Below are 123,005 nucleotides of genomic sequence, written 5' to 3'. Positions count from 1 at the left end.
ATATTTTCCTTAATCTATGTCAAGATGTCTCAAACAAGTAGTTACAGTGGAAGGAGGAAAGCTATGACTCAACAACTTGAAAAGTCGAACTTACAGTATATCGAATGGAAGGAAGACAATTGTAAAGTTATTTTTCAAACAAGAGCTAAAGTGATGTCTGCAATTTCTGCCCTTAGAATTGACAAAGCATTTGGCTATAACTTAATTAGCACTTATATGGTTGAGAAATTGAACTTGCCTTGTGTTGAACATATTGAACCCTACATGTTGAAAGGGGTAAAAGTAGATAAAAGAGTGTTCTTGCCATTCTCTATTGGAAGGTATGAGGATGTGATTTGGTGTGATGTCATTCCGATGAATAGTTTTCATATCTTGTTGGGATGGCCATGGTATGTCTATAGAAGTGCTTCATATAGTATTGAAAAAAATAGATACTCTTTTGAGATTAATGGGAAGAAACTCATTCTTGGGCCTTTGACTCCCTCACAAATTTGTGAAGATGAAAAGATTGTTAAAGAGAATATGAAAAAATATGAGAGAGAAAAGAATGAGAGGAGTAAGGGAGTGCATGTTGACATTCCAAGAGAGGAAAAAGGAGAGGTTGTCTTGAGTGAAAAGAGTGGGATGTCAAGTGAGGTAAAGAGTGATATTGAAAGAAAAGAAAAGAGAGAAGGTAATGAGATGAACAAAGTCTGTGAGGTAGAGAGAGAAAAGCAAGAGGGATTGAGTGAAAGCAAAGAAAAACTCTTTAGTGAGAGAAAAGAGGCTAAGGGTGAGGAAAACGTTAGTCTTGTGATAAAAGCCAAAGAGAGTGTAAGCAAGAAAAAAGTTTCTTTACTTCCTAACCCATTAACTCTTTCTTATTTTAGTTCTTGTGATTTTGTGCAATCACGTGTTGAAATACCTTTTGAAAGTGGTGGTGAGGCGCAGGAGATGGTGGCAAAAGATCCAATTGGATTCCAACATGAATTTGGCGATATCTATTCTTGTTGGATGGTGAAAGATAAAAGCTTGGTTAAATTCTTTGTTATTGAACCTTTTGACTATTTTCATTCTTATTTACAGTGTTATGACATGGAATTTCCTAAAAGCATTGCTAAGTTGGAACCATTGCATAAAAGAATACAAGGTGATGATGTTCCATTGGTAAATAAGTCCAAGTATGGTATGTATAATTGGTTTATTTGCAATCTTGGTCTTTCTAGAACACCTAAGGTATTTTTGGAGGTAATGAATTATACTCTTATTTATTATGTTGGTGACTTTATAATTTTTGTGGATGATGATATTTTGATGCACATCAAGTCATTAACTGTAATATCTAAGTTAAAGTGCAAGAGTAATTTGCTTCCTTTTGAAATTGTGTATGACATAGATGATTATGTATTCCAACTTGGTGGAAAGAGGCATGGAATTTATGAGAAGAGGCTTGTGAATGAGTTAAATATTTCTTCTTCTCTTATTCAAGTGGATAATAAGTTTTCATGTGATAAATTGCCAGAATGTGATTTTTGTGTGTGATGGGGAGTCATTCTTCAAGTCATGTTCATTGTGAGCTTGTAAAAGTATTTGTTACTAGTAAAGATGATATGCATAATTGTTGTAACACTTGTGATCAAATACTCTTTCATGTAGAGGAATCCATGAGATTTGTAATTGTAGATAACTGGCTATATCATGAAAGTATCTTCTTTGATACATGTGGTAGAGATACTTATATTAAATGGATGCGTGGTCAATCTTTTATAATTTCTTTCTCATGTATACCTATGGACTACCTTACCAACAAGATCGAATTGCAAGTTCCATTGCATGGCACATCTACAAGAGGTTTTTATTGTATTGATCTAGGTAGGCATAAATTTTATTGGGATGATGATATCCATATGCTTTATTTACACCTATTAGGATTAATTGGGTTAAATGGACACATGTGGTCTCTATCTTATTTTATTCCTACTAGTTTTTCAAATTAGTGGATGACATTTATAAGGGCGTGTTTTCTTTTTCTTGCAAGATCGAAATTCGAGGACGAATTTTCTTCAAGAAGAGGGGAATGATAGCATCCTAGGAAGCTCAACTCTATTCAAGGACAAGGATGAAGCTTTAGAATCTTAAAAGATGGCCTTTAACAATATGTCAAGCTAAAGAGTTGCAAAATAAGGCCATTAGACTTCAAGTGCAATTAAAGAAGCTTTTAATTGTGGAGGACGAGCTCAAGATCAAAGGAGATAAATTATACACGTTTTACAATTATTTGGTGGCCCAAATTGAAGTCCAAGAGGAGGAAGATTGAGTTCCGAACTCGGCCCTTGAAATCTAGCGAAAGGGCACCCAGAAGAGCCCAAAATGAGCTTAAAAGAGGTCCAAATGGGGGTGTTTGAAATGGAGCCCAATTGGAGTCCAAACCAATGACCCAAACTAGTAGTTTTAAGGTCCAAATCTGCCCCAAAGGGATTTGGCCGTCTCCTACCTAATTTTGTGACTTTTCTTATTTCTTAGTAACTACCCTACCTAATTTTGATGACTTTGTTACCCCTTAGCAGCCCCCTACCTAATTGTAATGACTTTTTATGCCTTAGTACTTCTATAAATAGGGAGTTCTTCTCATTCATTGAGACACTTCATTATTGATTAAGTATATCATACTTTGAGAGTTCTTTTGAACCTTTGTTACTTGTGCTTTGAGATTTATCTTTCAACCTTTACTAGTTCATAGTTCAAGGTAGTAAGATTACTTCTCTATTATGATATCTTTGATTTCTTTGTGGTATTCTTAGAAGGCGATTAATACTAGTTATTAATTGTTGTCTCAAGTTACTCGTAAAGCGGTCAAGATCCGAATCTATTGTTTTGATTTGCTTTTAAGTAAAGGCGTTTGATTTCTTCAATAAATCAAGACGTTGTTGCTTTGATCTTGTCAAGGCTATAGAACTTGCGTTCGTGGAAGTTCTTGGAATTCTTTCCTTGAATTTTCCCATATCCTTTATTTTCTGTCATTTAGTTCTAGTTGCTCAATTCCTTATTGTTATTGTTTCCGCATTTACTTTTCAAATTCTTACTCTAGTTTGGATTCCCGACCTTGTCGTTATCAAGTGGTATCAGAGCGGTTCTATCAAGGTTTCGTTCTTGATAATTTTGGGGATTTCTTGAATACTAAGAGCAAAAAAAAAATAAGTTAAAAAGAAAAACAAAAAAAAAGCGAAAATTAATTTTTTAAAAAAAATTGCTTGCTCTCCAGGAACTTTCTTTTGTATCTAATTTGTTTCCAAAAACTATCAAAGGAAACAAGAAGAGGGGATCCCAGATTTCAAAGATAAAACAAAAATTTAATTTCTCTTACTCTTTCTAATCTAAATATATAATCAATTCCTTTTTGTTCGTGTCTAGTTTCAACCGAGCCTAATAATTTTAGAATTTGGTTCTTCTTTCATTTGTTCCCCAAAAATCTATATTTTACTACTAAGAACTTTATATGAGTTGGGTTTAACCATAAATCTACAAAGTATTTTGTTCAAAGGTTATTTTGAGAGGAAAAAAAGGCAAGAGAGGTGAGAGCATTATAGAGAAAAAGCCAAATTTGAGACATACATATTTTTCTTAATCTATGTCAAGATGTCTCAAACAAGTAGTTACAGTGGAAGGAGGAAAGCTATGACTCAACAACTTGAAAAGTCGAACTTACAGTATATCGAATGGAAGGAAGACAATTGTAAAGTTATTTTTCAAACAAGAGCTAAAGTGATGTCTGCAATTTCTGCCCTTAGAATTGACAAAGCATTTGGCTATAACTTAATTAGCACTTATATGGTTGAGAAATTGAACTTGCCTTGTGTTGAACATATTGAACCCTACATGTTGAAAGGGGTAAAAGTAGATAAAAGAGTGTTCTTGCCATTCTCTATTGGAAGGTATGAGGATGTGATTTGGTGTGATGTCATTCCGATGAATAGTTTTCATATCTTGTTGGGATGGCCATGGTATGTCTATAGAAGTGCTTCATATAGTATTGAAAAAAATAGATACTCTTTTGAGATTAATGGGAAGAAACTCATTCTTGGGCCTTTGACTCCCTCACAAATTTGTGAAGATGAAAAGATTGTTAAAGAGAATATGAAAAAATATGAGAGAGAAAAGAATGAGAGGAGTAAGGGAGTGCATGTTGACATTCCAAGAGAGGAAAAAGGAGAGGTTGTCTTGAGTGAAAAGAGTGGGATGTCAAGTGAGGTAAAGAGTGATATTGAAAGAAAAGAAAAGAGAGAAGGTAATGAGATGAACAAAGTCTGTGAGGTAGAGAGAGAAAAGCAAGAGGGATTGAGTGAAAGCAAAGAAAAACTCTTTAGTGAGAGAAAAGAGGCTAAGGGTGAGGAAAACGTTAGTCTTGTGATAAAAGCCAAAGAGAGTGTAAGCAAGAAAAAAGTTTCTTTACTTCCTAACCCATTAACTCTTTCTTATTTTAGTTCTTGTGATTTTGTGCAATCACGTGTTGAAATACCTTTTGAAAGTGGTGGTGAGGCGCAGGAGATGGTGGCAAAAGATCCAATTGGATTCCAACATGAATTTGGCGATATCTATTCTTGTTGGATGGTGAAAGATAAAAGCTTGGTTAAATTCTTTGTTATTGAACCTTTTGACTATTTTCATTCTTATTTACAGTGTTATGACATGGAATTTCCTAAAAGCATTGCTAAGTTGGAACCATTGCATAAAAGAATACAAGGTGATGATGTTCCATTGGTAAATAAGTCCAAGTATGGTATGTATAATTGGTTTATTTGTAATCTTGGTCTTTCTAGAACACCTAAGGTATTTTTGGAGGTAATGAATTATACTCTTATTTATTATGTTGGTGACTTTATAATTTTTGTGGATGATGATATTTTGATGCACATCAAGTCATTAACTGTAATATCTAAGTTAAAGTGCAAGAGTAATTTGCTTCCTTTTGAAATTGTGTATGACATAGATGATTATGTATTCCAACTTGGTGGAAAGAGGCATGAAATTTATGAGAAGAGGCTTGTGAATGAGTAAAATATTTCTTCTTCTCTTATTCAAGTGGATAATAAGTTTTCATGTGATAAATTGCCAGAATGTGATTTTTGTGTGTGATGGGGAGTCATTCTTCAAGTCATGTTCATTGTGAGCTTGTAAAAGTATTTGTTACTAGTAAAGATGATATGCATAATTGTTGTAACACTTGTGATCAAATACTCTTTCATGTAGAGGAATCCATGAGATTTGTAATTGTAGATAACTGGCTATATCATGAAAGTATCTTCTTTGATACATGTGGTAGAGATACTTATATTAAATGGATGCGTGGTCAATCTTTTATAATTTCTTTCTCATGTATACCTATGGACTACCTTACCAACAAGATCGAATTGCAAGTTCCATTGCATGGCACATCTACAAGAGGTTTTTATTGTATTGATCTAGGTAGGCATAAATTTTGTTGGGATGATGATATCCATATGCTTTATTTACACCTATTAGGATTAATTGGGTTAAATGGACACATGTGGTCTCTATCTTATTTTATTCCTACTAGTTTTTCAAATTAGTGGATGACATTTATAAGGGCGTGTTTTCTTTTTCTTGCAAGATCGAAATTCGAGGACGAATTTTCTTCAAGAAGAGGGGAATGATAGCATCCTAGGAAGCTCAACTCTATTCAAGGACAAGGATGAAGCTTTAGAATCTTAAAAGATGGCCTTTAACAATATGTCAAGCTAAAGAGTTGCAAAATAAGGCCATTAGACTTCAAGTGCAATTAAAGAAGCTTTTAATTGTGGAGGACGAGCTCAAGACCAAAGGAGATAAATTATACAAGTTTTACAATTATTTGGTGGCCCAAATTGAAGTCCAAGAGGAGGAAGATTGAGTCCCGAACTCGGCCCTTGAAATCTAGCGAAAGGGCACCCAGAAGAGCCCAAAATGAGCTTAAAAGAGGTCCAAATGGGGATGTTTGAAATGGAGCCCAATTGGAGTCCAAACCAATGACCCAAACTAGTAGTTTTAAGGTCCAAATCTGCCCCAAAGGGATTTGGCCGTCTCCTACCTAATTTTGTGACTTTTCTTATTTCTTAGTAACTACCCTACCTAATTTTGATGACTTTGTTACCCCTTAGCAGCCCCCTACCTAATTGTAATGACTTTTTATGCCTTAGTACTCCTATAAATAGGGAGTTCTTCTCATTCATTGAGACACTTCATTATTGATTAAGTATATCATACTTTGAGAGTTCTTTTGAACCTTTGTTACTTGTGCTTTGAGATTTATCTTTCAACCTTTACTAGTTCATAGTTCAAGGTAGTAAGATTACTTCTCTATTATGATATCTTTAATTTCTTTGTGGTATTCTTAGAAGGCGATTAATACTAGTTATTAATTGTTGTCTCAAGTTACTCATAAAGCGGTCAAGATCCGAATCTATTGTTTTGATTTGCTTTTAAGTAAAGGCATTTGATTTCTTCAATAAATCAAGACGTTGTTGCTTTGATCTTGTCAAGGCTATAGAACTTGCGTTCGTGGAAGTTCTTGGAATTCTTTCCTTGAATTTTCCCATATCCTTTATTTTCTGTCATTTAGTTCTAGTTGCTCAATTCCTTATTGTTATTGCTTCCGCATTTACTTTTCAAATTCTTACTCTAGTTTGGATTCCCGACCTTGTCGTTATCAAGTGGTATCAGAGCGGTTCTATCAAGGTTTCGTTCTTGATAATTCTGGGGATTTCTTGAATACTAAGAGCAAAAAAAATAAGTTAAAAAGAAAAACAAAAAAAAACGAAAATCAATTTTTTTAAAAAAATTGCTTGCTCTCCAGGAACTTTCTTTTGTATCTAATTTGTTTCCAAAAACTATCAAAGGAAACAAGAAGAGGGGATCCCAGATTTCAAAGATAAGACAAAAATTTAATTTCTCTTACTCTTTCTAATCTAAATATATAATCAATTCCTTTTTGTTCGTGTCTAGTTGCAACCGAGCCTAATAATTTTAGAATTTGGTTCTTCTTTCATTTGTTCCCCAAAAATCTATATTTTACTACTAAGAACTTTATATGAGTTGGGTTTAACCATAAATCTACAAAGTATTTTGTTCAAAGGTTATTTTGAGAGGAAAAAAAGGCAAGAGAGGTGAGAGCATTATAGAGAAAAAGCCAAATTTGAGACATACATATTTCCCTTAATCTATGTCAAGATGTCTCAAACAAGTAGTTACAGTGGAAGGAGGAAAGCTATGACTCAACAACTTGAAAAGTCGAACTTACAGTATATCGAATGGAAGGAAGACAATTGTAAAGTTATTTTTCAAACAAGAGCTAAAGTGATGTCTGCAATTTCTGCCCTTAGAATTGACAAAGCATTTGGCTATAACTTAATTAGCACTTATATGGTTGAGAAATTGAACTTGCCTTGTGTTGAACATATTGAACCCTACATGTTGAAAGGGGTAAAAGTAGATAAAAGAGTGTTCTTGCCATTCTCTATTGGAAGGTATGAGGATGTGATTTGGTGTGATGTCATTCCGATGAATAGTTTTCATATCTTGTTGGGATGGCCATGGTATGTCTATAGAAGTGCTTCATATAGTATTGAAAAAAATAGATACTCTTTTGAGATTAATGGGAAGAAACTCATTCTTGGGCCTTTGACTCCCTCACAAATTTGTGAAGATGAAAAGATTGTTAAAGAGAATATGAAAAAATATGAGAGAGAAAAGAATGAGAGGAGTAAGGGAGTGCATGTTGACATTCCAAGAGAGGAAAAAGGAGAGGTTGTCTTGAGTGAAAAGAGTGGGATGTCAAGTGAGGTAAAGAGTGATATTGAAAGAAAAGAAAAGAGAGAAGGTAATGAGATGAACAAAGTCTGTGAGGTAGAGAGAGAAAAGCAAGAGGGATTGAGTGAAAGCAAAGAAAAACTCTTTAGTGAGAGAAAAGAGGCTAAGGGTGAGGAAAACGTTAGTCTTGTGATAAAAGCCAAAGAGAGTGTAAGCAAGAAAAAAGTTTCTTTACTTCCTAACCCATTAACTCTTTCTTATTTTAGTTCTTGTGATTTTGTGCAATCACGTGTTGAAATACCTTTTGAAAGTGGTGGTGAGGCGCAGGAGATGGTGGCAAAAGATCCAATTGGATTCCAACATGAATTTGGCGATATCTATTCTTGTTGGATGGTGAAAGATAAAAGCTTGGTTAAATTCTTTGTTATTGAACCTTTTGACTATTTTCATTCTTATTTACAGTGTTATGACATGGAATTTCCTAAAAGCATTGCTAAGTTGGAACCATTGCATAAAAGAATACAAGGTGATGATGTTCCATTGGTAAATAAGTCCAAGTATGGTATGTATAATTGGTTTATTTGCAATCTTGGTCTTTCTAGAACACCTAAGGTATTTTTGGAGGTAATGAATTATACTCTTATTTATTATGTTGGTGACTTTATAATTTTTGTGGATGATGATATTTTGATGCACATCAAGTCATTAACTGTAATATCTAAGTTAAAGTGCAAGAGTAATTTGCTTCCTTTTGAAATTGTGTATGACATAGATGATTATGTATTCCAACTTGGTGGAAAGAGGCATGGAATTTATGAGAAGAGGCTTGTGAATGAGTTAAATATTTCTTCTTCTCTTATTCAAGTGGATAATAAGTTTTCATGTGATAAATTGCCAGAATGTGATTTTTGTGTGTGATGGGGAGTCATTCTTCAAGTCATGTTCATTGTGAGCTTGTAAAAGTATTTGTTACTAGTAAAGATGATATGCATAATTGTTGTAACACTTGTGATCAAATACTCTTTCATGTAGAGGAATCCATGAGATTTGTAATTGTAGATAACTGGCTATATCATGAAAGTATCTTCTTTGATACATGTGGTAGAGATACTTATATTAAATGGATGCGTGGTCAATCTTTTATAATTTCTTTCTCATGTATACCTATGGACTACCTTACCAACAAGATCGAATTGCAAGTTCCATTGCATGGCACATCTACAAGAGGTTTTTATTGTATTGATCTAGGTAGGCATAAATTTTATTGGGATGATGATATCCATATGCTTTATTTACACCTATTAGGATTAATTGGGTTAAATGGACACATGTGGTCTCTATCTTATTTTATTCCTACTAGTTTTTCAAATTAGTGGATGACATTTATAAGGGCGTGTTTTCTTTTTCTTGCAAGATCGAAATTCGAGGACGAATTTTCTTCAAGAAGAGGGGAATGATAGCATCCTAGGAAGCTCAACTCTATTCAAGGACAAGGATGAAGCTTTAGAATCTTAAAAGATGGCCTTTAACAATATGTCAAGCTAAAGAGTTGCAAAATAAGGCCATTAGACTTCAAGTGCAATTAAAGAAGCTTTTAATTGTGGAGGACGAGCTCAAGATCAAAGGAGATAAATTATACACGTTTTACAATTATTTGGTGGCCCAAATTGAAGTCCAAGAGGAGGAAGATTGAGTTCCGAACTCGGCCCTTGAAATCTAGCGAAAGGGCACCCAGAAGAGCCCAAAATGAGCTTAAAAGAGGTCCAAATGGGGGTGTTTGAAATGGAGCCCAATTGGAGTCCAAACCAATGACCCAAACTAGTAGTTTTAAGGTCCAAATCTGCCCCAAAGGGATTTGGCCGTCTCCTACCTAATTTTGTGACTTTTCTTATTTCTTAGTAACTACCCTACCTAATTTTGATGACTTTGTTACCCCTTAGCAGCCCCCTACCTAATTGTAATGACTTTTTATGCCTTAGTACTTCTATAAATAGGGAGTTCTTCTCATTCATTGAGACACTTCATTATTGATTAAGTATATCATACTTTGAGAGTTCTTTTGAACCTTTGTTACTTGTGCTTTGAGATTTATCTTTCAACCTTTACTAGTTCATAGTTCAAGGTAGTAAGATTACTTCTCTATTATGATATCTTTGATTTCTTTGTGGTATTCTTAGAAGGCGATTAATACTAGTTATTAATTGTTGTCTCAAGTTACTCGTAAAGCGGTCAAGATCCGAATCTATTGTTTTGATTTGCTTTTAAGTAAAGGCGTTTGATTTCTTCAACAAATCAAGACGTTGTTGCTTTGATCTTGTCAAGGCTATAGAACTTGCGTTCGTGGAAGTTCTTGGAATTCTTTCCTTGAATTTTCCCATATCCTTTATTTTCTGTCATTTAGTTCTAGTTGCTCAATTCCTTATTGTTATTGTTTCCGCATTTACTTTTCAAATTCTTACTCTAGTTTGGATTCCCGACCTTGTCGTTATCAAGTGGTATCAGAGCGGTTCTATCAAGGTTTCGTTCTTGATAATTTTGGGGATTTCTTGAATACTAAGAGCAAAAAAAAAATAAGTTAAAAAGAAAAACAAAAAAAAACGAAAATCAATTTTTTAAAAAAAATTGCTTGCTCTCCAGGAACTTTCTTTTGTATCTAATTTGTTTCCAAAAACTATCAAAGGAAACAAGAAGAGGGGATCCCAGATTTCAAAGATAAAACAAAAATTTAATTTCTCTTACTCTTTCTAATCTAAATATATAATCAATTCCTTTTTGTTCGTGTCTAGTTTCAACCGAGCCTAATAATTTTAGAATTTGGTTCTTCTTTCATTTGTTCCCCAAAAATCTATATTTTACTACTAAGAACTTTATATGAGTTGGGTTTAACCATAAATCTACAAAGTATTTTGTTCAAAGGTTATTTTGAGAGGAAAAAAAGGCAAGAGAGGTGAGAGCATTATAGAGAAAAAGCCAAATTTGAGACATACATATTTTTCTTAATCTATGTCAAGATGTCTCAAACAAGTAGTTACAGTGGAAGGAGGAAAGCTATGACTCAACAACTTGAAAAGTCGAACTTACAGTATATCGAATGGAAGGAAGACAATTGTAAAGTTATTTTTCAAACAAGAGCTAAAGTGATGTCTGCAATTTCTGCCCTTAGAATTGACAAAGCATTTGGCTATAACTTAATTAGCACTTATATGGTTGAGAAATTGAACTTGCCTTGTGTTGAACATATTGAACCCTACATGTTGAAAGGGGTAAAAGTAGATAAAAGAGTGTTCTTGCCATTCTCTATTGGAAGGTATGAGGATGTGATTTGGTGTGATGTCATTCCGATGAATAGTTTTCATATCTTGTTGGGATGGCCATGGTATGTCTATAGAAGTGCTTCATATAGTATTGAAAAAAATAGATACTCTTTTGAGATTAATGGGAAGAAACTCATTCTTGGGCCTTTGACTCCCTCACAAATTTGTGAAGATGAAAAGATTGTTAAAGAGAATATGAAAAAATATGAGAGAGAAAAGAATGAGAGGAGTAAGGGAGTGCATGTTGACATTCCAAGAGAGGAAAAAGGAGAGGTTGTCTTGAGTGAAAAGAGTGGGATGTCAAGTGAGGTAAAGAGTGATATTGAAAGAAAAGAAAAGAGAGAAGGTAATGAGATGAACAAAGTCTGTGAGGTAGAGAGAGAAAAGCAAGAGGGATTGAGTGAAAGCAAAGAAAAACTCTTTAGTGAGAGAAAAGAGGCTAAGGGTGAGGAAAACGTTAGTCTTGTGATAAAAGCCAAAGAGAGTGTAAGCAAGAAAAAAGTTTCTTTACTTCCTAACCCATTAACTCTTTCTTATTTTAGTTCTTGTGATTTTGTGCAATCACGTGTTGAAATACCTTTTGAAAGTGGTGGTGAGGCGCAGGAGATGGTGGCAAAAGATCCAATTGGATTCCAACATGAATTTGGCGATATCTATTCTTGTTGGATGGTGAAAGATAAAAGCTTGGTTAAATTCTTTGTTATTGAACCTTTTGACTATTTTCATTCTTATTTACAGTGTTATGACATGGAATTTCCTAAAAGCATTGCTAAGTTGGAACCATTGCATAAAAGAATACAAGGTGATGATGTTCCATTGGTAAATAAGTCCAAGTATGGTATGTATAATTGGTTTATTTGCAATCTTGGTCTTTCTAGAACACCTAAGGTATTTTTGGAGGTAATGAATTATACTCTTATTTATTATGTTGGTGACTTTATAATTTTTGTGGATGATGATATTTTGATGCACATCAAGTCATTAACTGTAATATCTAAGTTAAAGTGCAAGAGTAATTTGCTTCCTTTTGAAATTGTGTATGACATAGATGATTATGTATTCCAACTTGGTGGAAAGAGGCATGAAATTTATGAGAAGAGGCTTGTGAATGAGTTAAATATTTCTTCTCTTATTCAAGTGGATAATAAGTTTTCATGTGATAAATTGCCAGAATGTGATTTTTGTGTGTGATGGGGAGTCATTCTTCAAGTCATGTTCATTGTGAGCTTGTAAAAGTATTTGTTACTAGTAAAGATGATATGCATAATTGTTGTAACACTTGTGATCAAATACTCTTTCATGTAGAGGAATCCATGAGATTTGTAATTGTAGATAACTGGCTATATCATGAAAGTATCTTCTTTGATACATGTGGTAGAGATACTTATATTAAATGGATGCGTGGTCAATCTTTTATAATTTCTTTCTCATGTATACCTATGGACTACCTTACCAACAAGATCGAATTGCAAGTTCCATTGCATGGCACATCTACAAGAGGTTTTTATTGTATTGATCTAGGTAGGCATAAATTTTGTTGGGATGATGATATCCATATGCTTTATTTACACCTATTAGGATTAATTGGGTTAAATGGACACATGTGGTCACTATCTTATTTTATTCCTACTAGTTTTTCAAATTAGTGGATGACATTTATAAGGGCGTGTTTTCTTTTTCTTGCAGGATCGAAATTCGAGGACGAATTTTCTTCAAGAAGAGGGGAATGATAGCATCCTAGGAAGCTCAACTCTATTCAAGGACAAGGATGAAGCTTTGGAATCTTAAAAGATGGCCTTTAACAATATGTCAAGCTAAAGAGTTGCAAAATAAGGCCATTAGACTTCAAGTGCAATTAAAGAAGCTTTTAATTGTGGAGGACGAGCTCAAGACCAAAGGAGATAAATTATACAAGTTTTACAATTATTTGGTGGCCCAAATTGAAGTCCAAGAGGAGGAAGATTGAGTCCCGAACTCGGCCCTTGAAATCTAGCGAAAGGGCACCCAGAAGAGCCCAAAATGAGCTTAAAAGAGGTCCAAATGGGGGTGTTTGAAATGGAGCCCAATTGGAGTCCAAACCAATGACCCAAACTAGTAGTTTTAAGGTCCAAATCTGCCCCAAAGGGATTTGGCCGTCTCCTACCTAATTTTGTGACTTTTCTTATTTCTTAGTAACTACCCTACCTAATTTTGATGACTTTGTTACCCTTTAGCAGCCCCTACCTAATTGTAATGACTTTTTATGCCTTAGTACTCCTATAAATAGGGAGTTCTTCTCATTCATTGAGACACTTCATTATTGATTAAGTATATCATACTTTGAGAGTTCTTTTGAACCTTTGTTACTTGTGCTTTGAGATTTATCTTTCAACCTTTACTAGTTCATAGTTCAAGGTAGTAAGATTACTTCTCTATTATGATATCTTTGATTTCTTTGTGGTATTCTTAGAAGGCGATTAATACTAGTTATTAATTGTTGTCTCAAGTTACTCGTAAAGCGGTCAAGATCCGAATCTATTGTTTTGATTTGCTTTTAAGTAAAGGCATTTGATTTCTTCAATAAATCAAGACGTTGTTGCTTTGATCTTGTCAAGGCTATAGAACTTGCGTTCGTGGAAGTTCTTGGAATTCTTTCCTTGAATTTTCCCATATCCTTTATTTTCTGTCATTTAGTTCTAGTTGCTCAATTCCTTATTGTTATTGCTTCCGCATTTACTTTTCAAATTCTTACTCTAGTTTGGATTCCCGACCTTGTCGTTATCAAGTGGTATCAGAGCGGTTCTATCAAGGTTTCGTTCTTGATAATTCTGGGGATTTCTTGAATACTAAGAGCAAAAAAAATAAGTTAAAAAGAAAAACAAAAAAAAACGAAAATCAATTTTTTAAAAAAAATTGCTTGCTCTCCAGGAACTTTCTTTTGTATCTAATTTGTTTCCAAAAACTATCAAAGGAAACAAGAAGAGGGGATCCCAGATTTCAAAGATAAGACAAAAATTTAATTTCTCTTACTCTTTCTAATCTAAATATATAATCAATTCCTTTTTGTTCGTGTCTAGTTGCAACCGAGCCTAATAATTTTAGAATTTGGTTCTTCTTTCATTTGTTCCCCAAAAATCTATATTTTACTACTAAGAACTTTATATGAGTTGGGTTTAACCATAAATCTACAAAGTATTTTGTTCAAAGGTTATTTTGAGAGGAAAAAAAGGCAAGAGAGGTGAGAGCATTATAGAGAAAAAGCCAAATTTGAGACATACATATTTCCCTTAATCTATGTCAAGATGTCTCAAACAAGTAGTTACAGTGGAAGGAGGAAAGCTATGACTCAACAACTTGAAAAGTCGAACTTACAGTATATCGAATGGAAGGAAGACAATTGTAAAGTTATTTTTCAAACAAGAGCTAAAGTGATGTCTGCAATTTCTGCCCTTAGAATTGACAAAGCATTTGGCTATAACTTAATTAGCACTTATATGGTTGAGAAATTGAACTTGCCTTGTGTTGAACATATTGAACCCTACATGTTGAAAGGGGTAAAAGTAGATAAAAGAGTGTTCTTGCCATTCTCTATTGGAAGGTATGAGGATGTGATTTGGTGTGATGTCATTCCGATGAATAGTTTTCATATCTTGTTGGGATGGCCATGGTATGTCTATAGAAGTGCTTCATATAGTATTGAAAAAAATAGATACTCTTTTGAGATTAATGGGAAGAAACTCATTCTTGGGCCTTTGACTCCCTCACAAATTTGTGAAGATGAAAAGATTGTTAAAGAGAATATGAAAAAATATGAGAGAGAAAAGAATGAGAGGAGTAAGGGAGTGCATGTTGACATTCCAAGAGAGGAAAAAGGAGAGGTTGTCTTGAGTGAAAAGAGTGGGATGTCAAGTGAGGTAAAGAGTGATATTGAAAGAAAAGAAAAGAGAGAAGGTAATGAGATGAACAAAGTCTGTGAGGTAGAGAGAGAAAAGCAAGAGGGATTGAGTGAAAGCAAAGAAAAACTCTTTAGTGAGAGAAAAGAGGCTAAGGGTGAGGAAAACGTTAGTCTTGTGATAAAAGCCAAAGAGAGTGTAAGCAAGAAAAAAGTTTCTTTACTTCCTAACCCATTAACTCTTTCTTATTTTAGTTCTTGTGATTTTGTGCAATCACGTGTTGAAATACCTTTTGAAAGTGGTGGTGAGGCGCAGGAGATGGTGGCAAAAGATCCAATTGGATTCCAACATGAATTTGGCGATATCTATTCTTGTTGGATGGTGAAAGATAAAAGCTTGGTTAAATTCTTTGTTATTGAACCTTTTGACTATTTTCATTCTTATTTACAGTGTTATGACATGGAATTTCCTAAAAGCATTGCTAAGTTGGAACCATTGCATAAAAGAATACAAGGTGATGATGTTCCATTGGTAAATAAGTCCAAGTATGGTATGTATAATTGGTTTATTTGCAATCTTGGTCTTTCTAGAACACCTAAGGTATTTTTGGAGGTAATGAATTATACTCTTATTTATTATGTTGGTGACTTTATAATTTTTGTGGATGATGATATTTTGATGCACATCAAGTCATTAACTGTAATATCTAAGTTAAAGTGCAAGAGTAATTTGCTTCCTTTTGAAATTGTGTATGACATAGATGATTATGTATTCCAACTTGGTGGAAAGAGGCATGAAATTTATGAGAAGAGGCTTGTGAATGAGTTAAATATTTCTTCTCTTATTCAAGTGGATAATAAGTTTTCATGTGATAAATTGCCAGAATGTGATTTTTGTGTGTGATGGGGAGTCATTCTTCAAGTCATGTTCATTGTGAGCTTGTAAAAGTATTTGTTACTAGTAAAGATGATATGCATAATTGTTGTAACACTTGTGATCAAATACTCTTTCATGTAGAGGAATCCATGAGATTTGTAATTGTAGATAACTGGCTATATCATGAAAGTATCTTCTTTGATACATGTGGTAGAGATACTTATATTAAATGGATGCGTGGTCAATCTTTTATAATTTCTTTCTCATGTATACCTATGGACTACCTTACCAACAAGATCGAATTGCAAGTTCCATTGCATGGCACATCTACAAGAGGTTTTTATTGTATTGATCTAGGTAGGCATAAATTTTGTTGGGATGATGATATCCATATGCTTTATTTACACCTATTAGGATTAATTGGGTTAAATGGACACATGTGGTCACTATCTTATTTTATTCCTACTAGTTTTTCAAATTAGTGGATGACATTTATAAGGGCGTGTTTTCTTTTTCTTGCAGGATCGAAATTCGAGGACGAATTTTCTTCAAGAAGAGGGGAATGATAGCATCCTAGGAAGCTCAACTCTATTCAAGGACAAGGATGAAGCTTTGGAATCTAAAAAGATGGCCTTTAACAATATGTCAAGCTAAAGAGTTGCAAAATAAGGCCATTAGACTTCAAGTGCAATTAAAGAAGCTTTTAATTGTGGAGGACGAGCTCAAGACCAAAGGAGATAAATTATACAAGTTTTACAATTATTTGGTGGCCCAAATTGAAGTCCAAGAGGAGGAAGATTGAGTCCCGAACTCGGCCCTTGAAATCTAGCGAAAGGGCACCCAGAAGAGCCCAAAATGAGCTTAAAAGAGGTCCAAATGGGGGTGTTTGAAATGGAGCCCAATTGGAGTCCAAACCAATGACCCAAACTAGTAGTTTTAAGGTCCAAATCTGCCCCAAAGGGATTTGGCCGTCTCCTACCTAATTTTGTGACTTTTCTTATTTCTTAGTAACTACCCTACCTAATTTTGATGACTTTGTTACCCCTTAGCAGCCCCCTACCTAATTGTAATGACTTTTTATGCCTTAGTACTCCTATAAATAAGGAGTTCTTCTCATTCATTGAGACACTTCATTATTGATTAAGTATATCATACTTTGAGAGTTCTTTTGAACCTTTGTTACTTGTGCTTTGAGATTTATCTTTCAACCTTTACTAGTTCATAGTTCAAGGTAGTAAGATTACTTCTCTATTATGATATCTTTGATTTCTTTGTGGTATTCTTAGAAGGCGATTAATACTAGTTATTAATTGTTGTCTCAAGTTACTCGTAAAGCGGTCAAGATCCGAATCTATTATTTTGATTTGCTTTTAAGTAAAGGCGTTTGATTTCTTCAATAAATCAAGACGTTGTTGCTTTGATCTTGTCAAGGCTATAGAACTTGCGTTCGTAGAAGTTCTTGGAATTCTTTCCTTGAATTTTCCCATATCCTTTATTTTTTGTCATTTAGTTCTAGTTGCTCAATTCCTTATTGTTATTGCTTCCGCATTTACTTTTCAAATTCTTACTCTAGTTTGGATTTCCGACCTTGTCGTTATCAGACCCGACCGATCATTTTGAGAGTTGTAGCCTCGTTTCTCTATTTACTACTTATTTTGTACTTTATAGCTGTTATGTGACTTACCGGGGTAGTTGGTTTGGGTCCGGTGTGATTTCAGAATGAAATGAGACATGTAGTCTCAAGGTTGAAAGCTTAAGTTGAAATGATTGACCGGATATTGATCTATGAGTAAACGACTCCGGAACGGAGTTTTGATGTTTCTATTAACTCTGTTAGGTGATTTTGGACTTAGGAGCGTTTCCGGATTATGATTTGGAAGTCCGTAGTGGAATCAGGCTTGAAATTGCGAAAGTTAGAATTTTTGAAAAGTTTGACCGGGAGTGGACTTTTTGATATCGGGGTCAGATTCCGATTCCGAAAGTTGGAATAGGTCCGTAATGTCATTTGTGACTTGTGTGCAAAATTTGGGGTCAATCGTATGTGATTTGATAGGTTTCGGCATCGTTTGTAGAAATTGAAAGTTTAAAGTTCATTAGGCTTGAATCTTCGTGTGGTTCATGTTTTGATGTGGTTCGAAGTGGTTTGAGGGCTCGACTAAGTTCGTATCATGTTTTAGAACCCGTTGATATGTTTGGTTGAGGTCCTGGGGGCCTCGTGTTGATTTCGGATGGTTAACGGATCGATTTGAAGTTTGAGGGAAGTACTGAAGCTTACCAGCTTCTAGTGTAATCGCACATGCAGAGTGGGGATCGCAGGTGCGATCTCGCAGAAGCGAGAGGTGAACTGCAGAAGCGGCCAGGGAGGAGGTGTGCAGAGGTCGCAGGTGCGAGGTCATTTCCGCACCTGCGATGCCGCAAATGCGGTTGGGTATACGCAGAAGCGGAGTTGGGCTGGCCTGGGCATGGCGCAGGTGCGAGGAATTTACTGCATCTACGAGCCCGTAGGTGCGAGCGAGGCTCCGCAGATGCGGAATTGAGAGAGGGTCCTATTTCCGCAAAAGCGGATGGAAGGCCGCAGAAGCTGCTCCGCAGGTGCGGAACATGGAGTGCAGATGCGGGCCGGAGGAATTTAAGTGGCTTTCGCAGAAGCGGGGAATTGACCGCAGAAGCGGTTCCGCAGGTGCGGATATATGGCCGCAGGTGCGATAAGCCTGGGCAGAATATTAAAAACAAGGGTTCGCGATTTTGGCTTCATTTCAAACATTTCAAGCACGGTTTAGGCAATTTTTGAGAGGGTTTTCGAGGAAATTTTTGAGGTAAGTCCTATTTGCTTATTTTTTATCAATAATATTGCTTCCCCATTGATTGTTTTCACCTAGTTGGTGTGTATTTAAGGTGTAGATTGGGAGTTTGAAGCTAGGGATTTGGAGAGTTTGATTTGGGGATTTGGGTGACGATTTGGTGTCGGATTTTGATAAATTCGGTATGGATAGACTCGTGGTTGAGTGGGCTTTCGGGTTTGTGACTTTTACCAAATTTCGAGATGTGGGCCCGGGGCCCGGCTTTTGAGCCGATTTTTAATTTTGATTAATAACTTAGCATTTTCTTATGGAATTGATTTCTTTAGCTCATATTGATTTTATCGCATTGTTTATGTCTAGATTCGAGGCATCGAGAGACCGTTCGCGAGGCAAGGGTGTGTTGGAGTAGAGATTTGCTCGTATTGAGGTAAGTAACCGTTCTAAATTTGGTTATGAGGATACGAAACCCCGTATTACGTGTCATGTATTTGGTTTTGAGGTGACACACATGCTAGGTGACGGGCGTGTGGGCGTGCACCGTAGGAATTGTGACTTGATCAATTCTATGGATTTTTGTAGTTGAATAATTAGTTCTTATCAGTACTTTTTTTTTTTCACGTATTAGAAAAATCGAACTATAAATCACGTTTAAACCATGTGTTAACATTGTAGGGACCCATAGAGGTCGTGCACATGTTGAATTATCTGCTAAATTGCTGTTGTACTCAGTCACAGTTTATTTGCATATCATATCTCAGTCTCTATTGTTCCTTGTTGATACATTGCATCATTTCTGTTTGGGCTGATTTTTATGATTTCTGAGAGTCCGAGAGACTGGAGAGATTGATGACTGAGTGGGGTCGAGGGCCTGATTGTGAGATATTTATACTATGGCATTTGAGTTGTCCGTGCAGCACGTAAGTTGTCCGTGAGGATCCAGATATCATACTATAGCACGTGAGTTGTCCGTGAAACACGTGAATTGTCCGTGCGGATCCAGATATTTTATGGTTTTATTATAGTTTAGACAATATTAAAGTTACAGAAAAAATAAAGAAGTACATATAAACTTTATAAAAAAACAAAAAAAGAATGGTTGTCTACTCTTTAACAGTAAAATCATTTTAGAACTTTAATTAAACTACTTAAATTTTTATATTAGTAAATATAGTTTTTAACAACAGTATCAAAAGTAATATATTGTAAATACATGTATAACATCTTATTTATTGAAATTACCCCTTACTAATATAGATAATAATATTACTATTTGAAGTTACAGAGATTTTGTCAACGTAGTTAATTTTGTTTCCTTTAGACCAATTAGCCAAGCATAGAAACTATATCTGTTTATTTTTACTTATATAGAAGAGCCCTAAAGCAGCTCTGCGTCGACATCCCTGCTTGTCGACAGAGGTCAATTTAGAATTTACAGTGCTCCTATATTAGGTAAAATTCCTTTTGTGTCCCTTTATTGACTGATTTATCTTGTTCAAAGAAAGACTAAATAAGTAATTTCATGAGCGATCTGACGGCCATTGTTAATGCTTGCTTTAGAATGTTTTGCTCTGCTTTTCTCTCTCTTCGGTTGTTTAGTGTTATCTTAGCTTCTCCTCCAAATTTCTAGAGTTTGATAGGAAATTGGGGGTTTTGTTGAGTCTTATGTAGTTCCATATATGCTCCATCACGACAACCACATGGTTGAAAGGTTAGTTTTGCTGTTATTTGCTTCTCTTTTTTTCCGGAGGAGCCTTAGGGATTTCTTGTTTGCCGATTCAGTTTGTTGAGTTGGACGTCTGGATTAATTTTTCCTCTTTTGTTCTACTTGTTCTTGCTGGAAAATATGACTTATGATAAGACTCTTTGTTTGTGCTCAATTGAGTAATTTTCATGTCCACAATGTATTTGGTTTATTTTGTTATGGCATCTTAAGTATATTTTCGTAGTAGTGGAGTTTCGTGAGATGGTTGTAATATTGTCTCACACAATCGTAGCATCAATTTTATAGAATTTTTAAAAATCTCTTCTCTGTATTGTTTTATTTGGAGGTCTTGTGTTATTTTTCCTCTATCGTCTTTTATGTATTGTCCGGATTTGGTGCCTCAACAATGGATAGTTTTATTTCACTGTAGTCTTCGACATTAACTGCTTATTATCCATGTCACATTGGTTATTACGCTTAGCGATTTCTGGCATTGATAATATACTAATTTAAAATGTGTAAAGTATAATGAGTTAGCACATATCTATGATAGGTATCACACTTTAAGTGAGTTCTTGAAGTATACTGCTTTTGTAAGATTCAATCTTTCTTCTAGCTAAACATCGACTTGAAATATTTGCTCAAGTGAATTGTAATTTGTATCTATTCACTATAACTGATTAATATCCTATTGGCTGATTTGGTCTATTTTGGGATAAGAGGGGTCATTGTCATGGGGTGAAAGAAGAGATGCTTTTCTGCACTTATAGAAATTGAAAGTTTACAGGAACTGTCAGTACAAATAGAATCACTTCTGTTTGAATTCTCCATCTGTCACGTATATAAATGAATATTGTGAGCTATAGACTATTTCTGCTTAACTCACCAAAATGTGTTCAGTGTGACGAATAGATCACTATGTTGTTCTTCAATTCTTAGAGTTTTAAGAGAGCTGCCTCATTTTGATAAAAATATTAATAGTATAAACAATATACAAGAAATTCAGACTACTATGCCAAAACTCACTTGTACGTTACTCAAATTCGACTCCAGAAAAAATTGAGATTCTTTGCTATGAATATTGTTAACTTCCATTGTCTTGGTTTGCTTAAGAACCTTCAGCGAATACTGATAATGCAATAAATATTACTCCATACAGTAACTCGATCTTTGTCAAGATTTATTTCTGATGTTTTACCCATAGGCACAAGATATAAACATACATTTATAAATTCAACTTCAATAAAAGCACTCAGTCACTTAATACATGCATTTTTAGTACTCCATGTACTGTTGAAACGCTCTTCTAGCATGTAAAACTTCATTTTCTTCGTCATCCTTCATTTGGAGCTTGTAACAGTAATACTCATGGTATGACATAGTATTTCTAAACGAATTTGATCATTTATTATTAACTGATCATTTATTAAGCTGATGTGTATTGTTTATGTAATGACCCAATATTTGTTTTATATTTATTAATTATGAGCTTAGTGAATTAATTTATTTGTGGCTATTGGAAAAGTACTAAGCTACTGGAAGATGATTTAATATAACATACAAGATATTATATTAAATAGGTGCTTAGTGAGCCAATTACATATTACAAATTTGAAAGTAGAAGGAAGTGAATTTAGTTAGTATTTAAAAGGGAAGTGAATTTAGTTAGTATTTAAAAGGTTAATAAGTGGGCCAAGCCCGCCACTTACTCGTTGGTTAGAGATTATAATCGGTATCCCTAGTTTAGTAGAAAAGAAGTAATTGAGGTTTAGTTTTAAATATATATATATATATATATATATATATATATATATATATATACACACAAAAAAAATATACACTAGAGTATTTTTTCGTGCTTCGCGCGGTTTTAAAAAGAATTAAAGAAATAGTTAAATGGGAATTTCATAAATTTTTCTAATAGAAAATCAACTTTTTTACAAAATCAAAAAATTAAACGATGACATAGGAACTACTATAGCATACATACAGAAATATTTTTACAGAACAGGGGTTGTGGATGGAGAATGGTTGAAGGTAAAGGTGAAAGAGGGTGTTTTTGTGCTGATTTTCTCTTTTTTCATTGTCTCTCATTCTTCAATCTTCGTCTTCTTTATATAGGCAAGTCTCTTAGACGGATTTCAAAATAGATTTCAAACTTTGTCAAAAACCTTTCACTTCATGCCCTGTCGGGTACTGCATTGGGCCCTATCGTCACATGGCCTGTAAAGAAAAGATTCCTTCTTTTGTTTGCCATCCATTTTATGTCATTTTCTTCTTTTGCACTATTGTCATCCTTTTGCATTATTGTCCTTGAACGTATCCTATTACTATTAATCCCATATGCATTAAATTTTTTTTATAATTTCTCATTTGTCTTACTGATTCAGGATTAATTAAATTTATAGTTGCAAAAAAAAAATGGAAAGAAGAGATGAACAAAGTGATTTTTTTAAAAAAAAAAAAAATATTACGGGGTAATATCAGTTCATAATTTTGATAAAATATTAACAATACAATTTTGTAGATTAAGAGAGAGAGAGAGTACCGAGTAGGATTTTTACAACATAAGTTCAAACTCACTTAAATACAACAAGTTTTTATACCCCCCTTTAATTATTTTTTTATACCCCCCTTTATTTTCAATATATATAAGAATTAAAGAAATAGTTAAATGGGAATTTCATAAATTTTTCTAACAGAAAATCAACTTTTTTACAAAATCAAAAAAAATAAACGAAAAACTACAAATTTGAGCATTATATTCAATACCATCTTATGAGTAATTCTCTGACGTATTTAAGTAATGTGAGGATTGCGTTTTGCGACACTGATGCTTACTTGGATGATTTACCCTTCTTAAGAAATGTTGGTAAGGGGATAATATTTCAATCATACCTTACTATAGATGAGAACACCTTCAAATAACAAAAAGAAAATGATCAATATTTTCATCTAAAACATTAAGTTCTAGTTGTCATTTGTACCCTATTTTAGAGTGCCACCTTTCGAGAAAGATGATGTAAAAATGCATGATTGTAACTTCTTTAGTCAATGGCGATTCAATTAAATTGTTTAAGAGTAGATTAAGGCCTCATCTGAAGATGGAAACTTTATCCCTGTATCAGGCTCTTAGTTGAGGCTAAGGGTGACAAGTGGGCCGATCTCGGGCCTAAACGGGTTAAGTGGGGCGGTCCAAACGGTCCCAGTCCCGGACCGGTCCCAAATTAAACGGGTCAAACGGTCCCGGCCCGCGGGCTAAGTGGGCCCAATAAATTTTTTAAAAAAATCAAACGGTCTTTTTGTAGGGCCCGGCCCGAGACCGGGACCGTTTGGTCCCAGGCTAAATGGTTCGGGCTCGCGGGCTAAATGGGCTAAGTGGGCCCAACAAATTTTTTAATAAATTAAATAGAAATTAGAGACAAAAGGATGTTAAAATTATATATAGTTCTATAAGATGTAGTGCTATATTAATACTTAAGTTGTAGCAACAACAACATATGTATACATATTAATGCTATATTAACATATGCTATATTCATATGTTGTTGTTGCTAAAACTTAAATATTAATATATATAGTACTACACCTTATAGAATAATTTTGAAAAAATGTGTTATAGTAAGATTTAATCGAATATAAATTTAAAGACAAAAATATTGTAAAGAGATATTCAAAGCAATGCGTTATAATTTTATTATAGTATTAAAAAAATATGGCAATATCTTTCTTAGTCTTCATCCCCCCTATGGAATGAGCACAACAAGGTGCTAATACCACCATTGAGAAAAAAAAGAAACTAATAAAGATGTGCCAAAATACAAGTTACATAATACATACTAATTTTTGTTCATACAAATTAAATGGTATCTCTTACAATAGTAGCAATTATAGAAGAAAATTAGAGAGAGATTGTGATAGATTGATGATTTTGTAAGAAAAATGAAAGAATGAGGGGGTATTTATAGTTAAAAACAATGAAAAAGTTTATTTATAAAAATTTCGAATTAAAACAAAGTTGGGGGGGGGGGAGGTTAAATGACTATTTTATAAATAGCCAACGAATATTTTTGACAGCCCAACGATTATATTTTAAATTTTAAATTTTAATTTTTTTTTTTTAAAAGTTGACCGTTGGGACTGTTTGGCCAGCGAAGGGACCGGACCGGTCCCTGGCGGGCCCAAAGCATAAGACCGGCCCACGAGACTGGCCTAGGCCCACTAAAACTGGTCCTAACGGTCCTAGCCCATTTGGCCCGCGGTCCCGGACCTGGACCGGCCCATTTGCTAGCCTTAGTTGAAGCCATGACATAACAAAAATAAGTATAATTAAGTGAATACCATATATCATGTCAGCTACAATAAAAAAAGTAATGATAAATAAGTAAAACATTTAAATATCTGCTGAATATATATAAGGCTCCAAACACAGAATGATGATGATGATAATAATAATAATAATAATAATAATAATAATAATAATAATAATAATAATAATAATAATAATAATAATAATAATAATAATAATAATAATAAATTTAAAAATTTACAATGATTTTTTTAAAAAATATTATAGAAGTTACTACTAACAACATAAGGGTGGACAATTTTCTGTAGCCATTATTTTTTTATATGATTAGCTCATGTAAAAGGCTTTTCGTATATTGTTTGACTTGGTTGTGACGATCTCACATGTCAAGTACTTACTAAGCATGATACATCTTATTTTATATTAATGTGTCAATAATGTTTGGAAACTGTTGCATTAAAAATATGTAATGTATTTAATAATAGAAAGAGAAATGACCAAACAATAAGGTAGAGAATTTATAAAGCTAATTTAAAATAATAATGAATATAAAATTATGAAAATTAGAAGGTAGAGAAAGTTTTCTATTTGCTTTCCACTAATTCTAATATACATTAATATTTTCTATGTGAAAACTCATGTATAGAGTTCATCAATTAATCCGGTCGTAAGTTTCTTAGGTGCCATTATTCTCGTGCAATTAGTTGATCATCTCAACAATTGGTATGAAAATTTTGATGACCCAAAAGATCATCTTATGTTTTAGACCTCGAATTTGTACTCTTAAGCCTTAATAATCTTATTTTTACCCTCCTCGATTTACGTGCACAGTCCGGGCATGTTTCCGAAAAGCTTTTATGTTGAAAACTAATGAAAATAAGAATTTTTGCCTTAAAAGTTGATTTTAGTTGATTTCGGTCAATATTTTTGGTAAACGGGACCGGATCCGTGCCTTGACGGTTCCGGTGGGTCCGTATCGAATTATGGGACCTGGGCATATGCCCGGAATAGAATTCGGAGGTCCCTAACTTGAGTTATGAATATTTTATGAAAATTAAAAGTCTAAAAATTATTTATTTTTAAGAATTGATTGATATTTGGCATTGTTAGTATCGGGTCCGTATTTTGGTTTCGGATTTCAGTACAGGTTCATTATGATATTTAAGGCTTGTCTGTGAAATTTGGTGTGAAACGGAGTTGATTTGATGTGATTCGGACGTCTAGTTGAGAAAATAGAAATTTTAAAGTGTTTTTGAGAATTTCATTTGATTTGGTGCTAAATTCGGAGTTTTAGGTGTTATTTTGGCGATTTGATCACACGAGCAAGTCTGTATGATGTTGTTAGACTTGTGCGCATGTTTGGTTTGGAGCCCCGAGGGCTCGGGTGAGTTTCAGATAGGCTACAGGGTGATTTGCACTTAGAAAATTTGAGATTTTGCTGCAGTAGCTGTTCTGGTGTGCCCTTCTTCGCGTTCGCGTAGGTAGTGTCACGAACGCGGAAGGTAAAATGGGGGCAGGGTAATTTTTTCTTCGCTAACGAGAAGCATTGGGGGTGGTACCCTTCGCGAACACGATAGGTTAAAGGACTTGGGGGAGGGGGTTATGTTCTTCTACACGAACGCGTCCACTAGGTCACGAACGCGAAGTCTTGGGGGGAGCTGCCTTATACGAACGCGTAGAAAAACTCGCGAACACGAAGGCCTTAGGCCGCTGTGCATCGCGATCGCGACAGGCCTCTCGCGAACGCGATGAAGACCTGTCTAGTGTCTTAAAACAGACTTCAAACACGGGTTTAAACCATTTCCTCAATATATTTCAAGAACCAAACGGGTAGAGGCGATTTTCAAGAGTCATTTTCTTCCCCAAAGTGTCGGTAAGTGCTTCTAAACCATTTTCTTTCAATTACCCATTACATTTCTTGAATTATGAACCAAAAATCTAGAGTTTTCATGGTAGAATTAGGGGTTAGGGTAGAAACTAGGGATTTCGAAAATTTGAGAATTTAGACCTCAATTTGTGGTAGGATTCCAAAACCAATTATATATTCGGACTCGGGGGTGAATGTGTAAATGTATTTTGGTCTGAACCTCGGGTTTTGACCAAGCGGGCCAGGGGTCAATTCTTCGACTTTTTGGAAAAAATTTTGGGAAATTTAATTTATACAATATAATGGATTCCTTTAGCAATATTTGATATTATTGAGTCATTTTTGAATAGATACGAGTAGTTTGGAGGTGAATTTCAAAGGAAAAGCTGTGATTGAGAATTAAGTGGCCTTGAGAGCTAGGTAAGTGTCATGTCTAACTTTGGCTTGAGGGAATAGGTATTATGTGTTTATTTGCTACGTGTTTGTTTGTTAAATACGATGTATAGGTGAGGTGACGAGCATCCATGCGTCGTTGTCGAGTCATAGCCTGCGAGTGAAATTCTATTCTTGTCTATTTTGTATCCTTAAATTCTACTATCCATGCTTAGTGAGTTATTTGAAATGTTGGGTGACTTATATCTGGTTTCACTGAGATTTGGTAACTTTCGAATATTGATCAAGGTTGAGGTTACATTGTGCTATTGATTATGGGTAAAATACTAGTTTCTTTGTAATACTCCTATCTATCCGTTGTTATTGATTCTGTAATTTGTGAGGAGGAGTGTAAAGCACGAAAGGTGATGCCGTGCATGCATTATTCATATTGTGAGGAAGAGTGTAAAGCACGAAGGGTGATGCCGTGCCGTGATATGTGAGTGATAAAGCACGAAGGGTGATGCCGTGCCGTTCTATTTATTTATTTGGTGAGGTTGGGAGTAAAAAGATGCCGTGCCGTTCTATTTATTTATTTGGTGAGGTTGAGAGTAAAAGCACGAAGGGTGATGCCGTGCAGTTTTCCTTTGCTGCTTTAGTTGCTCAATTCGTTTAAGGATTTTCGGTTTAATTCTGTCATTTTATTATTCTCACTCTTTATATTGTATCCCCCACCGTATGTCCCCTTCCCATTATTTCTGCGTTATTCTTTATTTACTGTTGTTGCCACTAGTATGATTATACTGTTCAAGTTATATGTGGGTGTCTTGTCCTAGCCTCGTCACTACTTCGTCGAGGTTAGGCTCGACATTTACCAGTACATGGGGTCGGTTGTACTTATACTGCACTCTGCACTTTCTGCGCAGATTTTGATACCGACTCGGGTTGATCGAGATTGCTATTGGTCCGTTGTCCGGAGACTCAAGGTAGATCTGTCGGCGTTCACAAACCTTGAAGTCCCCGTCTATCTTTTCTGTTCTACTGTTTCTTTCATTCAGATAGTTATATTTCTTTCAGACTATTACTTGTAGTAAATTCTAGAATGCTCGTGAATTGTGACTCCAGATCCGGGTGGTAGTAATTAATACAGTTTTATAATATTCCGCACTTATTATATTTCATCTTAGTTAATTATTGTTAATTACTGAATGGAAATAAGGAATTGGTTTAATAATTCTCTAACGTTGGTTTGCCTAGCAATTGAAATGTTAAGCGTCATCACGGTCCCGTCGTTGAAAAATTCCGAATCGTGACAAAAACATCATTATTGTCACCATAGAAATTGATCAAAAAGGGAAATATAAGGGCAGAAGCTACAACAAAAGACTAACTTTGAGAAGTAGCAGTATCTGCTTAAAGCTATGATTTGTTTGCCTAATAACAATTAACAAATGATACCAAAAAAGTTATAATTATCAAAATACTTCTAGAAAAATCAAACTTTATAAGGAAAGAATACTTCTTCAAAATGCTTGCTCCAGATCATTTGTATCATATCTGCAAAACAAAAAAATAAAAAATAATAGGCAATCCAATTCAACGAAGTACATGAAACACAATACTCATAACTGATGTGCTTCTATTTCTTCTTATAATTCAAAATAGGTAATAGCATTATCACAATATATATTTGTAGAAGAATAAAAAGTTATAAGGAAAACATGTTTGAGAATAATTTATTCTATTGTCAAAAGAGGAAAGAATACCGTTCCGTCCTACAAATAATGAATCAATTATAAGAAGAAAATAAAACACAAATTCAGTACTTATATAAGAAGAATTACAGAAAACAATAATGCAGAATTTCTCCTATAGATTGCTCAAATAAATTTTCTTTGTCGAATATCATATATTCTTTGGAGTAAGCTTTATGAAGAAGAAATGGGTGAGATCAGTTATGAAAAGGAAGAGTGGTGTGTTGATTTACTACTTTAATTACCACAATTATATATATAGATTGTTATGACCTTTTATAAACTGGCGTCTGTTGAAATTGCATTAGTTATGAGCATTGATTGTTGCAACCGTTGCACAATTTTTTGAAGAACATGACTTCTGAGAAAACAAATAACATGATGTTTCGTTAATTTAATAATGATAAGAGTAATGTAATAAAATGAGAGAGAACCCCAACTGAAAAATTAAGCTGTTAATTTTTTTCTTTTGTAACTGAAATAAATATAATGAGATGTTATAAATAGGATAGAGAATGATCAATTTCCAATTACTAAACAATCTAAAACGAAGGAATTTTCCACGAGAAGGGACGACGGGTGGCGGCAATAGCACTGGTAAAATAAAAACAATTCACAAACAGGTATCATATCTATGCTACTGTAGTTCACTTGCTATTTGTCAGTATTAATTATGTTGGTAATAATCATAGTGATGATTGAGAAGCAAAAAGTGATTAGCATTCATGAGTAAGCCAATGATTAGGGGAGACAATATAAATTGATAGTCCTTGAATAGTAATGGAGTTAAATAATAAAATATGGGATTTAGATTATTACACTGGTACGTAGTACTACTTTTTTTGCATGCTACAGTGTCCTTTTAATTAGCTAGAAAATAGTTAGCCAATGAGTGGAAGTAATAATTAGATAATGATTGGTGAATGGTGAAATTTAGACATAAAATTTTTATTTTGAAAGGAGCTGCTAGAAAATCATCTTCAGCAAGTTCGGCTTCTGCTATTTTAATAAGAAACATATGATTTAACTAATGATATTGTAATTATTGAAAAGTAATTTGTAATAGCATAAGAATAAAGTAGTCAATTTTATTACTATGAGAAATCATTACTTAAGAACTGCTGGGTTATATATGAGACCATTGTTTCGGCAATTTTTCTACTGTTGAAAATGCCGCGTTTGATATTAGTTGTGTATAGATTTTTATTAATTGGACTGAGGGCTGACCTTAATTTTGACGCGTTTTAGGAAATTATTTACCTAGACTAATTAGGACGTATTATTCAATATTTTGAATAGATTGAGGTCATTGGAGGTCGTTTGGTTGGTGGACTAGACATGGCAAAGTCGGAAAACTTCTCGATAGCAAGGTAAGTGAGACTTTAAGCTTTGATGATTGCTTTTCCAAAACGCGTTTCTAAAGTATGTTTTGTCTGCCTGGTCCACGTGTTGGGACGAGCGTGCGCTTGGCAAAATCGGTGGTCTTTGACCAACTGCAAATATATATTATTTTGTAAAAAGTTAAAATTATTTAATAAGGGTGTGGTGTGGCGTGGCCTCGTGCTATGGCGTTGGGGCGTTAGAAATTATTTCTTCGCCGCCGTAATATATTTGGGGCATTGTGTATGCCGCCGTGGTAGATTTGGGGCATTGTGTATGCTGTCGTGGACTCGTTGAGGTGTTTGGTTAATTTCCTGCACTGCCGTTAATGACAAGTCCTTAGTGTTGATTGTGTTAAGATATATATAGTATTGTTGTTGAATAATTGTTTGGATCTTATAAAGTAATTATATGGTGATAGAATTTCTGTGCATATTATTTATATGCTCATAGTGTGTTTGTATTTTCTAACACTTGTTCAAGAGGTATTCAGAGTGGCAGGTCGAGGATCTTACCCGGTTATATTTACGTATAACTTACTCCTTACCTGCATGTCTATGCAGATACTATTGGTGAAGACGGAGTTAGTAGCTCACGAGTTCGCTAGAGTTGATTAAATTATTGAGGCAAGCCGCCGCATTGTTCGTGGAGGCTGCCAAAAGAGTCTTTATTATTTATTCATATGATGTTTATTGCAATTCTCTTAGATGCTCCATGGTCTAGTGTGGATTTGGACTAGAATTTTAGTATAATATTTCGAGATATTAATTGTTTGTAATTTAGTTGTCAGATTATTTGGATACTCTTGTGATTAATCAAATACTGTAAATTAATGGCTAAGGTAAAAAAGTATAGTTCGCCTGGCGGGTGATGTTAGCTGGGTGTCAGTCACGTTTAGGGGTAGTTTGGGACGTGACAGTTTACTCTTGAAATATGACTGTACCTTGAGAGTATAGAATTGGAGGAGTTAAACTCAATAGCAATACTTGAATACGTTACTTCCTGCAAAGGGACTTCTTTTAGAATCCGAGGTGATTATGCTTTGTTTTTGTGGGTTTCACTTGGAAATCATGGTGCTTCATTTTAGCTTTAGTTCCAATTGTTCTGCAGGAGTGATATGAAGGTGGTCTCTACAGAATAACATGTACTAAATCCCAATGATTTTTCTATGATCATGAACTTGTATAGCAGGCTAATTTGAAAGAAGAAAATCATAAATAATATTTAAGCTATAAAGATTTAGGACTGCCACATGTATTCTAGATTCATGACGTTTTACATCTTTTTTTGCTCAATGGCTGCCTTTCTTGTATGTCAGGCCGTTGTAAGTTGCAAAATGAGGGATAGCATGTTGAGTGAATGTACTGCGGTAGCTGAAGTTTGTAACCATTTTGATCATGTATGTTGTAGATTAGTTACATTTGTTGTTTCTAATCTTGTGACGTCTTCCAAAAACTCTACCGTTTACTCTCGATATAGTTTTGTCTTGATATTTACTATGATAAAAAGGAAACTACAAGTAATGATCTTTATTGCCTGAGATGGTGCATATGTTACATCTTAGCAGACAAGGATCGTGACTTTGGCACTATTCATCATTAAGCTCATCATTTTGTTGGCTTAATTTTGCATTTTCAATTAGCTGCTTTGCAACACACACACACTAAAAGAAGGGGAGAAAAGAGAAAGAAGTTGGTTGTTTCAAGAGTGGTTTATGGTTTAAATGCTCTTGGTGGCTCTTTGAAGAGTTAAATGGGCTTGGGTTGATCTTTAACTAGTTTATGATACCAGTTTATGCAATGGCCACTTAGAAAGAAACGTTTTGCATAGTTACTAAATAAAGTGTTCAGTTACAGATTAACAATATTAATGATGGTAGGTAGTTATAGTATATATAAACGTTTTTACAGATATTGAGTTATACACAGAGGCAAAGCATTAATTGAGCCATGGGGCTGGAGTCGTTTGTATATTCTGGATTGGCTTAAGCATTGTTATTTGAACGCATCCCCTACCAGGGTTGCTTCAGCCTAATGAGTTTATGATCTCAAGAACGCAAAAAGCTTACCTTTGAATCGTAAAATAATATAGTTGATGCACGTGAATGGGTGACAAATAGCAATTTGGCCAAATATGTTACTATTTTCTTATTGTGGGAATTCCTACTGATGGTGGTCTATATGCCAAATGTTGGATTGATAATGGAGCTCTTAGAAATTAATTAATGAGCTATTTTTTTCTCTTCCCATAAATATGAATAGGCTAAAGTGCAATACTAATATTGCACAAAAGTACTGTTACTGAAGACGCGTTTGCTTTTTCGTAAGAGTTTCTTTCAGGCTATACTAGGTTTTCTTTGCCTCTCAACAAAGTTTAACATTTTCGAGGTTGGTCAGGTTATAGTGATGTTGAAGGTATAATCCAGTAGGCTGCCGGGATCATGTTTGGTAGGGTCAAGGTACTGTGAAGACTTACTTATAACATGTTTGATCAAGTTTCTAAAATCCGAGAATCATTTTTTTTAAAAGTATTTTTCAAAAAAGTATATTTTGATGAGAAGCAGTTTGTGTTTGGATAATTAATTTGAAAAGCACTTTTGAGCAAGTACTTTTAGAGAGAAGCTATTTTTTTCTACTTCTCAAAAATTGTTTCTACTTCTCATCAAAAGTACTATTTTCCATCTAAAAGCTTGACCAAACACCTCAATTTTTTTATCAAAAGTACTTTTGGCCAAAATAAACTTAGACCAAACATGCTATTAGAATTGAGCATGGGAAATAGCATATCACATTATGCTGCACATGTAGCTTTAAATGTTACCGTCACCTTAGACATAACTTTCACCTACATGCACCACGTCTAAGAATGTTAAGATCTTTAAGAATATTACTATAGAATACTATTTATGGTCTTTCTAAGTCTCTGTTTAATGATTTCAGTCTTCATTGATGCAGTTAACATGTTAAGGACAATACTTTGCCAGATGACAAATATCTCCTATTAATGGCTGTATTTTACTATTTACCACTCGTTTTCTTGGAAAAGAATTTCCAAACCTCTAACCCTTTTAAAAGCATATTGTAAATTTATATCATCTTTTATCATATACCAAATTGAGAGAAGTGTACATAAACACGTACTTGCCCTATCCCATCTAGTACTTGTATAAATATGGAACTAAAATACACAGAAAAACAGTCTTCTTCTTCAATTTTTACACTGAGCCAAAAATACACAGAAAATTAATTGTCTTCTTCAATTTCTACACTCTACACCGAGCTTATAATAATGATATATAGCACGCAATTTCTCCTGACTCTCCTTCTCTTGATTGTATCGTTGGTATTAGTTGCTCTATTAACTTGGGTGGAAGTGTTTTACTTCACAGGCAATAAGATTGACATCACAAGGTATATATAACTTATTTTCACATCTCTTTTATAGGTCTCCTAATAGCTAGCAATATATTTTCGCACACAATTTTTATAGTGACACGCTTCATTAAAGCCACCCACTCCCCACAGAAGCTAAAATTGATAACTGATACAATAAAAAATAAAAACAAAAAATTATTGTGCAAGGGTCTTTTCTTGCCTACGTTCTTTCAGAAACTACTCTTAGAAATATTTTGGTGAAATGCTCGTATTTATGTTCTAAGTGCTTGTGGGACCATAAATGAAATAAAGAAAAGGATTGAAAAGTTGCAGAATCAAGTTGGGCGGCTGATTCAATAATTTGCAAATGAGCCAATATGATTGGTTGGTTTGTTGGCAATTTTGCCTATAAATAGAGATGCTTCCCTCTATGTTTAACACACCTAAAAACAAATAGAAGCTAAGTAGAAAGCAAAGCAGTGAGAGTAATCCACGAATTGTTATCTGTGAGATAAATAGTGAGTGACAGTATTATTATAGTAAGGTGTTTTAAAATAAAGAGTGTTATTTCTTTCGAAGTTGTAGTAGTCTCTTGACACTACTAACTTGTAATATTATAGTGGTAATATTGCTCCGCTCGGTTATTATATTGTACCCCGTTAAAAGATTTGGTGTTATTGTTACTCTCTTGTGTTATTATTATTTACCGTGGATATTATTCCTGGGCGGGATATATTTATTTTCCCAACAATGTGGTATCAGAGCAATGGCGAATAATGGTCTGCTATCTTTTCAGTACCCCCGTCTCACAAAAGATAATTATGAGAAATGGTGTCTACGTATGAAAGCCATTCTTGGCTCTCAGGATGTATGAAAAATCGTAGAAAGAGGGTATGCAAAATCCGATAATGAGGAAGTTCTGCCTCAAAATGAAAAAAAGGTCTTGGCAAAGACAAGGAAGAAGGATCAACAAGCTCTCATGCTCATCCACCAATGTTTGGATGATGCCATGTTTGAGAAGGTGGCAGATGCTACCACCTCAAAGGAAGCTTGGGGGATTTTACAAAATTCTCTTCAAGGAGTTGACAAGGTGAGGAAGGTAAAATTTCAAACTCTAAGGGCTGATTTTGAAGTTTTAAAAATGAAAGAATCCAAATACATTTCGGATTATTGTTCAAAAGTGAAGGTTGTTGTAAATCAACTAAGAAGATACGGGGAGGACATAGAAGATGTCCGTGTGGTAGAAAAGATCCTTCGCACTTTAACACCTAAATTTGATTTTGTGGTGTGTGCTATTGAGGAGTTTAAAGATTTAGACTCTATGATGGTAGAGCAATTGGAGGGCTCTTTACAAGCCCACGAAGAAAAGATAAAAAGGAAACAAGAAGTGTCATTGGAGCAACTTCTTAAAACTCAGGCATCCTTCAAGGATTATGGAGGTGAAAAGAGCTATCGAGGGAATGGACGGGGACGAGGCCGTGGCGCTCATGGAAGAGGAAAAAGTAACGGTAACAACTTCAACAATGAAGTTAAAATCTACCAGACATTCAGAGGTCGTGGTAGTGGACATAGAGGAGGAAGAGGACGTGGCTACTACCAAGAAAATAATGAACAAAGGTATGACAAATCAAAAATTAAGTGTTATAATTGTCATAAATTTGGCCATTACTCTTGGGAATGTCATAGCAATGTTGAAGAAAAAGCTAACCTTGTTGACGACAAGAAAGAAGAAGTTGAGTCAACATTGTTGATGGTACTCAAGGAAAAAGACAAGGATGATTGCAACTCGTGGTATTTGGACAATGGAGCAAGCAATCATATGTGTGGATGCAAAGAGAAGTTTGTGGAGATCAATAAAACGGTGAGAGGTAATGTGTCCTTTGGAGATACCTCAAAGATTCAAATCAAAGGGATAGGTACGATTCTGATCTCCTGTAAAAATGGTGACCACAAGTTAATTTAAGATGTTTATTATGTCCCAAAATTAAAAAATAATATTTTGAGTTTGGGCCAACTTCTTGAAAAGGAATATGACATCCACATGAAAAATATGCATCTTTGGCTTAGAGATTCAAGTGAAATTATAATTGCTAAAGTGCATGTGGCTAAGAATAGATTATTCTCTCTTAATCTTAAGACAATTGATGCAAAGTGTTTGAAGGCTAATGTGCAAGATGAATCATGGTGTTGGCACATGCGATTTGGGCACTTGAATTTTGAAGCGCTCAAAACAATGGGAGAAAAGAACATGGTGCATGGGATACCATCAATCAACCATCCCAATCAATTGTGTGAAGCTTATCTTCTTGGAAAACACGCAAGGAGGAGTTTTCTAAAGGAGGCTATGTCAAGATCAACCAAACCGCTCCAGCTTGTTCACACTGATGTGTGTGGGACAATCAATCCACATTCCTTTGGTAAAAGTAAATATTTTTTACTCTTCATTGATGACTTTAGCAGAAAGACTTGGGTTTATTTCTTGAACCAAAAATCTGAAGCTTTTGCTGCTTTTAAAATTTTCAAAGTACTTGTAGAAAAAGAAAGTGGCTATGAAATAAAAGCTTTAAGGTCCGATAGAGGAGGCGAATTCACTTCAAAAGAATTTAATAACTTTTGTCAATCTCATGAAATTCGTCGCCCTCTAACGGTACCTTATTCACCCCAACAAAATGGAGTTGCAGAGAGAAAGAATCGAACAATTCTTAATATGGTTAGATGTATGTTAAAAGCTAAAAATATGCTCAAGGAATTTTGGGGATAAGTTGTATCTTGTGCAGTTTATTTGAATAACAGGTCTCCAACAAAGAATGTTAGAGATCAAACCCCTCAAGAAGCATGGAGTAGAAGAAAGCCAAGTGTCAAGCACTTGAGAATCTTTGGGAGCATAGCCTATGCTCATGTGCCACATCAAGGGAGAGCGAAGCTTGACGATCGAAGTGCCAAGCATGTGTTTGTTGGCTATGATACGAGTTCAAAAGGCTACAAGCTATACAACCTAAGTAGCGGCAAGATGGTGGTGAGTCGTGATGTTGAATTTGATGAAGAATTGGCATAGAATTGGGAAGCTTAGGAAGAAACTTCATATGATTTTCTTCCATATTTTAGCGATGAAGAAGAACCAGAGACCGTGGAACTTGTGTAGGATACAACTCCACCTTCTTCTTCAACCAATGTTGCATCTCTTTCTTCTCAACAAAGTTCAAATGAGCAACCGCAAAAGACAAGGAGCATTCAAGAGCTCTATGATGGCACAAAAAAAGTTACCGATTTTGATTTTTTATATTGTCTCTTTGCTAATAATGAACCAATGAACTTTGATGAAGCTATTACAGACAAAAGGTGGAGACAAGCCATGGAGGAGGAGATTGAGTCAATAGAGAATAACAACACTTGGGAGTTAACAACTCTTCTCAAGGGTCATCGTGCAATTGGAGTAAAATAGGTATACAAAACAAAGAAGAATATTGATGGATATGTGGAGAGATACAAGGCACGACTTATGGCTAAAGGCTACAAGAAAAGATAAGGCATTGACTATGAAGAAGTTTATGTACCTGTTGCCCGCATGGAGACGATTCGTTTGCTGATCTCTTTGGCGGCACAAATAAAGTGAAAGATCCATCAACTAGACGTCAAGTCAGCCTTTTTGAATGGCTATCTTGAAGAAGAAGTCTATGTTGAATAACCATTGGGCTTCATGGTCAAAAACCATGAAGATAAAGTGTTGTAGTTGAAGAAAGCTTTATATGGATTAAAGCAAGCCCCACGAGCATGGAATAGTTGCATCGACAAGTATTTTCAAGATAATGGGTTTACTCGTTGTCTCCATGAATATGCTCTTTACCTTAAAGTTTATACTAATGGAGATATCTTGCTTGTTTGTCTTTATGTTGATGATCTTATTTTCACGGGTAATAACCCAAATTTGTTTGAAGTTTTTAAGAAAGATATGTCTCGTGAGTTCGAGATGACAGACGTAGGGCTCATGTCAAACAACCTGGGACTAGAAGTGAAGCATATGGAAGATGGAATTTTCATCTCTCAAGAAATAGATACAAATGAGATCTTGAAGAAGTTCAACATGCTCGGTTGTAACCCCGTGAACACACCGATGGAGAGTGGGATAAAATTGTCCAAGTTTGATGAAGGAGAAAATGTTGATCCCACATTTTTCAAAAGTCTTGTGGGAAGTTTGAGGTACTTGACTTGTACCAGGCCAAATATACTCTTTGCAGTTGGAGTAGTAAGCCATTTCATGGAAGCTCCTACCTCCACCCATTTGAAAGTCACTAGAAGAATTTTTCGTTACCTAAAAGGTACGATTGACTTTGGGCTATTTTATTCTTGTTCAAGTGATTTAAACCTTATGGAATTTTGTGATAGTGATTATGCGGGAGATATTGATGATAGAAAAATCACAACTGATTTTATATTTTTCTTGGGTGATTCTGTTATTTCTTGGAGTTCAAAGAAACAATCCATAGTTACTCTCTCGACTTGTGAAGTCAAATATATAGCAGCAACATCATGTACCTGTCATGCTATTTGGCTAAGAAGATTATTAAAGGAGCACAATTTGCCACAAATTGAAGTTACAGAAATTTGTATTGATAACAAATCTGCACAGGCACTTGCCAAGAATCCGGTGTATCATGATCGAAGCAAGCATATAGATACAAGGTATCACTTCATCAGAGAATGCATTGCCAAGAAGGAAGTCAAGCTCAAATATGTGAAGTCTCATGACCAGGCTGCAGATATCTTCACAAAGCCTCTTAAGTCTGAAGATTTTCAGAGGTTGAGATCAAGACTTAGAATGACTAAGAAAATTCAAAATTTAGGGGGAGATTTGTAGGACTCATAAATGAAATAAAGAAAAGGATTGAAAATTGCAGAAGCAAGTTGGGCGGCTGATTCAACAATTTGTAAATGAGCCAATATGATTGGTTGGTTTTTTGGCAACTTTGCCTATAAATAGAGATGCTTCCCTCTATGTTTAACACACCAAAAAATAAAGAGAAGCTAAGTAGAAAGCAAAGCAGTGAGAGTAATTCACGGATTGTTGTCTGTGAGATAAATAGTGAGTGGCAGTATTATTGTAATAAGGTATTTTAAAATAAAAAGTGTTATTTCTTTCGAAGTTGTAGTAGTCTCTTGACACTACTAAGTTATAATATTATAGTGGTAATATTGCTCCGCTCGGATATTGTATTTTATCCCGTTAAAAGATTTGGTGTTATTGTTACTCTCTTGTATTATTATTATTTGCCGTGGATATTATTCCTGGGCGGGATATATTTATTTTTCCAACAGTGCTAACCTATCACAGCAATTTAAAGTGTTGCCTCCTAATGAGAAACTCAGAATTTTTACAGGTGTTTTAGTGTTTAGCAGGAGGAACAACAGGATGCCTTGAGGTAATATAAATTTTTTTTACATGTTTTATGTTCTTTTATAACCCAATCTTATTAACATATAGTGTCTTTTTTTTAAAAAAAAAAATTTAGGAGGAAGACAACAAAAGTTTCGATAATTTTACAATGGAGATTAGCAAAAACATTGGAGGTATTAATCTTATATTTGTGAATATTATGTGTTTGAGAACTACTAGTAGAATGACTGAGATGTGAGAACGTAAAAATTGCATGGGTCGCCCCTTTTTAACTTATATCCGTTTTATTTTTCCGTTTGTATCCGTACCCATTTTTTTTGTTAAAAGCATTTTAAAAAGATAATTTTGCCCTTCTTTAATAAAAGACTATTGATAAACTGCAGGATAAAAACTTAAGCATGTTTAGGCTGAAGTTTTAGCAAATAAACTAAAATACTTCAACTTGTTTAGACTGAAGTTTCGAATAAAACTCAGGACAAAACTGTAGACTGCGTTACAAAATTTCAGCATGTTTTGGTATGAAATTTTAGCAAATGAACTAAATAACTTCAGCATGCATTAGCAAAAACTCTTTAGAAAATTACATACTGCAAGACAAAAACTTAAGCATGTTTAGTCTGAAGTTTTAGCAAATGAACTAAAAACTTCAGCATATTTAGTCTGAAGTTTTAGCAAATGAACTAAATAATTTCAGCATGTTTTGTCTGAAGTATTAGCAAATGAACTAAATAACTTCAACATGCATTAGCAAAAACTCATTAGAAAATCACATACAACAAAAAAAAACTTAAGCATGTTTAGTCTGAAATTTTAGCAAATAAACTAAAAATCTTAAGCATGTTTAGTCTGAAGTTTTAGCAAATGAACTAAATAACTTAAGCATGTTTAGTCTGAAGTTTTAGCAAATGAACTAAATAACTTCATCGTGTTTAGTCTAAAATTTTAGCAAATGAACTAAATAATTTCAGTATGTCTAGACTGAAGTTTCGGATAAAATTCATGGCAAAACGGTAGACTGCAGGATAAATAACTTCAGCATGCATTAGCATGAAGTTTTAGCTTCAATGTGAAACAACTTCATGCTATATTAGCATGAAGTTTTAGCTTCAAGGTGAAATAACTTCATGCAAGTGTGATTTTGAAGATGAATCTGGACAAGTTCCTGATTTTTTAATAAAGTTGCTGAGAGGAGAGGAGGAAATCGTTTTATATCTTTTGTCAGGAGTGTAATTGTCATATTATTACGGATTTTTTGTGAGATGACTACCAAATCAATAATTTTAAATAATAGGGTACATGTTATAAGGTGACACAAATATAGAGTACGACTGCAAATCCCCCTGTGAGAACTCCCAAAGGTGGAATTTGAAAATTTCCAAGAGCTGATTCATGATTGTGAAGTTTTCCCTAGCTAGTAAATTGAGCGACAACGGTATTATTTATGGAAAATCTACATAAAATGCTCATTTGGACCAAACTAATTACTCACTCAAAACTTTTTACATAATACACCCATGCGGTCCAAAATATTTACACTGGCTTTCTACTGACATTCCCCTTTTCCCATTAATTACTTTGTGCCTCTTTATATTTTCTCTCTCCTATTTTTTCCTATTTATCCTTACTTTTCCCTGCCATTCCCTTTCTCCCATTGATTACTTTCTCCCTTTCTCCCATTAATTACTTTATATCTTTTTGTGTTTTTCTTCTCCTATTTTTCCTACATTGCACGTTATTCATCTTTTCAACGTATGTGCTTTTGTTTGAAGGCTTCAAGAGCTTCTTTGTATTTCCCCCTGCATTCATAGATCAAGATACCCTGATCCAAAACGTCTCATTAATGAACTCCATGGATAAGTTAACTTTTCTATCACATACCGAGGTGGTTTCAAGATTTAAATTTAATGGGTTCAGCTTTTAAGATTTTAGCATTGAACTTATTATGCTGTTAAAATTATGGGTTCAAATCTAATACTTGTTGAGATTTTAATAGATTTTTATATATAAATCTATACTTTGTGTCGGAAGTTATGGGTTCAGTTGAACTCGTATCCGAAACGCTACATCCGCTCCTAACCACATACGGCGATTAACTAACACTGAGGATTATTGTTACTAGGACTTATTATATGATACACAATCTAATGACAAAGAAAAAATAAAATAAAATATATTTTAAAAAAATAAAGCTAACAAAAAATATATATTGTAATAATATGCAATATTTCAGCTGAAACTTGAATGAAAACACATTTACCCAACACTACGGTATCACATTATACTGTAAGAGTATACAGTTATACTACAACAGTATATTGTAATAGTATACATATATACCGAAACGATATACTATAATAATATGCAACTTTTCAGAAAAAATTTAAATTAAAATACAGTTGTCCAACAATATACCGCTATTGTATCACAATATACTGTAAGAGTATACTATAATAGAGTATATAGATATACTGCAATGGTATACTATAATAGTATACATATATACCGAAACGTTATATGGGTAGGGTCGTGTAATTATTTTGTACGGATAGAATCAGGGTAATTATTTTGGTTTCTATAGATAACCATGTATATATCCCATTATTTATTATATTTATTGATTAAGTTATTTCAATTTAATTCTTCTTTTCTACATGTTTACTAAGTGTTTCTTTTCTTGGCGTGATGTTAATCAGACGTGTTATTAAATTCTTTGCACAAAAATATAATTATATGGCAATAAAATGAAATGTTAAATATCCACATGTGTTATTCTTCTCTTCTTGACCAACGAATTCGTATTGGCAAGGACCAAGTCTTGATGTCTCTCTGAAGTTTGGTTGTTTATTTTCTTGTACTTTGATATTAAATAGAGACAAACGTGAATACAAGTGGTGTATTTGATCTAGAAATAATTGTTAAGCATTAATTTATTGGATTGAATCAAAGAATTAAAATGAAAAAGCCATAGTAAGCTATTGATGCTTGCTTAAGCTTGAGTTTGAAAATTTGAGTTTACGAAATTGAAATTTATTTCTAGTGGGTTTTGTTGGAATAGATTAGGAACATCTTAAGGAGTTTAATCTCAATTTTGAGACGATTTGTGGGAAATTTGAGGTGGTTTGAATTGAAATTTGAACCAAATTCAAAGTAAAAGATGAACATGGAAGAAGATGATATTTGTATCTCATTGCGTATCTCCGATGTATCAAATGTGTACCACTTGTGTACAATGGCGTAGCCACATGGTCATAAGGGTGGTCAATTGACCACTCTTTGTCAAAAAATACACTGTGTAAATAGGTAAAATATTGCGTTTTAGAGATATGTAGCACGTATTGAACACCCTTTATCAGGAAGGTTTTTCACTTCTTTTAAATTTGAACATAATTGAGGAAATTCCTAACTTTGCCATTGCTTGTGTATTCCATATATGTCCACGTGTACCTATGTGTAATTTGAGATGCATGTTAGATACATATGTCATAGAGAAAATTTTAAACTCAAATTCAACTACGAATTTTGACTTCAATCTTCCTCAAAATTTGCATATTGCCTCATCTATGTGTTTTAAATAAAATCCAAGCATACCCATTGAGAAAAATATTTGTCTAGGTTTTCTAAATATTGTATATCATTAATAACGAATGTCGACTCCAACACAGTTCAAATCACACCTTATTTATGTATTTTCGATAAATTCCAACCTTACCCACTAAAAAATAATATTTTTGACTAGGTTTTTCTAATATTGTATATCATAAGACCATTGTTGGTCTTCGTCAAGCACAATTGGCATGACCAACTGTTGGTAAATATTGTCTATTTGTACCTATTCTTATAATTTTCTCATTAAAAATCTTTTGTTGGTTGTATACAGTTTGGAGATTGAACAAAATATTTTTGGGTGGCATATAAGAAAAAGAAAAAGGAAAATGCTATATGAGGCGGCAACAATACTTTTAGGGACGTAAATTAATGTGACGTGTGATGCAAAGTTGCATATTATAAAGTTGGCTTTCTCGGAATTTATCACATATTTTTTAATCTTTCTTCCTTCTTGTCCTTATGTCCTTTGTTAAATAATGCAAATGTAAAAGGAGAAATTCTAATACAATGGTTTCTTCAATCAACCAATTTATAGAAGAGGAGATTAGAATTGCAAGGCATGTGTAACTAAAGAGAGAACTAGTGCTTCTCGTTCAATGCAGCTACAAAATAAAATAAAATAAAGCATAAGAATATAAGAATCAACCAACCAAAACATACTGCAGCACTTGTTAAAATAATTACATACTAATCTCTCTCAATAAAAGTCATAGGTTCTTTTCTGCTCTAATTTAAGTGCACACAATACAAATAATCATCTCTATGTGCATTGCCTTTTAGAGAGGTCATAGTCCAAATTAATGCATCGGAAAAATAGAAGAAACATTTTATTCGTTTAAGATGTGATTCTTCACGTCATTTTTCTGGTGAAGACACATCCAAATTATCTGTGAGAGGTTTTTGAAACCAGAAGAGGTCTTTATAAGGGTGAGTCATCTCTCAATTTCTTCACTATCACCCCAAAATGAAACCAGAAGAGGTCTTTATAAGTGTGATTTATCTGTCAACTTTTTCACTATCACCCAAAAAAAAGAGTGAATTTTATGGGTGATCATTCAACTTTGTGTTCATTATACAAAAATCATTTTTCTTCTTTTTGTAACATAAAAATCATTCAACTTTGTGTTCATTACTCAAAAGTCACTTTTCTTTCTTTTGTTACAAAATAATTATTTTACTTTGCTATATTTATCATAAAAGTTATTTTGGCCAGATTTTATAATACTTTTACTTGAAAAGATTATTATGTCCTTGACATTATAAATCCTTTCGCCTATGTAATACCTTCTATATTATATACTATATAATATATTTTTACCTAGATATTTTACTTATAATTAAAAATACTTTAAATTATTTTATTTATTATTTTTATAATATATCCATACATCTAAGTTTTTTCATGACACTCAATTTGTTTAATCATATTCAAACATGAACATATTTTAAATATAAAAATTATTAAAAAAATATTTATTTTTAATGTTTATTTAAAATAATAAAAATATATTTGTTTAACAAATGATAATTTTTTTTATAGTCAATAAAAATTTTAAAAAAAAGTATCAAAGATATTTGTGTTTAATATTAAGTTTTTTAAAGCTTTATCTGTTAATATTATTTATTTGAAAGTATTAATCTGATGTGTCATTTTGCTAAATGTAAGTATTTTATTTATTAAATTAATGGGTATGGCTTGGCTGATAAATCAATGAGATTTGATGTTTTAATTTTTATTAAACATATTTCATTAAGCATGATTAAGAACGTGGGTTCACGGTAATATTACTGAAAAATTTAATGATGCTACTTATATATCTTGAAAATTAATATTAAGAAAAATTAAATGTACGAATATATTTAAAAAATAATCAATAAAATAATATTAATTTATTTTAATTATAAGTAAAATATTTGGGTAAAACTATATTATATAACATATAATATAGAAGGTATTACATAAATGGGGAATTTATAATGTCAAGAGCATAATAGACTTTTCAGGTGAAAGGTTTATAAAATATGGTCAAAGTGATTACTGTGATAACTATAGCATAGTAAAATAATTTTTGTATAACAAAAGAAAGAAAATTGACTTTTGGGTAATGAACACAAAGTTGAATGATTTTTACATAACAAAAGAAAGAATAGTGACTTTTGGGTAATGAACACAAAGTCGAATAACCACCCATGAATTTACTCAAAAAAAAAAAAAAAAAAAACTCTGCCTTACATGAAGTTGTTAGAGAGTAATCACAACATCACTACTTGTAAGTTGTAACCGATATCGGCCATAATTTACAAGAATATTCTGTAGTCAATTCTGGAAAGCACGAAATGACGTGGATGAAGATCCCCTGAATAACATCACGGAATTCTCCAAGCGACAGCTTGTTAAGAGAAGCTTAAAAAAAACAAAAAACGTGTTTGTTTTTAACTTACGGAGATCTTAGAGTATGGGGCGTCAATGCCTCAATGGTTCGGTTCGGCCGGTTATTTTATAAAATGTATATCATATCATTTTTTTCGATTATGTATAATCAAAATCAGACTTTTCGAAACCATCTCAATCATGTCGGTTTCTCTTCGATATTGGTACGGTTTAATTAATTTTCGGTATTCTTTTTAAATATCATATAAAAGTCACTAGTAGAAGTAGAATGCAATAATAAACGTACTTTTATAAGACTTAACAAAATTCTTTAGACATTTTTACTGTTTAAAGGGTGATGAATTAAAAAAACATGAAAGATGACCAGTGTATAGATCAATCAACTATTCTATAGCAGCACAGAAAGATATTAATCAAGCTGGGATTCAAGAACAAAGTCTATACAAGATTAAATATTCAAAAAGATAAATCTAAATCATACAAAAGGAAACATATTCAATACATTATAGTTGTTTCTAATAGTCGCTACAGTACCTTGTGTATGCTAGTAAATATACTGAAAATAATTTAATTTCAATAGAAGTAGCATAATAGGTTTGAGTTTTAATTTATTATTTTTAAACTTATTATATAAATATATTTTTCACATGTAAATTTATTCGGCACGGTTCGATATTTTTCGATTAATTTTTACAAAATTAAAACCTACCCTAATTATCGATAGGGTTATAAATTTATATAAAAACCTATAAAAATCGATTCGATGCGTTACAATTCGATCGGTTTTTAAATATCCATCGACACTCCTTACTTTAGAGCATATTTGATTTTGTTGTTTAAGTATAGAATGATAAAGCTCGATAATCTTTCATGAGCTAAAGAGCTGGGACCAAGTCTAATTCGACACTCAATTTTAGTTCTCCTTACGAGCAACCTTTTTATGTTTGTCAAAGTTGAATCCCCCGGCAATAAGTCTAGCAAAAACATTTACATGAATGAATTTGCTAAAATCTGAAATTTTTGTAAGCTAACTCTACGCTGGATAGAGAGGTTGTTTCTGATAGAAACTTGGCTCTCTCCCTCCAAGAACTCCTCACCTTGCTCTTGGGATGACTCGAACTCACAACCTCTTGGTTGGAAGTGGAGGGTGCTCACCACTAGAGCAACCCACTTTTGTAAGCTATATCGACGAAGAAAAAAGAAAAAAGAAAGAAATACACCACATTGTTTATCACTAAATTGCAACCCACCAAATCGATTGGAAGATGAAGATTGCAATATTAAACCTTTGCACTATAAGGTAAACGTCCATAGTTACAACATGACAGTAAGGTAGGAAGAGGACATTTTCCCTTTACAGAGCTATACAGTGCGTCAGCTGCACCCCCCCCCCCCCCCCCAAAAAAACCCCCCACAACCCCGCACCCCCTCCAGTGGAAAAGGAAAGCTCAAGCCAAGAAAAGCTGCACTGTATGTTAAGGAGACAGATTGCGAGGATGTGATTCTCCCATATACATGTCTGTCTGTACACTTGATCTACGACAAAAGGCCGAGAAAGGTATTATGTACACATATATCTCGGGGTTCTCACAGGAATCATGTGTTATATAAGCAACCTATTCCCTCGACTGTTGCATAAGCTCAAACCACTGCGTGAAGGAAAACCAAGATTATGATCATTACTCACGTTATCAAACAATAATTCAGAAATTGTAAAAGAAATCTCAAAATGAAAGCAAGTGCTTCAATATTGTATTTACAGTCACCTGTCTTAACAAATCAGCAAGCGTCCTAGGAAGTGCTTCAATGTTTTTGAGCACAACATAGTAAGGGAATGGGAACGAATCCAAATACTTTGTAAGCTTAACTTCTCCACCCTGAAAGGTAGCTTCCTGGAAAAGAGTCAAAGAATCAATCACGCTGGGAACTTTTCTTATTTCAAAAACCATGAAACAAACAAGATAAAGGACCTAATGAAGAAAAAAAACAGTGGTTACCTCAAGGTCCAGTATGGATTTCTGTAGGCTATCCACCACAAGAAACGCGACCATTCGCTTTTTGCTCAAGAGATCTCTGACATAGCGTTTCATGTTCTCCTAGAGTAAAAGTAAAATAAAATGAGTATAAGAAAGATAGCAACTTCACCGACACTTGAGCAAAGAAATTTACCTTCTCATGAAACCAGCCGTCAGCTATTATCAAAACGAGCTGCTCTAGCGGATTGTGCCCAGATGGTAGCCGTGCATTAACAGCAGCGGCATCGAGCATGTCATTCAAGTACTTCAAAAGATCAACCATGGGTTCCTCTGCTATTGTGTTTTCTTGCTTAAAAGACAAACTAGAGATCATCTGTATATAAGGAAAACATAAGAATATATCGCTCAACTTTTTATCAAAATAACTCAAGCAATAGCTGGGACAAATGGTAGAAGCATGTATGTGTGAATATAGACGAACCTTAATACCAGCCTCTCCAGTGAATGACTGATCAAAATCATGCAATATGCGAATGTTTCCCTTCTTACCAAAGCTGGCAACTGACAGCTGTCCTATTTCTAACTGAGACATTGCACGGCAAACAGTCACCAATGCTTCAATGGCTAAATGTCCACAACCACTCTCAGACATGCTGCGGGAGTCATCCACAGCAATAACCACTTGGTAGTTCCGTTTGTTAGGCCGAGTTCTCCTTAGCCATATCTTATCTTTACGGTAATGACTTGCTATGTATGGAATTACCTGGCAATAGATAGTACAAGATTAGAATATTATTCCTTCCAATAAAAAGGAAATATGAATAACTAAAGATTACCTTCTTCATGTTAATTCTTTTCCCGGTCTTGTAATCTCCCTGGAGCTTGCTAGCTAAAGTCGGTTCCATTACCAAACGTAACTGTTCAGCCAACTCCTGGGACAACCTCGTAGTGCGAAGTTCATAATTTTTCCAGAGAGTTGCAGCATTCTTTCTCATCTCATCAGATACCTCTTCAAGGTTATGGGCCTTGCCTAGGTCGTCATCATCTACCGAGAGCTCGCTAAGCCGATTTATGTCCTCCACCAAAAAGGTCCTCTTCACTGAGACCAAACTCTGAGACAAACTAGTGACACCAGTATCATCTCTAGCATCAACCTCTGATGGTGATTCAGGTTGCTCCTCAGTGTCCATTATCTCTGATTGCTTGCCCTTGTCATTGCAGAAACTTAAAGTGGAATTACTAATAGTATGTGCTTCAGACAGCTGCCTCTCAATCTCCATTTCAGAAATGTCATCTTTTCTCTCTGTAGTTGCATTTTCCCCTTCAAGATCGTTTCCATGTACATTTTTGTCTACTTGATCAGCAGTTGCTGGCCCAAGCGCTTGAGCTGTTCCCTTTTCAAATTCAGCAGTATATGAATATTCATTTGCATTTTCAGCAGCCATATCATCTGGAGCTTCGCTCTCCTGTAGGTCAAGTGAGACTTTGACTCTATCTTTCCATCCCTCGAGGGCATCACCCACACTACGACAAGGATTTGGCTGAATCCGTTGGTGTGATGAATCAGCTGGAGGTAAAGGATTTTCAGGTTGATCACTGCCCAGCTTTTGGTCATTTGAAGAATCAGAAGCCATGATTTCAACCATAGAGGCATCAGGCAAACCTCTCATGGGAGCAAGGTCATGTTGAGGCCCACCAACATCAGATCCCTTCGCTTCAGGAGCTGCATCTTTCAAATTTGCTTGATTATACTCACCTCTAGGCTCAGATGCAGACACAGCAGTTGGGACATTATCACTCACAGAATGAGATGTGTCCGACTGCAGGATCTCTCTATTTTGTGCTGCTGGTTCCTTTTTCGTGTCATCTGCATGATCACCTTCTTCATCAGCTCCTCCAGGATTTTCATCCAAATGCTCAGGGTCCGCCTCATCAAAAGTTGCATCTGAATCAGCTGTTTCACCCCCCTCATTCTTTTCCTCAGCAGGGTCACCTTGCTGGTTTAAATCATCTTCCACCATCGGTTCAGCACTCTCTGGTTCATCCATATTACAATCCTCTTCAGGACCTTGATCATGTTCGTCAGGCTTTAATCCAGTAGGATCTGCATATGCATCCTCTTTGTCCATATTTATGTCTTCCATCCCTTCGCAAGTTTCATCATTGCCATTTTCATCAGCTTGCTCCTCTGATATGTCGGGATTGAGTTCTCCTGCTTCATCAGCAGCTTCATCAGCATCATCTTTTGCTCGAAGCTCTCTGTTGATACCGCTGTCTTTTACTGATGGACCACTCTCATACTTTTCATCCATGGTACTGGGATTATCATCACCCTTGTCCCATAGTTTCTCATCAGCTACTTCACCCCGATCACCAGTCTCCCCCATAGCAGATTCCAGTTCTTCATTTTCTTCATTGCCTTCTTCCTCATCCGCAGAATCCTCACTTACACTATAGGTATCCTCACTTACACTATAGGTATCAGCAGCAAAATCTTGCTCCATCTCAATTCCTTTGTCAGTTCTATTTGGAGCCTCACCAAGAGTACTTTCTTCATCTCTCTACAAAAGCAGAACCAAGAAGGTGTGATCCATACCATTGCTTTTATTGTAAATTAAAGAGAAACAGATTGGAAAAAAGGGAGAAAAATGTAAGCAAGAGATAATTGGTATGCTTGTCATTTCTTACATCAGCGGAAGTGCCAATAAGCTGATCTTCATCATTTATCTGGTCGCTGACATCGTTCATTCCACTACCCTCACCCATACCTGTTCCACTTTGATCTTGAACTAAATCCTGGTTGGCATCATTTGTGTCCTCTTCTTTTGTACCAAAGCCTTTAGCAAATAGCGAAGTAAAAACGTTTGCCAGCACATGGGTCATCACAGATAGCTGTCAAAATCATTGAGAAAAGTTTAGAAATAATGATTTGCGAAGCAAAGTAGATATCAAAACAAAAGTAGTCTTGCAGATACAGTCTTCGCTAATGTCTTCTAGTCCAGAAAAGTGTCTGAACCAGTATGCGTAAAACTGATTTTATTAGTAAACTAGTCCAGCTGCTTAATTGGATGTGCGTGTTCTTGATAAATAATCCAGTCCCACTTGGTGAAAGTCAACCTAGCTATCTTACATAACAGAGGAACTCCCCATTTCAAAAAGTCCTTTTGCTCTTCACTGATATGCTAAGTTCGCATAAACATAGGATATATAGTAACACATTCTTACTACCTGCACACGGTACCATCGATACTTTATTACCTTGTAACCGATAGAAATCCTTATAAAGGTTGATCTGAATGGATGACAATCTTATACTGTCTTTTTGAAGCATACCAGACTCCGAAACTAACACCAATTGGACAACACTAAGACAAACTAGACATATCTTTCTTTCCTATGTAGTAGTTTAAGCTTTAGATACTCATGTCTACTTTGAACTCATTCTCAATAACACACATACCCATATTACCTCCTAATTCTTTTTTTGAGAAGGATACCTCCTAATTCTTTTATTGGCATATAAGTATTTTAAGAAAGGTTGAGGCTTTTATAGAAGAAGAAACTCAACGAAAATAATATACAAAGCAGCCCTAATTAAAGCATGAGGATGAATCTTCTGATAGATTCAGATGTTTAGTATTTTTCTTATTTCTTTTATCAGTACCCACTCACAAGGATTTCTTAAAGAAAAAGAAGTGCACACCCTCAGATTATTGCAGTTTAACAAATGCCTGCTTTTGACTGCATCTAATCCAACATCAACACTGATTGAAAACCTTGGATCCTACATGAACCAGTCAATCTGGCCATGAATCAACACATCAAGCAGATAACCAAGAACAAGGACAGGCCTCTGCAAAGAACACTTATCATCCTATGCATGACAAGAAAATCATGCAGAAGACCATCATATAAGGCAAACATAACATCAAAGAACGAATACAGATTTTTCTAAAAGGGTGCTATGGGAAGAAAATTGATCGGAAGAAGCACACCATGTATTGACCTTAAGCACAAAACAAACAGAACCAGAACCAGGACGGGACAATCAGGCAAAACTTACCATTCTATGCATGATAAGAAAATCATGCAGAAGACCATCGCCGAAGGCAATGATCACATCCAACAATGAATACAGATTTTCTACGTGTGCCCTGACAACCGAATAGGAACTCGCATTTCCGGTGCTGTAATAGTTCAATAACTCTCCCTGAATAAAAATGAGAGAATCAGAATTAGAAGCTGGTATTTGTACCTGACATATAGAGTGAATAAGATCATATATTACTTACCCCAAGATGAATAGTCTTCACCAATTGATCACTAAGGTCTGATTGTAGATGCCTTGTTGCTGACTCAAGGAGAATTTTCCATGCATTGATATTCTCTTCATCAGGAGGAACACGACCATTCGTCAAAGGCACAAGACCATTCAAAGTGCTTATGATAGCTCTATATGTATTCTCCAAGGTGTTATAAAATTCAGCTTGAAGTCCAGTGAAATCTCCCGTATATTGGATGGAATCTTGGGCCCTATCTTCAAATGTGTTTCTTGCTTTAAATTGATTATGTATGAAGTTGGTCTGAAAGGTTAAAAGTTCCGATCATTGGAAAACGTTGTGCAGCAAGTAATATATGCAACTTTAATCTAAATATCAACATTAAACACTTGAGAATTATTTGATGACTTGTCAGCAAAATCAGTTTATGGTTCTCCAACTGTTTAAAAGTTACTGTCAGTAAAGCATAGAGCATTGTGAGACCTTGTCAAATATCTCCTCAAAGTGCCCAAGCAGGATATCCTTAACAGCTGCTCCAGCTCCATCTCGACTATGGAAAGCACTATAGTCAACCTCAAATTCTTTGACTAAATCAAAATTTTTATATACCAACTGCTCCATGTGCTTCGTGATGGCAATAGGATGCAATGCATTTTCTTCTGTTCTTCTAACTCCGTGAAAGTCAATAAGATGACCATCCAACAAATCCTGCCATATATTCCCATAACTAGTTAGTGCAACTGATATCTGTACAGCATGTCCGAGTGTAGTAAGAACCAGAATGGACAGAAATCTGTTTTACAAGGGACAAATAAAAGAGTCTGAAACCTTAGATTCCTTAACAACGGGCAAGTGTTTCTCAATGAAAAGGCGAATCTGCATTGTGCTGTCTTTAACACTTGAACAAGTATTCAAATGGCTATCTTCAACAGTTTGTACAAACAAGCGCTCTTCATACAACATGCCATACAAATTATCAAAAAGTTGCTGCAAAATTAAAATTAAACTTTTAATTAACCATCAAAATGAGAAGAGAGGTAATTTAAACTCAGACAAACAAGTTAGCGTACCTTCTGTTGCCATAGACACTCGTATATGCTGTACTGATTTTTGGCAAATGACCGATCACTTCTCACATTTGTGAAAGGGATAACACCAGTAGTTAAGGTTGCTAAAGGCAATAACAATTCTTTCAAACATTTGAGTCGCTGAGAAAAAGCATAAGCAACCTCCCGCTGCTCTTGTTGAATGCTAGTGAGGTGGTCAATGTAAGATCCTGACTTATTAACCTGCATTACAAGATAGTAAGACTATAACCAAGAATAAGGTACAAATGCTAAAACAAAAATAACTCAAAGCAAACAAATAACAAAACGAGCACGTAAATTATAAGAAGGGAATGTTTTACATGGGGTTTTACATGGGGTTTGACCAGTGTTTAAAAAAGCGCTCGCTTCATCGCTTTAAGCGATAAGCGAGGCGAAGCGTGAAAGGCAGCGCTTCAGCAAGGTGAAGCGACTCAGGTCAGTAAAAGCGACCGCTTCTCTGTAAAAAGCGAGAAGCGGGGAAAGCGAAGCGAAGAGAAGCGTCCGCTTCTCTGTATTAAAATACCCAACCCTATTTTATTAAAAACAAGTTTTTTGGATTAAACACTGATCTTCAACAACAGCGACTAGTATTCTTCAACTTCCAACAGCAGCGACTTCTTCTTCATCTACTTCTGATTTCTGAAAGAATCTCAAATCATCAACTAGGGTTGTTCTTCTTCTTCTTCAACTTCAAGACTTCAACAGGTATGTTCTGAACTTCTGATTTTCATTCTTCCTCTTCTTCTTCTTCTTCTTATTCTTTTTCTTTCTAAACGTCCAAAAAGCAGCGAAATGCTGGCGAATTTTTTCCAGAATTTTACTGCCCAATTTTTCCAGAATTTTACTGCCCAATTTTTCCAGTTATTAACAGAGAATTCCTATGATTTTTTATATCCTTTATTCTTAGTTCTTACTGCCTTATGTGTTATGTAATTGTTCTTTTAATGGCGCCAAAAGAAGATGGAAAAGATCCGGCTTGGGCTTACTCTGAAAGAGTTTGCGAGACCAACAAGATGGCAATTACATGTCTTTTTTGTGACAAGATTTCAAATGGAGGAATCTATCGTCAAAAAGCGCATCTAATCGGTGGTGATCCAAATGTCGCATCTTGTCCAAAAGTTCCGTCGCATGTGAAGGAAGATTTGAAAGCATTCCTTCATAAAAAGAGAGAGTTAAAGACTCAACTGATTCATGAACAAGAACTATATAATCTTGATGACGATGATGAAACAGAAGAAGGTGACGATGCTTCGTCGCTTCCACCAAAATCACAAAAGCGGGGAAGGATGCAACCAATGTCTTCTAGTTGTGGATCTACTGGCAAGACCAAAGGTCCTATGGATTGTTACTTCTCGCAAAAATCTGGAGATAAGGAAGGAAAAAGTGGTAATACTCAAATTGATGCCAAAACGATTTTGAGGGATCGTGCAATTACAATGTTTGCGCGGTGGATGTATGATGCAGGTCTTCCTTTTAATTGTGTTAATTATACTGATACTTTTTCTGCTTTTATTGAGGTCGTAGGCCAATATGGTCCAGGAATGAAGCCTCCAACATATCATGAAGTTAGAGGGCCATATCTAAAAAAAAGAGGTGGCAGAGGTGAACAAAATTGTGAAGGAGCACAAAGTAGAATGGAACAAGTTTGGTTGTTCCATTATGATGGATAAGTGGACGGCGAGAAATGGAAAAATGATCATCAATATCTTGGTGAATTCTCCTAAGGGAAGTCTGTTTCTTGAGTCCGTTGATGCAAGCGACTCTTCGACTGATTCACCCAAAATGTACTCCTTGTTCAAGAGTACAATAGACTCTATTGGAGCAGAAAATGTTGTTCAAGTTGTCACGGACAACGCCAGTGAAAATGTTAAAGCTGGCGATTTGATGTTTGCTGGGTACCCGCATATTTATTAGACTCCGTGTGCAGCACATTCCATTAATTTGATCTTCGGTGACATTTTCAAGGAAAGACCCTTTAGTTCAATCTTTAATCAGGCAATTAGAGTGCATTCCTATATTGTTCAAAGGCCTTTGTTATTGAATATGATGAAGAGATTCACTAAACAAAGAAGCTTGGTGAAACCCGCAAAGACAAGATTTGCTACTGCTTTCTTGACTTTGCATAGGATGTATGAGCAAAAAAGCAATTTGAAGAAGTTGTTTGTTTCAGATGAGTACACTAACAGTGCCTATGGAAGGGAAGCTCGAGGGAGAGAATCTGCAGATATTATACTTTCTCCTTCATTCTGGAACAATGTGGTTCATGCATTGAAGATTGGTGGTCCTTTAGTTAAAGTGATTCGTTTGGTGGATGGGGAGCAAAGGCCACCAATGGGCTACCTGTACGAAGCAATGGATAAGGCAAAGGAGGCTATTCAAGTCTCGTTTAGCGATCAAAGAAAATACAAAAGAGTCTTTGAGATCATAGATAAAAGGTGGGATAGTAAGCTTCATAGCCCTTTGCATGCAGCTGGACTTGTTTTGAACCCGGAACTGTTTTATGACAATGAAGAAAGGATTCTAGGAGATGAATCTTTGTGGAATGGATACTATGAATGTATTGAGAAGTTGATACCTAAAGAATCCGTGCAAGATAAAATAACAGAGCAATTTAGTATTTATAGGAATGCTGAGCAACTTTTTGGAAAAAACATGGCGATTAGACAAAGAAAGACGAAGTCACCAGGTGAGCGAGTGCTTATATGTTGTTTTATACTTAATAAGTTATTTCTTTATCAATATTATGTTTTGAAAATTTGTTCTACTTCTACAGTTGAATGGTGGAAGCAATATGGCCATTCCACTCCGGATTTACAAAAGTTTTCCATCAAGGTTCTAAGTCTAACATGTAGCTCATCCGGGTGTGAAAGGAATTGGAGCGTGTTTGAACATGTAAGAACTAAGAAGAAAGATTTAGTATATTGAGATAATTAAATTATATCTCAATTGTCCTAATCTTACTAATTACTTATTATTTGCAGATTCATACCAAAAAAAGGAACAAACTAACCTTGAAGCGTCTCAATGATCTAGTATTCATTAAGTACAATAGAACATTGAGGCGTCGTTACAACGCTCGCAATGTAATTGATCCAATTAGTTTGGACAACATCGATGATGCTAATGAATGGCTAACTGGAGTCCCGGAAGATCATGCAGATGAAGAAGTATTTGAGGAAACTTCTGATTTCACTTGGGGTGATGTTGCGGAGGCGCGTGGAATTGGGGAGAGGATTTATGGTTTGAGGGGGAGTACCTCAACTTCAAGTTCACAGAGGAAGGGAAAAGAGGCAGCTACTTTGTCCCTAGTTGATGAAGAAGAAGAAGTTGAAGAAGATGACGAGCAATATAATAATGATAGTGGAATACAAGAATTTGACAATCTTGTAGAAGAATAGGATGCTCATTTTGTGCTTTAATTGATGCCACTATTTAGTTTTTACATTGAAGTATTGAACATTTGCTTACAATTACATGTGTTGTCTATGCAATATTTATTTATTCATTTTTTTTTAAATTTCGCTTCACTTCAAAAAAGCGAGCGCTTCGCTTCTCGCTTTAAGCGAAATGGGGTTTGTCGCTTTTTCTCACTTCACGCTCTTCACAACACTGGGTTTGACATCATTAAAATCAACAACAGCTCAGTCCAAATTAGTTGTAATCAGCTTTAAGAATACGCTGCATCCATTACACACTATTTAGGTACTTCAGCAGTCGGGATTCATCATAGTTAGATATTTTGTGTATGCTGGCTTCAATCTATACAACTCTCCTCCTTTATTCGTTTTGTCCAGAAAGAATTAAATTTAATCAACCAAGATAGTAGAATTGACATGAAAGTCTCATTTTTTGAGTAACATCTTAACTATGTTACCTGCTCAAGAGTAAAATCCTTATGGAAACTCAGGCAAATTTGCTGCAAAACATGCACGGAGTTGATGCTCTTAAAATAGTACAGGTTGGCTGCTTTCCATTTGGTTTCCAAACTCTCATCTAGTAAACTCTGCAGCTGTCTGCTACTAACTTCAGAATCTCTAGAGGCTGGTAGACCTTGTGTTAGCAGCAGATGTTGAACATCATAAGATGGCTGGAGGAACCAGCACATTAATATATTGACTCTCCATTGCTCCTGTACACAATGAAAAGAATATCAGAACAAGATCTAGAAGAGATCAAAAGCTCGAAATGAAAATTTACAACAAAGAAGAATTTCAGTTGAAATGAAAACTTGGATGATCCTGTTCAAGTAAGGTCATGAAAAAAAAGACTTGGATGAAGAAATGATGGCGAATAAGGATAGGAACATATTATCGGAAGACCATGGACTAAATTATATTTACCTCCATAAACAAGGCTCTGTGCTTTGATAGACCACAGCTATCCAACAGCTTCAGAAGATCTGAGAATACTCTTCTCTTCCCCATTTTCTTGCTTGCATCCGCCCAAACATCTACGCAGTCTATAATAGTACTACATATTTTGTCAATTGTTTGCCTGAGTTGCTTCCACTCATCCAGGTATAACAGGCATGAGGACTTGAAGCACTGACCATCCTTGATTACACCTGCAACCCCTGATTTATTTTGAAGTATGCAACTTTCAGAATCTTCAACAAAAGGAAATAGGGAATGCTATGCCTGAACCAACACACTTAAGGAAAAGAAGAGAATAAACCTTCTATGATCCTAGACAGATCAGTATCTCTTGACACGTCGAGGTGCAAACCTTGTACGACATTCTCTACTTTCTTCCACCAATCAGAAAACCATGAAGGGCTGTTGTTGAAAACCAGGAAGTTAATAAGACTCAAAGAAACTAATTAATAGACATCAATATGGAGTCAAGACCACCTGTCCACTTCTGACTGCTTCTGATCGAGGACAATATTTAGAAGACCCCTGCTCCTTTCAAAAGAATCAACCGAGAGACTAGGCTCATTACTTTGAGGGTGTATCCCACTTTCTGTTGCTTCTTGGTTGATAAAAAGCATAACAGGTTGCTGAAGCAGGTCCTACATAAATAAAGCAAAACGCATGAGAAATATTTACATAAGATTAATTATTTTAATTGGCAACCATACCACAGGTAGTTGCTTTATAATGTTGAGATAATTTGATTTGGCAATTGTATTCCATGTACACAAGCTCAAAAATAAAATTAAAAAAATTAAATACCCAAAAAAAAAAAGGTAGCAAGAAATAGTTAGAAAGTTAAGTTTAGTTGCATAGCTGCGTAGCAGAAAATTGACATCATAGTCTGCCCCAAAAGTAGATTTTAAAGTGCAAGATGGTGAAATACAAAATCTGAGTAATGGGTGCTTAATTGAATGTACAAGTAGAAAGTTGACACAATAGGAAATCCTCAGGCCATATCCTAATTTTAATATATATTTTTTGCGCATTATTTTAGTGCTTAATTTTTGTATTTACTTTACGTGTTCTATTTTCGTATTTCAATTGTTTTTAAAAATTTTGTGTTAACTTTTTAAATTTAATTTCGTATTTAAATTATGTCACCTAAAAACGTATTTGACGTATTTTAAAAAAAAATAGTAAAGGTGAAAGCAGTAGTAATCCTAATCCTAGCCCTTCTCCTATAATTAGAAAACATATAGATGAAATGACTCATGTTGATGAAACTTCATTTTTCCGAACCCCGCATGTTATAATATTAATTTCGGAGAACAACTAGATCATGAAACTTTACAAAGACAATTTGGCAATGATATTTTTATTGAGGACGAAGAAAATGAGGGTGAAGAAAATGAGGAAGAAGAATTAGATGAAACACCCACTAGTCCCGCAACACAAGCTCCAACTCAGAGTCAATCTCGGTCTGGAGCTTTACCCCCTGTACCTCCTGTAAGGGGTAAGCCTAAGGGCGAACGTCCCAAAACATCACTTGTATGGAAATTTTTTAAACATGGTAAAGTCAATCAACGTGCTACATGTGAAATATGTAAGCAACGGTTTGCGCACACCAAAAGTGGTGGGACGGGGGGTTTAACTAGGCACTTAGGTAGGGACCACAAAGATTTATGGATACAAGCTAAAATAGAAGCCGGGCAAATAACGGATCCTAGCACCGGTACTGGCACTCCTAGTGGATCTGGCGGGGATTCTAATTTTTTACAACAGCAGCTTGACCCTGTTTCTGGTACTATTTTACGCCCCTATAACAAAGATAGAGATTGTGAGAACTTAGCAAAAATGGTGGCTGTCTGTGGCTTACCTTTTACTTTTCCTTCTCACCCTGCTTTTGTGCATTATATACAAGAAACTTATAATCCTGCTTTTCAAGGTTTTCCTAAGACCACGGTTAGAAATGATGTTTTTAAATTTCAAACCAAATATCTTCAGTATACGTTGCGTATTTTTTCACTTAGATTGTAAAATGTCTATCACATCTGATATAGGTCGTAGTCCTAATGGTTGTGATTATTTAAATGTTACATGTCATTGGGTTGATCATCACTGGAACATGCAAAAACGTATAATTGATTATAAATTTGTTGATTCAAAACACACTGGAGCATATATTGCAACTATTGTTCTACAAATACTTGATTTTTATGGACTCATTGGTTATAAATTTAGATAATGCTTCTGCTAACACAACTGCAGCAACTAGCTTAAGAACTAGACTTTGTCCAATTAATCCAGCAATTTTTCATGTTAGATGTGCATGCCATATTTTTAACTTGGTTGTAAAAGATGGTATTAATTTATTTTCTGATGCTTGTAGTAAAGTACAACATGCTTGCGGCTATATTTTTCGTGCTAATAAAGCGAGTAGAATTCGTAAATTTGCTCAACAATGTGCTAGTGCTAACCTTCCATATAGAAAAGTTCCAAAAGATGTTTGTGCTAGGTGAAATTCTACTTATGAAATGCTTAAAGTTGCTAATGATTATCGGGTGCCTATACAAAAGGTATTTAATATGCATAATGGTATCCCCGCTAATCAAATTGTTGATTATAATTGGGATCAGATCAAAGAGCTTACTAAATATTTAAAAAAAATTTATTATGCTACAAAGCAATTTTATGGTATATATTATCCTACTATTACACAAATATTAGGGTATATTTGTGAAATTTCTGTTGTATTTGGTAAGTATAAAACTAATCTAACTTATGCACCGGCCATTAATGAAATGATTGCAAAATTTAAAAAGTATTTTTCCCCTATTCCCCAAGTTTATTTAATTTCTACTATACTTAACCCATCTTTAAAATTAAGAGGTGCAAAGGGACTTGTTCATAAAACTTATGAGAATTTAGCAATTCAAGAAAATGAACAACCATTTCTCGAAGACTGCCAAACTAACATATATTCTTATGCTAGATCAATGTTTGATAAATATAAATCTATGGAAACAACATATGGTGAAACTGCTCCTTCTACTTCTAAGTCTAGAGTAAAGTTCTATAGGAAGATATGGATGATATAACAGGTTTTGATTCCTCTATTGATGATGAACTTGATTCTTATCTTAATCAAGGATTGGAAAGTATTAAAGACGAAGAAGGCAACGAACAATTTTTGGCATTGTGGAGGGAGCATGGCAAGGCTTTTCCAACACTTCCAATAATGGCCCGAGATATCCTTGCTATTCAAGCATCATCAGTAGCATCGGAGAGTGCTTTTAACGCGGCAAAATTTCAAATCGGAGATCATAGACATTCATTAGCGGAGGACAGCCTAGAGATTTCCGTATTATTCAGAGATTAGATTAATTCAAAAAGAAGAAATCTTGATTTTGAAAAATTAACCACTAGGGAAGAAGAAGAATACAATGAGATACTTAGCACTGGGAGCGATGACGACATGGAACTCATGGAACATCAATCAACATTGCCAATTCCAGAACAATGCCCGAGAGAAATTATAGATAAGTTACAACGAAGTTATATTGGAGCTTACAAATATTAGTATGATAATTTGTAATTGGCTACTAAGAGGCCAAGTTCAAACAGAACTCTTCCTAGAAGGTGGCTGCATAGATTAGGTGTTATTCAAAAGAATTATATTTGTATGTGAGATTTGAAAGTTCTATTAATAAAATAAAAGGCTCTAAGCGTTTGAATTTTTTTTATGTATTGTCTTACACTCTTACTTAGTTACTAGAATATTTCATTACAAGTCTTTTGTTTTAATATTTTATAATTCTTTACTTAGTTTCCTAATTTCCGTTTAATTTTTAAGTTTATTAAATAAGTCAAAAAACTAGCTGTTGCAAACTTTAAAAACTTAGTCATTGTCAAAAAAATAGTCATTGCCAAACTTAATGCTTAAATAATTATTTTTTTTTAAAACGGCACTAAAGGCCCGCGAACCCGTCCCGTTCCGTCCTGTCCCATCCCGTCCCATCCCGTTTGTTAGCGGGACGGGATGGGCCTACCGTTTCGTCCCGTCCCGGCTAAATGTCGTCCCGTCCCGTTAATTTTGTCCCGTCCCGTTAGATAGCCATAGTTTATTCTAGTCCCAATAGTGAAGCAACAAATGTAGAGACAACTCCCATATCAACAATTCAACTTTAAGATGAGTCAATAAAAAATAGTATGACTCACAGTGTATTTCTGCATGATCTTTCTGAGCTTCTGCCTGGTTCTCCTGGAGCTTTCTATGCTCAAGTAATCTTCAAGGCGTTCCCATCTGCATAGCTTAACAAGCTCATTGACCTCTTCCTCAATTTTCCTTCTTTTAGTTCCAATGTGCTCCAAAATCCTTGCCCAAGAAAAAGACAGAGGAAAAGTTAGAGAAACAAGAAATATCACTTTAACTAGACATGATAGAAAAGAGCTTTAAGTGTAATATCAACTTTCCTAATGCGGCAGTAGAGAACTCACGTTGGCAAGAATTGAGCATAGAAGCCAAAGGTATTGTAGAGGATTTTAATAGTGTCCTCCAGATAAAGGCTGCACAATGTTTACCCAATCAGCATTTTCAACTCTTGATATACAGAAAAGTACACAGCTTGCGCATGATAACCATGTTTCATTGTACCATATATCAGCTTGAAATTACAGAATCTAAGCACACTCAAAAACATGGAAGAAAAAAAAATTCTCTACCTCGAATAGGTTCCATTCCTTAAACCAGTACTAATATGCCCATGAAAAGCGAGCAGGAGCTGAAGGCGCTTCTTAAACTCACCGATGCTGGACATCTCAGCAAACTCCTTCAGGCTGAATGTTTGACAAGTATTAGCTAAGAAAAGGTAATGAATTTTGAGATAAAACTAAGAGAGTACATGCCTTCTAATTGTAGATAGGTTGTATTCACCAGTCTCACCACACTGCCCACGTCGAAGGACTGAATATAGTGGGAACCACAACTGCAGTTTGAGGGTTAAAATCAACATATTGTCCAAGGAAAAAGTAATCCAACAATCTCAACTGCAAATACTGCAATTTGATAACACCCAGAAGACTCTGCAACTGTGGGAACAATTAAGAAACGTAGATGCACAGATAAAGAGATCATAAGCCCACCAAAAGGTTTACTACAGATGAAGTTCACTTGCCTACAAGCACCGTGATGTGCTCTGACTGCCAACCAATGAACTCGCTTCACTTTTGGTGTTAACTATTCTATTTTTGTTTGGCAGCCTACCAGCCTCGAACTCTTGACCTAGTGGCATGAAGAGGACTCTCTCAACCATTTATGAACAAGAATGGCCAGTAAACCTAACCGGTTAGGTTAAAATCAGACGTGTTTAAGCCACCAAACTTAAATAAGGAGGTCTTTTTGATAACTACTGACACTGCACAAGACATTCAAAAATAAAAGAGAACAAAGTGGATTCCATTTGCCTTCAAAGACTTGGGAGAAATAATTTCTTAATAGATACCAATACAGAAACTTCAGAAAATCGAGATTCGCTCTTTGAGTTGGTGAGGTTGCTATAGGTCTTGATTTTCAACAACCTAAACACTTCATATTCAAGCCAGTTCTTTTTTTCAGATAAAGACAGTGCCCGGGCCCAAACTTGCGTGCACCTCCACTAATTTTGTCAGAAACCTGTTACCTCCCACTAGCACAGGTATCGAGTAACTCTATCCACCAAGCTAATTTCTAGAAAGGGAGGTGGTGATTATCATCTATTTGGCACGGAAATCCCTTGGAAAACCATTTCCTTCCACTTCTTTTTTTTTTTTGTGAAAGAACTCTGATTATGTGATGGCACTCGACTTTTGCCACATAAAATTGTTGAAATTCCCAACTCCTAATTATCAAAGAATGCAGATCACAATTTAAGATCAGTGTAAAAAATCAGTCTCGTGGTTGACACTTAACCCTTTTGGAGGGTGCAACTTACCGACACATCTTTGACATGACCTAGCAGATAATGGTCATAGAGATTGAAATAAGTGACAATGAATTTCATTCATAACTTAAATCATATGACTACAACATATGGGTTTTTACTGCATTGATTGTTACCTCATCCATCCAAGAAAATCTTTAATATTAGACCTAGAGCTGTCAAAATGGGCCAGTCCAGCCCAAGCCTCGCGGCCTTTTAAATTTGGTGGGCTAGGGCGGCCCGGCCTGCCATCGAAATGGGCCTTAAAATGGCCAGCCCAACCCAGCCCTAAGAGGGCCGCGGGCTAGAGCAGGCCGGGCACTATTTTTTTAGAAAACAAATTTCTTCAAATTTTTAAATATTACTTCGTGACATAGTCTCTTAATCATATGAACGATTTTTGTTTGTTTAGAGTGTACAAGAATCTTGATATTTGACAAGGAATTTCATAATTGAAATGCAAATTCTCTATATCTCTAGCTCTTCTTTTTTAACGTTACATGAATATTCTTTTTAATACTTTTCTTTCACTTTCCTCAGGTTCAGGGATTGCTTCAATAAGTTTATATGTTGAGGTTTTTTAATTTAGGTTTAACATCATTTGCTAATTTCATCATTATAGTCCATAAATTTTTAAAAATTCATGAAATTTGCTAGTGTTGTCAATTTCCTTTGGGTATTAAAACTTGACATTTTTCTATACTGAAGAACAATTTAATTATTATTAATATATTAAAGTAACCAAACTGATCATTGGACACTTAAAGTAATATTTTCTTTTGAAAAAAATTATTATTGGCCACTTAAAATTTTCCTAGTTCGTTGTTAATTAAACAAAAGAAAAACTAATCGTCATACTACATGCATATCAAAAATCTAAATTCTAGTTGATTTGGAAGGGTAAATGAGCAATCTAAGGTTGCGGAATGGGGATTATAGTTAATACTTTTTTTAGCTTTTACTTTTTTAAATATTAAATATTTAAATATAAATTTAATTAATTTTTGGCCAACGGGCCGGCCTAGGCAAAGCCTCGGTCAAGCCTCAAGGTCCAGCGGGCTGACTTGGGCCGGGCTTATAAGCCTCAGTTCTAAATGAGTTAAAAAAATCCGAACCCAACCCTACCCAAGTATCTAGCTGGGTTGGGCTGGCCTCACGGGCCAAGCCCATTTTGACAGCTCTAATTTAGACCTTATGGTAGAATTCAAAGTCAGGAGAGTGTCCACAACATTTCACTACCTATAAGTCCATGCAAATTCTACCAGTAGATTTATTTTATCAGAAGCTCATACTGAAGTTTGGATACAAACTGTGGAGGTGAATTGTTTTGGTTATATGCATTATTAGTCTGGCAGACCTGAGTTAAAAACAATATACTGTGGACATCATCAGACTTCATGATTGCCTTCAAGATTTTTTCAACTTGAAATGGGTAACATAATTGTCACTGGACTCACAGCTCACAGCATTATTATGACTTTCTCTGCATAGTTGTGACAACAAGCTTTTGGTTTGCTAGCAACATTTCATACCAGCAGTTCAAGTGCTCTGAAGTCTTTCAGAAAGAGAGCCGCAAGAAAGAGCAGAGATCATGCATGCAGGGAGGCGGGTTGAGCTAAAAAGCAAGCAAGAAATTGACAAATAAGTTTACCTTCCCGGCGTTCTTCTCAAACTGATCTTCAACTTCATCAAGCAGAGCAGGCCAAGATTCGAACTCCAACTTATACCACGAGGACACCAGAGCAAATATGGGGTCCAAATGATCTACAGGAACAGACATTTTTCAATAGGCAGAAAAGATTACAGTGAGGGATAAAGCTAATGTAAGATTTAACGTTATCAGATGGTCATCCAAAAAAAGTTCTGTAAATTACCAGATAACGGAAATTTTGCTACAGTTTCCTGTAACATCCGAACTCTGCTAAGAAGAAACTCTATGCTGGAGAGCGCCTTCAAAGAAAGGAAAAAAGCCATCATGAGCGCACAAGTAAAAGATAAACATAATGACACCATCACCTCCCAATCCCCCAAAAAGAAAAGAGAATGACAGGGGAGATGTCAGAGAGTGAGAGAAAATGAAAATATCAATTTTTTCCTCCACCTTAATATGAAAAACCATTCTCCACAACTAAAAAATGATAGTACAGTACACTACCTTAGCCAATGGGGTGCTAAGAGGTATAGCCAAGATCATTTCAATTATATCCAAGATTCTCTGAAGAGCATATTCATCGCGTTCTTTCAAGAGTAGAGTAATTCGCTGTTTAAGAGATGCTAATGGATCCACCATTTTAGCCAACATAGAGAAATTTGGTTCCTGATACATCATTCAGAAGAAATTTATTGAAATGAATGTCTTGGTAAGGCATACCAAAAGAGAAAGAAACAGAAGCAATTTTAAGAAAGTATGATATTAACAATCAAAACCTTGTAAAAATTGTATGCTAGGGCTGACTTATTTGGTGAACAAAACTTTGTTTCATGCTCTAAGCATAGGCGAAGTAAGTGTTCCGGCGCAATCTTTGCGTCCAAACAGGAGGATGATAAACCTTCTATTTCTGCAAACATATGGCACAGAGCTCAGACAATTTTCCCATAGTAACAACGAAAATCAAAGCATACAGAATAATTGTTGCCCAGGTCTTTACCTCTAATCATTTTTGTTCCCAGCGAGTAAGAGTCAGTAAAGGAAGACAATCTGCTCGCATCAGATACATGGAAACATCCAGGCTGAATTCAAGCAACATGATCAGTATTTAAACACAAATATATATATATATATATCAGAGCGAGAAAGAGAGAGAACGTATGTTATGCTACCAACAACTCATCCTGAGTATATAATGTATACGGAGAAACAAAAACAAAAAGAATGGCATTTTACAAACACAACTGTGTCCACTTCTAAGGGTGTTCATTACTAAAGAACTTTTACATCTGACACAAAGAAATATCCAAATAATTAATGTCATGCCCCATAAGGAAGTTCAGAGACTAAAACTTAGCACATAGCGAGTTAGGCTGAAATAAGATAAACAGGAAGCAACAGGTATTCATTAAACTTCATCTAGCTTAATAATTCAGGTCTATAGGAAAGGAAACATGAGCCCTATCTATTCCAAATGTTTTGGACAACTGAAACAAACAATCTAATCTTTTTTCACATAGGAAAAGCTTAATGTCGGTACATAGAGAATAGGTATAAGACATGTTAGTTATGTGTAGTCCCACATTGGAATGAGATTAATATGTATAGCTATAAATTGGACCTCTTGTATTATATTGAGTATCTAATATCAATAATATATTTTCTCTCGTGCTTTCTCACATGGTATCAGAGCATTAGTAGGAAAAGATTGTTGTGCGTCATTCCAGCGTTAACCTGGAAGAAAGAACTTAGTCATCATGCAATTTTTCCAGTGACCTAAGGCTTGTCTACGTGAAAGTCACTTTATGTCGGTGTTGTGCTAAAACCAACACCACCACGAGGTAGATCACCCTCCGACGACCAACTTTATCGGCGACTTTCCGGCCACTTTCCCAGAAGAATAGCATCGATACCCCTTTTGTGTTCTCGAGTAACCCAGAAATACGCACTTAAGAGCACAAGGAGCTAACTTATCTATTCCTGGAGTAAGGTTATGGACAAAACAAGTGCTTCCAAAGATACGGGGCGGAAAAGAGAACAAAGGTAAGTGGGGAAACATGACAGAGAATGGAACTTGGTTCTGGATAGCTGAAGATGGCATATGATTAATAAGATAGCAAGATGTAAGAACTGCATCCCCCAAAAACGCAACGGAGCATGAGATTGTATGAGTAGGGTACGAGCAGTTTCAATAAGATGTCTATTCTTTCTTTCAGCTATCCCATTTTGTTGAGATGTGTACGGACAAGATGTTTGACGAATAATCCCATGAGATTTCATAAACTGCTGAAATGGGGAAGACAAATACTCTCCTGACCTTCAGCGGTATCTTATGTCCGCTGATGTTACCTTCTTTGAAACCCAATCATACTTCACAGGCTCAGGTCATCACTTAGATATTTCTGAGGTACTACCAATTTCATCTTTTGGAGATTCAGTCACTATCTCCCATTCATCTTCCTCTACATCTCCAGCTCCACCACCTACAGCTCCAGTTGTAGCTCCACCATCTATAGCTCCAGTTCCTCCACATAATCCAGTTCAACCTTCTGCAGCCCCACCACTCTTGACTTATCATCGTCATCCACATCCAACATCAGGCCCAGGTGATTCACGCCCTGCATCAGATTCTGCACCTACTGCGGACTTGTCTCCTCTTAGTCAACCAATTGCACTCCACAAAGGTGCACGATCCACACTTAATCCTAATCCCCACTATGTCGGTTTAAGTTATCATCGTCTGTCGTCACCTCATTATGCTTTTATATCTTCTTTGTCCACTGTTTCTATCCCTAAGTCTACAGGTGAGGCACTATCTCATCCAGGATGGCGACATGCTATGATTGACGAGATGTCTGCTTTACATGCGAGTGGCACTTGGGAGCTTGTTCCTCTTCCTTCAGGTAAGTCTACTGTTGGTTGTCGTTGGGTTTATGCACTCAAAGTCGGCACGGATGGCCAGGTTGATCGGCTTAAGGCGCGTTTTGTTGCAAAAGGATATACTCAGATTTTTGGGCTTGATTATATTGATACTTTCACTCTCGTGGCTAAAGTAGCATCTGTTCGTCTCTTCTTGTCCATGGCTTTTTTACGTCATTGGCCTCTTTATCAGTTAGACATTAAGAATGCTTTTCTCCACAGTGATCTTGAGGAAGAAGTTTATATGGAGCAACCACCTGGTTTTGTTGCTCAGAGGGGTTTAATGGTTGGGTGCGCAGATGCGCAGGTCACTATATAGTTTGAAACAGTCCCCTCGAGCTTGGTTTGGTAAGTTCAGCACAATTATTCAGGAGTTCGGCATGACTCGTAGTGACGCTGATCACTCTGTGTTTTATCGTCATTCTGCTCCTAATCTGTGTATTTATCTAGTGGTTTATGTTGATGATATTGTTATTACTGGCAATGATCAGGATGGTATTACTAATCTGAAGCAGCATCTCTTTCAGCACTTCCAGACTAAGGATCTGGGCAGATTAAAGTATTTTCTAGGTATTGAGGTTGCTCAGTCTAGCTCAGGTATTGTTATTTCACAGCGGAAGTATGCCTTAGACATTCTTGAGGAGACTGGAATGATGGGTTGCAGACCTATTGACTCTACTATGGATCCGAATGCTAAGCTTCTGCCTGGACAGGGGGAGCCTCTTAGAGACCCTACGAGATATAGGAGGTTGGTTAGCAAATTGAATTACCTCACAGTGACTAGACCTGACATTTCTTTTCCAGTGAGTGTTGTAAGTCAGTTTATGTATTCTCCTGTGATAGTCACTGGGATGCAGTTCGCATTCTTCGGTATATAAAGTCAACTCCAGGCAAAAGATTACTATTCGAGGATCGATGCCACGAGCAAATTGTTAGGTACACAGATGCTGATTGGGCAGGATCACCTTTTGATAGACGTTCTACGTCTGGATATTGTGTTCTAGTATGAGGTAATTTGGTCTCGTGGAAGAGCAAGAAACAGAATGTAGTTGCTCGATCTGCGCCGAAGCCGAATACCGGGCCATGGCTATGGCAACGTGTGAGTTAGTTTGGGTCAAGCAGTTGCTCAAGGAGTTAAAATTCGGAAAAATCAGCAAGATGAAACTGGTGTGTGATAACCAAGCTGCTCTTCATATTGCGTCAAATTCGGTGTTCCATGAGAGAACTAAACACATTGAGATCGACTGTCACTTTGTCAGAGAAAAAATACTTTCAGGAGATATTGTTACAAAGTTTGTAAAGTCGAATGATCAACTAGCAGATATTTTCACCAAGTCTCTTACTGGTTCTCGTATTAGTTACATGTGTAACAAGCTCGGTACATATGATGTGTATGCACCGGCTTGAGGGTTTGAGGGGGAATGTTAGTTATGTGTAGTCCCACATTGGAATGAGAGTAATATGTACTTTGTAGACTATAGATATAAATAGGACCTCTTGTATTATATTGAGTATCTAATATCAATAATATATTTTCTCCCGTGCTTTCTCACAAGACATAAGATTAACTCCTTGCATGAACATTCGCTCCACGCATGACAATAAAGTGAATTTTGTACTACCACATTGGCAATTTATCAACCAGCTATACATCTGAGAGTTTGATAGCTTTCATACAAATGTAACATTGAAATGTTAGCAGATAAATAGTATCATCTTGGATTCATAAAATAATTCCTCGCACTGAGAGAGATACGAACCATATATTATGTTCATCATACAAGCACAGTACACTTATCGACTACCCCCTAGTTAAACCATACCTCCACTGTACCTCCGAATAGCTATATAACATACCATAAAAGAAAGTGGGAAACAATTATATTATATTGATGTTCAGGTTCCCATCTCAAATACAGCTCATGCATTTAAAATTGATATTAAGACTAATATGTAGGAGTACCAATAAATCAAAAGGCACTAATTATCACAGACAGGTAAGTTGACTGCATGCCTGAAGAAAGATACCTCATCAAGGAATCAGAACCTAACATGTCTCAGAAAATGAAATGATTCCACCTCCACATAAAAATACACCCAATGAACTCTAGCTCCTTAGCAAACTAATATTTTTTTTCTTTCCTTTGTAAATGCTAGCGCCACCTAAAAAGGCAGTCTTTAGCACCCGTGGTGAATGGCTTAGAATTTAATTTCTAAATGCCACCGAAGTGGTAGCAAACTAGTATTTAAATGTTCTAAAGACAAACTTTGTCCAGCTTAAATCTTCCCTCTAATACATACAAAGAAGATCCATACAAGTAGCATTGCATACTTACAGATTGATATATATCAGTTGAGCCAAATAACTCATTGTGAACACGGATCATATCATTCAAACTGGACTCTTCTACGTAGTTCCAATCGTCCATGACCGCTTCTGATTCTTCGTCAGCATTCTGCTATATGGATAGAGATACATTAGACTGATAATCAAATGGAAAGAGATAAACAAAGGCAACCGACTAGATGCTTAAAAGAAAGAAAACAGCTACAAAACAGAGTATGCTTACTTTCTCTGAAGATTCTTGACTAGAGTGGAATTCTTTCCATTCTAAGAAACTTTCATTTGAAGCTGAACTACCAAGAGTTGATATGTCAATCTCAAGGATATTATCTATCTTGAATGCACGCGGTTTGAACCTAAATTGTTGAGTTTTATTCTCTTCGGTTGTTCTGACTTGAAGTTTCATTTGCATCCAGTTGCTTGCTAACTCATCAAATATCCTATCCGTTAGCTGAAAAGAATATAAAATTTTCTTCATATTAATGTGGGATAAATAATAAATGGTACATACATCCAACAATCAGCAACAAGCGTTCTCACCTTAAAGGACTGTTTATCCATGAAGTGGGCATCCACAACAGAATGCAACACGCGAACCAGAACAGTCTGATACATTGCAGTTCTCAGTTGCAAGGACGACACCTGTCAAAATTGAATACCAGTGTGAAACTCAATGAGCAAAGAATGAGAATCCGAAAGAGGAAGGCATTACAATATTATGCCTATTGTTAAGACACACTTGAGTTTTTCTTACAGTACTCAATCATAAGAATAAAAAAGAGTCGCAAACCTTGCTATCAATACTGACTTTCCGTTGATAATTGACAAGATTATCCAGCATATCTAAATCCATGGCTGAGATGTTTGTTGGAAATTCAATATCATAGCGCAAAAGCTCAGTGTACTTATTGTCAGCATTGAAAGAAACAGCTTTTGCAGCACATCCTCTTGGGAATCTCACAAAGGCATAAACAGCAGCCTTTCCACCATTGCAGAAAAAGTACAAAACATATATATGAAAATGAAGGTCAACGGAAAATGATGGACTATGTTGCTCGGACTCTTCAAAAATTTTGTTGGGTGTATGTCGGATCCTCCAAATTTAGTGCATATTTGGAGGATACGACACGGGTGCGGCAGCACTTTTGTAGAGTTTGAGCAACATAGACGATTCAAGACAATTATCAAAAATAAATAAAAAGAAATGAAAGACAATACCAGAACAGACTCCATATCAAACTTTCCTAGTTCCTCCAGATACTTTTCACTTAAGGCACCAGAAAGAACCAGAGACAATCCCAATTTCATTTCATATATAGCTGTCTGGACCGGCTGAACTACATCCATGTATGCAGAATATTCATTTGATAACCTCTTTATGATGTCGGTAGCCATCTCCTGCAATATGAATTTAATGTATGACATTGTACTTATAAATTGCTTTTCCAACTCAGCCTCATCCTAGGGTTCATTATGTAGGAAACATACCGAAAGAAATAGAGAACAATAGACAATTATCCACATGAGGAGCAAGCATTACCTGCCAGTTGCGTATTTTGCCAGACATCTCTTCCACACTTAAGTTTTTAAAATTCTGTGTCCAACCAACAGTAGTCATAACTATTTTGACAACCGTCTTAAAGAAGTCGTCGCAACCTGCCTTCATTTCCTTGAATTTCTCAGGTTCAGAGCGGAAAACGATCTGATAGAAGGCACACCAAATCCATCAGGCATGAATAAATCTAGAAAATCATATTTCCAAGAAATGATAGAGATTAATTAGAACTACTTGCTCATATAAATAAACTTCAGAACCACCAACAGAAAAAGAATAAATGTATAACTCTATATGAGTGCCCCACATTGGCTGAGGGAATGCCCGTTGTGACTTTATATGGTCTTGGAAAATTCTTACCTCAGGAGCTAGCTTTTCTTTTTTGGAGTTAGCTTTTAATATTGAAAAAAGGCACAAGGTCCATTTTTTTAACTGGTACCAAAGCCAAACCCATCTTTGTGCTTGGTTTACCTAATGTTGGATCCCTATCTTATGTTGTCCATGCTTCAGAAGTCTACATCTGGGCGTGAGGGGGTTTGAGAATATCCTACATTGATTTCAAATTTTCAAGAACGGGTTGACAGAGTTACCTGGTAGTTGATGCTGGTGGGAGGTAGCAAGTATCCCGTGGAATTAGTAGAGGTGCGAGCAAGCTAGCCCGGACACCACGGTTATTAAGAAAAAAAAATTTGGAGCTACAGCACATTGTTAACTTTTACGACCACGGAATGCAGTCCCGGTCACCAAACAGTGTAAATTAAGGAACAAGGACAAGGAGTAGGCGGGGACAGGTTACTCATTTTACCCCTTTTTCTCCTTTATCTGTTGCCAAATACTTAATTTATTACAGACAGAAGATGTATGGAAAGTTGTAAGTTGATAAGCACTTCACATAACAATTGTTCATAGATTTACAACAACTATAAAGCGCAGAATAAATCCACAACCAATCTAAGAAGGAAAGAAACAATTAAGGGAGTCCCTGACCTTTCTTTGCAGTTTCTTTTGCTCAGCATGGAGATCTTCCAACAACATAGATCTATCTTGTTCCCTCAACTGAAAAGATCCAGCCAAATGGACACAATCACTGCGTACCTGGAATGTGGAAACAATAAAATATAGACAGTGAATTCAGGCATACAACAGGCGTACTACTTTTAGAATGTATTGCACTCATATAATTTCCCCGCTTCAATTCTTAAGCCAGAAAGACACCTCAACACTCTTTCAGATGACAGTTTAGCAATTTCATTATCAATCCTTTTAGTACCTCTACTGTTCCACTGTACCAACTCCATTACTACATTTTGCAAAACCTAGTTGAGTCTTGGCCACGAAATGGTTTTTGCGCACCCTTTGAAAACTAAGGTCAAAAGTTGGTTTTTGGTAAAATAAAATATTTTACTTTCTTATTCCCCCCCCCCCCCCACCAACGAAAAAAAAAGGTGCAAGGTGAACCAAACTGGTTAAAGTTAACATAATGCATTGAAGGGGAAAGGTGGTGTTTTTAACTCTTTATTCTCATTCAATGTGTTGTTGTTGAGGCTCCTGAAAACAGTGTTTACACTGTTCCAAAAATCCTAGTTTGGGTTTATAGATAATTGAGAGGTCGAGTATGTAACCAATCAAATATATTGGGAAGTTGATTCAGATAGGGGGATGTGTGGTTGTTTCAGAGATATAGTAATTTGCATTACATTCTTTCTTGGAAAGAATCGAGTCCCAGGCTGCTAATATCAATTGAGAGTGCAACAACATACCCATCTCCTCTAAACATGTAAACTGTCTAGGAAGTCGAGTATGTATGCATCTAGATTTATCATGTTTCCTGTATGCTTGTTTAACTCTCCAGTGCATCTGGTGAAAACTCTAGCAAATAGAAAACTAATTTCAATGGATGTCACGCATATCAAAGCATCTGATTATCCTACACTCATCTTCTATTCCTTTATCATATTGTTAAACAAGCATACAGGAAGAATGATAAAGTAGGGTAGAGTACATGTAGACAGCTCCAGAACAGAGAAATAAGGATGGATCCCTGAGCTTCAAGCTGAAGAGAAGATATCCCTTACCTGAGTTTCAAGCTGAAGAGAGGATATCTTTTCCATCACTCTTGAGTACTTTAAGCAGTATTTTGCAGTTGGATCCAGATCAGTGCAGCAAATCAGAAGCTGGTAGCGTAGGGCCCCAATCAGCAACCATACGCATCCTATCCTATTCATGAAGCCTGCAAGAGAAACAGGTGAAAACAAAAATAAGAATAAAGACCCAAAACAAAAACAGAAGACATGACTAATAAGTGAATGAAACTCTCGGACAAGAAAATATAACGCACTCACCCTCAGATGAGCATGGGAGATACAATCCTCGAAGCAAAGGCTCAATAAAAGATTTCATCTTATCAGACGAAATCATCTGGTGATTTGATGATGCAAGAAGTGAAAGCATGACCTGAACATCCTCTTGCTATGACATGGAAAGGAAAAGTGGTTATAAACATACTAAGGGTTTAAAATTAAAATAAATAAGTATCCCAGATTTCAAGGTTCAGTTGGAAACCAATTTTCCGAGTTCAGTTACAAGAACTTTATTTCAAACACTAAGATAAATGACCTTTAGTTTCTTATCTCATAGGATAGCAGCTATGGAAGAAAAATATGACATGGGTCAAATAACATATTCTAAAATTATCCTGCCTGTCCATATACATTTAACGGGTCAAAAGGAAAAGAACTACCGAGATGGTCTTCTGTGTAGCAAAATGAAAGAAGGCCTTGATTCTAGCAAACTTCTCAGCTTCGAAAGACTTTATGTGTGCAAATATCATCTGAAAGAACAAGCAGCAGGAAGTATACACTATAAATTTTCATTTTTTTTGATAAGGTAAATTGTATTAATCAAAAGGGAGAAAAAACTCCCGCATACAAGAAGTATACCAAAAAGTAGAGAATTTACATAAGAATATGATTCTCTACAAAAGACGCCCAATCTTCTACACAAGTAGGGGCTATATGTGTGCACCAGAAAACGATCAAAGATAAAAGTCTACACTATAAATTTTCATTTCACCATGAATTTGAAGAAGAGTACACATTAAAACTAAAGGAGACCATTTTTTGATAAAGAAAATAATTAAATTAAGTAAAACTAAAGGAGACCATACCTGCTGGAAGAGGGACCGAGCAGTTGATAATAGAAAATTCTTTGTATCTACTTCTAGAGAACCTTGCCAAAGATAACGCGAAGTAGCTTTCATTTTAAGGCTATGCATCGGGTAATCCCTGATAGCAAATGTACCATACCTGCACTTGATAAAAAGTTTTGAAATAAGAAGAAAATAAAAAGATTCAACTTTGAAGGAAAAAGAAACAGCGGTGAAGTCTTTCAAATAAAAGGTATTCTGTTTTCAACTATATATGACATTTTTTTTTAGTTTGTTCCAAAAAAAAAAATGAAACCTTTCTATATCAGGAAACTTTTAAAATTTGAACTTTCCATTCTATTCTAAAAGAGATGCTTTTATGACGACGAAATGTCATGCATGTTTAAGACTACAAGTTCTAAGGGTACTTTTTGTATGTGCCTAAAGTCTTTATTTCTTAAACTAAATGGCTCGTCAAATACACTAACTAAAATAGAAAACAATCTCCAGAATGTATGAGATATGATTAAATAATGTATCACCAACTTCACCTAGGACAAGCATGTTAAATATGTAAACTGAGACTTCTCAATTCTCACTCTCTCCCTTTATATCTATATCTCTCATGTGTATTAAGTTCAGCACTTAGTTGGCAACTGGTATAAAAATGTGGCCCATCCAAGCCAAATTGCTGCCCCTACAACTACTCAAAACCAAACAATATTTAACTTACAGGATTTTGTGAATTGCTGCCATTTTTGAAGGCTTAAACAGCTCATCAGGTAGGATATCATCACATCCATGCCATGAGAGGTTCTGCAGCAGTGAAACAACATAAATACAGATGTCATACTGGAAGATGCAAAACTATTTGCAGTAAATAGCCATCATATGGTTTACCTCAGCACCAGTTGGTGACAACATCCACAAAGATGAATGCCATATATACCACAGCTCAAGAACAAAACTGGATATCTGTTCACTCACTGTTTGAAACAGATAAAAGGAATTATTTAGATATCATAACAATGTAATGGCCAATTTATAAAGATTTTACCGACCTCTATAGATAGATTCCCAAGCATCTAGGGTCCACAAAATTTTTTGGTGAGGTGAAAAGTCAGATGAAGGCCTTGATGAGAAGTTTAAAGAAAAGGTCATTGCGGACTCGATAAGACCAGCCAAGGCAGTTAAACCCTGTTTCAGTGGACAAGACAATACGACATTAAGGGTGCATCACATGAATGTATCTCGGGGTAGTTAGAGGAGCAGCAATGAAAAATTGTACTTGATATAGTTAAGAAAGAAAAGAAAAAATCTTACTTGGTATTGTTCCTCCTCGTCAGCTAAAGCAATTGTCGAAAGTTGCTGAAGTAGCCTTGTATCATGGAAGAAACTAGCGTTGTCAACTATGGGTAGAGTCTCTAGCCAACAACCAAAGCTAGACCTTTCGCACAACATGTCGGGTAAAAAGACACAACAAGCAGGTAAAATGGATGTCCTTGGGGCTTGCTTAATGTTCCTCAAATTCTCTTCCAACTTCTCTTTCTCAAAATCAAACCTTCTTGAAAGCATCTACATAGGAAATGAATACACTTATCATAACACTAAATAATCCACATGATGAACATGAAGGCATGAACTGTAAGAAAAGCACACCTGGTACATCTCCTCCAACTGCTCAACAGGTCTGACACCATTTTCATCAACTTTTGCCATGATATAAGATGACATAGAGACACCTTACCAAGAATCATATTTAGTCAGATAAAAGATCCAGAACAAGTAAAACATACTATCACCAACAGTACAGTGTATTATGATGTAAAATTTGCTAGGACAGATTCTAGAGGTAAACAAAAAATGCAATTTTAAATGAAAAACAATCACTTCAACACCAGACACAACACCTATATCATGACACATATATCGATTTTAGAAAAGATGGTCACATTATTTATTAATTCTAGCCCTCAACACACACTCACATGCAGACCTGAATCTTTTTTCTTGGGCCAAGCACGTGAAAATTCTTTTGTAACAGGTGGCAATAAGATTTGAACCTGGATCTCTGTCTACCTTGATTCAACAACAACTACTACTCTTGATCTTAGCCAAAAGGCCGAGAAAGGTATACAACGACAACAATAACGCCCCAATCCCAAACAAGTTGGAGTCGATATATGATTCCTCACTTCTTTTTTTGAGAAGGTAACAAGTTATATGTATTAAACACAAAATAGTACATGGGTTGTACTGAAACCATATATACAAGTGAGCAAAATGAGTAACCCAGTCTACATGTCTAACAGGAACCTAATGTGTCTAAGATAGAAATAGTATCCTCTGGGTAGATCTTGTTGCACCAAAAACAAAAAAGCTTAATACAGTTAAGTTTGATCTCTAGCAATGTCTTGTTGTTGTTCTCGAAACATCTAGAGTTCCTTTCTTTCCAAACTGTCCACCAAATACTAGCAGGGACCATTCTCCATCTGTTTTTGTTGTCTGCCCCAGCTCCAGCTGCTTCCCAACTAAAGAGAGCTTCAGTAATCTTTCCAGGCATTGTCCAAGCTATGCCTCTGAGATTAATGAAGATCTTCCATAACTGATCAGTTATCCTACAGTGCAAAAATAGGTGACCAACTGTTTCCACTTCATTTTCACAAAGAAAACATCTTGAGCATAGAGTCCACTTCCTCTTGTTTAAGTTTTCATGTGTGAGCACAACTTCCTTTGTCAGTAGCAATGAGAAACATGCAACCTTATATGGTATCTTGATATTCCAAATATGTTTCCAGGGCCAGTTGGTGACTTGAGGTATTGGTTGGTTTATCGTTTTGTAGGCTGCATTGACACTGAATTTTCCACTGCTATGTCCCTGCCATCTCAATGTGTCATCTCCATTCTGAATTCCTGTGAAGTTGTCCTTTGTAGAACTCAATCATTCTATTTATCTCTCAATCATTCAAGTCTCTTCTGAGTATTAGTTCCCAACCTTGAGGTGACCACATTTCAGCTATAGATCTCTGCTGGTGATGAGCTAGAGCATATATGTCAGAGCATAAATCCTTCAGAGCTCCATTTTCCAGCCAATTGTCATTCCAGAATGATGTCCTGCTATCATTTAGCACTTTAATAGAGATTTGGCTTTTTAGAGCTGGCCATAATACCCTTATGGATCTCCAAAGACTAACTCCATAGGAGTGTGCTAACTGGTTTAGTCATCCAGTTGTCTTCTACTTCATATTTGGCTTTGATTACCTTGCTCCATAAACTTTGAGGGTCTTGAGAGTACCTCCATGGCCATTTTAGTTTAAGGGCTTTGTTGTGATTCTTCAAGTTTCTAATTCCCAATCCACCTTGCGCTTTGCTGAGAGTTACCTATTTCCAATTGACCAGGTGATAGGCTTTTTTTTCCTTTTTGCCTTGCCACAAAAAATTGCTTCTTATGCTATCCAGCCTTTGAATGACTCCCGCAGGAATGGAAAAAAGGGACATCATATAGGTTGGCAGTGAGTCTAATACCGAGTTAATCAGAGTGAGCTTTCCTCCCATTGACAAATATTGACATTTCCGTCTTGACAACTTTTTCTCACATTTCTCCAGTACATTGTTCCATATTGCAGTAGATTTTGACTTGGCCCCCAGTGGCATACCCAAATAAGTGGTAGGGATAGTCCCCACTTCTCCCTCCAGGATTAGTGTCAAATCTTCCATGTTTGTTACTTCATTGATCGGGAAGAGATGACTCTTTCTCCAATTAATGTGTAGCCCAGAAATTCCTTCAAAAAGAACCAGTATAATCCTCAAAACTCTTAGTTGTTCCACTTCTGCATCACAGAAGATCAAGGTGTCATCAGCATATTGAAGATGTGTAATCTCCTGGTTGTTATGTCCATTCATGGCTACCTCAAAGCCTTTAATCCACCCATTGAGTTTGGCTTTTTTGATCATGTTGTTCAAACCTTCCAAAGCTATTATGAAAAGAAAAGGTGACAAGGATCACCCTGCCTAAGACCACTCTCAGTAGGAAAGAATCTTTCTAGAGAACCATTAATAATGACTGAGAATTTGACAGTAGATATACAGAATTTCATCCATTTAATCCATTGCACTCCAAATCCCATTTGTTGTAGCATGTTTAGTAAGAAATTCCAATTCACATGGTCGAATGCTTTCTCAATATCTAGCTTGCAAAGGATACCAGGCTTCTTCTGTTTTTATCTTGAGTCTATTGCTTCATTGGCTATTGGTATGGCATCCATTATTTGCCTTCCTTTTATGAATGCCATTTGTTGAGAATCTATCAATTTTCCCATCACCTTTTTCAGCCTCTCAGTCAGGACTTTCGCAATAATCTTGTAAATGCTCCCTATTAGGCTTATAGGCCTGAAGTCCCTCAATTCCTTTGCACCATTTTTCTTGGGGATCAAGGCAATGTAGGTTGCATTGAAACTCTTTTCAAATAAACCATGGGAGTGAAAATTGTGAAACACCCCCATGATGTCCTGTTTAAGCACGTCCCAACATTTAATAAAGAATCCCATTGTAAAGCCATCAGGTCCTGGTGCCTTGTCCATAGCACACAATTTCAAACACCCAAAAACTTCTTGTTCATCGAATCTGCTTTGTAGTAAATTTTTATCTTGCTAAGTTATTGTTGGACAACTCTTAAAATTGGTTGCAGGTCTCCATTCTTCAGTCTCAGTGTAGAGTTTTTTGTAGGAACTTACTATCTCATTTTTTTTTTCTTTGTGGATCTGTGATTGATTCACCTTGGATCATATGATTCCTCACCTATCCATTTAAGCTCAACTTGTGTCATCATCATACCAAATAAAAATAAAAGTGAAAAATAAGTTAAATATATCTAAATAATACTCCCTCTGTTTCAAAACGAATGAACTACCTCCCTAGGGTAAGAGTAAGGTCTGCGTACCCCAAATACCACTTGTGGGATTTCACTGGGTTTGTTGTTTGTTGTTGTTGGAGTATTAGTAATAAAAATATTATTAGAAGTTCTTTTGAAATGGACTAATATTAGTTGTTCTTTAACAAGACTAAAACGTAATCCCAACTAGTAGATTGTGCTCTATATGAATCTTTCTCTTCAATTGTGCTCTATCTTTAGCCAAGTCTGCATTAATTGCAAGAATCTGTCTATCTTGATACCATATTGAAATGTGCGATTTAAAAGCTTAACCTATTAGAGAGAAGACACATTTAATTATTTATTTTAGGTCTGCAGCAAAAAGTTCAAGGCTTCAAATACACAGCAGACAACATTAAAATTACTAACTTAAACCCTCTTAAAAACGGCAGGCTCTTTCTACTAACTTAAAACCAAGCCAAATTACTAACTGCTATGAGCCACAACTATATACGACTAACCAACCAACCACACCACCACTAGATCATTATCGTGTTACTTCAATGACCGATTCTTGCATGTACCACCAGAAGAAAATAAGAAAGGAACTTTGACAAGACAATCAAGCAATAGGAATACTGGAAACCCGCTTCACCCTTGTACACAGCACAAATGGGAGGCAATGTAATGACCACAGCACAGGAGATAGCAACAGTACCAAATGATAAGAACTGTACCTTGCATGGCGAGGAACCGCAGTTCTGGATTAGAATATGGAGCCGCTTCAATGATTACATCATCCCTTGCTACAAAAATATGTGAGTCAGACAGAGAACTGGAAAGTAGTGCAGAAATTGTAGCCAAATGATCAAAGAAAAGCTACCGAGCTCCCAGATCTTTCTCTTTCCTGGCCAAAGTCGTTCACAAAAGCTTAGTAGCTGACACAATTTCTCATATAATTCAGCAGAAGGAGGCAGATACGGATGCCCACCATGGACCCACAACAAGGACTTTTGCGACTGCGAAGGCCATTTTGAGAACTCATCCAAATTCTCTACATCTCTCTACATAAGTAGAGGTTAAAACAAAGTGAAAATTCATTATCATATAACAAAAGGAGAACAAAGAAACAAATAAATTAAGAATTGGGCATAGCAAAGAGGGCCAAAAGTGACTAGCTAAACCAAGACAACTTACCTGAAACGTCTCTACTTCTTTTGGGCAAAATTCCCACAGCTTTGTAACTTTCTTCATCAAAGATCTCCAAGAAATTAGCAAGTACTCAAGTTGAGAAGTAATAATGCCTGTCCATAGTAGTGTGTGATGTTCAAGGAGGTCACTGTACAACTGGAACAGCACATCAAAAGAAGGTGACTGGACAAACATTTCAAGCACTTTGTTCTCCAACTCCTGAAGAGATCTCAAAACAGGTTTAAAGAACTTTGTTTCAGGACTGTATTTGTAACCTATCTCAGAGTTCCACTGCAGATGGCTAAGTCTCAGTAACCTAACACTCTTAATGGCATTCACAAGAACTTCACTGCAGGATTTCAACACACTGTCAGCTGGTGTTAAATCAACCACTTCTACTGAAAGTAAAGGTATAGGACAAGACTCCATATCAACCAAATTATGAGACACAATCTCACGGCGACGACTAAAAATCTGATTCCATATTGGATGTTCCAATTCCTTTGCCAGAATAGAGGCATAAAAACTAAAGAATGAAGAATGTGGCCGTAACAGAGAACCAACATGGGAAAACCAAAGCAGATAAAGCTTGTAATCACTTTCAGTAGCCTGTTCAAATGCCCAATTTGCAGCATACAATAACATTTCCTGGGCTAAATCCAAGTTAAGTTCCTTTGCCCCGCCACAAACAGCAACTTGACAACTTGAACCTTTAGGAAACATCAGTGCATGCAAGAGCTTTGTATCCATCACGAGTGAGCTAACCACAGAAGTTGGAGCCAGTGCATTGTGCAATGCAGCAGAAGTTGAATAACAGGCAGTCTGCGCTCCCAGGAACTCGAGGTACATGCAATTTTGCCTTATACAAGTTTCTTTTGAATATAATAGGTAGTCCCTCAATTTCAAGGGTGCTGGCCATCCCCCTGGTAAAGATAAGAAGCCAGCTTGAGAGGAGTTAAAGTCCTGAAAATCTGGTATAAGAGATATAGGAATTCCCACTTGATCAACAACATTCTTCCCTTGATCAACACCAAATAAGGAAACATAGGTATGCTCCCAACTCGTTTGCAGACTCCATGAAAATCGGCTACCGCTCGTAAGAAGCTGCTGAAATAACTGCACCCACCGTGCAAGTTCAAGCAGTGTGATCCTAATTTTGAGCAGTGCACCTTTAACCTTCGCAGTCATATGGGCATTGGCCATCAAATCAACCAACTTACCAGCAGGTACCCCAGAAAGGACGATAAACCTCTTTGCATTCTCAAGCTCGATGTCAATTTCAGTGCATTTGTCATCAAACAACCAATCAGGATCCATCATGAAAATTTCAACCCCTCTATTTCGCATTGCACGTGAAACTTCACCATTTAGAGGGTTAACTGTTAGAAACATTCGAAACTGTGGGTGAGGATGAAGAATTACTGGCTTTCCTTCCACTGTTCCACATTCATTAATAGTGATGGATCCAGATTGTTCAACTAAAGAGTTTATTCTATCAAGAACCTGCACATATCAAGAAGAGGCACCAAATAACCATTAGAAACAAGACGCAGCACCTCAAGCTTAAATATTTTACAGGCTATAGAGCTTGCAAAAAAAAAAGAAAAGTATAAAAGATCAGAAGATATGGGAGAGAGAGAGTACGAACCGTTGGGTTGCAGAGATTTGCATTATCTAATACTATCCACTCTCCATTTTCTATAGCCTTTATAAGCATGCCAGTTACCCACTCGAACTTTGAGGAATGTGTCCTTGGGTGACCTGTAAATTTCTTAATCATTGTAAGAATTATATCCAAGTCCTTCATCGACCAAGATAAAGGCAATGATGTTTCCTCAACCACCAACTTTAGATGCTCAATAATATTAACCAACATAGAAGCAGATTCAAAGTACTTCGTCCTCCAAGTATCAACATACGAAGAGCAAGAACTTGTCGGAGGGTTGTGCTTGATGCTCGATATAAAGGACAGCCACAGAATAAACAGCTCTTTTCTCCTCATAAATTCTTCGCATGAAGATTCCAGCTGCAGACCATAGTATTCATTTATAACGGACTCAACCCGAGCGATGGCAAGACGATATTTTCGAACAGCATTGTGTTGCTCAAAGCTTCCAAGTAGCTCAGATATATCAGTTGCAGAGGAAAGATTCAATTCATTAAGTACATTTCCTGTCAGCTGAGCAAGTAACCGTATCAATGAAGTTTTACCAGAGGATGCAGGTCCAACTAATATGCATAGCCACTGGTTCTTAACACATTGTGCTACAGCTTCCAAGCTATTGCGGAAGCCAGGTAAAATTTTAAGCTCGATGTTGGCCACTCCAGGTGACACATAACGATTTCGTTCAATAGACACATTCCCAACAATCAAATACTGGGGATTCAGCTGAACCCGAGGATGAGGATTTATGCTGGGCTTCATTTTGAACACCTGTTCATAAAGTTTTAAGACCTCCAGCCTATCAACAGCTGTGCGCATTCTTTGAACATAAACAGGATTCAGAAAGCAATCAGATTTTGATATACTGGGGGCACCTGAAAAGGGAATTCATGTATTTGAGGTCAATTCTGTATGACTGAAATGAGAATGGGCTATCAAGAACAAGAGAACAGACCTTTTATGATTTCACAGGAACGAATTACATCTCGGAGATTGAACTCCCAAGGGGATCCTTCTTGAGCGAATTTGTGAAGCAACATTATCTCTTCATGTAATCTCTTATTAAATAAGACCAGCTTAGAGAGAAGAGAACGTGAAATTGTAGGATAGAGTGAACTAGAAATAACAAGATAGTCATCCTCAACTAGCTCATCGACATAAACCTGAAACCAGCAAGCATAAGGCTAATACTCATTCATTAACTTATGAACTTGTGACAATTTCAAACAGTGTCAAGGCAGACCTTCATAAATCTGTTGAGGAAGGACTTTGGAAGACCTTTCCGTCCTCCACCCTGATTTGAAGGATTTTGACAAGCAAAAACTCTGAAAGATGGTGGGCATTTGAAAGTACGACCTAACTCTGGAATGAAAACCTCAGCCCGATGGTCCAAAATAGCATTTAACCCCTATTATCATTGTAAAATAAAAAACCTGGTTAACTACGTGAGGGAGACAAGAGAATAAAATTCCAACTGAGAAGAAACTAAACGCATTGCTTAGTTAACACATTATGAAGGTAAAAGTGTAGATTTCGACCTCCAAGACAGATTGTGAAGCAAGATTGAGTTCATCCAAAAGCACCCATGATCCCTGCTTCAAAGCCTGAAAATACAGCAAATCTATGCAGATTATTTTGATTTGAAAGAAGCAAGCCATTCTACTGGAGGAATATAGACACACCTGTAAGAGAATTCCATCAGACCATGCAAATTGCATCCCTTCATCAGCCTCAACAGGTAAATCAGACCCAAACAAGTCCATGATGTCCGTCTGTGTATGTCAATGTCCAAACCCCATAAAAATACATAATTACGCAAGAGATACTTCAACATTTGAAAAGAACTACCAAAAATATGAGGTCGTATCCCAATAGATTTAATCACCTGCTCTGATAAATTTATTCGTACTACTGTGTGCCCAGAAAATTTGCCAAGGGCCACAATTAGACTTGTTTTTCCAACACCAGGGCTCCCTTCCAACAGAACTAGAGATAGGGAAATTACAAAGTCAGAGAACTTCATAGGCCAGTGGATTTCTTTGAATGAGTTTCAGAGTGGCAGCAAATATGGCATGTGTATATACATAAACAAAAGGGAACAACAATTCCCTTATTCAACAAAGTGTACCAGGTTTTGCAAGCTGCATGGCACGAAGCACTCTAAATGCATTCCTGCGGGTCGTTGGTGCTAGAAGCTCGAATTTTTCACCAGCAAAACAATTCCCACCTAACAAGATTTAAGCGCAACAAAGTACAAAAGAAAACAACGATTAAGTGTTTGTCTCCACCTTTAGCTGTCAACCAAAAATAAATAAACAGTGAGGTACAAGGTTTTGCCATTCATTTGACAAAAAGCAAAACCATACAGGATCAAAAGTTAGTCAGGAATTGGCATCTCTTGATATCTAGATCAATACTTCAGCCCATTTTCCTCAGATTGTCCAGAATATATCTGGAGAGTGTCTTCAGCCTTATTCTCACTAAGACTTTTGACTTCAAAAAAGTGGGTTACATGGATACAGAAGGTAGTGCAGTGGCTTTTGAAGTATCCGTGTAACATAGGGTTCCACCAAACACCAAACAATTTTAACTTTATAATAATCGAGAAATCCATTGTGAATTAGCAGGCCAACCCAAGTTGGCCCACATGTTCTAACCTCAAGGGAGCATTGGCCAACCCCTCTACCGTGCTCCCACTTAAATATCAGGCTACTACTCATTGGCAATGCATAGCAAAACAGAAAAAATATTGTGCATGAAGAAAGGCTTAAATCAGAAGGTCAATAGGATATTACCATTATCTTTTCTTATTATCTTTTCTTTCTTTTTTTAACTGAAGAAAAGGTAATCTCTTTTATTACACAATCATGATAGCCTAAGTGTTCTCTTTAATTCAAAACAACCTGAGGCAATTAGATACAATCTTTGAGTACAATTAAACGAAATAAAGTATTTTAGAGCAAAGCACAGTACATCATCTGGTGTACTCCCCTTTGAATAAATACAAACTATTTTAAACAATCAAAAATAAATACAACTATTTCAAAAATGATAACAGGACTTTGATTCATAAACCATACGAAAATTTGGAACTGCCTTATCAATGACAGGACTTGAAATTATAGCATATTATTCATGCACAGGTTCAGATACTTATCTCGTTCCCCCGTTTATTAAAAAGAGTGATGTTCGTGCAAACTTATGTACAACTCCATTAAACCACCGAGTGCATGCTACCTCCCACCAGCACAGGTAATAGGTAATCCGGTCCACCAAGGCTTAGACAGGGCAAGAAATCACATCCTTAATATCGTATTTGTGCATGTGTGTGTGTATTATGTGTGTACTGTGTGTGCATATATGTGTGTATTAATACATCCCGAGCAAGAACTTAAAAGAGGAATCAATGATGATTTGATGGTTAAATTTGTTATAAATCATTTTTCAATAAGAAATGTTTCCATGCTGAAAAGACAATTACACTTATTTAACCTAGAATCAATAAGCCCTATAGGATCGGGCTTCTTTCATAGTGAACCATATTTTGGCATAGGTTCTCTACTTTTTGGTATACGGCTTGTATACAGGGTCTCCCCCATCCCAAATAAAACTATTTACTTTATCAAAAAAAAAAAGGAATCAACAAGCCCCAGCAGTTCATCTGGCGAACAGTATGAACAACATGATTATAACTTAAGCAACAGCGAGGTTAGAGAGCAAGAACTTCCACCCAAAGACTAAAAGCAGTATTGCAGTGATTCCTTTTTATGTTATTTTCCTATCTGGTTATCAAATCGGTGCTAAGCAAGTAAGCAACATCAGCAGCAAAACTTCTCGTCATAAATTTTTAGATCACACCCTGTACAACATACCTTTCTCAATATAGAAAGGAGGAATCCCAAAGCGATTATCACATTGCATTGTATCAGTGCATGCTATAACAGCAGATCTTGCAGGATCGGCCCAACCGTAAGACATCAGCATGGATATATTTGAGCAATCAAAACTAAGATTGAGCTCCTACAATGGGAAAAGGCAATACTTGTTACAAAAGAAATGTTAAAGAAACAGCAAAAGTACCTCAAAAGAGCACGTGATGACCAGGATGATCAAGTAGTAGTTCATTTTCTAATGGACAGCAAACGTTGGAAAATTTACTGGAATACGATCATCTCTGCTCCCCTGACTTCTCTGTGGCTTTCAAGACAATAGTTCTAATCCTAGCATTTCTATTGAAAAGGCGGAGCTCCACTAACTCTTCTGTGAGAACAGAAAGCACTTCTAGAAGGCCGACATTGATTTAACCTTTCAAGAGATGACAGGAATTTCGAGACCACACATTCAAGATTGCAAAATAATGTACACTGTATCTACGTTTTTTTCGTTTTTCTATGCATGCACAGGACGGTATAGCAAAGAAGGCAGAAAGCTGTAAAATCTTTCAACTAGATTGATCAAAAAAACAAATGGTTTGTTATGTACACAAGTATAGGATGAGTGAGACCTTTAGTCCCTCCAAAAGAAACGAAAGGCATTTCTCTCGCAGCCCAGCAGCATCCATCCTTGAAATATTTGTACCTGAGTAAAATAAGTAATAAGAGAATGAACATAACCGAGAAATAAAAACACCAGAATCAGAACAGACTTTGTCAACCAGCAGGAACATATGAAAAAGGTTGTAAAAGGCTCACTGTAAACTATACAAGAATAGCCATCCTTACTCAAGATGCAAAAAAAGATTTCTAGAAAATTGAACTAGTGGTATGACTGATATAATTAGCAATAAGATAGAAAGAAGTTAAACTTGAGGAGAAGCCGAGTATATAAGAAATGTATACAGCCCCAAGCATGCATATGCAATAAGTTTTCACAGGCAATAAATAACCAGGGGAGAAGATAACAATGCTTCAACAGATGAGATGTAAGTACGAGATGGTTGATGTTATGACTTATGACCATTACATTCAAATCCCACATTTCATATACTGCTAAACCAAATAACGGAAAGATTAGGTAGTAGAAAAATTAGCAAGTTCACATACCTAAACTTAGGCCGTCAAGCAAAACAAGAAACGCCCCATGAAGGAACGCAGATTCTGGTTGAAGAATGCTCTCTGTCACATTAATAAAGGAGACCCACGATAGAAGATCTCTCACAGTAAGTGCCCTTCCTGTTTGTAAATTGTTGAACCACTGAATTTAAGAAAAAGAATGTCAAACTAAATGCCATGAAGATTTGAAGGAGTTAACAGTTAAAAAGGATAAGGGGAGATACTGCATCTCTGACTAGATTTCCTTTACAGAACCAAGTGAGTAACACATGTAACAGAAATCAAGCTAGCATAACTAAACCAATGACAAATAATCATCAAAGATACAATGACCACAACCAAAGTATGGCTTTAGGTGCAATTTAGCACAAGATGGTCCAGCTCAGAACCAAAGGGCTTCAGCTTGGCTTGATGATTTGACATGAGCTCTAAATTACCTCTTCTAAGTTGTTTATCCCACTTTAGTTGAGAAAATTGGCTCTTTTCTCCATATAAGGTCTTGACAATCCTCACCTCAAGAGCTAGCTTTTAAGTTTTGGGTTTGAGTTAGGTCCAAGGTCTCTTTCTTAACAAGCTACTATAGGAGCCGAACTTATGTAGGCCTAAGTGCAACCACTTTCTCCCGTAATCTAAATGTAGGCTTCTCACTCTCAACTCAACCTCTTTGAGCTACTCTAGGCTTCTCTCTCTATTTAGACCCTCGAGCCATAACATTGCTCCAGGCTAGCCATAACATTTCTCAAGGACTACTCATTAGTCTGTTGAGCTTCCTCTCTCACTACTTAAACAAGACCAAGAGATTATGGAAAAAAAGAACTTCAGGCCACATGTATATACTGAAACCAGGTTCCACGTGCAAAAGGGTGCAGTACACGTGTCCTCCATCGATTGTATCAAGGTTTCCAAATAGCTTTACAGTGTCGGGCCACTCCACCCATCGCCTTTAGGTTTTGGGTTGGTACTCGAATTCTTTCGCTTGGTTTCAGAGCCAGCGTCATCTCTATTTTTGCTTTACCTAATATAGGGCCCCTATCTTATGTTGTCCACTCTAAATGCCCAGTCCTAGGCGTGCCCGGGGGTGTTAACTGTCCCACATTGATTGAGAGAATGGGATCTTGTCTCCTTATATGGTCTATCCTCACCTCATGAGCTAACTTCTGTGACCGAGTTAGGCCCATGATCCAATGTTTTAACACTCTAAAGTGATGATTATAACATGCAAGAACTAAGTATAACTGTTCTCATATATCTAGATGGTCCTCCCTTTCACGATTAGTCCAGCAAGTCACTATTCTCAAGTCTCAACAAGTTCTTCCCTTTAGATGGGAATATTCCATTTATAATACAGGATGAAGCACAACAAGAGATAGACAGTGCTACTAAGTGATAAATGGACCTTGGGCCTAACTCAACCCCAAAAAGCTAGCGCAAGACGTGAGGATTGCCCAAGTCCATATAAGGAGACTACCCATCCCCTTCATTGTCGATGTGGGACTCAACACTAAGGATATAATGTGCCCAAGAAACTAGAAGGTTGCCGCTCCCAAGTAGCACCAATTTACTGATTTCAACTAAAACTGTTTATTCTTTTTTTTTTATAAGCGAATGGCAAGTTCCTGCTATTTCCCATCACCATAGGTATCACTACGCCCACCTAATCTTAGACAAATGGGAGTAAATCGTCTCTACTGAAATTCAAACCTTGATCCCCATGGTTGTTATTCCCAATCTTCAACCACTAGGCAACCCCCTCCAAAACCATTCTGGCTGAAATTTAATGACATGGGATCAACTGTTCTAGCTCACCAAGGTATCCAAGAAAATAGAGGTCCCGAACAGGAGAGAATAACGTAGGTTGCCCTTTTACTAATTTGTAGTATTTTATATGTTGACAAGTTTCTAGGTTTTCCTGCGGCTATTTATCGAAAAGGTTTCAGGTAACAATGCAATAACTTTCCCTTTTCTGGGCCCAGCAACTACTCCCTCTTTACAGCATAATATCTCAACTGAACAAGATAAGGAACACGCTCCGACTGTTCTTAATTTCATAAAGATAACAGGAATTCCTTCGTCTCAATTTAGGTGCCTATTTTTGTTTTAATCAACTATAAAGATAAGAGTTAAAATTTCACTTCAGTTCAATCAAAGTAGCATAAAAGTGAAAATGAAGCATTTTTTCCGAAAAGTAGAGCCTCTACTAGTATAAGGCAGGTCCAATAACAACCTTTCGATGACAGAACAGAAGTACTGAATCGTGTAAGGAATAACTTTACCTATCAAGCATAAATTGGGACAAACTCAGAAGTAGGACAATTAATTTGGCAAAAAGAGGTACATATTTGGTACCAGGAATAAGGGAAATTGACACAAAATTATATGTGCAACCTTCCATGGTTGGCCCAGTAAATAACTATGTATGGTCCCAAATAAGACCTCTTATTTCATTGTGTAACATGCTATGGTCTCACGCCCTTATGAGGTAGTGACGAGTTTCACGCCCTGTAAGCCCGGCCGATGCTTGGATAAAAAGTTGAACTGGCTGTGCAGGCATGCAAAGCCTTTACGACAAACTAAGGTTATACAATATACCGAAACTGCATACCTCCCAAAATTTCATCATAAGATCTACCAGCACACTAAAGTTTGCATTTGAAATGCTGCAAAACAAAGTTTGTCCAATCAAATAAGACCATTAATCAGCCACTCATGAAAAGCAAGTCATCTTAATGGAATTGCTAGAAAAATAAAAACCTAACATTTACAAACCTCTCAAGAGCAATACTTTTAAGCTCATCCAACTCAGTAATAGGTGGTACCCAGATCTCCGTGAACCTATTGCGAAGGGCAGGAGACAATTCCTTCTTGCCGAAATCGCCACCAGGATTCATTGTTGCAAGTAGGAAAAAGTCAGGATGAGCAGTTATTTTCTGGAGATCAGACCCTCCTTTCTCAGCCAAAGACTGCAAATACCAGATATACAATGAACGAACAAATTAGCACTGTAAGGAAAAGAAAATGAATAATCAAAACAAATTGGCCAAAGTTAACAAGACAAATAAGAAAAGGTGGCATGTAATAAGGAAGCAGGAAAGTCAAGCTGCAGAAACAAACCAGGAGCACAAGCTAGCTATCTCATATGTAAAAATCTAGAACATGCATAAACAGCATAGTAGGAAAATTTGCATCAAAACAACAGAAACAAACACCTCCTAGGAAATGACAGATGATGCAAACTCTGAAACAAATGCAGTAATATCTAATTTCAACCTATCAAGTATGAGACTTGACTTTAAGATTCTTATTTTGGAAGGCAGTCGAATTCAAATGTTAATCATCTGAGTACTATCTCTATAAACCATGACAAGTTAACTACCAGTTTCCTTTCTGGCTCCAACACGCTGTTTAGTCGTTCAAGTACGCTGTCATCAGCTAAAGAGATTTCATCAACAAGAAACAACTCCCCTTTCTTCATCGCTTCAACAAGAGGTCCATCTTGCCACATAAAAATGGTCTGCCATTTCTGGTGCAGTTGAACTAAGTCCAAATTCAGCTGTCCAATGTAGTCGACATCTTGACCAGTTACATCAGGATGGCATATCAGACACTGCCTGTAACTACTTAAAATCACAGACAGCTTATGAAGAGTAGTAGAAGCTTGATTGATATCTGAAGAAATCATCTGCAGAGCATATATGTGACAAGAAACATCAGTGTTTTTAATAATGAAAGAAATGAATCTCGTCTCATACCAGAATAACGAATGGGGATAAACATACAGAATCACCAGGATAGTTCACAAAAGCCTTGGAATTCATCAACTTCTCACAAAGGTGCTTGAACTCTGTAGAAATTCTAGATCTTTCTCGTACAGGATAGAAACCCTGGTAAGTATATCATAATACAAAACCATTGTCGTAAGATAAATATAGAAAGCATGAAATGAGATACGTAAACATTTACAGAAAATCAGATGATAGAATCAACAAGGACCAATAAACACAAGTTGCGCGATCTAGAAGAAACAGGGAAAGTAAGCTAACCCCAAGAAAATCAGATGTTTCTGTGTATTGATGGCAATTCAAAATGTGCAATTTCGAACCCAAAATAATACTTAGCAGCTGGCAAACAGAAGTTTTCCCTCCCCCCGTTTCACCAACAAGGAGAACAGGCTCACGCAGCTTGTAACAACGCTCAACAAGAAAGTACAACCTCCTCATACTTCTCGTCCAAACAATTCTGCAACAAAAAGAAGCTGAAGCTAACCACAACCAAAAAGCACTTTAAAGTTAATTACTTTATACCACATACTTTCCCAGCTTTCCCGCGACTCCTGAATGCTTGTCAACATCCAAGACCTTATCTCCACCTCCTCCGTCCTGCACCCCAAAAATAGCACTCAGTGTATTCAAGCAATTTGGTAGCACTCTGTTTTCACATGCTACAGTGAGTGCATGCAGAACCAAGAAATCAGAAGGATCATCCAACATTTCTGCTGTACCCTATAAAATTCTTGGTACATTTAACAGTACTCAGAAAAAAGGTGAAATATTAAACAAGTATACAAAACAGATTATCAGATTTGCTCACCTTCCATGTAAATGGACATTTATAGTTAAAACATTAGACCAAGGAAATGTCGAGTCTTGTTGAACTAGACGAGATTTTCACATCGTCTATGTATACAGCATGCATATAATCAAAACCTAAACCATGGGAACATTGATACAGGTTACGTGTTACAAGTTACAACATTTTAAGGTCCTGCAAGAACTTGCGGGAAAGGAGCTAATAGATAGGACATAAAAATCATTTACAAGCTGAAACCAAAGAAAGCTTGGTAGCCTAACTTAATTTTAGCACTTGCAAACAGAGACGGGAGAATCTGCATAGGTAAAATGATTACATAGACTACACCTCTATTAAAATGTCATGTCTTTAAATTAAAAAGAAAATCCATCATCAAGCAAATAAGTATCAGTCTCAAAAATCAAAGGAAGGCCACAACAACGGACGCAAACAAAGTGGACTCTCAGAAAACGGAGGATAAACCAAGTATCCTATCACTTAGAGAGTTGAGAAGAGGCTCGCATGGTGGTAGAAGATATATCTATCAAAAGTAGGCAAGGAGAGGCTGGTCGAGAGTACTCTTTCATGCATCACGATGTACTACATGTCATTTATGCTTGCACCCGTAAGTGTTATTGAAAAGTTGGAAAAGCTCAGTGGAATTTCTAGTGGAACAATAATGATGGAACAAGGAATTCCATTTGGTGAGCTGAAAGGTGGTCACAGAATCCATCAGGATTGGAAGGCTTGAAGTAAGAGATTTGAAGACGTTCAACAACACACTCCTAGGGAAGTGGCTAAAAGTTCAAGAATAAAGAACATGCACTTTGGGGAACTGTAATCGCAGACAAGTTTGGTATTCAGGACGGGGTGGAGAACGAGCAACATTATCATATCCTATGTATGTGGTCTGCGGAGAAGCATCATGAAGAAATGGGAAACATTCAGCTGGTACGTCACTTACATGGCATGTAGTGTATACAAAATTAGCTTCTGTAGGCATAAACGGTGCTGTGGTGACTCCATATGTTTCAAATACCATGTGGATCTTCATACCTCGAGCCAGAGAGAGGCAATAATTCACTACGTCTATGAAGAACAAATGTAATTTAAGGTTTAGGGATAACTTATAAAACTGGGGATGGAGGAATTATCTAATGGAGCACTCTGCTCTACAGACGGAATATTATCCTATCAGAACAGCACTCCTTGAGATGGAAGGTGAAGGAGAGAAGCCTCTTCTCCATGAAGTCCTATACAAGGTTAATGAGGAGGAGAACATTCCGTATACACCAGTGCTGATACTACGAGCTACAAGGTAGGTTTTAATATTCACATTGATAGTGGCAAGAAGCAATACTACTACAGTCTACAACAGCACCAACTATGCCTCAATACCATGCAAGTTAGGTCAACTATACTAAATCCTCAATGATCATGTTTTTTTTTATAATGGTAACATGTATATTAATAAAATAAAAACAGCACTAGGGCAGTGCCAACTGCCAAGCCATATTTAGAAGAAAAACAAAAACCAGCTATGTCCACCTAAGATCACAGTGCACCTATCAGGTCTACTAGAGATTCTGCCTCCTCTACACAGCTTTCTTTACACCAGAAATGAAACAAAAGAAAGCACTTCATCTTGATGTTCTGTAAAGAATTGCTTCTGTCTTCAAAAGTTCTTAAATTTCTCTCCTTCCAGACTGTCCACCATATGCAAGCAGGAACCAATCTCCACCATTTCTTCTGTCTCATTATACCCCCATTATAATTCCAACACTTCAGCAGATCACAAGTGTTTGCTGGCATGACCATTTCCTCAATGATCATGTTGCTCAAATTAAGTTCATCTTAGACAAGATGAGAAATAATTAAAAGGAAAATTTGAGAAGGCAGACTAGCAAGTTACTTCGTGCTTCATGTGCAAATGCTTACGTGAAGATGTGAACCATTTACTAATGCACTGCAGACCAGCCAGCTTTGGTGGAATGTTCTAAGTTTGTTCAGAGTACAATAACTAATTCTTCCTTTGTCCCAATTTATGTGATACACTTTCCCATTTAGTCTGCCCCAAAAAGAATGATACTTTTTATATTTAGAAATGGCAGAATAGTTAAAGACTCCCCTGAACTTGACGCTTTTTGGCGAGTGTACAGCTTAACTATTCGAGGTCCTAAATACCCCCCTTCAACTTGGTTTTTTGAAAGTTATTAACTCCTTAACTTGTTGGACCTTAGCATTGTGCATCCACGCGCGGTCCATATGAAATTTTCATCTGACGTGGTTGTACACAGTGAAAAAATAAATTATTTTTTATTTAATTAAAAATTTAAAGCTCTAATAAAAGATCAGGGCTTTTACGCCATTTCATTGGCAATACAACTTAAATCCGACGAAGAATCCGATGGAAGAATCAAATGGGTCCTTTCAATTGAACTCAAATCAGTTTTAAATACAACTACAACTCAGTGGAAGAATCAGCGAAAACTCGAATCTAACTCAAATAAGTTTTAAATATAACTCCCGCGGAATAATCCGGCGAAGACTCCGGTGGAAGATAACTCAAATCAGTTCTAAGTATAACTCCGGTGGAAGAAACCGGCAAACCCAACCCAAATGGGTCTCAATCACTGTCCAAATGTGTCCCACATGCGGGAATTAACACCATTACCGCGGGTAATGTTCTCCGAAAGTACACTCAATTTTTGAGGTATTTACAAGGCCTATTAATCGTAATTTATGCTGTAAGTTTAGGGAGAAATTTGTTATTTTGCTAAAGCAAGAAGACGATGTTATATCACAAAATGAATATGAGAATATGATGAGAATAATGAAGATGAATGGAATTATGAATGATGATGGTGATATAAGGAATGGAATTTTAAAAAAAAAAAGGTCATTTCATCATTTTTATAGTTGGAGATAGAATAACAGTTAACAAAAATGGTAATTTTAGACTGATGTGGCAATTAAATGGCACTTTCACGCGCCCAAACTCATTTGAAGTTACTTTCTTTGCCATGTAGCGCGTTAAGGAGTTAATAACTTTCAAAAAACCAAGTTGAAGGGGGTATTTAGGACCTCGAATAGTTAAGGTGTACACTCGCCAAATAGTGTCAAGTTCAGGGGGGGCCTTTAACTATTCTGCCTTTAGAAATGAAACAATTTAGCTTCAAGCTACCCACTTACCTTTAATGAGATGATTTATACCCTCACAAATATCTATGGTTAATTTTAGACCATAAATTTCAAAAGTCATCCTTTTTTTCTTAAACTCCGTGTCTAGTCGAAGTGCATCACATAAATTGGGTCGGAGGGAGTATCAAAAGTAAGGAAATCCTGGACAAGGCATTTAGGAATAGGAGGCTTGGGATGTAGCCTCCATGGCGGTTATGTGGTACTGTGGATAGAAAGAAATAGAAGGCCATCTGAAATGGTGGAATATAAAACAAATTATGAGGTGACATTTATTTAGATTAACTTGATTCCAGCTTGTATAGATGATGAGTGTGTGCCTTTTGTAGAGATTAACTCGATTCCCGCTTGTATTTATGTAGGCAACCTTTACTTTTTGATATAGGCCAAATACCTAGATAGCCACTTAAACTTGACATGATTTGTACTTAAACTTGACATGATTTGTAAGTCAAATATTTTACTTTCCTAATGACCAGATAGACACTTTAACTCAGCCAATGCGTGCCGCTTAAACACAAGTGTCCATAAAGCTAGGAGCACAAAGCACACTTCCTACTGCCATGTCAAGTGAACAAGTTACTAAACGACACGTCTTTTGGAAGAAAAAGAATTGACAAGTAACTAAAAAGCCTAAAAAATACAATAAGAAATAAATAAAAAAGAAAAAAACAAAACCCTGCTCCCCACCCCCGGATTGTCTCCTCCCTTTCTTCCCAACCTTGTATCGTCCCTTCTTCTTCTCCGGTGCTGGATATCATCATCTCTTCCCAACCCTACTCCTCACTAGTCATATCCCTCTTTTGCTTATTCCACATTTAAATTTAGTCCTCTCTCTAATCCTTTGTCTGTAAGGACAAAAATTAATGTTATTTTTAGTTCTTGAACTCTGTTCTTGATTTAATTAATAGCGATAATTAACCAACGATTTTAAAATTGTCAGTTAGAGTCTAACCCAGTAACAAAGCTTTCCATCATCAAAAAATGACGTTAGCACCCGGAAAAATTTTAAAATACAGCTTCGATTGGGCTTGACTTCTTATGCCCAACCAAATAAGGAAAATATTTTAGCTGAGAAGAAAGCGTTTGGATTTCCATCATCTGGGTTTCCATTTTTTAAGATTAAAATTAGATATTTTTGAGGTTTTTGTTGATCTGCCAATCTAAAATTTGAAGTAGCTTTGGTTTTTGATAGGGGAGAGGAAAATATATTTTTTTTTTTGTGGGGGGGGGGGGTGGAAATGAATTTTGAGTGGTTAATTTCAATTTTGAAAGGGTGAGAGATGTGACTATAGGGTCATTGTTAGATTGGTGCGTCGCATGCTCGCGGGAAGTGGGAGGAGATCACTATAAATTTAAGGGTCTTTTTTCAAATATAAAATGAAAAAGGGTAAAAAAGGACTCATGCGCTCAAAATTGTTTTTGAAACATGCAGTTTGCCACATTAGACACTTGTGTTTAAGAGGCACACTTTGGCCGAGTTAAAGTGACTATATGGTCACTCTAAAAGTTGAAGTGTCTTAACTTACAAATGGTACCAAGTTTAAGGGGTTATCTAGGTATTTAGCCTTTGATATACTTATTGTTTATTAAAGTTGCTTGTTTCGGATGGATTGTAGCTACGCGGGCATGTTTGTGCAGCAGAAGTTTGTGCATCTGCTGAGAAGAGGAATACCTTTGTGCAGCAGATGTTTTTTTTGTGAAAGGTCCCAAGAATGATGGAACATCTTTTTTTGCATTGTAGCCAAATACAACAAATTTGGAATCTTTTTCTGAACATGAGTGGAGTTCATTGGGTGATGCCAAGGAATGTGAAAGACCTAGGCAATACCAGAAAGTCAGGAAAGATCTGAAGAAAATCTAGAAGACTATACCCCTCTGCATCTTTTGGACCATTTGGTTGGAAAGGAATAAGAGATGTTTTGAGAACCAAAGAAATCACCTAGTGTTAGGATCGGGAACTCGGGCAGTGCGGAATATAGCCAAACAACGGTATAATGACAATAACAAAGACAATGAAAGTTTATAACAACGACAATTAAAGTAGATAAAGAAGACACAAATTTAACGTGGTTCGGTCAAAGTGACCTACGTCCACAAGCAGAGAAGAGCAATTTACTATAACAATAAGAGTACAAAAGAGAGTACAAAATTAGAGTAAACACTCTAATTAATCCCAAATACCCTAAGAGAATAACCTCACAAGATCACTCCAAAGAAAGGGTTCACACAAGTGCTTCCCAACACTTAACTCTCATACAAAACACTCTTAATAAAGGAAGAAAGGAAGAAACAAGAATTGAAGACAAGTCTTGTTGGTGTGTCTAAAATGAACTAATGGCCTTCCCTTTTATAGGCAAAAAAGTCTTGACCTCTTAGGTGTAAAAGAAGAGATACAACTTGTGCAAATGATGTCCAACACACAATGCAATATTTTTAGATCCCAAAGAATATTGCCAACAAAGTCTACACTTTGCAAAGATGCTTATGCTTATGTGAGATGGACTCCATTTGACAAAATAATGGCCATATTACACCTAGCTTTTGCAAAAAATAGTTGCCTTCAAAATTTGTATTTCTGGTGTAAAGGAAATATAGTTGAAAACTTAGATCAGCTTATGGATTTTATAGGTGTTTTGGAAGGTAACTGATGCAGCTATGCGGTAACTTGTAATTTTTTGGGTACCTTCTTGGTACTCCTTTAATGAAACCTTCACCTTATCAAAAACAAAAACAATATACTTATTGTTTACGGGTGTCTTTTTCTCACAACTTCCATAAGCAATTACTTTATCTCCAAGAAAAGAGGGAAAGGTCACCATGACATGTTTGATATGAAACAAGTGACACAAGACAATCAAAAGAATATGACATCAATCTAATAAGTAACTCAGATCCGATAATTCAACTACATGCCAACTTCGGAAAGTTCCTTTTTTTAAGAAAGGTAACATTTATATTCAGAAAAGGTTCCTTTTGATCTGGTCTTAGTTGTTGATTCAGAAAAAAATGAGAACACGAAGTTGTCAAATGCCAACTAAAATAAGAACAGACTCATGTGCGCTTAATGCAATAGCTCCTCTCTAACAACAGTTTCTACCCTTCTAAGGTTGTCAACTGCCTCCACAAATAAAATTTGATCACCACAAGATGACCCGGCAATGATGCCACACCAATTTCCATCTAACCTAATACCATTTCTTTACTCGGTCTTCTTAATCCCCCACCCCGTCATAGGCTGTCTAATTAGCATCCTTATCTGCTCCCCCTCTATCTCTATCTCTCACCCAAGTAGATTTTATCTTTTAAGTTTTACCCTTTCATGATAATAATGAGCTTTTGAACATCACCAGGAAGATACTGCATCGAGTATCGCTAGTAATTCAGGAAGAAAATAATATATTCTCCCTGGAGAGAAAGAAATAGGAGAGCTTTGGATGGAATATAAAAGGATTTTGTTCATTTGAAGAATAGCATCTTATGCATCAAGGTAGGCTGCCTACATTACACCCCTTGGGCTGTGGCCATTCCCCGGACCCTGCGTAAACGCGGGATGCTTTGTGTACCAGGCTGCCCTTTATTTGAGGAATAGCCTTTCATCCCTAATTTTCTTTTGGTGCACCCATGAGTTTCCTACAGGTATAGAAGATTGGGTGTTGTTTGTAGAAAATCATATCATTTTGTAAGGTTTTCTTTCTTTGGTATATTCCTTGTATAGAGGTAGATAAAATCCTACCCTCCCCGTACCCCACTTGTGGGATTACACTGGGTTTGTAGTTGTTGTTGTATTCCTTGTATACGGCACGGGTGCTATTTGTTTCCTTCTATACGGGTGCTATTTGTGCCGTTGTAAATAAAATCCTATTTACTTAAATAAGGGCTCGTTTGGTATGAGGGATAAGGAATAATTAATCTCGAGACTAAATTTAAGAAGAGTTTATCCCATATTTGGTTGGTAGAAAACTGCGGTATAATTAATCCAGGGATAAGTTATCCCGGGATTGTAGCGTTTTTTTATCCCCATGGAAAGGTGGAATAACTAATCCCGGGATAATTAATCCTGGGATAACTTCTTTCCAACCAAACGACCCCTAAAAGAATAGTCTCCTCCCCCTCCCCCCTCTCTCAGCACCTGCATCAACAGGCTTCCTCTTCCAACATTTAAAAAACCAGTATCAAGCAAAAATTAATTTCATTAGGAGAACTTTCTGCAATATCTTTAGAAGTCAAGGGACGTAAACCTGGTAACTCCATAAAATTCTAGTGATGAAAGAATCTTCCCAGCATCAATAACAACAATGAGTGTTAAAAAACGTATTACTACGTAGAATGCAGCATAAGTAGCAGGAGGTAAAAGAGAGAAAACCTGCTTGTACATATCATCCTCAGCTAGTCTAACCCGCAACTGCTGTTCGACAACTGCCTGGACAACTTTTTTCTCGTCATTATTTCGGAGTCTCTCAGCCATCAAATAATAACCGTCAAGAGCTAGGTCTTCGTAGGACTTCCCAAATTCCCTGAGACGGTTAGCCCACCGAAACAGATCACGTGGAGTAATGAAACCATGTTTTCCAGCAAAGATTTTAGTGCTCTGTCTATGCAATTGTAGTTCCTTCATGACAGCAATCATTTTCCTAGCATAGCTTTCTGGGATTTCACACCTATTGGTCAATATTGTGCTCAACTCATCTTCTGGAATTTCATCAACATGGATCTCCACGAAACGGTTGCGAAATGCTCGTGAAAGCATTTTGCGACCACCATATAAGGTAGGTGGATTCTGAGTGGCAAACAACATGAAGTTTGGGTGTGCTCGAACAGTTTCACACAACTCTGGGACAAAAAGCTCTCTATTATCATCTAGCAACCTGTTCAAAGCCTCTAACACATCTGATGGGGCAAGGTTGAGCTCATCTAGAACTATCCAATGACCATTGCGAACCGCCTTAACAAGTGCACCCTCATGGAAGACAAGCTTCCCATTTGCATCAGTAACATAGGAACCCAGGTACTCCTGCAGATCAGTGTGTTCATGGTTATTAATCCTCACAAACTCATGAGCAGTTATAGCAGCAAGATACTGGACAAGGCTCGTCTTTCCACTAGATGTTGGCCCCTGAAGTAGAACTGGGTATCTTCCAACAAATATGGCACGCGCCAAGTTTCTAATATGCTCCTTGACACTCTTAGTCAAAACATAGCTCTCCACCAAATCATCAGACCTTGAGTTTCCTCTATCTAACAAGTAAGCATCAAAGGAGATCTGCGGAGGTATTTTACCCTCTAATAAATATTTAGTAATCAATTGGTTCATTATTTTAGCACTTGGTTCATCTAATGAAATCAGAAAAAACATACAAAAGCCATCATAAAGGGCTTTTGGAAGTCCAAAAGTTCTCTTTGCTTTCTTTGTGTATTCTAGTGCACGGTAAAGAGATCTTAAACTATATTGGGGCTTCTGGTTAGCACCATCCTGTAACTTCTCTTCAGATTGCTTCTTGGCTGCTTTATAGAACTGTACAATTTTATTGACTAGTTCTCTATTTGAATGATCCCCATCAATAAACTGACTAATAAACAAAGAAAGGTCTTTGTCGTCCAACAAATCATCAACAAAATATTCTGTAAATCTGCTCCTTAACGAAATGGGCAAGTCTCTCTTCCCAGCATCAGTTGCAGGATTCATGCAGGCAAACAAGCGGAAGTTCGAGTGTCTACTGACATAATCAACATCACCCCTTTCAGTCAAACACAGAGATCCAGTTTCTTCTTCAAGTACACCGATAACTCGCTGCAAGGTCTCCGGAGGAGCCAAGTTCACCTCATCAAGCAGTATCCATTCACCATTCTTAAGTGCAGAAACAAAAGCTCCTTCTACAAAAGAAAATATCATTCCACCAGAAGCAGTAATCTGCATACGCGCTTTATCTAGTTTCAGGGAAAAGGCTTCCCAAGCCTTTATCAGTTTATCCTCCAAAGGTCTCTTCCGCTTTGTACCAGACCCAGATCTTCCTATTTCAATTATCTTTCCGACACCTTTCTGAAATCCACCTAATAACATCTTCCAATTCTTTTCAGATACAAACTTCCTTAAACGTACAAGAAAAACTTCATTCTCCTGAAACAATAGTGTGTGATATTGATTAAAGCTGAAAGAAACAACATTTAAAAAGGTAAAATCTCGAAACTTACCTTGGACGAAAATGTAATGGTAAAAAGGTTCTCAAACTCCTTATAAAGGGGTATACAGATGAACTGAGCATCCATTGGTTTGAATCCACCCAACAAGTCTGTGATATCACTTTGCTGACTCAAATTCTGCAGCATAATATAATTTGTTGATGAAATGGAAGGCTGTTAAATGCAAATTTAATTCCCCTTGTTCTCAGATATTTCCCAAACATACCAGGACCGTAAGTTTTTGACCAAGTCTTGAAGCAAGACTCTGTACAAGAGTGGTTTTCCCTGTACCAGTCTCACCCACCAAAAGAACTGGCTCATTATACTTAACAGAGCACGCTATCCTCTCAAGCACGTGGATTAGATTCCGAATCTCAACGAAATGCTTCTTCTCTTCCCAGGTCTACAACAATATAAAGAACTTCAGAAAGGAACAAAAGAAAATATCATGCTCTACCAAAAAAGATCAGAGTTCATTCACTCACAGCCCTGTGGTTACGCTTAAGTACAACCCTTCCGATACGTAAATCAGATGCCAGTTCCTGCAGAGATGTTGCAAATAAGAAAATGAAGCTGCTATATTGTAAGCTATGAAAATATCACATAACAAAATAACAGATACCTGAATAACAGGCCTATCAATGGGATACAATGTGTCCACAGGTCCTGCTGACCACATCTTAGCTATCTCTTTCACAAGAGCCAACCGTTTTTCATGTGAAGTTGAAAAGGAAGCAAAGATATCTACAGCCTACAAGGTCAAATCATCCACCTGTTTAGCATAACTGAAATATTTAGCAAGGGAAAGACAAACTGAGCGTTAGTTATCATGTAAGACCTCCTTATAAATGTTTTCATAAGCTGATAGACCATCCCCGCTAAAATGAACACCTAAACCTGCAATTCTCTTGCACCATTTGAGAAGATCTCTGCAATTAATAAGACATCGTTAAAGCCGACAATATTGTACAGATTCAAATGACGGGCCGTGATAGAGCTTACCTTAGTGAAAACCTTCCATGAAAACCTAAATAGGCACCAGTTCCGAAATGAGATCCTACTAGCTCATTAACTCTATCAAATGTTCCTGCAAGATGTGCCCACAGAATTAGACATTCTAGAGGTAGAAAACCTATGAAGAACCATTAGATCTATCGTACCAATAAGTTCTGCTGCCAGAGACTCCAATTCTGGATACCACTTGTTCACAATCTTCAGCAAGTCCTGATGACTTGAAGGTGCGATCATTACTCTCCGCCAAAGTGCACTAACCGAACTCCTACCTATTAAAGAACGATGACTTTCAGCTAACGATGGAAACGAACCCAAAATAATAAAGAAGGATAAAATATATAACAAGATATACATGTTGCAATAAAAGGAAGTCTTATCGACATCAATAACATTAATAGCAAAACATTAGTATTGGTACCATTACAAACGGTCATTAGAGACATCCACCTTTAATAGGAGCTACTAAAAAAATGACAAATCCTGACGACAAGAGCTTGTAGTTGTCATATACCAGAATCTTGTCAGTTTTAAACTCGGAGCTGGCTTTCCTCACGCTCTGAGAATGCTAGCCAACAATTGGGAAAGAACTCACAATTGTTGGAGAACACCAGACCACCCAAAGACACAAGTGACTGACACAGTACTGAAGGTATTTTGGAAAGAGCTTTGAGAACTTTGAGGTCCCAAACCCACTTCTACTTAAATATAATCACAGTGCAAACATGTAGGAAGAAAGGCGACCAGAACTTTTGAGAAGCACTCAAGCAGCAAAAGAAGTTCACCAACCAATTATCAGGAAACAACAGAAGAACTTCTGCAAACAGCCAAAACAGAATCTATTTCTTACCAAGCATCGGAAACCATGAGCGCGTGCTATTTTCACAAATAGACTGAGGGAAAGAGAAGGAAAGGGGGGGAAAGAAACTAACAGCAGACTCCAAAATACTACTTAGCAACTAGGGAAAAATTAAACAAGTATACTAAGAATGTTAATTTTTCTAGTTAGGTACATAGAACATGGACAAGAAAACCAAAATTTATACTAAGTTGCAATACCAACCTTCCATAGATATATCTATCTTAGTGCTTGTCATCGTGGAAAATAACCGAAAACCTTCATGGACTCGGATTGCCTGCAGTGGTTAATACGTATTAGTTTTCCTTCATCATCAGGATAATATGCACAAGAAGCAGTGTAGCATTTCACCAATCAACTTGTGAATGCTAGGATCCAAGGACCAATCAGCACGGAGACCCAAAAAAGGGGCTAGCCTTCGGAAACAACAAATCATGGTGGCAAACAGCAACATCATCTGTTTAACTAACTAAATGGGCAAGATACACACACCGTCCTCTAACATCTTTTTTGTTCTGAGATTTGTCAGGAAATGGAATATGAATAATGATGGCTAAAGCACTGCTGAATATATTCCATATGGGAAAGATATACTTGCCACAAGTTAGGAAATCACAACTTGTCCAATGAATCAGAAGAAAAAGATTCACTTCCATTCAGATGTAAAGACTAAAGCATAGAATCTTGACTTATCTCCTTGCTTCAGAACAATGAACAGTTCAATCATTGAAGTGTTCAATTAATATCACTATCAAATTGATTTAAACACGCGCATAAATAAGCATAAGAATAATGCTACAAAAAATCAAACAGCTAATTAACTTGAAATAAAACAGATGTTTCCAAGAAGCTAGTTAAAGAGCTACACAAAACCGCACAATGGAAACAGTAGGCCACCACATACCTTCATAATTTGCTTTCAATGGATTATAAAGTCAGAGAGAGTCAAGATATTACAACCATAAAATTTTGTTTTTTTTTTTAACAAGCTAATTAGCAAATCCAGACAAAAGAGAATGCAGTGAAAAGCATCAAAGGATAAGCATGAGATCTTCTAGAACAGATAGAGACAATATTCCATAATACCTCTCCATGCCCAGTGAAGAACGAAGTTGTGCCTTCTAACAGAGGCAATAAGATGCACTGAACATCAGGAGGTGCTTTATCAACATCCTCAAAGACAACCCAGAATCCATTGGAAACAGCCTGCATTTCATAATAATCCTCTCTATGACAAGGTAGGAATAATGAAATAAATTGATTTCTCAAACGAGTAAGAAACCTGGGTAAGTGAACCAGGCTGCCATCTGAATTCACCAGGTTGCTCTGTACAGACATAAGTGCCAACTAACATCTTGCCATCAACTTGCTCATCCATGTGAAGGAATAAAACTATGTTTGTGAACATTTACCAACAAGAAAAAAGCAGACACGGTCAGAACGAACCAAGATCTTATTCAAAGCACCATAAGCAAAAGCATTTGTTAGCTATTTATGAAAGTTGATGGCAATAGATGACCATACTCACATGTGATACAAGTATATATTCAAACTTGGGAATCAAATGTCTATCCAACTTAAATTTTCAAAATTTATGACAATGCCTTTTTAAATCAATTCCAAATCTAGAAACGTCAATAAAACTTGAATATCCAGTGATGGTACCACGTTCAGCTTGTGAAAGAAATAACGAGTCTTTTGCAATGGCTGTTCAAGAATATGTAAACAACTCTGTTCTTCAAATTGTGCCATACTGGCAGTGTGGACCACAACAAAGATCCATGAACATAGAAGAGAAAGCAGAGGACAAGATGAAGAAAACTATTCAGGGGTTTGTTACTAAATCTGGGAACAAGAAATTTTTCCCTGCTGGTTATTGAAGCCTTGGACTTCACTTGGAGTCTGACATATTTATGAACACAATATAATCAGCTCACCGAGCGCTTCACTAAAGCCGCTTCGCTTCAGGACTCTGAAGCGCAACAGACACTGTGTCGCTTTGCTTCACACTTAAAGGGCTGAAGAGCTCGCTTTCCCAACCCTGCTCATTAGCCTAATGAGCCTAATTATCTCTCTTTACTCCAGGCTCACTCCTATTGACCTCATCTCTCTCTACTTCAAAAAAAACCAAAAAACGTTGAACAAAAGAAAAATCAAACCCAAGCATAAATCTCATAACGGTGTTACACACGCGGAAGGGTGTTAGAGAATACTCCACTTGTTTCTTATCGGTTGTGCAAGGGTTTCCGAAGGAATTTAGATGATCTTGGGCTACTTAAACTAGCACCTTAAGGTTCTGCATGATGCTCAGATTCTTTTGTAGAGTTGATTGGTGGTGGTGGCTGGTGATGGTAACAGATCGGTTGAGGTGGAGGTGGCCGGTGATGCAGGTGATTGGTGGTTTAGCGGTGTCTGGCATTAGCGGGGTTGGTGGTGGTGGTTGTGCGATGATGGCCGGTTATGATTAGTGGTGACAGTTCGATGGTGATCTTGACTGGGGCTGAGGACAGCTGGCAGTGGTGGGCAATGGAGGTGATTAATAGAGGTGGCTGTTGTCAATGGGATGTGCGGAGAAGGCTGGAGGTGGAGGTTATGTGGTGGTAGTGGCTAAAGAAGTGGTTAAAGCACATCTTCACATGATTCTTTAATTGAAAGTCTTAATGATTTTAAGGCTCATACAAGCTCGGAATGAATCAGATTTATTTAAAGAAAATAAGTAAGGGAAAAGAAACAAATGCACTTACAAGGTTAAGATCTCAATGAATCAGATTTAAACCTCAACAAAGTGGCAAACGGGGACTAAAGGAATATATTAAACTTAATTATTCAAATGCATGCTACCACTTTTTATTTAATTCTTTTGGAAGACTCAAATTAACCACATAAATGAGGGAAAGGAAATTATTAGACCTTTTCCATAGATGTCAACATCTGATACGAATAATAACAATTACTTTTAACCTTTTCTAAAGTTCATGACTACTTTTTGACTTGTTTACATCCCTTTGGTCCTTAAGTCGGGATACATTAACCTTAAGAGCTCAACCAAACATCCACAGCCAACAACCAAGCAACAAAAGACAATTCCATCACATAAAAGATATACATATGCTATTGGTGATTGATTTCACATGGAGCAACAAACAACATACCCCGATCCCCATTAAGTTCTGCTAACTTTGAAATTAATGCAGTTTTTCCTGCACCGGCAGGGCCATACAAAAGAACAGGCCACCTCTGACTAAAAGCCAGGAACACCATCTCATAACTCTTCTGCATAGCAGAAGTCAAGATGAAAGGTTTCCCACATTCCCTGCACATTTTTAAAAGATCAAAGTTAAATGCTGTTTAGGGGAACAAAGAAGCAGCATGGACAAAGAAATCCAGGAAGTTACAGGTCTATGATACAAAGGATCTCAAGGACGCCACTTTGTAATCGACCCACTTACCAACTACCCCCAATTGTACCACTGTAAATGCCAACTTTTAAGCGCATCCAGCCACATTACTAGCAAATTATAACAGAGATGCTATATTTAGGAATGCTCTTACCATGTCAATTTCCTGTCCCCTTTCTCCTGAATGGTTGAGGAGGACAGAACTAAAGAATCAAAAGGTGAAGATTGTAACGAATGACATCGGTTGAGTCCCATGCTTCGCCCAGCTAAGTCCCGATTATTTTCATGTGAGGATTCAAGATACCAGCCTGCTTTCTCCAGTGCTCCATCCTGACAATATTCTTTCCAGCTGCAGATTTGAAATCATCAATTCAAACGTGAGAAGACGTATAAGAAGATTCAGATCCACGAATAATCAGATGAAATGCTGCATAGCATATACTCATATCGTAAATGACAGAATTTTTGAAGGCCAAAGAAGAAATTTACATAGCATTAAACAAAGATGTATCTTTTTGGTGCAACCTGGTAATTAACAGGATCTGGATGCAATTTTAGATTTGCACAATCTGTAGTTATATTTTCTCGCACTGGCTTAGTGCAAGCATTTATAAAATCTTTGATTACTTATCAAAAAAATCTCAGCATGGAAGAATATCATGAATCCAGAAAGAAGGAAAAAATTACTCTCTGAAGTCATAATATTATTCCTACCACGAGCTAGAGCATTAACCGAGAAATTAGCAGCATCCAGTATCAAATATATAGCTCCAATTCCAGTAGACTTTTCCAACTAAGGATTTGCTGTGACTTACATCAAGCAGTTGATACACTTGTCTCTTTAAAAAATGTAACATTAACTCAACGAATTAGAACGCAACAACTTACCTCAGTGAACAGCAATATGCTTCTTGAGAAAAGCGATTGAAATTTGCTATAGCTTGGTCATTTAACTTGAAAACTATCGACAGTATTTTTATCCCATACCATCTTAAGTCAAACGCACTTCTATTTGGCTCTTCATTTTTACCCAGACTTATAATGTCGAAAAAGCAAGACCAGTTCCATCTCGTGGCAAAATCTTCAGGGTCTGCTAGAAGGAGACGATATGAAACTCGTACTACATTCAGCAAACCAGCTCCATCCTAATAAGAGAGTAGTTAGATAGCAGCTTATTAAATTTGCTATGCTAAATTGGGTTAAAATAGTACTTATCAACAAAAATGGAGAGACGAAAACACAGAAAACAACGAATTTTGAATTCAATGGAGAAATCATTACCACATTGTCGAGGACTAACAGCAACTTATCATCATAGACTTGCACAAGAGAATGAGCTTACAATAATAATTAAGGTACTCGATTTAACTCCCTAACTCAGAACAATGTGGAAACAATGTAAAGCCCAATAGACAACTAGCAGCCATCCTAGACTAGATCTACAAAATCTTAAACGCTCTGTATATAGACCATAGGTAAGTTTCAGCATGTATTGCCACACATATATCTCATTACCAGCAAGGGTTCCCAAAAACTTTCAGAGACAAGAAAAATATTAAGCATAAAGTGACTATTAAGACAAACAAACTCAAAGTGCAAGATTGAAATTTAATTAGACAATAAAGGAATCAAATGCATCTTCTCTTAAGTAGATGGTTCCAATGATAACAACCACCGACAAGAATCCACTTATAAGTCCTAAGATCACTTTGGTTAATATTTTTTTCCCATTTTCCGGAGAAATAAAGTACATTTTTTAAAACTGCAGAACCATTACCCCCTTCCCCCACCTCCCATCTCGAACTGTGCACCTCTAGACCTCCAGGGTTTCTCGGTTCTCAAAAAGATCGAACACACTAGCTAAAATAAGATAAAAGTGCTACCAAATTGTTACTGCTTTAGTTCCACAAGACAAAGTGTGTTAGGGTAAATTGGTCAAGATTTCATAATTTGAACTTCCAGTGGAAGTGAGACTGTGAGACATAATCCAGGACAGAGGGAGTAATAGAAGTTATCCACCCAAGTTTTCACAACGGACATCCTTCATTATACAAATTGGAATCTTGTATACTCCGGCAAAAACCAAAATCAGCATCCTTTTGAAAGGCTGCATTCTAACTTCATTCGAGATGATCCACATGAGTGGGGAAACATATAAAGATTTGTCCCTCTTCCTCTCACCCCTAATCATCTAGCTCTCGCAATGAAGCCAAGATTGGCAAACATCAAGCCTAATTGGTTACAGCTTGATAGCTTCCCTAAGAGTGCTCCAAAGAAATTATCAAGACAATGTTTCAACACAATTACTAGCAGTCAGCCAACTCTTTAAAGTCATAAAACAAATGTAGATCCTTGAAACTCTGCTTAGAGTTCCTCCATACTTAACCCAAACTCGAAAGTTCTGATCTTAATAAACTGATTGCACTTGGATCAAGCTCAAACTGCTGACTGTTCTTGTACATAGAGAAGACCTGGCGACCATTCACACTCAACATCCAGTTTCAAAGCGAACAGCACAAACGATCCGAATACCAGCTATGACAATGAAGCCATATATAGCCAAGAGATTTTTCAAAGTATGTCAAAACTAGATCAAAGATATCAATGAGAATGCAATAAGATGAGTGGTCTAGTAAAGAGCCAACTCTGATAGCTGAAAAATAATTGGTTTTAAACCCAAGAATCATAGAAATAAGATATACCATAATATAAAAAGTAGATTAGTACTCAATTATTCTCTTTGTGAATAGAAGCAACAACAACAACTAAACACCCAGTGTAATCTCACAAGTGGGGTATGGGGAGGGTATTTGTTTAAAGGATTGGATCTCTTTTGTTGAGAACCATATTTTGGTGTAGGTTCTCTTATTTTTGTATACAGCTTGTATACGGGGTTTCCCCCGGTTGTTAATAAAATTATTTGCTTTATGGATTTCTAGTGGGTTGCTATAGTGGTAAGCACCCTCCACTTCCAACCAAGAGGTTGTGAGTTCGAGTCACCACAAGAGCAAGGTGGGGAGTTCTTGGAGGGAGGGAGCCGAGGGTCTATTGGAAACAGCCTCTCTACCTAAGGTAGGGGTAAGGTCTGCGTACACACTACCCTCCCCAAACCCCACTAGTGGGATTATACTGGGTTGTTGTTGTTGTTGTTATTAAGTAAATAACATAGGGGCTCAAGAATAGGTAATCAAGAATATGGTTGGACGCTTGACTGTTTTAAATGCAACAAGAAAGGAAATTAAGCAAGTGAGCAACACTCACCTGCTTCATAAAAAATTTAAGATACTCACAATAGGAGAAAGAACAAATTCAAATAACACTAAAGGCGAAAAAGAAAAAAGCACTAGAAGAAATCAAGCCGAGTCTCAATAACCAGCAACACTGTACCTTTAAATTCAAGTCGCAATGATAGTTAAATTCAAGTCGCAATGATAGTTGTCTATTATGAATGTGTCATTATCATTTAAATTCAAGCCACGATGACAGTTGTCTCTTACGAATGCATCACTATAAATAACTACGGACTCTAGGAAAGGACATTGAAACCACGACGAAGACAATAATATTTCCCTACTTCAGAAACTGCCACACTGATGGAACAAAAGCCACTGCCTCCGTCAAAAAAATTGTTACACTTTTCCTTTTGGTTTGTCTAAAAGGAACGACACATTTCTATATTTAGAAATAATCAAACTTTAAAATTGATAAAATTATTTACCTTATCAAAAAAAAAAAATAATTTAATTTTAAAACTGGCATTTTACCCTTTAAGGAGATTATAGCCCCACCACTCCCACCCACCCCACAATATTTATGACTTGTTTTAAACCATAAGTTTCAAAAGTCTCTCATATCTTAAACTCCTTACCCAGTCAAACAAGGGCATATAAAATGGGATGGAGGTAGTATTATTTTATTTTTTTTATAAGGTAATAAGGTAATGTATATTGAAGTGAGCCAGGAAAATGCTGGAAAACAAAAACAAGCAAAAGCTGTAAAACATTTCAAAGAATGTAATGCAAAAAGGAAATCATTTGCAAATGAAAGGAAAAATAGGAACTCATACAGTAGAGCAATGGCAGATTTTTCAGAAACTGTGGAAGAACTGGAATTGATTGATCCTTCACTTCTGGGGGCCAACTCACCTGGAGTCAAGGTGACAACTCTGAATGTGCTTCTAGAATAGACAGATTTCTCTGCTCCATGGAGTGAGATGAGGAATTTAGTGACAAGCCTTCTCCCAAAAGTAATATCTGACCATACACCAATCTCTTTGAAATGTGGGGAATGGGAACTCAACAAATCATATTTTAAGTTTGAAAATTGGTGGTTAGATGTTGAAGAGTTTCCCTCAAAAGTGTAGACTTGGTGGAACTCCTTTGTGAATGTAGGCAGGCCAGATTTTGTGCTAGCCAGCAAATTAAAGCTCCTCAAAACTAAGCTAAAAGAGTGGAATAAGGAGGAGTATGGCAATCTAGAGAAAAGGAAGAAGACAGTTCTCAATAACATCTCAATCTTTGATCAGATTCAAGAAACCAGAAGGCTCACTGAAGGAGAATTATTGGAAAAGGCTGGCCTCATGTTAGAGATTCAGGAGTTAGCCAAGTATGAAGAAACGGCATGGAGACAAAGGTCCATAACCTTATGGCTGAAATAAAGGGACAAGAATATGAAGCTCTACCACAAAATGGCTAATGCACATATAGGAGATATAACCACATAGATAAGCTGGAGGTGCAAGGGCAAACTACCACAAACTCTAAAGAGATCAAGAAGGAAATCATAGAATTCTACCAGAAGTTGTAAGCTGAACCTGAAATATGGAGGCCAAATTACAAAATTGCTAGGAGGAACTTTTTAACAGAGGAGGAAAGTATATGGTTACAAAGAGAGTTTGAAGAACAGAAAGTGGTGGAATGCCTCAAGTCATGTGCTTCAGACAAAGCACCAGGACCTGATGGCTTCACCATGGGTTTTTTCCAGATATGCTGGCCAACAGTCAAGGAAGATGTCATGTTGGCCCTGAAGAATTTTCACTCTAATGAACACTTTGAGAAGAGTTTAAATGCATCCTATGCGGCTCTCATCCCAAAGAAGAATGAGGCTAGAGAACTTAAAGACTTGAGGCCTATTAGCTTGATTGGAAGTGTTTACAAGATTATAGCCCAAGTCTTAATTGAGAGGCTAAAGACTGTAATTAACAAGCTCATTGGAGGTTATCAAATGGCCTTCATAAAAGGAAGACAAATCATGGATGCTTCACTTATTGCAAATGAGGTGGTTGACTCTAGACTCAAAAGCAAAATTTCAGGTATTCTATGCAAACTGGATATAGAAAAAGCCTACGACCATGACAACTAGAAGTTCCTTCTGAGATTAATGTCTGATATGGGCTTTGGAACTAAGTGGATTAACTTGATCCGTTTCTTTCTTAGCACTGTAAAATTATCTATCTTGATTAATGGCTCACCCCAAGGTTTTCTCTCTTCAGAAAGGGGTTAAGACAAGGGGATCCTCTATCCCCCTCTTGTTTTTGATGGCAATGGATGGGCTGAATCAGATGATCAGCACTGCAAGGTCAAATGGCTGGATCAAGAGGTTCAAGGTGTCTAACAGAGAAAATTGCATACTAGAGATTTCACACCTCCTGTATGCAGATGACTCTATCATTTTCATGGGAACTCAACCAAAAGAGATGCTTCATCTGAGACTGATTAACAACCTTTGAAGATGTTGCAGGTTTACATGTTATTTGGGGAAAGAGTAAGCTATATCAGGAAATGAAGTTCCAAACATACAAAATTTGGCTAACATCCAAGAATGTGGTATAGAGAACCTACCTACTAAATACCTAGGCCTTCCTTAGGGTTCCAAAAACAAGTCGCAAGAAATCTGGCAAGGGGTGATTGGAAGGAGTGAAAAAAGACTTTCAAGATGGAAGAGTCAATATTTGTCACTTGATGGCAAGGTGACTCTAGTGTATAGTGTCTTAGATGCATTGTCTTCCTATGTGATGTCCTTATTCCCAATACCAACCAAGGTGAGGAAAAAGGTTGATTCCCTAAGAAGGAATTTTATCTGGCAAGGAAATAGTAAGAAAAAGACTATTCACTTAATCAAATAGGAGACTTTTTTGTGTTCTAAGCAGGCAGGTGATTTAGTATCAGAAACCTAAAAGCACAGAACAACAATAACAGTCTCCTTGCAAAATGGTTATGGAGGTATAATTTGGAGGAAACAGCTTTATGGAGAAGGGTGATACAAGAGAAGTATGGCCAAGGAGGATCTTGGTGCACCAAACCAGTGTCATCCCCACATGGAGTTGGTGTTTGGAAAACAATTAGGGGACAATAGAGGTTCATTGCTAATTATTTTAGTATCAAGGTTGGAAATGGAAGAAGAGTTCTTTTCTAGATGTCACTTGTTTGGGCACACTCCTCTGAAAGATCAGTTTCCAGATTTATATAACATTGCTGCGAATCCAAGAATTTCAGTAGCAGAAGCAAAATCCACATGTGGGTGGAACATTGTTTTCAGAAGGAACTTAAATGACTGGGATTTGCAAAGTGTGGCAGATTTCTGGGAGACCTTAGAAGCCTTCCAAGGTCTCATAGAAGAGGAAGATGCTTTAACGTAGAAGGGTCACAAATTTGAATCCTTTTCAGTAAAATCTGCTTATCATTTCATCAACAATACTCCTATCCTACTCAAGGATGGCCATGAAAACAAATTTGGAGGGTCAGGGAGCCCACAAAAGTCTTATGCTTCACATGATTAGTAGCAAGGGAAGTTGTTCTAACTCGGGATAATCTTATTAGGAGAGGAATTCAACTATATGCTAGGTGTAGTCTATGCGGCAAAGATGGGGAATCAGTGTCCCATCTCTTTATACATTGCCCAGTCATTGCTCAACTTTGGTATTTTTATCTTAATTTGGCTGCAATCTCCCGGTCAATGCCCAATAACACTACATCTCTTCTCAATAGCTGGAACAATGGAGGGGCAAATATTAAACAGAAGAAATAGTGGAAAGTAGTCCCTACTTGCATCTGGTGGGTCATATGGAAGGAAAGGAATGCAGAGTTTTTGAAGATAGGCCTAGCTCTTACCAAAAAATTAAGCTTAACTGTTTTTTGTTATTTCATTTTTTGTGCAAAGAGAGTAATAGGGAGGACGTACATTCTTTACTAGATTTGCTAGAAGAAATGAAATCGAATAGCATAAGCTAGGCGGTCTCAGATCTTTTGGGGTCTGATTGTAGCTCACACAATCTCTTGTAAATATTTTATTCATTTATAGAATTTGTTACCAATATCCCAAAAAAAAAAAAAAAAAAAAAAGATGGCATCAGGCTCTAACACATTTGCCATAGCCATGCAGCACCAAAACTAAACATGAATATACAATATTGTTTGAGCTTAAGTATATTGTCATTCTTGCCTTCAAATATTCTAGTGTTACTTTCATTCCAAATTACCCAGCAGATAGCTGCAGGAATAGTGTTCCGCATGGAGAGGGAGGACTTAGCAATTCCTCCTCTCCGCCAAGTCGTCAAAAATCAAGAGGGGAGCTAGGCATGCACCAGTTCAAGCCCAGGATGGAAAAAGCTAAGTTCCAAAGTTGGCCAGAGACTTTGAACTTCGCTAGGGATGGAGGAAGTGTTATTTTATACATTGATCACCCACCTATGAATTATTCAGACTTCTCGTTAGAAATTGGAGTTTTTTCCTCCTTTATTTATCTGTTTCTTTTGTAACACTGTCCACCGTAGCAAGGCTACAGACACAACTATCACATGCCCTATATCATACACAAGCCAAATTTAAAGTCTTTATTAACCCATTACCCAACAACTCATATAATTCTAGAATTCCCAGATACAACAAACGATACGCGTAGTTGAGGTCATGGCACACTCCTCTATCAGTTCAAATTTAGGTTTATATCAGAAATCTGTACAATCAAGAAAGACAAGAGACAGGTTGGTGATCACTTTAAAGTTAGAATTCACTTGATATCGTTGATGCTCAGGAGCAATCTAACATCTGCAGTTTCTGACTTTCTGTGCATGTCACGACCAAGCAGTAAGAAGTAAACAGAAGAGAGGTATGGTGTCAAAAATTAGCTCTCAAAGACAAGACAGCATGAAGACAAATTCAGTATGAGAATTACATAGAAAGTTATGGAGCAAAAATTAGATATTAAGAACAAAATACCAGAACAACTGCCTCCATAACTGATTTTCTCTGTCTAATTCCTTCGAATGGAGGGGGAGCAAACTCAAAATAACCCAATACAGACCTGCGGCAAGGAAAACACTAGTTACTCTAACAAATGAGACAGAAATGCATAAGCACTCCATACCTATGCAATATTATCCTCCATTACTGAAGCACAGCTAAACAAAAAACTCTTATATAAGGCAGCACTCAAGCACTGTGGGTACTGGGTACCATGGTGCAACAGAAACTTTGATCAAGAAATAACGACCTTTATTAAATTCAGGGACCAAATGGAAGAATATACTTTACCTCAATAATGAAGGGACCAAATCATGAGCTCTACAAAATGCCAGACAAGCTAGTTCATGAAGTTTCAAGCCCTTCCCTCTTTTAGCATAAACATCAATAATACGAATAGTATCTTCAATATCTAAACCTTCAACTTCTCTACAATCGTCTTCTTGGTCGACCTCCATCAAGTCACCATCATCGTTGCACCTCAAATTGGGCACCAATCTAAGCAAGAAAATAGCTCTGTCCACAATTTTCCGAGCAAGGGGACGAAAACATCCGACCAAAGGGATTGTATACTTTGGATGTATCATAAGTTGTCCCAAAGCATTCACCACTTCTTCTTCTGTAACTTTATCACCCTATTAACAATGAAAGTTGGAAATTTTTTCATACTCAAGACAAAAGGTACTGAATACAAATGCTACAGCGTGATTTAAATATATTTAAAATTTTATTGGTTATGTTAGATTTTGGGTACCTTCTTTAATAAGTAATCGAATTGGGATATAGAAGCAAGCTCAGGGCACCGAGAAAGGAACCTCTGCAGCTCATAATCCACCCGAAAACTCCCATCAAATGACATTTTTTCGTTATCTATGAATTCAATTAAGTTGGGGCAAAACTTAAATAGCCTCTTTTAAGCTAAAACAAAGCTATAGGTGAATGAGGAGGGAAGGGGGAAAGCTTTGGCAGAAACTAGGGTTTAGGGTTTAAGGATTCTTATTTTGCCGCTTTAAGAAATAGGCAATATAACTAATGTTAATCTACAATAAATTATTTAATATATATAAAAATAATTAGGAATAATTTATTGAAATGACTGAAAAATAAAATAAAAATAATATAGATGCACTATACGTTGGATGCTCTCTAAAAAGGTAAAATACTCCTTACATAAGAAGGCCATTATTTTTAAATTTTCAAGGGGATTATTTTGCCATTAAATTGAATATTTTGTACAATTACTTAATTTACCTTGGAATTCCAATGCACTAAACGTTAGGCAAGATATTTATATGAATAAATTGGTATTTTCTTTGAAATCCCTAAATATTAGGAAGACTTACTTTATTCAAATAAGAAAAGAGTTAATGGTCAAAAGTTTAGTTAATTTTAGGAAAATAATTAAATGACTACTTTGTCCAATATAAAATCTATCTTTAAATGGGTAAAAAAGAAGAACGATATTTCGCTAAGGGCCTTCGTATTTTTAATATAACTAGTATTAGGCTACGCGCGTTGCGCGTGTACCTAATTCAATAAGTATAAACTTTTTCTAAAATCATAGATATTTTCTTTAAAATGTACATTTGAGTTTTTTAAAAAAAGGAAAGCTTAAAAAAATGTTAGGTAAGTGAAGAATATTGATTTAGTTAAATGAATAGCAATTTAAATAATTTAGCTCTTCATATTATACTTTAAGGGCACAATTTATGTAGTCTATTGTGTAAACTTGGAAAATAATTTTATATATATGATGAATTAATAAAAGTATTGACTTATATTATTTTAATAATTAATTAATTCAAAATTTAAATTATTTATTCTCACATTAGAAAATACCTTTTTCTTGTTTATTCGAATAGTTAACGCTAGCTCATACCAAATTTTAAGTATTTAGTAATTATTATTTTATTCAGTCATATTCTGTTTTTAAATAGTAAAATGATCAATATATATAATGTTGTTATTTTATGTACTTGTTGGTTCGAAAATTGGCTCATGAATGGTGAAATAGGTAAACTAATAATCATGAGATTAATTAGCATGTTTTCTCTTGTTCTTTCTCTTATTAGTCCATTTTTTGTGATCATCAAGTCATAGCAAATCTTAACTATATTTAGCCTTTGTATCTTAAGACTAACATCTTTATGTTGCAAAATTATTGTATGTTTTTTAGATAGGCAAAGAAGTTTTAAGAATCTGTTTCTAACATAATCCCACAAGCAAAGAGGTTTTAAGAAATTGTTCCAACATAAACCTAGTTTACGTGATAATGAGTTGGACAAAATTCTTGACGAAGTAAAATTTGATAAGGAAAATAATGAATATAATAAATTGAATATCATGCATGCAATAGTAGTAGACGAATGAAAATCAAATTATTAATGATTTAATAAGACAAATTTTATTTGATTACCAAGTCCTAAAAATTAAAAAAATAAGTAAATGACTATATTGTCTAGTGTGAAGTCATATTTTTAAAGGGCAAAAAAGACGAACGACATTTCGCTTAGGTTCTTCATACTTTTAATATAGTACTAGTTTTAATATACGTGCGTTGCACGTGCATGCAACATCAGTCAATTAAAACTTATATAAAAAAAATTAATTATGTAAAATATCAAATGATATTAAAATAAGATTCTTAAAATAACTGTCACTTTAATTACAAAAATAAACGTGGTTGCATAAGTGTAGTACTTGAATATTTTCTGAACTTGCAAAGATAATAAATAATTAAGTTAAGTTAGTTATATATTATTTATAATTATAGGTACTTTATTATATGAGATAATAACATGTTAGTATATTGTTGAATCTAACCTAATTTCTCTTTCATAGACGATGTTGTCGGTCCTAAACAGTCAAATTATTTAGTTAATGCTATAACAAAAATAATGACTCTCTATCGTTTAATCATTAACGAGTTTACTTTATAATAATAAGAACAAATTACCATGTAAAATATTTAATCAAAGAAACTATGAAAAAAAAAATCTTAAGCTAATAAACTATTTAATTGTAACAATTGATTTAAAATTGTAAAAGGAACAAAAGAATTCAATAGAGTAATTTTACAGAAAATGAAAAATATAAATGAAGAACATAATAACCACGTTGATATATAATGCAAATATTAATATCAAGAACAACAACAACAGCCCAGTGAAATTTCACAAGTGTGGTATGGGGAGGATAGGATGTACGTAGCCTTACCCTTACCATGGAGGGCAGATAGACTGTTTCTGATAGACTCTCGGCTAAAGAAGATGGAAGAAGCATTGATAGCAATTCATAGCAAGACAATATATTAGAAAAATAAATTAAAGATAGCAATAAAGAATATGAAAGAAATACCTATAGCAAGTAATAACAACACAATCTATTTAGAGAAACTAAATCTGAGGTCTGATAGCAATAAAAAATATGAAAGGAGCGCTGATAGCAAACTAATAGTATAAAATTCGAGAAAAAAATATTCATAGAAAACATAAATCAAAATAATATATAATTTTAGTTTATTCGAAACGTCAGTTTGAAAAGTAGAAATATAAGAAATATTTAAACTTTTTTTAGAATTGTCAAATGTAGTCTTCATGTCTTGATACAGAAAAAATAAAAGCGGACCTGAAAGACAAAGTTGCACTCTAGCGTAACTTGCATAACCATTGATTTTGAGCCTACGAATATGATCGTCAAAATTAATTATAGTTTATAGTCTCAGTGCAATAAGGAAAGGAAAAGTTTATCCAACAATATCATTAAAATTTTAATTGATTTCAAACTCCCCTATTAGGCAAAGTACATAATATTTCGTATCATAATTTTATTTAGCATGAATTATAAATGTGAGATTTACCAAGAAAAGAGCGGGAGAGTGTTCTTACCACTAAAGAAGAGGAGAAACTCCAGTTATCTCCGTGAATAATACTGCTTGTATAGTCTCGATTCTTGTTCCAAATTCAAATTTCTTCCCACAAGACCAATTTCTATAAGTTATAAAATTTAAGCTTGAAATTGTTTAAACAAAATTAGCTTGAATATTGAATTTACATTTTATGTTTAATGAAGAAAGACAAAAACCTCTAATTTAAAGGAATTAAAAGAAATCCTAAAAACGGAGAAGGGCTATGAATTCATATTGGATACCTATAGGGATTTATGTTAAATAATACTAAAAATATGGAAAGGTATGCTTATAAAATTCAATGACAATGCTTTTGTGTCTCTTAGTAACAAAAAAAGAAGGAATTATGAACAAAAGATGTAAGAAATTATAATCATCTTACATTATATAGTTAATGAGGGGCTTTATAAACGATAACATTTTAATAAATTTAAAGTTTTAAATATTAGGAATACATACATATTCCTAAGCCTAAAAGGATGTAAAATTGCTTGAGAATTTTACCCAAAAAACATATTCGTAAACCTAAAGTGCACGAAAAGTTTACCTAAATATTTATAAGGAATTAATGATTTTTTTTCCTAACATAATTATAAAAAAATAATCCTTTTCTTATAAAGAAGTAATCGGTTAATCTTTTTCAAAAGGAACTGAAATTACTTAAAACTTTTACCTAGATTACCTAACTTTTTTTAGAATTAATTGTTGAAGTTTATGACAAAAAAACGTACCCTCCAGTAAAGTGCTTCAAAGTTTATGTAAACGACGTTTTTGAAACACTTTACAAAATATATTGATTTTTCTTTTACAAATTATTATGTAAAAGATTTTTTCAAATAAGAAAGATTTTAATACACAAAATCTAATTGATCTCGAATTCCTAAATATTAGGAAATATTAAATGACAATTCATATTACCAATATTTGAGAAATAACCAAATGACTATTTTGTATAGTTTGAACTATATTTTTATAGAGTAAAAAAGGCGAACGATATTTTGCTAATAACCAGTACCGGGAGCAACAACTGCGATTGACATCGGATAGACCCCGAAGGGAGCATGATCAACATGAGTAGATCAAATGCTTGTCATCGGATAGAATTCAATGAAGAATATTCCTTGGCATTAAATGGCCAGTTGTTGCAGAGAATATTTGCATTAATGGCATGTCGTTACATAAACATCAATGGCCCATTTATTGTCATTTAAGAGGGTCTTGATCCTATGATCTTGTTTCCCCAGGTGCAGCTATAAATAGTAGGCTCAACAGTCATTGTAACACACGAAATCCTTGGCAAAACTTATGCTATATTCCATTCTCAAGCTAAATAAAATATCTTTACTTGTTGTTTTACATTGTTCTTATTTCTGTCCTCGGAGGCATTGCTCCCAAAACCAGGCTTGTTATTTCTTTCGATTTTAATTGCTAAGTCTTATTTTTAATCTAGTTTATTTATTAGTTTGGATCAAATCAGTTCGTTATCTATAAACCACGTAACAAATTCAACTGCACTGAATTACAGATAAATAGTTTGGTACCCACCGTGGGGCTTAGACATTTGCGTAATTGAGTTGATCCTTGCGTTTATTACTAACTTGTTTGATTCTTTATTTCTTAGCAAAAATGCGAAAATGCCAGCTAACGATGTTAACATCGCACACAATGTTGAGGTACATAAAAATCTACCTCGACACGAAAATTCAATCAGCGACACACACAACAAGGGGGATGAGGCAACCCCGGACCGTGGGGGACAATACCCCCAACATGTACGGGAGCCAACTCCCAATGACTCGGAAGATGAATACATAGAGAAAACAGTAAGGATCTTGAGAGAGAAATAGAAAGCCATCATGGGCCACCTCTCAAGGTAGGATCGGAACATGACGGAATTGAAGCAAGCGTTGTCAGGCGCTTCCAATAACGCAAATGGAAGAGGCCCAGCTCCTCCCGGCATCCCTGCAAATTAGACAGCTCAAAGAGTTGATAGCAATACCATGAGGGTGAGGTCTACTTCGATGGTGCCGGGAGGGGGAGGGACCGGTACCGTATCCGATAATGATAACGGTAATGATCCTTTCAAAACCGAACTCATGATATTCATGAGAGAGATTAACGAACGGGTGGACCAGAACGCGAAGGAGTGTAACGATCGAATGGATCAGATTTCGGGTGCACCACCAGTTTTGAGGGGGCCGAATTCGAAAAAATATACTCAGTTGCCGTTCAAACCGAGCGCAGCGCCGCAATTAATCCAAAAGAGATTCAAGATGGCGTACATACCAAAATATTATGGAACTTCGGACCCTCAGGAGCACATCACAACTTATACAACGGCTGTGAAAGGGAACAATTTGGCTCAACATGAGATTGAATCGGTTCTACTGAAAAAGTTGGGAGAAGCCCTATTGAATGGGGTCTTGACATGGTATTCGCTTTTACCCGAGCATTCAATTGAATATTTTGAAATGCTTGCAAATTCATTTATTAAGGCCTATGGCGGGGCCAGAAAGGTCTAAGCCAGGAAGGCAGACATATTCAGGATCGCATAAGGTGAGTACGAATTGCTGCGAGAGTTCCTAATTAGATTCTAGAAAGAGAGGATGTTGCTACTGGTCGTACCGGATGAATGGGCAGCGGAGGCGTTCACAAAGGTTTTGAATTGAACTCAAGGAGCTTCAACGCTTTCCCAAAGTTGAATGAAAGCTTGCTCGAATTCCAAGCGATCGCATGGGAGGATGTCCATAATCGCTATGAGTCAAAAATAAGGATTGAAGATGATCAGCTCGGGTTACTGACATCAACCAAGGGCGGGATTGAGACAAGAACCGGGATAAGTTCAAGGATGATTTTGATGCAGACCGACGATCTTCTAAAGGTCGTTTCTTGCCTTACGAGGGAGTCAAGAGACGCTGCAGTAAAGGGTTTAGGTCCTCGGATAGGTTCGCTCCTGAAAGAAGAACTGATTGTGGCCTGAACAACAGATCGTTCAAGAAAAAAAGGTATCAGGGACCCAAGATTCCATATATACCATGTTGTCAAATTACAATTTCAACATCAGTGTAATAGAGTTGGTACGAGCAATGGGGAAAATCAAAGAAACACGATTTTTGAAGCCAATCAGATCTGATCCCACCCAGAGGGATCCTAACTTATGGTGTGAGTATCATGGGACTCACGACCATAGAACTGGGGATTGTCGGCATCTGCGTGAGGAAGTGGCAACACTGTTAAAAATTAGCTATCTCAGGGAGCTCTTGAGCGACCGAGCCAAGAACAATTTCCGCCACAGCCGGGACAACGTAGAACCTTAGAAGATAAGAGAAGACCCTCCTCAGTTGACTATAAACATGTTTTTCGAAAAGAATGAAATCAATGGTATAACCTTCTCGGCGGCCAAGTAGACAAAGGCATCAGTGACCCACAACAAGAGACTCTGGGAAGTCGCCTAAGATGACTCACCTTCAAAGAAGAAGATGCCGACGGACTTTTTCTGCCACATTATGACGTCCTGGTAATATCTCTTAATGTCCTAGATTTCAAGATTAAGCGTGTTTTGGTTCACCCAGGAAGCTCAACCAACATCATTCAATGGAGAGTGCTGGAACAAGCAAAATTAATCGGCATCATCATTCGGGCAACAAAGATCCTCGTCGGGTTCAACTTGGCAAGTGTGACAACCCGAGGAGAGATTCTGCTTCCCACGAACACCGAAAAGGTAACAAAGACTAGCTTATTTGAAGTGGTGGACCACGACATGGGCTACAACATAATCCTCGGAAGGCCATAGTTACATGAGATGAAGTTCATACCATAAATATATAACTAACTGCTGAAATTCCCTACCCAGAGAGAATCAAACAGATAAGAGGAGATCAATCGTTAGCAAGCGAAGTGAATACAGTGTCGATTTCCAGCAATAAAGTGAAGGATCCCAATAAATAGAAATTACAAGAACCGATGCTTGCTCTTGTGCCAAGTGAAGATGAAAAGGGCGAGGAGTCGTCGGAACCCCACCAGGTACTGAGATACTTTCACCTATCGGAAGAGACAGACGCGGCCAAATCCATGACAGAAGAACTCGAGCAAGTGGCTTTGTTCGAAGAATTCTTGGAGAGGAAGTTTCACTTGGGAGCATGACTCAATCCCGAACTCAGGTCAGGATTTATTAATTTTCTTAAATCTAACATTAATTGTTTTCTATGGTCGCACTCAGATATGACAAGTATCCCACTTGAGGTGGTCGTGCACAAGCTGAGCCTGGACCCAATCTTCCCTCCGGTAAGGCAAAATAAACACCCAATAACCGAGGTCAGAAACATGTTTGTTAAGGAAGAGGTAACTCGACTACTTGACATCGGTTCAATCCAGGAGGTAAAGTATCCTGAATGGTTAGCTAATTAGTTGTGGTTCCGAAAAAGAATAACAAGTTTAGAATGTGCGCAGATTACATAGACTTGAATAAGGCGTGCCCTAAAGACTCGTTTCAATTGCCAAACATTGATCAAATGATTGATGTAATGGGCGGGAACGAGTTAATGAGTTTCCTCGATGCTTATTCCTGGTACAATCAAATCAAGATGAACGTGGAGGACCAGAAAAAAACTCAGTTCATAATGAACGTTGGCACGTATTGTTATAATGTGATGCCCTTCGGGCTTAAAAACGCCGGAGCCACTTATCAAAGGCTCGTGAACACGATATTCGAAAAAGCAAATAGGTAAAACAATGAAAGTATACATAGGTGACATGTTGGTAAAGTTTTTGAATGCAGATGATCATTTAAAGCACCTCCAAGAGACTTTCGA

General features: G+C 36.2%; 1 protein-coding gene across 1 annotated transcript; it reads right to left on the bottom strand.

Annotated features, from left to right (window-relative positions):
* Window positions 1-46,047: 46,047 nt before the first annotated feature.
* On the bottom strand, window positions 46,048-115,282 carry LOC107822078 (midasin). Its single transcript, XM_075226390.1, has 77 exons — window positions 115,042-115,282; window positions 114,579-114,922; window positions 114,264-114,348; window positions 106,936-107,192; window positions 106,202-106,396; window positions 105,802-105,962; window positions 103,932-104,041; window positions 103,736-103,855; window positions 102,854-102,926; window positions 101,940-102,062; window positions 101,782-101,866; window positions 101,618-101,708; window positions 101,402-101,530; window positions 101,265-101,321; window positions 101,006-101,182; window positions 100,792-100,917; window positions 98,966-100,717; window positions 91,144-91,211; window positions 90,876-91,071; window positions 90,612-90,716; window positions 90,209-90,514; window positions 89,602-89,795; window positions 89,438-89,492; window positions 86,827-86,977; window positions 86,289-86,362; window positions 85,657-85,804; window positions 83,913-84,011; window positions 83,670-83,770; window positions 83,467-83,556; window positions 83,323-83,388; window positions 83,028-83,192; window positions 82,740-82,947; window positions 81,770-82,659; window positions 80,128-81,624; window positions 79,814-79,994; window positions 79,668-79,736; window positions 75,720-75,802; window positions 75,384-75,635; window positions 75,122-75,257; window positions 74,961-75,046; window positions 74,794-74,876; window positions 74,082-74,220; window positions 73,656-73,745; window positions 73,258-73,384; window positions 72,991-73,145; window positions 71,903-72,010; window positions 70,901-71,062; window positions 70,579-70,758; window positions 70,151-70,339; window positions 69,901-70,002; window positions 69,587-69,811; window positions 69,353-69,475; window positions 65,098-65,179; window positions 64,877-65,007; window positions 64,605-64,766; window positions 64,324-64,399; window positions 64,101-64,213; window positions 61,398-61,477; window positions 61,215-61,328; window positions 60,990-61,058; window positions 60,711-60,867; window positions 56,988-57,148; window positions 56,812-56,912; window positions 56,478-56,710; window positions 56,012-56,266; window positions 52,120-52,338; window positions 51,878-52,036; window positions 51,533-51,757; window positions 51,062-51,352; window positions 50,833-50,979; window positions 49,458-49,661; window positions 47,606-49,330; window positions 47,251-47,532; window positions 46,963-47,142; window positions 46,791-46,889; window positions 46,560-46,685; window positions 46,048-46,442 (listed from the first exon to the last, which is right to left on the bottom strand). Exons 1-77 carry the CDS (start codon window positions 115,144-115,146, stop codon window positions 46,410-46,412), a joined length of 16,317 nt encoding a protein of 5,438 aa, XP_075082491.1. The 5' UTR covers window positions 115,147-115,282; the 3' UTR covers window positions 46,048-46,409.
* Window positions 115,283-123,005: the final 7,723 nt, after the last annotated feature.

Source organism: Nicotiana tabacum, chromosome 12, assembly GCF_000715075.1.
Source record: "Nicotiana tabacum cultivar K326 chromosome 12, ASM71507v2, whole genome shotgun sequence".
NCBI classification, from domain to species: domain Eukaryota; kingdom Viridiplantae; phylum Streptophyta; class Magnoliopsida; order Solanales; family Solanaceae; genus Nicotiana; species Nicotiana tabacum.
This window is presented reverse-complemented; position numbering and strand designations above follow the sequence as displayed.

Coding starts and splice junctions, on each gene's coding strand:
- LOC107822078 (XM_075226390.1), bottom strand. CDS start 115,146: ATGTCATTTGATGGGAGTTTTCGGGTGGATTATGAGCTGCAGAGGTTC. Junction 79,995..80,127: donor AAGAAGTAGAGACGTTTCAG/GTAAGTTGTCTT, acceptor CTACTTATGTAG/AGAGATGTAGAGAATTTGGA. Junction 64,400..64,604: donor TTAGCACCCCATTGGCTAAG/GTAGTGTACTGT, acceptor CTTTCTTTGAAG/GCGCTCTCCAGCATAGAGTT.